Source organism: Diorhabda carinulata, chromosome 4, assembly GCF_026250575.1.
Source record: "Diorhabda carinulata isolate Delta chromosome 4, icDioCari1.1, whole genome shotgun sequence".
NCBI classification, from domain to species: domain Eukaryota; kingdom Metazoa; phylum Arthropoda; class Insecta; order Coleoptera; family Chrysomelidae; genus Diorhabda; species Diorhabda carinulata.
Window position 1 is genome coordinate 33,491,886 of NC_079463.1, and position 130,668 is coordinate 33,622,553.

Below are 130,668 nucleotides of genomic sequence, written 5' to 3' on the forward strand. Positions count from 1 at the left end.
TATTTCAAAAAAATTTAAAAAAAACGTATTTTGTGTTGAATCATTACAGATTTCTTCAATTTCGTTGAAATCGGTCAAGCAGAACCGGACTTACAGATTTATTTTCATAACAAAGTTCCCACTCTCCCCCACATCTTATTTCAAAAGATAGACAAAAATTTGTCGAATGAAAAATGCGCCAAATTTGTTGAAGACTTCGATTATCGTATTAGATAAATTTCAAAAAAAGTTGCTACCCTAATATTAGGGTGAACAAAATGCAATTTTACGTATATATAGGATGGTCAACGAAAACAGCACCAGTTTTCATTATATTTCAAAAAATTTTCAAAAAAACGTATTTTGTGTTGAATCATTACAGATTTCTTCAATTTCGTTGAAATCGGTCAAGCAGAACCGGACTTACAGATTTTTTTTCATGACAAAGTTCCCACTCTCCCCCACATCTTATTTCAAAAGATAGACAAAAATTTGTCCAATGAAAAATGCGCCAAATTTGTTGAAGAATTCGATTATCGTATTAGATAAATTTAAAAAAAATTTGCTACCTTAATATTTGCGTGAACAAAAAGCAATTTTACGTATATACAGGATGGTCAACGAAAACAGCTACAGTTTTCATTATATTTCGAAAAAATTTTCAAAAAAACGTATTTTGTGTTGAATCATTACAGATTTCTTCAATTTCGTTGAAATCGGTCAAGCAGAACCGGACTTACAGATTTATTTTCATAACAAAGTTCCTACTCTCCCCCACATCTTATTTCAAAAGATAGACAAAAATTTGTCGAATGAAAAATGCGCCAAATTTGTTGAAGAATTCCATTATCGTATTAGATAAATTTAAAAAAAATTTGCTACCTTAATATTTGCGTGAACAAAAAGCAATTTTACGTATATACAGGATGGTCAACGAAAACAGCTACAGTTTTCATTATATTTCGAAAAAATTTTCAAAAAAACGTATTTTGTGTTGAATCATTACAGATTTCTTCAATTTCGTTGAAATCGGTCAAGCAGAACCGGACTTACAGATTTATTTTCATAACAAAGTTCCCACTCTCCCCCACATCTTATTTCAAAAGATAGACAAAAATTTGTCGAATGAAAAATGCGCCAAATTTGTTGAAGAATTCGATTATCGTATTAGATAAATTTCAAAAAAAGTTGCTACCCTAATATTAGGGTGAACAAAATGCAATTTTACGTATATATAGGATGGTCAAGGAAAACAGCACCAGTTTTCATTAGATTTCGAAAAAATTTTCAAAAAAACGTATTTTGTGTTGAATCATTACAGATTTCTTCAATTTCGTTGAAATCGGTCAAGCAGAACCGGACTTACAGATTTTTTTTCATAACAAAGTTCCTACTCTCCCCCACATCTTATTTCAAAAGATAGACAAAAATTTGTCGAATGAAAAATGCGCCAAATTTGTTGAAGAATTCCATTATCGTATTAGATAAATTTAAAAAAAATTTGCTACCTTAATATTTACGTGAACAAAAAGCAATTTTACGTATATACAGGATGGTCAACGAAAACAGCACCAGTTTTCATTATATTTCAAAAAAATTTTCAAAAAAACGTATTTTGTGTTGAATCATTACAGATTTCTTCAATTTCGTTGAAATCGGTCAAGCAGAACCGGACTTACAGATTTTTTTCATAACAAAGTTCTCACTCTCCCCCACATCTTATTTCAAAAGATAGACAAAAATTTGTCGAATGAAAAATGCGCCAAATTTGTTGAAGACTTCGATTATCGTATTAGATAAATTTCAAAAAAAGTTGCTACCCTAATATTAGGGTGAACAAAATGCAATTTTACGTATATATAGGATGGTCAAGGAAAACAGCACCAGTTTTCATTAGATTTCGAAAAAATTTCCAAAAAAATGTATTTTGTGTTGAATCATTACAGATTTCTTCAATTTCGTTGAAATCGGTCAAGCAGAACCGGACTTACAGATTTTTTTTCATAACAAAGTTCCTACTCTCCCCCACATCTTATTTCAAAAGATAGACAAAAATTTGTCGAATGAAAAATGCGCCAAATTTGTTGAAGAATTCCATTATCGTATTAGATAAATTTAAAAAAAATTTGCTACCTTAATATTTACGTGAACAAAAAGCAATTTTACGTATATACAGGATGGTCAACGAAAACAGCACCAGTTTTCATTATATTTCAAAAAAATTTTCAAAAAAACGTATTTTGTGTTGAATCATTACAGATTTCTTCAATTTCGTTGAAATCGGTCAAGCAGAACCGGACTTACAGATTTTTTTCATAACAAAGTTCTCACTCTCCCCCACATCTTATTTCAAAAGATAGACAAAAATTTGTCGAATGAAAAATGCGCCAAATTTGTTGAAGACTTCGATTATCGTATTAGATAAATTTCAAAAAAAGTTGCTACCCTAATATTAGGGTGAACAAAATGCAATTTTACGTATATATAGGATGGTCAAGGAAAACAGCACCAGTTTTCATTAGATTTCGAAAAAATTTCCAAAAAAATGTATTTTGTGTTGAATCATTACAGATTTCTTCAATTTCGTTGAAATCGGTCAAGCAGAACCGGACTTACAGATTTTTTTTCATAACAAAGTTCCTACTCTCCCCCACATCTTATTTCAAAAGATAGACAAAAATTTGTCGAATGAAAAATGCGCCAAATTTGTTGAAGAATTCCATTATCGTATTAGATAAATTTCAAAAAAAGTTGCTACCCTAATATTAGGGTGAACAAAATGCAATTTTACGTATATATAGGATGGTCAAGGAAAACAGCACCAGTTTTCATTAGATTTCGAAAAAATTTCCAAAAAAATGTATTTTGTGTTGAATCATTACAGATTTCTTCAATTTCGTTGAAATCGGTCAAGCAGAACCGGACTTACAGATTTATTTTCATAACAAAGTTCCCACTCTCCCCCACATCTTATTTCAAAAGATAGACAAAAATTTGTCGAATGAAAAATGCGCCAAATTTGTTGAAGAATTCGATCATCGTATTAGATTAATTTTTAAAAAATTTGCTACCTCAATATTTTCATGAACAAAAATGCAATTTTACAAATTACAGATTTCTTCAATTTCAACACAACTTTCAATTTCGTTCGCACCCCGTGACCCACCGAATTGTAGCAAATAATCCGTTTTCACCTATGGAGATGTCGCCGCATCGGTGGGTGGCGCGGATCAGAAGGAGGCGACGTCTACCGCCGCATTGATTCCGCCACTCGAGACAGACGCGTCGGAGTGCAGTGTTCCTGCAATAATTCAGGTCATCGGCCGTTGTTTTAGGCCATTGCCACTAATTTTTTATACATCGACGTTTGTATGACGAAAAAAAACTCTAACATAAATAATGACGTCACAATATTTTTGTTTATGAACACGTGGTTGATTTAGACGACGGTTTATTGGAAAGAATACTAATTCAGGAACGCCCTGTACATATTATATATTTACCTTTGGTGGAACGTTTAGTACATTCGGTATTTTTAGATGGTCTGACTTTGAGTAAGTTGGCCTTGCATGGGTCAAGTTATTTTTGTCAGTTTTCAATACCTACCGTTGAGTTCGTAATTGATCGCCATTTTTCAATTTTTACAGACGACCTTGCCAAAACATTACGAGATGTTTAACATTATTTTTTTATTTTCTAAATTTTTTATATATAATATAATCTGATATCCCTATTTTTTACGTTTAACATGAATACTTTTCGTACTTCCTCTGTATATCTAAACTATTTATAATTATATCAATATTCATTTTACGATTAAAAGTCACCTTTTTGTTCAATTTAAATAAGGAAGAAATTCCAGTGCCATCGTAAGAAACGATTTTGTATGTTGCCACTTTTGTCGATGCCTCCTTAAATATCACGATTTCGATAAAATAATTCACGGTTAGCGACTGTAATTATTACATACGTTTGACTTCTATTGAATCAACACATCTTTTAACTCATAAATTTCATTTTGTACTCGTTTTTTAGCTTCTAAATTTGTAAATATATATAAAGAATTCGTATCAAATATATTTATAGGATAAAATAATAATAAGATATGACAACGCTGTCTTAGTATATGTCTACTGTCAGTTTTACTACTAAACATGTTTCGTTATTAAACTAAATATCTTTACAACTTCAATTTAATTTTATAACACATCTTCACACTTTATAACTAATTAAACAATTTGTTATATTAATTTTATATCATGAACACTTTTACTCGAAAGTTAATACTTTAATAATAACAATTAATTGTACTAGCTTAGATTCATACTAAAGTGAAAGTTTATAATCGTGAAAAATGTGAAAACTTTTTTTTTCATATTCATTTATTTGATAAAAGTAAAAATATAAACAAATAAATAATTAATATACATGCATAATAACGTCGACCCTTTAATTATGCAATCAGAATTACATGTACTTGTTTGGAGTGTTGCCTAGATTTGTATATATCTAATACAATTAAATATAAACATGATTTTTTTAAACTAAGAATTATCGTCACCGAAATAATATATTTATAATTCAATTATCAATTACAACGTTGTTTATCTTGGTTTCATCTTCTCAAAATGGAGCGTGTTTGACAAGTGGGCTTTCATTAAAATACAAGGTTGATTTTTTTCACGTGGAAACCCTAGTAATATATCTGATAACTAAATCCTTTTTATTCGCTGATAATTTGTATATCATCAAGGGCACTAGTAATTAGATTTTAGCAAAATAAACAGATTAATTTGATATATAAAATTTCTTTTTATATAATAACGATTTAATAATTGAAATTATTATTTATTTGTAATAAATGTTGCCTACTTTTAATACAGTTATATACAAATTCTAAAAAAACAATTTGGCAACATCGAGTTTATACGTTTTCTGATTGAAATTTTCACGTCAAACTATATGGTTTAATCTATATTTATATGTATATATGACAGAGAAAGAGAAATTATATTTAGGAGTGTTAATAAAAGATATAAATAGTTTTATTTTATATTGATGATATACAATTGTGGTTAAAAATTGAATATTATTATAATAAATGATAAAAAAAATCAATTAAAACAATGTCATGTGGTAAATAATTAAAATTAATAGCAAGGTTAGTAATTTCGCGTGTAGATAATCACTGATAAGATAAGGGAATACATATTAATAGATAAATAACATCTTTGACCAAGGTTACTTGAATTTTTTTTTTCAAAAACGATCGATATTAAATATACACGCTATTGACAGCTGTCAAACATCGTGATCTAAGCAACAACCTTCAATTCTAGATCGAGTTAGATACTTTTGGGACGGTCCTCGTACAACAATGTATACTATTTATTATTTAATTGTGAAAATAATGTAGTACAGTAAAATGTAGTATACAAATAAATATTTAAATAACAGATTAAGTTTAAATAACTTGATTTTATAAAGAAATAGAAAGTGAATCGTCTTCGAAATAGATCATCTCGAGTGCACGTGAAGTAAAAGTGAGAGCAAAATGTATTAACAGTAGTTTTGTTTCGAGAGAGACGTTGACGAAGAAGAAGAAGAAAGAAAAAAATGAGGATTCCATTAAACACACGCATAATAAGAGGCGTAGTTTCGTATGTGTGTGTGTGTGTGTGTGTGTGAGTGTGTGTGTGTGAGTGCCGCGACCCCAAAATCGATAAGCGGACTTCTCTGGGTTCAGAATCCTGTTTCAAGGACAAGGCCGAGCCCGCGGCCCGAACGCTCTCCTATATCCGACGTTAAACAGTTGACGATCGTCAGAGAGTTTGATTTGCTGTTGTTACGCTCAACTCAATTCGAGATAATTTCGAACGCCGCGGCGCGCGTGTTGCACGAAAATCTTCATCCCCTCGATATTATTGTACGTCGGTGCATGTGCCAGACGCGGGGCTGTACGGGCGCGGCGCTTGCGCAACCCCTTTTTTCTTTCATACTCACTTTTAATATCCGAACTGCATTTCGGTTTCACTTTCATTCGGAATTTCGAAATTGAAGCGCGCGTGTATCGCACTCGAAATCACCTATCGAAATGTCGACGTATTTTCAGTGATTTTTTTTTTTTTTTCGGTATAAATATATAAAAAAAAAAGTGTGCAATATGCAAACGGCGACGATTGTGTTCAAAACTGAAAAAAAAGAGTTCGGAGTTACATCTGGTGCTATAGTTTCTTCTTCGACTTCGACGTCGTCCACCGGGGCCGGTCATATGCGGCCGCCGCCGCCGCCACCGCCGCCCAAGGTTAAGGTGTTGGATATGAAACTCGAGGAACCCACTAGTTCGATGCCTGATCTCGGTAAGCTTCGAATTTTTTTTAAAAAAATCCCAATACCTTCAAATATTTTCGTATTAGTATAAATATACGGGGTGTTCACTTTTATTTTCGTACTCGAGTACGTACTGGCCCAAACTAACCAAAATTTATTAAATATATGCTTTTATCATTATTTTAACAGTTTTCATAGTGTACTTAAACTCATTTTTTGCAATTTCTCCTTAAAAACGATGCTATGCAGTATATATATATTTTTTTTTAATAACCTACCACATTATTTAAATCAAATTTTGTATCCCTAATACGGCTCTGTATATAATCAATTTAATAAACCGAATGTGAAATAATGTATAAATAATTTAATTAAAATATCACATTTGCCCTTAATCCGACTCTGTTCTGCAAATGCTTTTATGCTTGTTATTCTTGTGACATCTCGAACAATATAACGCACGTAGACCTTCCTGTGGATAATTTCGAGAATATAGCAAAATAATATTTGAAAATGACCCGGTTGTTGCCAAAACAAGATCTGTGGGATTGTTAAAATTAACAATTTAGTTTTATAAACTTGTTTACGTCTTTTTGACGTGTAGGCGCCATAATATAATATGACCATAACGACAAATAGGGGGATTTAATTGTCTATCCGATACTAATGTATTCAAAAAAACACAACAGTGTAATTTTAATATAAGATAATTACTATATTGGTAAACTTAAAATGTACGTTGTTGCCAATAATCATAATTCTTTCTATACTAATCTACAAGTTAGGCAACACACAACACTAATATTTTTAACATCAAAATGTACTTCACGAATATGATATTTCTTCTAAAAATATATTGTAACAAAAAAATATTGTTTTAAATTAAACGTTAAAAATCCTAAAACCTAAAAAAAGAAAGTTTTTAATTATAACGAAATAAATCGGTTTAAATATAATCGTGACATTACAATTCTTCTTTTTTATATGAATGAATTGTCTTGTAATGAAACATAGATAAACGAAAACTATAGAGTAATTTTATACAGATTCTCTATATATTTGTTTAAGAAATTTACTATACAGGATGTTCAAGTAACCATAATTTGTTATTATGACGATTCCCGTTACCAAAACTGTTGTTTTAGACTTTAGTTTTCAAAAAAATGGATTCAAATAAATGCAAAACATAGAAAATACTTATACATTGTATTATAACTTGATGTTTTTGTAAAATTAAAATAATAAAAAGGAAACTGGTTGATCTTAACATCTGCATCACATTCATTTATAAGAAAAAATTATTTCCTTAGATATTAGAATCACCTGCTCAACACAAAATATATGCTGGTACTATGAAAAACGTTCTAATGCCAATTTATTATTGAAAATAAAAAATTACTAATAAATACTGGGTGTCAAATAACTAACAAGGTTTATAGAAACTCGAGTCGTATTTATCACTAGTTTTTGTGTTTCTTAACCTCAAAAATGTCAAAAAAAAGTGACAACCCGCTTTATGTATCTTAAGATTGTTCCTATACTTCAAAATGATTTGAAATAGAAAAGTCTTCATACTTCTAATAAAAAAATAAATCTGACAACTATGTATGTAGTGTCATAAAAGCGACCTTATTAGCAAATGAAATGTTACGAAAAATTTCGTTGTTATTCCAGAGAAATAATCTGGCAACAATGTAATTAGTATCACGAGGTGAACCGTATTAGAAAAAATTTTGCAAATCGTTTTAGAAATAATTGAATCGTTTACATGGTTTCTTCTTTTATATATAGATGTCGCTTGAACTAATTTGAACGATTTTTAATCACGTAACTATCATTTGATTTTACTTATAGAAAATTTTATGTTAAATATTTATTTATATTCAACGTGGCAACACAGCTAATACAGTAAATGGTATAAGATTGGTACAACATACACTTGGATGTATACACATACAACTAAAGGCGAAGTATAAAAGCGAAAAAGAAGGCAACAACCGGAACAACTAGGTCGTTTCCCTTTAGTACGACACCAAGATACGTTCGTTTAATAAGATCATACAAAATAAACAAAAAATTCATTTTATATAAATAAATTGTTCATAGTACTGAGTAACAGTTATACATTAATAAAATAACCAACATGTTTCATAATTTAGATACGTTAATTTACATTAAAAACAATTTCATCATTTGAAATGCCAAATTTAGATATGTCAATTTACTTAAAAACATTGAGGTTAGAATGAACCATTTAGGGCAAAAACATTCCAATTAACAAATTATCAGATCAACAATTATATTAATGTATGAAAATGCATTTGAATTTGTTACTGCGCAATTGATACACTTTATCTGGAATGCTTAAAAAACGAGTTGATAATATTTATCGTTGTAGACAGCACCGGCAGACCTGACCCTGACAATTTATTTTCGTACAGCAAGGACAAGGTTGTTGTTATCTGTATATCGGTCGTGAAGGTGATTTTCACTTACGGGTTTAATTGATTCTATTACCGAATCAGTTTGAAATTAAAACTGTCGCACATATACCAGTAGTGGAGGAAATAAACCGTGGGAATGTCTAAAGGGGAAATACATTTTGAAATATCTCGAATTAGACATAAAAAATTTCGTAATTCGGCAAATTTTGTTGAAAATGAAATCAATTTCACTAGTAAATACTTTTCGATGTCGCTGAACAACAATATTATTATAGACAACGCTAACGAGATACCTGGTGCCCATGGTGGACGACATCTTCGTCGCGTAATGCAGTTCCGTAGAAATTCGGCCATATATATACTTCGTAGTGGTGTTCGAGGTTGTCGAACATGAAAATAACGACGAAGATGATACGCTAGAGACGCTGTGCACCTGGGTGGCTGGTTTATAGATCGTCTTCTGAAGCATCGTGAAAATTCGAATTGAAATATACACATCCTGGGGTTTACGAGGTCACTAAACACGAATATCAACACAGTTAAAGGTCTACGATGTTTCTTGTACCCATTGGACGACATCTACATCACCTTCTGAAGCTTCGTGACAATAAATATATCCTGATGGTGGACCAGGTATCCAGGTATCTCGTAGACGATTTTAATCGAGATATTCGTGTTCAGCAACCTCTAAAACCCCCAGGATGTATATATTTGTCTTATTTCATGACGAATTTCTAAAAGGAACCAGTAGACGACGTAGATGTCGTCCACCGTTGACACTAGGTATCTCGTAGACGATTTTAATCGAGATATTCGTGTTCTGCGACCTCTAAAACCCCCAGGATGTATATATTTGTCCTATTTTATGACGAATTTCTAAAAGGAACCAGTAGACGACGTAGATGTCGTCCACCGTTGACACTAGGTATCTCGTAGAAGCTTTTAATCGAGATATTTGTGTTCAGCAACCTCTAAAACCCTCAGGATGTACATATTTGTCCTATTTTATGACGAATTTCTAAAAGAAACCAGTAGACGCCGTAGATGTCGTCCACCGTTGACACTAGGTATCTCGTAGACGATTTTAATCGAGATATTCGTGTTCAGCAACCTCTAAAACCCTCAGGATGTATATATTTGTCCTATTTTATGACGAATTTCTAAAAGGAACCAGTAGACGACGTAGATGTCGTCCACCGTTGACACTAGGTATCTCGTAGAAGCTTTTAGTCGAGATATTTGTGTTCAGCAACCTCTAATACCCCCAGGATGTATATATTTGTCCTATTTTATGGTGAATTTCTAAAAGAAACCAGTAGACGACGTAGATGTCGTCCACCGTTGACACTAGGTATCTCGTAGACGATTTTAATCGAGATATTCGTGTTCAGCAACCTCTAAAACCCTCAGGATGTATATATTTGTCCTATTTTATGACGAATTTCTAAAAGGAACCAGTAGACGACGTAGATGTCGTCCACCGTTGACACTAGGTATCTCGTAGAAGCTTTTAATCGAGATATTTGTGTTCAGCAACCTCTAAAACCCTCAGGATGTACATATTTGTCCTATTTTATGACGAATTTCTAAAAGAAACCAGTAGACGCCGTAGATGTCGTCCACCGTTGACACTAGGTATCTCGTAGACGATTTTAATCGAGATATTCGTGTTCAGCAACCTCTAAAACCCTCAGGATGTATATATTTGTCCTATTTTATGACGAATTTCTAAAAGGAACCAGTAGACGACGTAGATGTCGTCCACCGTTGACACCAGGTATCTCGTAGAAGCTTTTAATCGAGATATTTGTGTTCAGCAACCTCTAATACCCCCAGGATGTATATATTTGTCCTATTTTATGGTGAATTTCTAAAAGAAACCAGTAGACGACGTAGATGTCGTCCACCGTTGACACTAGGTATCTCGTAGACGATTTTAATCGAGATATTCGTGTTCAGCAACCTCTAAAACCCTCAGGATGTATATATTTGTCCTATTTTATGACGAATTTCTAAAAGGAACCAGTAGACGACGTAGATGTCGTCCACCGTTGACACTAGGTATCTCGTAGAAGCTTTTAGTCGAGATATTCGTGTTCAGCAACCTCTAATACCCCCAGGATGTATATATTTGTCCTATTTTATGGTGAATTTCTAAAAGAAACCAGTAGACGACGTAGATGTCGTCCACCGTTGACACCAGGTATCTCGTAGAAGCTTTTAGTCGAGATATTCGTATTCAGCAACCTCTAAGACCCTCAGGATGTATATATTTGTCCTATTTTATGACGAATTTCTAAAAGGAACCAGTAGACGACGTAGATGTCGTCCACCGTTGACACTAGGTATCTCGTAGACGCTTTTAATCGAGATATTCGTGTTCTGCGACCTCTAAAACCCCCAGGATGTATATATTTGTCCTATTTTATGACGAATTTCTAAAAGGAACCAGTAGACGACGTAGATGTCGTCCACCGTTGACACCAGGTATCTCGTAGAAGCTTTTAATCGAGATATTCGTGTTCTGCGACCTCTAAAACCCCCAGGATATATATATTTGTCCTATTTTATGACGAATTTCTAAAAGGAACCAGTAGACGACGTAGATGTCGTCCACCGTTGACACCAGGTATCTCGTAGAAGCTTTTAGTCGAGATATTTGTGTTCAGCAACCTCTAAAACCCTCAGGATGTACATATTTGTCCAATTTTATGACGAATTTCTAAAAGAAACCAGTAGACGACGTAGATGTCGTCCACCGTTGACACTAGGTATCTCGTAGAAGCTTTTAGTCGAGATATTCGTATTCAGCAACCTCTAAGACCCTCAGGATGTATATATTTGTCCTATTTTATGACGAATTTCTAAAAGGAACCAGTAGACGACGTAGATGTCGTCCACCGTTGACACTAGGTATCTCGTAGACGCTTTTAATCGAGATATTCGTGTTCTGCGACCTCTAAAACCCCCAGGATGTATATATTTGTCCTATTTTATGACGAATTTCTAAAAGGAACCAGTAGACGACGTAGATGTCGTCCACCGTTGACACTAGGTATCTCGTAGAAGCTTTTAGTCGAGATATTCGTGTTCAGCAACCTCTAATACCCCCAGGATGTATATATTTGTCCTATTTTATGGCGAATTTCTAAAAGAAACCAGTAGACGACGTAGATGTCGTCCACCGTTGACACCAGGTATCTCGTAGACGTTTTCAGTCGAGATACTCGTGTCCAGCAACCTCTAAAACCACCGAGATATGTATATTCGACCTAATACAAATTAATTTTCTTATTTTTGTACTTGTTTTCGAGTATTGATTTTCTTTTCAATTTCCAATACAAATATCTCTTTTTCTAGTTGCTCAAGGTGAGTATACTCATCAACATATAAATATTTATTCCAAATAAATAATAAAAGCGATTATAGAAATAAATATATTCGATAAATGACCTCACTCTTGGCCGTCAAAATGATGCATTCGTATCTCTCCGACCCAGTAACAGCAACTAAAAATTGACCGAATTTATTTTCGTTATTTTTTCTTACGATGTTATCCTATTTATACCACGTGGCTTTTGCTTAAGTTCATTGACATCGATATCTCATCTCGATACTTTCAACTGATGTGGTTTATTAACACAGATAGACAAACTCAAGCCAGAAACGCGTGGTAGTCAGAGAGTTATTTTTAATCGACAGAAAGTGAAATCAAGGTCATGATCTTTGAAACCGTTCAGCATTATATAGAGTGTTTTCTCGAACAAAAAAAACGAACTTGAAAACATTTAATGCTGCAAGTAAAAGATTGGGAAGAAGTGAGGTTAATTTTAGACCTTTTTCACACACTATTACAAAGAAATCACGAAGAAAATGAATCCTAACCTCACTTTATTTATAAAATTATAATTCGAAAAAACTGCTATTTAAACGCGTCTGTATTTTCCTTAAGGATAATAAATATAAAAAGTATATACAGGACGAATTGTTCGTTATATTTTTATCAATAAAAAATCGTTTTTTCCACAACATAAATATGATTTTTATTTTGATTATATTAGATATATATGCGTCGCGACTACCCCGTTCGTGTATTAATTTAAAATCGAGCCAGACACTACGGGTATGGGGTAAGTAATCCTCCCAACGACACCCACTCAGAACAACAACCCCCTCCTCTGGGTCACAGCTAGTGCGAGCTGTATTTTGATGCAAGTGGAATGCATGCCAAGTGGGGCGGGGCTAATCGAGGTCAGGAACCTACGAAACGACGTTGACAAATCGCTTGATTTTTATATAAAATTCCAAATAAATTATACTCGTGAATATTAAATCTTAAATACAATTTATTTACATACAAATTAAACGTATCCTATGTTACTTAATATTATATATAATTTGAAATATTTGTTTTTATCTCGTACGGATTTATAAATAAGTCGAGTTGGCAACGTGTCGATTCGTGTTAACCACGCCCCGTTCTGTCTGCTACGCCGGTTCCCCTTTCGCTCCGTTACCATCCAGTCGCCCTACAGACAGTACATGCCCTTATTAACCCTGATGATGGTGCCAGTGAACTCTAAAACCGTACCGAGTCACCTATTTACATCTCATGTTCGCTTCACTTTCAATTACTTCCTTCTCTTGTATTATTTTACGGAATTAAAAGGGCAGCCAGACGTCGACCTTTGTTTGCTTCGTCTTAAGTAGGAAGCTTTGTGTAATTCAAGCCTTTTTTTCAAATTTACAGGGAGAAAACAATAAAAAATAACGTACAAGTCTTCAAGTATTTCATTTGTAATTATATACGAGTCGTATTTACGAATAGTACTGTCATTAAATATACTACCTAACCCTAACCTAACTTTTAACCTAACATAAATATCAAGTCTGTCTGAAGTTGAATAATCGATACCAAGAATAGAATTTCGAAAATTTACTAAAAAACATCGGTTTTTATAACTGGACATTTCTATATTTCGTTTAAAATCTCAAAAATATTATCCACGCACAAAAAAATTTGGTTTATGGTTGTGAAGTAGCCGCCCCTGTATAATTTCGCCCCTGAAATGTCACGTAGAATCTTTTGTTTGTTTCGAAATCTCCCGAAAAACCCCAGACGTTGTTTTATAACCTAATTCTTTACTCTTTGACTTACATACTGGTATTACTAGACGTAGAAATATTTTTTAGAGGTCGACTAGTTTTTTTTTGAACTGATACTGGTTTAATAAGTCAGTACCTAAACCTTTTTTTGTTACTTTAAGCGTCGAAGATAAACATTTTAGTAGGTTTACCTGTTTTATAAGATTATTTATTCTTTGTTTAAAATATTTTTTGTTTTATTAGAAATATTTTTCTTTTTCTCGATAAACTTGAATTTAGCGCACTTATTTCGACGATTATTTCCACTATTGACAAAATAACGAAATGTGACTCATCGGTATAACCGAACAAGGTATATAATTTAGGGCCCACGCGCCAGGGCTGGATCTAGTACCTAACAAACAAATTATATGAAATATTTGTTTTTAAAATTTAATTTTACTTAATACTATCAAATTTTCACTAGAATTTAGTAAACAATATTCAATGTGTCATTATTGACAGAAAAATTCCATATTTACGAGGGGTAAAGAGCCTTATCAACCCCCAGTTTCTTTTTTATTATATATCTCCGAAAATATTTATTTTAGAGAAAAAAGTTTCTTATAAAAAATGAAGGTAATAAAAAGTTGTACAAAAAAGTTTATATACATTTTTTACGTAAATCTATTATTTTGGTTGTTATGGTCCAAAATAACTCGAATTGTCTAACATAACCTAATCTAACATAACCTAATATCCTTCAAGTTTATTAAGCATTAATTATATTCGATCTCACTTCGTATAATACGTATTTTTCCTGTTATTTAATGTAATTTAATTAGTTTTTACTAATTTATTATTTTATTATTGTGTTTAAAATGACCTAGTCCGACTCTGTTCGTTCATCGATCTGTCTACAACACTGCAGACTAGAAAATTTAATGAGAGCGTACAAAGTGCACGAAGGATGACGCACAAAGGCCGACGACTCCGTCTTGTCTATATATGTATGGAAAATTGAAAATAAACTGAAAAGTTGCTGTCATTCGTCATTGTCAATGTCATTTGCCTTCAAAACAAGTGAATAAAAACAAACGATATACAAATTATACACGCAATATTTTAAATACGAAAAAAATCGATAGATGGCTGATTGATGAAGAACGTCAATTTGACTTTTGAGAAAATTTAAGCTAAAATACCCAATTCTCGATCAAATTCGACAAATTAGGTATTGGTGGAGATGTTTTTTGCCAAAATGGACCAAAATTGTCCAATTTGAACTACAAATTGATGTATTTAAACGAAGAAGTGCCAAATTGGTCTTGGAAATCCAATTACCGATGAAATCGGTCTCGATACGCCAATTTTCGACTGATTTTAACTTCGAAACGGCCAATTTTCATTTGATTTTGATACAGAAAAGCCAATTTATGACCAATTTGATATTAAAAAAGCTAAAAATGGATGTATTTAAGCGAAGAAGAGCCAATTTTCGATAAAATTGGTCTTAAATAACCATTTTTGACCGAGTTTAGCTAGAAAATAGACAAATTTGACAAAATTTATTGCATAAAAGCTTATTTTGGACCAAATATAATCGGAAAAAATCTAAAAACCTATTAATTGTTAAATTTAAACAAACGATAGCCGATTTTTGATGGAAATCGTCTTTATCGATTATCCTATTTTCGATTAAATTAAACCTGAAAACAGCCAATTTTCTGGCCAATGTTTGAATAAGTTAGATTTAGATACGCGACTAATGAAAAGCCAATTTTCGACTAAATTGATCAATTTGAACTCAAAAGAAAAAAAAGTTGATGAACTGATATTGAAAATCGAACTTTCGACTGAATTGAACTTGAACACACTTGTATTGAAATAATTTTCCATCGAATTCAATACTTAAAAGCCGATTATCGACCAAATTGAAATTGAGAAGCCAATCTTTCATGTTATACAATTTTTGAAAAAAATTCATGTCGAAAATGCCAATTTCCAATGAAATCGAGCATGAAAAGCCAAATTTTGATGAAACTTAATTAGTTAAGGTCAATTTTTGATGAAACTTAACTAGTTAAGGCCAATTTTTGATGAAACTTAACTAGTTAAGCCCAAATTTTGATGGAACTTAACTAGTTAAGGCCAAATTTTGATGAAACTTAACTAGTTAAGGCCAATTTTTGATGAAACTTAACTAGTTAAGGCCAAATTTTGATGAAACTTAACTAGTTAAGGCCAAATTTTGATGAAACTTAACTAGTTAAGGCCAATTTTTGATGAAACTTAACTAGTTAAGGCCAAATTTTGATGAAACTTAACTAGTTAAGGCCAAATTTTGATGAAACTTAACTATTTAAGGCCAATTTTTGATGGAACTTAACTAGTTAAGGCCAAATTTTGATGAAACTTAACTAGTTAAGGCCAATTTTTGATGAAACTTAACTAGTTAAGCCCAAATTTTGATGAAACTTAACTAGTTAAGGCCAATTTTTGATGAAACTTAACTAGTTAAGGCCAAATTTTGATGAAACTTAACTAGTTAAGGCCAATTTTTGATGAAATTTAACTAGTTAAGGCCAAATTTTGATGAAACTTAACTAGTTAAGGCCAATTTTTGATGAAACTTAACTAGTTAAGCCCAAATTTTGATGAAAATTAACTATTTAAGGCCAATTTTTGATGAAACTTAACTAGTTAAGGCCAAATTTTGATGAAACTTAACTATTTAAGGCCAAATTTTGATGAAACTTAACTAGTTAAGGCCAAATTTTGATGAAACGTAACTATTTAAGGCCAATTTTTGATGAAACTTAACTAGTTAAGGCCAATTTTTGATGAAACTTAACTAGTTAAGGCCAATTTTTGATGAAATTTAACAATAAACTGTCAAGTTTTAATGAAATCGAGCATGAAAAGCCAAATTTTGATGAAACTCAACTTATTAAAGCAAATGTTTGATTAAATTAAACCAAACAAGGCAAATTCCCGATAAAATCAATCATAAAAAATCAATTTTCGTTAAAACTAAGTTTGGAAATGACAAATTTCGACCAGTCTAAACCGAAAAATACCAATTTTCTAATAAAAAATTGATACAGAGCAGAATTTAAAACAGAATTAGACAAAGAAAATCCAATTTTCGAACACATCCAAATTGGAAAAGCCAATTTCCAATCAATAACCGAAAGAACCCAATGGGCAATATAGAATTCTACGTATAAAAATATTAAAAAAAAAAAATCCATTATATAATGAAGGAAAGGAAAATCTCTCTGCAAAACTTTCCATGTCGCCCCAGACCCAATAAACTTTCCCTACTTTCTGGCGTATTCCTAACCTCTACTTGTAGCCCTTAGGTACGATTTTCCCTTTTGCTCTATTAGGGTGCTTCAGCCCTTCTCGTAGTATTCGTAAAGTTCGAGAAACCGACTTGGGGGGAGAGACAGAGCCCTTATTCTTCGTTTATCCCGCGTATTGATCAACAACTTCTTTTTGTAGGGTGAGATTTTATGAAATACACTACAATTTAAGTACTTAACCCAACCACCCTTATATAATTAAAAAGAGGAGCTTCGAAATTTGGAAAACCTCGAGGTATTGCAGAAACCGCCTCGCCGAGCAATTTTACCGACTTTTCCTTCAGGAAAAGTTAAAGGAAATTGGGAAATCAAAATAGATCAAAAAAGAAACAATTTTCTGTCCAGTTTGAATTTGAAAAACGATAGTTTTGGTTCAAATTGTATCCATTGTCCAAATCAAACTGGGAATGTCATTTTGGACAAATTTCGAGCATAAAAAAGGCTTTTTGAGTCCAATTTTAAAACTTCAGAACTGTTTCCATACGAAATTAATTTGGAAACGTAATTTTTTGTCCAAATTGAAATTCCGAAAGTCGTATTTCGATCAAATTCATTTGGACAAGTTCTGGACATTTTTCTAACTAAATCAAAACCATTTCGAAGGAAATTTCATTCGTAGAATCCTTATTTTGTCCAAATTCAAACTGGGAATGTCGTTTTGGACAAATTTCGAGCATAAAAAGGCTTTTTGAGTCCAATTTTGAAAACTTTCAGAACTGTTTTCATACGAAATTAATTTGGAAACGTAATTTTTTGTCCAAATTGAAATTCGGAAAGTCGAATTTCGATTAAATTCAATTGGACAACTTCTGGACATTTTTCTAACTAAATCAAAACCATTTCGAATGAAATTTCATTCGTAGAATCCTTATTTTGTCCAAATTCAAACTGGGAATGTCGTTTTGGACAAATTTCGAGCATAAAAAGGCTTTTTGAGTCCAATTTTGAAAACTTTCAGAACTGTTTTCATACGAAATTAATTTGGAAACGTAATTTTTTGTCCAAATTGAAATTCGGAAAGTCGAATTTCGATTAAATTCAATTGGACAACTTCTGGACATTTTTCTAACTAAATCAAAACCATTTCGAATGAAATTTAATTCGTAGAATCCTTATTTTGTCCAAATTCAAACTGGGAATGTCGTTTTGGACAAATTTCGAGCATAAAAAGGCTTTTTGAGTCCAATTTTAAAACTTCAGAACTGTTTCCATACGAAATTAATTTGGAAACGTAATTTTTTGTCCAAATTGAAATTCGGAAAGTCGAATTTCGATCAAATTCATTTGGACAACTTCTGGACATTTTTCTAACTAAATCAAAACCATTTCGAAGGAAATTTCATTCGTAGAATCCTTATTTTGTCCAAATTCAAACTGGGAATGTCGTTTTGGACAAATTTCGAGCATAAAAAGGCTTTTTGAGTCCAATTTTGAAAACTTCAGAACTGTTTCCATACGAAATTAATTTGGAAACGTAATTTTTTGTCCAAATTGAAATTCGGAAAGTCGAATTTCGATCAAATTCATTTGGACAACTTCTGGACATTTTTCTAACTAAATCAAAACCATTTCGAAGGAAATTTCATTCGTAGAATCCTTATTTTGTCCAAATTCAAACTGGGAATGTCGTTTTGGACAAATTTCGAGCATAAAAAGGCTTTTTGAGTCCAATTTTAAAACTTCAGAACTGTTTCCATACGAAATTAATTTGGAAACGTAATTTTTTGTCCAAATTGAAATTCGGAAAGTCGAATTTCGATCAAATTCATTTGGACAACTTCTGGACATTTTTCTAACTAAATCAAAACCATTTCGAAGGAAATTTCATTCGTAGAATCCTTATTTTGTCCAAATTCAAACTGGGAATGTCGTTTTGGACAAATTTCGAGCATAAAAAGGCTTTTTGAGTCCAATTTTAAAACTTCAGAACTGTTTCCATACGAAATTAATTTGGAAACGTAATTTTTTGTCCAAATTGAAATTCGGAAAGTCGAATTTCGATCAAATTCATTTGGACAACTTCTGGACATTTTTCTAACTAAATCAAAACCATTTCGAAGGAAATTTCATTCGTAGAATCCTTATTTTGTCCAAATTCAAACTGGGAATGTCGTTTTGGACAAATTTCGAGCATAAAAAGGCTTTTTGAGTCCAATTTTAAAACTTCAGAACTGTTTCCATACGAAATTAATTTGGAAACGTAATTTTTTGTCCAAATTGAAATTCGGAAAGTCGAATTTCGATCAAATTCATTTGGACAACTTCTGGACATTTTTCTAACTAAATCAAAACCATTTCGAATGAAATTTCATTCGTAGAATCCTTATTTTGTCCAAATTCAAACTGGGAATGTCGTTTTGGACAAATTTCGAACATAAAAAGGCTTTTTGAGTCCAATTTTAAAACTTCAGAACTGTTTCCATACGAAATTAATTTGGAAACGTAATTTTTTGTTCAAATTGAAATTCGGAAAGTCGTATTTCGATCAAATTCAATTGGACAACTTCTGGACATTTTTCTAACTAAATCAAAACCATTTCGAATGAAATTTCATTCGTAGAATCCTTATTTTGTCCAAATTCAAACTGGGAATGTCATTTTGGACAAATTTCGAGCATAAAAAAGGCTTTTTGAGTCCAATTTTAAAACTTCAGAACTGTTTTCATACGAAATTTCAATTCGAATAGATAATTTCCTCGTACATTTTTTTTGAAAATTCCTTGCATATACGCACAGGAAGGTCGCGTTCGCTGTAACCATGACAACACCCTAGTGCCGCGGCATCCAGACGGTTATGCACCGGCCGTCGACTCCGGTGGGCGGCAGCCCGACCACCCCGACTGAAAAACAGGGGTTGAGAAACTGGAAGAGAACCGGCCGGGATTACCAAAAGCCGTCCTCACAAAAAGGGCCAAGACGATAAAATTTTTGCATCTCCCAAATGATAATTAACTTCATAGTTTACTGGTAGAATTAGTTACAGCGTTGTCAAGTTTCGAATTTTATTCAAAACGTCTTATCCTTCTGGGAATCATATAAACGCACGTCACTGATTGAAGGCCATCGACCCAGACAGGTGAGGGTGGATAATTCGACGCAATTGCGATGTTGAAATGCAAATTTTCATTAACATCTCGTTTTTTTTTTGAAATTTTGGTGGATTATCTACGGTGTTAAAATTTTGGTGAACGCACTTAACTGGTATTGCATAGTTTAAATTTTGGTGGACGCGCGGTGTAAATATTATTTATAGTCTATTTAAATCGTAATTGCTTCACCTTACAAAGCGACGGAATACAAGAAAAATGTATAAAAAAACTACAAATAACATACTAATAAATTGATAATTTCGATTATTTCATTACAATAATCGAGAAATCGTTTGATTTATACGATATAAAAAGTGACATTTGATTGAAAACAAAATGGCTGACAGTTAAAATATAGAAAATAAATATATACATTATTATTAATTGATTGAATAATCGATATATTAAAAAACGAATGTTTATTATCCATAATTCTTCTCTATTTAGCTGGTTAAATCGACCTTGAACTAAGTTCATCTACCGAATATATTCTATACGCCATCTAGTATACAATCTACGAACCGTATATATCGAACGATATCGTGACACATTACGGGCCCATTCCAAAAAAATTTATATTTATCTTCAAGATTTTAAATTTAATTCGTACTAATAGTTATATATCAAATGAGTTTGTTATAGTATTTTTATAGATAAAAAAAATAATTTCTATTTTTTTCAATTTTTATTCTGCTAACAATTTGATTTTATTTGAATAAATTTGAATATCTCGATAAAATCTTATAATATGATTAAATTTACGTCTAATTATTCAAATTATTCCGTTTATAACAATTCTTAAATTATATTCTTGTGGCCCGTAACTTTTCCCGATAGCTTCTTTATGCGCATGTCATAAGGTGTCGACGCAAAATCGATGAAGCCTGCACTTGGCCTTCAAATTTCGCGGGATAGAGACACGTGGTGCTGAGGATTTTCACCCCGAATTTCCCGGGCGAATGACTAATGATAATTTCTAACGCGTTTCCGTGTTTTCCTAATTGTAATAATAGTTCCAGTGACAAGTTCACGGTTGAATTGGAGTGAATCATGAAAAAGTTTTATAAGAATATCCCACAATAGGTCGTTAATATGCTATCAACAAATCGAACAGGTATTCAGATTTTCTGTTTAGAACATATAAAATTTGTTATGATATAATGTATTAATTATAATAAAATGTAAATAGTAAAGCTGTAAGGTATGCAACCAACATTACTATTTATGTCATAAACATATAGTAACTTCCTCTTTATGTGTTCTGTGATTTAAATAATTGACAACAAAAATATTTTAGTAGGCTGCTGTCATTATATAATATACAAGGTTATATATAAATAAGATGAACATTTTATATAAAAAATATAGACAAAAACTGTTATTAGATTTTAATTTTATTTAAATACAAATAAAAATTACAGTAACGTGACACAAATATGTAATAATTATTTTTATATTGGAAAATAGTAAAGTAAGGTGTTATGCACATGCGCACTCTATTAAATGGCTGTAAATTATTGAATAATAATTTATCTATAATAAAATTCTTTTTAATTATGTATTTGGAGGTAAAAAGTGTGGCTAAGTAACAATAAAAGTAGTAACACAGTGTTGAAATACCATTTATTATCTACCCGCCACCGAAACGATGTCGTTAACCTCGTTGACTACATCGTAATTTACACTAAGAAAAATGATATTTTAATTTATTTATATTGGGGTTTATAGCTTCTCTTATTACTCACCTAACGACCGTAAGTTCGTTAATCGATGTTGACAAGTCTAGTTAATGCTTTTTTACGCTAACTATTATGAAAACTTTCACTAAAGCGGCTATATCTAGACCTTCACGAACTATTTATATCAAATAAACTAAATTATCTTTCAATTTTATTGAATATTCACTGCATTTTTAATAATATTAACTGTATAAACATTATTATTAATAAAAGAAGAATTATTACAAGACAATCAAGTTTCTCAGTGTAAAAAATATAAAAACATTTTACACGGTACTATAATACTCCTTAAAAAATTTCGTTAATTTCACTGTCGCTTTTATGAATATTCTATCTTTTACTTACACTTCGTATCGATAATATCGCTATCTTTTTCTCATAACCAAGTTACTAGGTCGTTATCTGTAGTCCAGTTAATGGCGATATATTAATAGAAATTAATTTCGTCAAAGGTTATTTTTGATGAAAATTTTTTCGTAGAATTCAGTCTGATATTTAATTAAACAAACATTTCGATATATTTGAGGTTATGTATTAAAAAATTATATATAATTATATACCAAAAATTATTATTTTTGACAATGGCAACGTTGACGTCATCAATACCTTCTTAACGTTTAGTTAATTAGTTGTTACTATTTGATATATTTCTTCAACTAAAACATGTTTTTGTACATCGTAACGTGTAAAAACACATTAAATACAATATTATGCAAATATCGAGTCATATTTTAATTAACATTGTATGACAAATATGGTGCATAATCTAATGGTTACTTTGATTGTACTTAAAAGAAGAATAACTACGTCAATGACATATAGGGTGGTTCTTTATTCATGAAGAGTTCTAAAAAATTGTTAACGATATTAATTTTGAATAATCTTTTGTCAAATTAACTTACTTCAATAATTTTGAACGATTTAAAAAATCTTTCATCTTTTTTTGTTAATCCGTCCACTTTTTTTTTTTGAAAATTACCCAGTTCATACACAAAATAAACCTTTGAAATATTATTTGATATTCCAAATATTCCTAATTATGTACAAGTTGAAATATCTTCTATAACTGGCCTACAAATTGACCTAGATTTCCAACAGGGTTCAATAAACTCGAATTGGGGCTGAGGTAAGCGAAATTATGACGTGTTACTTTCTCACGGACACAAAACGAGACTATCGTCTTAACGAAATCGAAATTTGTTTACGTTTTTGTTATTAATTAATAAATATATTGAATAAATCCAATTTGTTAAAAAAATATATTTTTTTCATCTTTTAAACTACGATTCTGTTACTATTTACAATTTATGCCCTTATTTTAAGTTCGAAATATCCATAAACTAGCTATACTATGTTATACAGTGTGTTTTATTCATCTGGTACAAATATCAAATACAATTTGATGCTTTTTAAGTTTACACTGAAAAAAAAATTTTTCGACTACATTTAATATTCTACTTATTCATCCAATTATTTTTCATAAAAAAATGTATGTATATTACTTACATATATATACGGGGTGTTCCGATATGACTCATTAAATAAACATTCAATTTCCATATACAGAGTGGACTATAAATATTCATTAAACTCCAAATTAAATAAGATTTTCTGTATTCCACTCTGTATATGTATATATATATATATATATATATATATATATATATATATATATATATGTAACAGAGACCTTGATATGATAAAAATTATCACTAAAAATGATAACATTCATGCATTAATGATTATATCAGATCGGGTGAACGACCCAATGAGTATTATAACCTCAAAATTGAGGTCGCCACACCATTTTTTTAATAAAAGGTTGCTGAATAAGAACCAGTAGCGCCACTACGTCAAATTTTTTTGATACAATCAATTTTTAACTTATCTGTGTAAATCACGTGTTCTTTCTAACAGACTTGATAAAAATTATGCAAAAACTACTTACATAAACTACAACTCAAAGTTTATATTCAAATATTTGAATTTAAAAAAAAATATTATGTTGATTCAATTTACAGAAATATATATCGATCAGAATCACCTCCTCGTATATATTTTTCTCAGTGTACTTTATTATGAAGCTTCATCAATTGGTTGTAGTTTTTGTTTTTTCATATTCGTGGTGAATTTATTTAGTTGGATAAAAATATTCTCGATAGATCTACTTTCCAAACAACCCTCGTATTGCTAAAATTAAAATATTCAATTTCGAATTATTAAAAAATTATATAATAGTTTTATTAAAATTTTCTACCGCACGCCACTGTAAAACACAGAACGAACAATCAACTGACATAAATGTAGATCACTGAACCGATATCAAGAACGCCATTTTTATTATATCTCAATTCGTTTTCACTTTATTAACCAGTGGTTTGAATTTAATATCGTATGAAATAGTATTGTTCACGTCACAAAAACTATATTTATATCTAATTAGTTCACTTTTTTTGCGTCATTCTTCTCTCGATATAAATTTCACGAATCTGGAACGCTATGGATCAGTTTCTAGATCAGGTGAACGACCTAAACGATGATTCTGTGCATATATTTCGAATTTGTACGCTTTCAAATTTCTCGTGACGTATATCCGGCATTGTTCGTCCTAGGGTATATTGCGGCGTTGCCGGCTTTAAATAACCTTTGAAAATAATCATTTTCACATTACAAACAATACGAAAAGTGGAAATACGATAATGGCAATATGAAAATATCAAATTTGACGTATAAATTCAAAGTATGAAAATTAATTAACACCTTAATAGTTTTATATACACCCGGTATGAACTTATCATTAATTGTTTTACGAAATAATTATTTATTTAATTATAATTACATAGTTTCCGAGAAATAGAATTTTATTTTAAATGTGTTTTCTTCAATTATGTAAAAAATTTCTTTATGCCAAATGTCAGCTCGATTTAAATCGAATTGTGGTAGGTCATCGACATAAACAAGCAGCTGTTACAACATTTATCTATACATTCACATTAGAAATCAGTGAAAGTTTTCAAATGATTACAGAATCTTCGCCCCTTTCTCTTTATGGCGAAAAAAAATTCAAAGCCCTTGGGTCGGTAGTCAAGAATAAATATCTACAATCACCATTAAGAGGACACTGACCGAAGTATATGAGTTAGTAGGTCAACATTGAAATGATAAAGCGGTGTTGCCAATAATAAAACCGTAAAGTCTCAATAAAATGATATCTATAAATTTATTAAACATTTAGAATAATATTTTGTTCTGATACAAAAATTTTCGTCATTTTTCAACGTTAATTAATTACGAAATAAAATTTTCTTATTTCAATTCCTATTTTATTGTATATAAAATAAAAATATAAATTAATAAAAAAATTATTAAGATCGATATACAAAAAGTATCGACTTTTGATATAAAATTATATAAATAATTTATTTTATATCAAAAGTCGATACTTTTTGTATATCGATCTTAATAATTTTTTTATTAATTTATATTTTTATTTTATATACAATAAAATAGGAATTGAAATAAGAAAATTTTATTTCGTAATTAATTAACGTTGAAAAATGACGAAAATTTTTGTATCAGAACAAAATATTATTCTAAATGTTTAATAAATTTATAGATATCATTTTATTGAGACTTTACGGTTTTATTATTGGCAACACCGCTTTATCATTTCAATGTTGACCTACTAACTCATATACTTCGGTCAGTGTCCTCTTAATGGTGATTGTAGATATTTATTCTTGACTACCGACCCAAGGGCTTTGAATTTTTTTTCGCCATAAAAGAGGACGTAATCAATTTTTCTTCGCAACAAAATCAGGAAACAGAAAATGAACATTTATTAGGACAAATTTTAGCGGGTAAGTATTTTTATTACTAAAAGATTCAGTACAAATAATAGTACCTTAACCTAACTTTTTTTAAGCCGCGTTAATCGCCATGAAAATTGTGTTTTATTAGGAAGTATTTCATTTCACTTTTTTCTACAATTAAATCAATTTCTCAATCGGATCGTTCTTTTAGAATCTGTTTTCACTTTTTAGTTAGTACCAGACCGTATCTGAGGCAAGAGAGGCTAGTTCATTCACCTCGGCCTTCAATATAATCATCTATCTCTATATTCTCTCTCTTTCATGCACTCACTTTTGTTCATTTACAAATATAGAGATGGGCGAAGCTGTTATTTCACAAATTGTATTCTAAATAATTTCAAAACTCGTATAATTTTAAAATTATCAATTTCCCTATTGGTTAAATAATGGTATAATAATTAATTAATAATAAATAAAAATTTTAGTTGAAAACGTATGTTACAAATATTTAAAATGAAAAAAACTAATTTTTCAAGTTTTTTTCATATAACGTAAAAAGTACTCGAGCAATCTCAAGGGTGTACATAGGTAAATCATAGGTAATTAAAATACGAACAAAATGAGGGGTCTATAGAGTTGATACGTTGATTAGTATCCGAGAAAATTTGGTAAAACCGGAAAATTAATCGTTTTTTTATAAAAAATAATATTTTCGTCAATATCTACTTAGTAGAACTGATATTTTATACAAAGGAAATTCATCGTATGCCCTTTATATACGCGGAGAACAAACGCCAGGTAACTGTTACTTTTATCGCGGTTGTAATTGTTATGTTTTGATGCAATAATTTGCAACGTATCTATGATGTGTTATATTTTTTCCGATTTTAAATTTTAAAGCGGTTTTGAAAAGTGTAAATGTAGATAAACAAAACGTATATTTTCGTTTATTAATAAAATAAACGCAAATCGGTCAAAAATGCCAAAGAATATCGTGGAAAATGAAAAATATTGCCATATAAAAATTATATTACGTAATATCTTTTATATTATGATAATAATAAAAATCATGTCAAAAATATTTACATATTGTTCGGTATTTTATTGACCTTAACCAAATTTCTGATAACAGTATATAAATCATTGTTATATAAATAACTATAGATAAAATTAGGTCCCAACTCTATTCAGTAGATCCGTGTCACTGTGCATAGCCTCCCACCGAGGTACTTCCAATACGTATCTCTCTCTTATACTCTTACTATCTAAATAGCGAGGACGTCGTTACCTCGTCACGAGATTAGAGCGTTCACCTCAGTTCGGCGGCCGCAGAATCTGGGGCAAGATGAAATTAAAACTGGAGGTTGGATGTTGAATGCAAAAACAGCACATGTATGTTTCGTCCGACCAATAAGGAACGTCGTTTTCCCACTACTTAACCTCGAATTACGAGTTCAACAAACTTTACGTGTTAAATAGGTTACCTGAGAGTATCTTTAGGACGCGGATTCGTTTTATGTGCCTAGTATGTTATCGTAATGGGAGATATGAATATAATGCGAAATTATGAAGTGTCTATTGGTACGTCGAGACGATAACTTAATAAAAATTTAAAACAAAAATATGCTTATACGTTAAATACGACTAATTGTCATTTTTGTTGGAAATTGGGGAGGTGTTTGTGGAAATTTGTCTCAACTTGTGGAGAAATTGTGAAAAATTTTATAAAATCATGTACCGACACTGTTTTTAAACATCTTAAATGGTTTCTACTTTCTCTTTCATTATATCAGAAGAAGAAAGTTGTTGCTAACTTGAAAATGAAAGTGATTTTTTTACACAGTATGTTCATATATTAACGTAATATTTCGATTTGCCTTATTCTCCAGTTATTATTAGTTACTACTCAAGTTTCTAGATATGGCAACACCGGTTTGAATATGTCAAACTGTATTACGATTTCTGGATAGTTATTGGAAGCTTCCAGTGTACGATGGAAGTCAGTTGACTGTTATATAAACGGTTCTCGTCTCGACGTACCAATAGACACTGGAATATTTGGTTATATTCATAATTTATACATTAATACTCACAATTACACTGTCTGACGCGCGTTTCGATAACCAAGTTATAGTTTTTCAAGGAATGAAGGTAAACTGACAGTTGACAGATCAACTGACAGATAACTTGGTTATCGGAACGCGTTTCAGTGTAATTGTGAGTGTTTTGGTGTAGTTTAGTATTTCGTCTCATATCTATTAACGTTATTTCAATTTTTTAATTATGATATACCAGGAGACTATAAAGTTTATATGAGGATACATCGAAAATCGTAAAAATTTTCAAATATTTTCTTAAAAGCTCTTACATAATCCTTATTTTTTTAGGTTTATAGGTTTATATGACTGTAATTACTTAATTTGAAAGGCCACATTAAATAATAGTAAACAAATATTAAATAGTTGTCAATCTACGAGTTTTTAACAACCCACTTACCATGTACTATGTCTATATAAGCTATTTATATAAAAACAGAATGGCATTATGACATTGTTGTAACATTGAGAGCGATTACGATATCCGCGAGAGTGAGATCAACATACCTATACCGGGGCTATATGAAAAATAAAACTAGATATCGATGATTTGTTTTAAAACATTTTGTATCGACTAATTTAGTAAAAAACATTTTCGAATCGTTCATTATTTGATAATTAGTAACATTAAAGATTGTTTTTTCTCTGTATTGGTCGAAATGTACATCAAATTTTATAGTATATAATTTTTGATACGTAATTTTAAACTGTCGTATCTACCTCGTTTTTTTTAACACTAGGAGATCAGAAAATCGGTCGAATTCAATGGATTTTTGTTAAATCATTGCTTTTACACAAAAAAAAAACGAAAAATTTTGAAGAAAAAATCTATTTTTTCTGATTTATTTCGCTAATTTGTTAGGTGATTATAAACTATCGTACACCCTCGTTTTTTTGACACTAGTAAATCAAAAAATCATCCAATTTCAACAAATATTTGTTAAATCTTGGTTCTTACAAAAAAATACGAAAAATTTTGAAGATAAAATCAATTTTTTTAAGTATATTTTTACTAATTTCTTTGGTAATTTCAATTTTTTCAATTTCAATTTCGTTTTTTTGACATTAGGAAATCAAAAAATCGTCCAATTTCAATGAATTTTTGTTAAATCTTTGTTTTCACACAAAAAAACGAAAAATGTTGGAGAAAACATGATTTTATTAAAATATATTTTTGACTTTGACTATAAAGGTGTATTTTGAACAAACATTTAAAAAAATCAGGAAAAAAATACAGTTTTCCATGGATTTTCGCATACTTTCACTATAAAGTAATAGAGTAGTTTTTTTTTTAATTATTACACCGAAAAATCCTGAAATCTAAATCAAAAAAAATTTTACATTAACAAATATCCATTTCTCGCCTTTTACCTCGTTATATATATTTTTTATCTAAATATAAACTTATCGTTTTACCCCGGTACACATGGCCATGGATAAGTGAAATGAATAAGTTGGCGTATACACGACCTCAAAAAAGAAAGGCAATGCCCTAATCTCGCGCGAGGTATCACCCGACCTCGATAACTAAGCTTCGTTACACGATACCTCTGTACAAGGCTAAATTATCTATACGTCAGTGTACAGATAATTCAACGTTGTCAGATTGTCAGATGTAAGAAAATAAATAAAAAAATATTTTTAAAAAACCGAAATTTTATAAAAAATAGTACGCATTATCACAATTAATTATATATATAATTGAATAAAATATACATATAATTGAATAAAAATGAAAATTATATTGAAAAATAACCTCTCATCATACTATCAGCGTAAGTTGAATAAATTGTGTTGAAATATTTTAATTTCAATAAATTTTATTAATAAATAAAACACCTCATCACTACTTTGAAATAATTTAATTTCCTATAAAGATTCGTTAATTATTACAACTTGTCAACGTCGCATTTCAACTGAGCTCGCGAGAAGTCATTGAACTAGCCTCGCTCTGGGTCCCATTTGACCTGGATTTCTCCGTAGCTTTTGCGATTCGTACTTCGTGAAAGACAGTGATAGATATACTGAATAAAAATGTCGTCCCACATAATATATTTTTTGCAGTTTCAAGGTGAATGGCCGATACATACCTCGTAATGAGACTATTCTCCACCCTCTTACGTAGCGAATTTATATCCTACCACGCAATACGGGGGTTGATATTTGATCGTAAAATTAAATATAAACAAATTTTTTTAAAACAAAACTACTCGAGAATACTAAGTAGAGTGGATAATTCGATTTAAAAGCAAAAGTGAGTTTACTTTCTTGGATTTTCGTAATATTCGTGCTCGAACATTTTACTTTCTCTTACAATGAAAAAATTTTATGATGACTAGATTACACAAGTATACGGGGTATTCGGAAAGTATATATGAAGCTTACGGAAGTAAAAACTTATTTTTCAATTTAAGATTTGAAATATTTTGATTATTTCACAAAAAAAACTTTGATTTTGATTAGAAAATTGACTAAAGACTTTTGATTTATGAAGTTGCTGATTGGTTCGCCTGATTGGGATCAGTAAAATCGCTATCGCTTCGCGGAAAAGACAGTTTCTATGGGATTTGACATTTGACATAACAACCAACTGGTTTGTCAACGTATTTTTGCATAATGGGCCACGTCAACAGTCCTGGCGAAAACAAATGTTTTTCTCAGTGTATAATACCGTGTAAATATTGCAAAAAAAATGAAAGTATTCATTGGATTTGAGTTCGTTGCCTTTTGGAATTGAAAAGTAGGACATTCATTAGATTTGCAAGCCTCGGTTGGAAATATTTGTAATGTGAGGTTAGGAATTCAGTTCACTGTTTCAATTTGACTATAAATTATATAGTCCGTTCACCAAAAGTTAAATAAAAGTGTTTTTTATCGATTAGAAGTGAAAACTACCCCTTCTGGTATGGTGTATTATTTATTTAAATGTAAATCACCCCCTTATTTTATATAAATAGTTAAAATCAAAAAAAAAATTATTTAGGAGCGCGAATTAAATAAATAAACATGTTCTTAATTGTATTGTTATGGTTTTTTTTTAATTTATTAAGTTTCTCCCTTCAAAAACCACCCCTATTTTGTAAAAATTATACCAAAAACTTTTATTTAAAGTATTAAAAGCCAATTACCAGATTTATGATTCTGAATTTGTTTATATCTTCAATTTTTGTTATTTTTGACTTGAAAGGGTTGGGGATGGGTGGTTAAAACAAAATATTTTCTATAGGAAAAGAAATTTTTTGCATAAATTTGCTAGTTTTCCGATTATTAATAAAGAATTGTTTATGAAAATTCTAAAAAAATTATATTTTTAAGATAATAACTTATTTTCAGTGTAACTTTATCAATTTTTATACAAAAAACTTTTATAATAGCTCGTTTAAAAGGTTTTCGTAAGCTCTTTAAGAAAATTCCAGTGAATTTTCTTCGAAAAATTTACTGTTTTCTCGATATTTAACCTTGAATTATGACAAATTTTCAAATTCGAATTTTTCTTCAACCCGGTATAACTCCGTATATATTGCACGTATAAGAATAAAATTAAAATCAAATTCTTCGTTAACTTGTCTACTTCAACTTTGTTTTTAATGATTTTTTTCATAAAACGCATAGTTTTTCAGATATCAATAAAAATTTGAGATTTAAGTATTTACTCAAAAAAATCGTGTGCCTATAAACTGTTTCTCAGTGTACTTAAAACAAAATGTAGTACAAAAAGTTTATTATTTCAAACGAAACAATAACTGTAATTATGAAAAATGTTTTAATATTTGAAATAAAAATGGATTAAGAATATTGACCCAAATTTGGGTCACGACCTACCATATCTGGGTGAATAGTTACATCACATGGTAAAATTGCACGGTCGACGACGAATACGCAACATTACGTATATATATATACGGGGTAAATCAAAAAGAACACTCCCGAAATTTGTATCTACACAATCTACTATTAAAACATCTCAAATATTTATTTTTTTTTAACCTCCTTGTTCTCATAATAAACTACGAGGGTTATGCGATTAAATATCGTAAAATTTGTGTTAATAACATTTACGAGGACGGTTCTAAAAGTACTTGAACCAACAAAGAAAACACGTTACTTCTGGAACCACCCTCGTATATTCAGATTTTAGAAACCCGGTAGATCGTCGTTTATATACGACAAACATCACGGTATTTATAAAATAGATTAAGAAAACACCAATAATTATAAAAATTCAAAAATAATCAAATATAAACACATTTTTTTTTAAATTTTTTACAATTTCCCGCGTAAATATTATTTGTATTAAAAAAAGTCAAATAAAAAAGTTGTTAATAATTAAAAAATCCACAACTTTCGTTTGAAACGTTTTTTCATACGACGTCAAAATTTCGAAAAAAGAAACATATAAATAATTTTTTAGGTATATCGATTATTTTATTAGATAACATTGACTGGACTATTAGTGTTAAACAAATGAAAACGCATACGTCGTAATTATTAATTTATTACCATAACTCGATCTTAATATCAATTTCTTTGAGGTTATAAATGTTCCTGAAGCCGGTACTGTTCTAAGTGAAAAGAAATTAAGTGCGTCATCAAACGTATATTAATATTTACGCGTTTATTTTGGTAGATAATGCTTATAATCACGTTTAAAAGCACATGGTCTTCCAGAAAGTTTTAGGTTTTGATTTGCAACGTGTTCGATATGCATGTGCTTAAATTATTGCTGGAAATACGTCACGATGAATGAAAACTTTTGTTAAATTCAACATTACCTACTATTAATTACTAATAGTTGTTTTTTTTACGCCTTAAACAATTTTATATATGAATAATACATTATTATTTCACTATTTCTTATTACAAATCTTCTTCTTTTATATATATATTCTTCTACCATAGTTGTAAATGTTTAACAATATGGCCGATAACATGATACAACTTACATTGTTGTCAGATATATTTTATTTTCTGGTAATATACTCAACGTTAATTCGAATGAGTAATATTTTTTCTTTGTTTATAGAATCTTGAAGAAATACTGAATATTTTTCGTAAAGTTAGTTAAAATAATTATGAGTACAACATTAAGGAATTTAATAAACTAGTAATAGTGGTGTCAAATGAAAGTTTGATCTGAAAATGAACTAATATGATAAAAAAATTTTTTTTCTTCTTTTATTTTTAAAAATAATAAAAATAACCGAATAGTCATATTTCATTCTAACGAATTCATTCCACAAACTCTAACCTCAATTCATTAGTTTCTTCAAGAATTTCGTTTGGTAAGATTTGGCAACAGTGTCGCCTGGTATATCGACTATACCATTAATAATTTTAAGAATATTCTAAATAAATGAATATTTACAGTAGTTATCGAGTGCCTTTGACATTATTATAGTTTATTAACCTTATTTTAGATAACGACCAATAAGATTCTTATCTATTTTCATAATTGGTAATATGTCATTGAATAAATGATCATTATTGACGACGGTCTTCCTCAATATTATTTTTTGTACTAAGTGATGTGTTTAAATTTTTAAATAATGGAAAATATCGTACCAGGTACGTTCTTTCCTTTTATTTTATTTTTTTAAATATATATGTTGTAAGTTTGTGTCATGAAATGGAAGAATTTCTCGTGTCTTTCCACGTTTCAATGAAAAAATTTTCTTGTAAACGATCTGGCAAATAAATTGTCATTTTCAAGTACACGGTTAAGGGCTCACGTGTCCAATAAAAAAAAAGATCGTCGGTTTCTTGATCCTACAGGTGATCTGTGCGCGCGCACCGACGCCTACGTGCCATCGCGACGCTAACAACCCCGGTGCGTCCACCCTTAAAGCGCCAGTTACGAATAAGTTACCAAGACGAAACTTACGATTCCGTTAGGGAGGTTTTCGAATTTTTCGTGTAGATTTTACGTTGCTTCACAAGATGCCGATACAAAATTTCAATAACAACTATTCTTCACCAGGTGAGAAATCGTTTTTTTCTTCTAAATATTTTTTTTATCATCCATGCATACCCTACTGAAACTTATCTATCTTTGAAATATAAAAACGATACAAAAATAATGTAATATTACTTCGTATTAATTCATATTTCAAATATTTTCATTTAACTTCTCTATATAATCAGCTATTTTATTACGTACGGCAACGCCGCTATTAACACGTGTTTTATATATCTCAACTTGGCCATGAAAATTCTATCTTTGTAGTACGCCCCGCCATCTGTCGTTTTAAATACGTACTTCGCGTAGTGAGAGTCGGTAAAGTTTCGTCGTTCCTTCACTAGATAGCGCGGTATGAAACGTTTCTTTAAATAATTTCTATAATTTCAAGGTCTGAGTGAATGAACGAATAAAGTAAATAATTATTTGAAAATATGCCACGAATTTCGTATTATTGCATCAAATATTTGTGTTGATAGAAAATATTACCTAACAAAGTATTTATTAATATTAAAAACAATAACAGATAAAAAAATTTTATGTAAATATTCCATTCAATTATGATATTTACCGATAAAAAATTATACAGTAGATATAATCGGATATGCTGAAAAACAACAGTTTGAAATAATTTGTTTATTTGAAAATCGAATAAAATCGGTCACGTTCTATTTGATACAGTTATAAACATCTTCGTCTTAGTATATAATCCGAAAAGAAGAAATCTAGTTACGACCATGAATACGAGGTGTTTGAGCTTCGCAATCGAGGTTACTCACACTAGATTGTGACCTTATTTGCGGTTACAAACCTTCGTTGACCCCTTTCATAGACTCCATCACAATAAACAACGCGATTCGACGATCACTTCTTCTCTTTCGCTCTATCTCGTTGGACTCATTCATTTACTTATTCAGTTCGAACGACTTCCTACACGCCGACCGAGTTCAATAACTTATTCTTCTTCTTCTTCTTCTTCCGCGGGTGGAAAGTATATGGAAATGTGTCGATTTTAAACAAAATGGACGATTTATTATTACGAAAGAAATTATATTTTTTTCCTGATCATTTTATACAGAGCGTGTTGATAATTAATGAAAGTATATCTATATAGTAATACAAAAATGCACGATTTTAATTAATTTAATAATGTTTTTTTCTCTTTTTATTGCAAGTAATTTATTTATTATTACTTCACAATGCAACTTGTGAGTACGTTAACGTGATGATGTAAAAATTACTCCAATTATTTATAAATATTTTATTAGTAATAATATGATTTAGACATTAAAAAATTCACACAAATTGTATGTATGTTCCCATAGAATAATTCATAAGATAAATATAAACACACATTTCGCAGTTACTAACAAATTACGTTATTTTGGAACTGTTATTTACCCAATTATTAAATTTCATCTTTTAAAAATCGTTTATTAGATATCAAGAGATTTTTATAGATACCAGGGGATCAGAAGGGACACAAAAAATTACGTAGGTTATACCAGGAAACTAATTTATATAGTTTAGTTGATTTTTATCGAATTTTCTTATGATTTAAGAAAAATATTCCCACTTTCTAAGATACCGGGCGTTTCGTTTTAATGCGGATTTATCATTTTTCAAACAACTATTCCTGTTTTCACTAATTCTACTTCAAAATGGCCACCTCTATGTGTTTAAATATGAAAATTTTAGAGAACGCTAGTTACAGAAGATTTGGGATGGTTTTCGAAAGAATTCTTTTCGGATTTTTACCATTTTGAAAGTTATTTTTACGACTTTAGAGTTGGAAAGCAGTTACTAATAAATTACGTTATTTTGGAACTGTTATTTACCCAATTATGAAATTTCATCTTTTAAAAATCGTTTATTAGATATCAAGAAATTTTTATAGGTACCAGGGGATCAGAAGAGACAAAAAATTACGTAGGTTATACCAGGAAACTAATTTATATAGTTTAGTTGAATTTTATCGAATTTTCTTATGATTTAAGAAAAAGATTCCCACTTTCTAAGATACCGGGCGTTTCGTTTTAATAAGGATTTATCATTTTTCAAACAACTATTCCTGTTTTCACTAATTCTACTTCAAAATGGCCACCTCTATGTGTTTAAATATGAAAATTTTAGAGAACGCTAGTTACAGAAGATTTGGGATGGTTTTCGAAAGAATTCTTTTCGGATTTTTACCATTTTGAAAGTTATTTTTACGACTTTAGAGTTGGAAAGCAGTTACTAATAAATTACGTTATTTTGGAACTGTTATTTACCCAATTATGAAATTTCTTCTTTTAAAAATCGTTTATTAGATATCAAGAAATTTTTATAGGTACCAGGGGATCAGAAGAGACAAAAAATTACGTAGGTTATACCAGGAAACTAATTTATATAGTTTAGTTGAATTTTATCGAATTTTCTTATGATTTAAGAAAAAGATTCCCACTTTCTAAGATACCGGGCGTTTCGTTTTAATGCGGATTTATCATTTTTCAAACAACTATTCATATATTCACTAATTCTACTTCAAAATGGCCACCTCTATGTGTTTAAATATGAAAATTTTAGAGAACGCTAGTTACAGAAGATTTGGGATGGTTTTCGAAAGAATTCTTTTCGGATTTTTACCATTTTGAAAGTTATTTTTACGACTTTAGAGTTGGAAAGCAGTTACTAATAAATTACGTTATTTTGGAACTGTTATTTACCCAATTATGAAATTTCTTCTTTTAAAAATCGTTTATTAGATATCAAGAGATTTTTATAGGTACCAGGGGATCAGAAGGGACTCAAAAAATTACGTAGGTTATACCAGGAAACTAATTTATATAGTTTAGTTGATTTTTATCGAATTTTCTTATGATTTAAGAAAAATATTCCCACTTTCTAAGATACCGGGCGTTTCGTTTTAATAAGGATTTAACATTTTTCAAACAACTATTCCTGTTTTCACTAATTCTACTTCAAAATGGCCACCTCTATGTGTTTAAATATGAAAATTTTAGAGAACGCTAGTTACAGAAGATTTGGGATGGTTTTCGAAAGAATTCTTTTCGGATTTTTACCATTTTGAAAGTTATTTTTACGACTTTAGAGTTGGAAAGCAGTTACTAATAAATTACGTTATTTTGGAACTGTTATTTACCCATATATGAAATTTCATCTTTTAAAAATCGTTTATTAGATATCAAGAGATTTTTATAGATACCAGGGGATCAGAAGGGACACAAAAAATTACGTAGGTTATACCAGGAAACTAATTTATATAGTTTAGTTGATTTTTATCGAATTTTCTTATGATTTAAGAAAAATATTCCCACTTTCTAAGATACCGGGCGTTTCGTTTTAATGCGGATTTATCATTTTTCAAACAACTATTCCTGTTTTCACTAATTCTACTTCAAAATGGCCACCTCTATGTGTTTAAATATGAAAATTTTAGAGAACGCTAGTTACAGAAGATTTGGGATGGTTTTCGAAAGAATTCTTTTCGGATTTTTACCATTTTGAAAGTTATTTTTACGACTTTAGAGGTGGAAAGCAGTTACTAATAAATTACGTTATTTTGGAACTGTTATTTACCCAATTATGAAATTTCATCTTTTAAAAATCGTTTATTAGATATCAAGAGATTTTTATATGTGCCAGGAGATCAGAAGGGACTCAAAAAATTACGTAGGTTATACCAGGAAACTAATTTATATGTTACAGAAGATTTGGGATGGTTTTCGAAAGAATTACGAGTAAAATAATAAAAAATATATTTAAAAAAAACGTTAAATTTTATTAAAAAAGCAATAACATACAAATTGTTCAATTTAAAACGTATAAATATTCTAAATAAATCGTTTTGAATCGCCACTCCCATCTCTATTATAAATAACTATAACAAAAGAAAGAGATATCAATATATATATATATATATATATATATATATATATAGAGAGAGAGAGAGAGAGAGAGAGTGATGACCTTGTCCATATCATTTATTAATTAAATTAATTACAAAATCTCACATTGATTTAAAAGATATTTTGAAACGTATCGCGTTTATATAAAATATGGTGCGGAGAATTGAATAATTAGTAAAATATGTTCAGCATTTAAATATTTGTTGTGAGCAGTGCCAGTGCCCTCTTTCCAGGTCAATCACCTGTTTAGTTTCAGTAGTAGGAATAGCGTACGCCGTCATCGTCACTGCATATATGTCGCTTAATATTTTACGAGTTCACTCTTCTACTTTTTTATGCTGAAGTCGTTCCTTTCGCTAATTGCGTCGATAGCACGCGACACCGTATTTGAATTCGAATTATGTAAAACGTTATATATGTCGTTTAACGATCAAATTATTACGGTTAAAAAACAATACGAAATAACGTTATGTTTATAACAATAGTTTGTTTTTTTTTTTTTCAAAATATAACCATATAAATTGTCATCGTCTAAATTTACATACTCCATTTTGTTTTACGTCTTCATTCTATTATTATTAATTTATAATCTATCTAATAATACAACTAATTATTCAAAATATATCTAATGGAATCAGTAAACGGTAATATAAAAAAAATCTTTCAAAATATTTATGTCTTTAGTAGAGTTAAACTTGACAACGTAGCATTTGATTATTGATATATTTAATTGAACCAAACGTTTTGTAATTCCCGCCAATATTATCTTGACTTTTAACAAACTTCGTTGTTATTAATTGAAAAAATAACTTGTTGTTCAATTTGGATTGTTAATTAATTAATTGCTAATGACGTAAATACTTTTACGTGTGCATATTCTACGTCATATGATCTAAACTGATAGACGAAATACAACGTGGCGTCGCATGTCGTAGCGGATGAAGAACATCTGTCGATACCGAAAAATAAAGAGGTAAATGCACTTGACATTGTTGCCATATTTAATACTTATTCAATATTTGTGATATATACAATTTATAAATAATATAAACATAATTCTTTTATTACATTGATTAAAGCGAAAATAGATTGTTGTTTTTTCAATTAACATTTTTTTTCTACTACATTTACATGTTTTTCAACATAATTTTTATATAATATTATACGTTATTATACAGTTTTCGTTAAATGTGGCAACGGTGTAATGAAAACGCATGTCGTATACACCTTCGCGTGCGTCGAACTCTGGCAAAGACGTTCAAAGACCGTTAGTTTCACCTTCAACCAATAATCGTTAAGGTATAATATGATAAATGCAACTGCATTCACCAAATTATAATAGGAGGCGCCTAATCGAACCTCCTAACCTACAACTAACCCTAATTTATTTACGTATTGACAATTATATAACAAAGTTTTACACAGGACAAAGTCCTATTCAATAAAAAAAAGAAGAAGAAAGATATGACAGACAATAAATGTTATTGATAACTTCTTTTTATGTAATAAGCGTGTAATAATTTGTTAATATTAAATTCGTATTAGTTGTTTTGAAAAATTACGGTACCGTAAGTACTAACTATTGATTTAATAATACTATTAAAGTTAATATTGTATGGTAAAAATGGTGCTATAATCGGATTTATGCATTAAAAGATTGTATGTATACAACAACGTTATGTATAATTGATACAAAGTAGAATTATAACCTTACTTTTTTCTCCATAAATATGTTAGTTTGTTCAAAATTTAAATGTTTATTCATATATAGAGTATTTATTTTACATAAATCTCGATATTTCGATATAAAAATAGTCATATCTTTTTAAATATATTTTATAATTCGATGAAACTTGTTATAACTAGATATAAAGAATAATATACGAGGTGGATATAAATAACAATATATAAAAATGTGTATATTCATATTCTGCAGACAGTAAAAAAATTTAGATTTTTCAAAGTACAAAAAGCAACAGTCTTTAGTCGGTTAGCGAACCTTTGCTGTCCGCTTGTCTTCTGCATTTTCAACATCGATATAAGGGTTCATCGTTCTCGAGGTCGTTGCATCGCAATAATGGAGATCGCCATCGCGTCATAACTATACATCATTGCGGTGTTGCCGCACGTCTCAATTATACGCGTAGTTTAAGAAATATTTATTTACTAATAAATCGTCTGGTAAATAGTAAATATTATAACAAAAAAACGCCAATTCAGTAATGTCTGGTATTATTTACAATAAATAAATTGCTTATTTTATAATAGTAATTGAATTCCTGTTTATTTTTTTTTTGGTGTGTATGCAAAAACAATTTACGTCTATAAAATTCTACAAGTGGCTGACACGTGCAGATTTTTTTTTTGTATTTTTTCTATAGACCCATTAATTTTAATCCTGACAAATTACTTCCTGTCTGACGGTGTTTTTCGTACCCTTTCGCTTATACAAAAGGATTAGATATCGCCTCGCGTAACGGTAAAATAAAATTAGGGAAGTAAAAGGTCGGCTACAAAAAAATTTTCAAAAAAAAAACGTGTCGTAGTTGATTTAGCAACGTTTCCAAATGTTACAATCGATAAAAAAAATGATATAACTTTGATAATTCAATTTATATTAAAGAGGGAGAAATTTCGTTGGGAAATATACGAGGACCGTACCATAAGTACCTGGTCCAATAAAGAAAACACAAAAATTTCGGGTTTGTTTTAAATCTACGGTCTAGGTGATGGGTAAGGACTCGGAAATTTACGAATTTTTCGAAGTTTTCGGACCGAGACTAATTTTATTACGACCACAAATGGATTTCACGGTATTTATCTATATAAGACCGTTGAGAAAAAGTACCATGACTTTTTTTTTCACTTTAAACGAACCCATTTCTGATCTGGTCAATGAACAACAACAAATAAATCACTCAAATCGCGTTACGTTCACTTTGTAACCTACTGGAAATACTCGAATCACTTTTACCGAGCAAATAAATATCCTACGAAAAGACAGGACCGGCTTCAACGTTTACAAGTTGTTTATTTTTTTGTTTATAAGTTTTTTACGCTCGAGGATTGTTTAAAACAGCCGATTTAGGTGATTTTAAGTTTGTTATTTCTTGTTTTACGTCTTTATTTATTTACAATTGAAAAAATAAAGGTTTTCGGTTAAAAAAATCGGGTGATTAACAACCGGATTGGTTTTTGTCGAAATTTGCCGTGGAGCCGACCGACCCTGTGCTATTTACCCGTAGAATGCGTTCTTAAGGGTGCGATAATTACGTCGTGACCTTCCCTTACAAATTACTTTATTACTTTTAGTAAATTATCGCCCTAAAAGTCTTTTTTTCTTGTTAAAACCAACCCACCGCGAAACCCTCGGTAATAAACGAATTTTTTTTCGAAAAACGACAGCGGGCGGTAGACTTGCGTATAATTTCGATGATTGACGCGTACCTAGGAGGTCCAATTCCACAAAAATCACTTTATGGTAACCGAGATTCAATGTACAAACTTCGGTATAACAATTTTATTCGAACCGACACCGAATTCGACTATTAGATAAAGTTCAATGTCGTTTTTTTCTTTCCGGGGTCTTCGTTTGACCGTGGCCTCGCTATTTTTCAAGGTCTTCCCAACAAAATAAATATACCCGAGCACATTAGATTCGATACACTGAGAAAAAGTGAATGAAAATTAACTCGACCTTCAGTTATACCGCTGGGGATGCTTTCCAACGTTCTACAGACTTAAAACACCCACCATATAAACCCGATCTGACCCCGTTCGATTTTTTTTTGTCGGCAAAGCCGAAAGGAAAGGTTCAGACTTTTTATTTTGATGTAAAAGCTCTAATGGGACAATATATTGAGGAATAATCGTGGTTTTTTTTCAATTTACCAACTATGGGTGTTGTAGTCCGGGTATTTGGGGTCTTACGAGTGCGAAATCGTCAGGAAACACGATGATTGTTATCGAAGAATCGATTTTAGCTCAGTTGACAATCAGTTTAGAATCGGATTGCCCGGGAAGACGCACGAACGGAGTTTCCGGGGTTTTTTCTCGACCGCACCTCGTATACTATTACGCGTGGGTTTGTACATGTACAGATTTGAAATTTTGTTATAAAAAAAGTATTTTTATATCTCGGAATGGTGGAAATGAATCGTAGTTACATCGACGACAATATAAATAACAATAAATCGTTTTTTAGTTTTTACGCACCTTGTATAATCAAATTTGACTTTGTTGATTGCATAAATGTAAACGAAAAAAAAAAAAAAGAAAATGAAAGAATAGAGTCATAATTTCCGGTATAAGGTCGTTGACTGGTTATTTGTCCATTCTATGGTACGTACGTGGTTTTAGTCCGGGGGCTTAATCTAAATCCGAAATTTCGAAGTTTTAACCGATGATCCGAGGTGGGAAACAATTAGAATTACGCGGGTGTTCGAAATACTGGACTAAATTATGAAATAGACACTTGGATTTTCAAAACGAAACGCGTCAACGACCTCGGAGGTTTCATAAATCGAATACTCGATTTTGCGTACGAATATTTCGAAATTTAGTTAGATAATAAAAGTCGAATCGGTGCTGGGCGTGTTTTTATTTTTTGTTTCCGAGAAAAATGTTTACCACTAGTGTATAAATCGGTTTATATTTGACCGTGAACCAACCGTTCGAACGAGCTTGCCAAAAATTAAATTGAAGGTCGAAAAGCTTTTATATAATCTGTGTAATAACGTTTACGTCATTACGGCAAGGACAAGGACAACTCGGCTGTTAATAGAAAATATTTATCGCCACCACGCATATTTGTACAAAAAAACAGTGCCGGAGATATTTTTTTTGTTCATTAAAAAATTAATAAACTAAATAATTATTAAACAGAAACGTTTTTACGAAAAATTGGTAATTCGTAAGGAACCGCGAGTTTTTTTTTAAAGAAACTAACGTAGAAACGAAAATTATATACGAGGGAGGTTCCGGAAGTATTGAATCCGACATATTCGACCGAAAAAACAGTGCCGGGGATTTTTTTTCGTTATTAAACATTCTATAAACTAAATAATTATTAAACAGAAACGTTTTTACGAAAAATTGGTAATTCGTAAGGAACTGCGAGTTTTTTTTTTAAAGAAACTAACGTGGAAACGAAAATTATATACGAGGGAGGTTCCGGAAGTATTGAATCCGACATATTCGACCGAAAAAACAGTGCCGGGGATTTTTTTTCGTTATTAAACATTCTATAAACTAAATAATTATTAAACAGAAACGTTTTTACGAAAAATTGGTAATTCGTAAGGAACCGCGAGTTTTTTTTTAAAGAAACTAACGTAGAAACGAAAATTATATACGAGCGAGGTTCCGGAAGTATTGAATCCGACATATTCGACCGAAAAAACAGTGCCGGGGATTTTTTTTCGTTATTAAACATTCTATAAACTAAATAATTATTAAACAGAAACGTTTTTACGAAAAATTGGTAATTCGTAAGGAACCGCGAGTTTTTTTTTAAAAGAAACTAACGTAGAAACGAAAATTATATACGAGGGAGGTTCCGGAAGTATTGAATCCGACATATTCGACCGAAAAAACAGTGCCGGGGATTTTTTTTCGTTATTAAACATTCTATAAACTAAATAATCGTTAAACAGAAACGTTTTTACGAAAAATTGGTAATTCGTAAGAAACCGCGAGTTTTTTTTTAAAAGAAACTAACGTAGAAACGAAAATTATATACGAGGGAGGTTCCAGAAATACCTGGTCTGATCTAGAGATGACGCTAGTTACTTGAAGACGTCACGTTATTCAGTATTTATTCGACACTTTATCAATAATGGACGTTTTCATTGAATTTGATCATCTTTATGTTTTTAAATTCAATTTGGACAATTTGGAAGGCTTTAGCTCGATCAAATGGGAACAAAAACATCGTCGTGACGATGTTTCATCACTTCAAAGTCGAAAAGAACAAAAAAAAATGGACTGAAAAGGATTAATAGGCTCCAAAGAAGGCAAAGATCGTTCCATTTGTTGGTGTCGGTTTTTTTTTGGAAAATTTTCATTATTCATCTCGAAAAACTAAAAAACTATCAACGGAAAGTGTTTTAGCGAAGAAATCGAGCAAAAACTGACGCATTTGGTTAAGAAAAAATTGTTATTTCATCAAGACAATCCACCAGTTCAAACATCCACAATTGCAATGATCAAAATCGATTAATTAAAGTTTGGATTACTACCTATTCGCCAAATTTATTCCCCTCGTATCATTTTATGTCCCTAGACTTGGAACTTATCGAACATCGCTGGTAAAGCAGTTTGGAATCAAAATTTTCGTATTTTCTTCACTGTCCCGAGTATTTCCGGTACATTCCTCGTATATAAGATCAAAAATAATCAACGATGTATGTAATTTCGATTTTTCGGAAACCAAAATCGAAATAAATACGCGAATCGCTATACAAGTTTTGAGATACGGCAACCGTGTAAGGTATACGTCAAATCTGTCATTGTTTGACATTTCTATCGACGAACGTCATACGAGTGGTATTCGAGAAGTTCGCGCTCGTAAAAAAATTGAGATTTCGTTGCCGATATGACGGTTGGGGAAACGCGGCATCGTCGCCGTGGAATTTTTGAAAGGTTTCTTTGGGACAGTGACCCAATGCACAGAGAGACGTTTAGCGAGCGAGAATCTTCGCCGGCGTCGATTTGCGGTGTTTCCGAGGTCATGATAAGTCACTTACCCCGCATTTATGAAACGCGCGAAGGATAAACTTAGACCGGGCAAACGACATCGACTATATCAATTTTAACGATAATATTAAATAATATTTAATCGCTTTTTTCCATTATTAATAAAAACAATTAACAAATTGGTCATTTTCTTTATTTTTTTTTCCATTTCGTGATTCCGTCCCTGGATATTTTTTAATTATTGAAAATTATTGGACGCGACCGCGTATTCACTAGAACTTGACGCTTGCTTAGAAAATTTTTACGATTTTTCGATATTTTTTGGATTGACGGAGTTCTAGGGGCGGTCGCAGCTTCGTATGATTGAACTGATGAACGTTATACAGTGGTGGATTGAGCAGATTTCGATTTCGTTCAAAAATTTCGATATACGCGATTGAAAATTATTGTTGAAACGGTGGGGACGGGGAGAAGCGGCGAATCTGTGAATCCGTCACTGATATCGAGTTTGTAGAGTTCCCGAACATGTTCTGTCATCAGATTCGTCTGCAGTTTGAAATTATGTGTTTGTAGGGCAGTGGTAACTAGTTCCGAACTTATTTTGAATCTAATTTCATTGGATTTGATTAGAATTCATCAACAACTTGTAGAGATTCTTTTAGAATTCACAAAAATTATGATAAATTGATTGTTAGTCGTCGAAAAATTGACAAAGACAAGAAATTGACCGGAATTCATTCTAAATTGACTAGAATTTATCAAAAATATCTAAAAATTCGACGTGATTTGCTGAAATTTCGATTGAATTGACAGTATTTTCTAAAAGTATAGATATAAACGTGAAATTGACCAGAATTTTAATGAAATTGACTAGAATTCATATAAATTTGACTCGAATTCATCAACAACTTGAAGAGATTCTTTCAGAATTGACAAAAATTATGATAAATTGATTGTCAGTTGTCGAAAAATAGACAAAGACAAGAAATTGACCGGAATTCAAGGTGAATTGACTAGAATTTATCAAAAATATATAAAAATTCGACGTGAATTGCTGAAATTTCGATTGAATTGATAATTTTCTCCAATAAAAGAGACATAAACGTGAAATTGACCAGAATTTGAGTGAAATTGACTAGAATTCAAATAAATTTGATTCGAATTCATCAACAACTTGTAGAGATTCTTTTAGAATTCACAAAAATTATGATAAATTGATTGTTAGTCGTCGAAAAATTGACAAAGACAAGAAATTGACCGGAATTCATTCTAAATTGACTAGAATTTATCAAAAATATATAAAAATTCGACGTGAATTGCTAAAATTCCGATTAAATTGATAATTTTCTCCAATAAAAGAGACATAAACGTGAAATTGACCAGAATTTTAGTGAAATTGACTAGAATTCATATAAATTTGACTCGAATTCATCAACAACTTAAAGAGATTCGTTCAGAATTGACAAAAATTATGATAAATTGATAGTTAGTCTTCGAAAAAATTGACAAAGACAAGAAATTGACCGGAATTCAAGTTGAATTGACTAGAATTTATCAAAAATATATAAAAATTCGACGTGAATTGCTAAAATTCCGATTAAATTGATAATTTTCTCCAATAAAAGAGACATAAACGTGAAATTGACCAGAATTTTAGTGAAATTGACTAGAATTCATATAAATTTGACTCGAATTCATCAACAACTTAAAGAGATTCGTTCAGAATTGACAAAAATTATGATAAATTGATAGTTAGTCTTCGAAAAAATTGACAAAGACAAGAAATTGACCGGAATTCAAGTTGAATTGACTAGAATTTATCAAAAATATATAAAAATTCGACGTGAATTGCTAAAATTCCGATTAAATTGATAGTTTTCTCCAATAAAATAGACATAAACGTGAAATTGACCAAAATTTTAGTGAAATTGACTAGAATTCATATAAATTTGACTCGAATTCATCAACAACTTGAAGAGATTCCTTCAGAATTGACAAAAATTATGATAAATTGATAGTTAGTCTTCGAAAAAATTGACAAAGACAAGAAATTGACCGGAATTCAAGTTGAATTGACTAGAATTTATCAAAAATATATAAAAATTCGACGTGAATTGCTAAAATTCCGATTAAATTGATAATTTTCTCCAATAAAAGAGACATAAACGTGAAATTGACCAAAATTTTAGTGAAATTGACTAGAATTCATATAAATTTGACTCGAATTCATCAACAACTTGAAGAGATTCCTTCAGAATTGACAAAAATTATGATAAATTGATAGTTAGTCTTCGAAAAAATTGACAAAGACAAGAAATTGACCGGAATTCAAGTTGAATTGACTAGAATTTATCAAAAATATATAAAAATTCGACGTGAATTGCTAAAATTCCGATTAAATTGATAATTTTCTCCAATAAAAGAGACATAAACGTGAAATTGACCAGAATTTTAGTGAAATTGACTAGAATTCATATAAATTTAACTCGAATTCATCAACAACTTGAAGAGATTCGTTCAGAATTGACAAAAATTATGATAAATTGATAGTTAGTCTTCGAAAAAATTGACAAAGACAAGAAATTGACCGGAATTCAAGTTGAATTGACTAGAATTTATCAAAAATATATAAAAATTCGACGTGAATTGCTAAAATTCCGATTAAATTGATAATTTTCTCCAATAAAAGAGACATAAACGTGAAATTGACCAGAATTTTAGTGAAATTGACTAGAATTCATATAGTTTTTGTCTCGAATTCATCTTGTAGAAATTCATTCAAAATTGGACGAACATTCCGATAAATTGACATTTAGTCGATTGACAAACACGTGAAATTGGCCGGAATTGAAATTAATTTGCCTAGAATTTATTAAAAACACAAACAATTTCGGTCTACTTCAGTAAAATAGATAGAAACGCGAATTTGACTAGAATTCGTATGGAACTGACTAGAATTCATACAAATTTGTCTTAAATTTATCAAAATCTTGCAGAGACAACCAATCGACCGGATTGAAGTTAAACGAGTTAATTAGAAACGGCAAATCTGTGAATCCGTCACTGATATCAACTTCGTAGACTTCCCGAACTTGTTCTGTCATCAGATTCATCTGCAATTTGAAATTACGTTCGAAACTAGTTCCGAACGTATTCCGAATTCGACGTATCCTCGGATTTTCAATCCGGCGCGTGCGTACCACGACCCAACCCCCAAAACAGAGCCGTACTTTGTCTCAAGTACTTGTCTAGTTGATATCAACATTTTTTTTAAGCATCCCGTATACAATTATAATTTTTAGAACGATTTTTCATTATTTTTATTGAATAATAATGTAACAAAACGTGCGATTCGATTTCCGAACGCGAATTATATAAAAATATTATTTAAAAAAAATCGAAATTCGAACATCTTAATCATTTCCTTCGTTTTTTATTATGTAAATTTTCGAGTATTAACATATAACGAACGATACATCAAAAAGGTTATTGTCCAGTGTCAACCTTGAATAATTGATTAAAAATTTGGTCGTTTTTATATCCGAGGCTATGGAAACTACCGAATCAGTGACGTACAAAATGTAATTACTGAACTAATTAAAAAAAAAAATTACTTAATTCGGACCGAAATTACATATTTGACGCTATTTAAACAAAATCCTGTTGTCCGGAAACTTTTAAACGACCCTCGTATGTTATAAATAATTTTCGTTGTAGATATACGGGGGTGAATCGATGTGAAAAAATCGTAACGTCATTATATTAATTTTTAACGATTACGTCATTGTTGCTTAGGCCAGGGGCGGCTCTAGTCCATTGGTTAATTCGTAATTTTTAAAACTTTCAAAATAATTCGATGGTTTTTATATTTATGTTTTTTTTACGATAATATCACGGGTTTTCGAAACCTTACGAATATTTCGAATATGAAAAGGCATAATATGAAACTTTGCAATCTGCGTTACGTGGATTTTAGTAATCGAGACACGTGTCTTTCGAAATAACTGTTACATTGTTCGAAACGTGTGCCGGATTTTTTTTTTTTTTTTATTATTTTTTTACCTCTTATACTTAATACGAGGGTATTCAATAAGGTCTTACGTCTGACATGTGTCGAGGCGTGCCATCGCCGAAACCGAAGGTTATAATTATTATTATGCAACAAAAAAATCGACATATTGGATTTACACGGAAGAGAAAACGGCTTTGGGGTATTGTGTAAAGACAGACATTTTTTTTTTTTTTTTTTTCGAAACGATTCGGGCATCAGTTGGACTACCGGAAGAGGGGATTTATTTTTGAATAATTGGACTTCTTTTGTTGGCGAAAAAATAATTATAGTCGAAATTGCTGCTCAATCTTCGTCGTTTTTATAATTAAAAACGAAGGGTTCATACCTGGTAATACGGGGACGGTTTAAAAAGTACCCGGTTTCATCTAGTCGCTTGAAAATGACAATTTTTTTCGAAAAAACGATTTAGTGGATGAATTAAAGTTCGAATTTAATACTTTAAGCGCCTTATTCGCCAGATTTAGCCCCCTCGGATGATTTTTATAATTAAAAACGAAAAGTTCATTCCTAGTAATACGGGGACGGTTTAAAAAGTACCCGATTTCATCTAGTCGCTTGAAAATGACAATTTTTTTCGAAAAATCGATTAATTGGATGAATTAAAGTTCGAATTTAATACTTTAAGCGCCTTATTCGCCAGATTTAGCCCCCTCGGATGATTTTTATAATTAAAAACGAAAAGTTCATTCCTAGTAATACGGGGACGGTTTAAAAAGTACCCGGTTTAATCTAATTGCTTAAAAATGACAATTTTTTTTCGAAAAATCGATTAATTGGATGAATTAAAGTTCGAATTTAATACTTTGAGCGCCTTATTCGCCAGATTTAGCCCTCTCGGATGATTTTTATAATTAAAAACGAAAAGTTTATACCTGGTAATACGGGGACGGTTTAAAAAGTACCCGGTTTCATCTAGTTGCTTAAAAATGACAATTTTTTTTCGAAAAATCGATTAATTGGATGATTTAAAGTTCGAATTTAATACTTTGAGCGCCTTATTCGCCAGATTTAGCCCTCTCGGATGATTTTTATAATTAAAAACGAAAAGTTCATTCCTAGTAATACGGGGACGGTTTAAAAAGTACCCGGTTTAATCTAATTGCTTAAAAATGACAATTTTTTTTCGAAAAATCGATTAATTGGATGAATTAAAGTTCGAATTTAATACTTTGAGCGCCTTATTCGCCAGATTTAGCCCTCTCGGATGATTTTTATAATTAAAAACGAAAAGTTTATACCTGGTAATACGGGGACGGTTTAAAAAGTACCCGGTTTCATCTAGTTGCTTAAAAATGACAATTTTTTTTCGAAAAATCGATTAATTGGATGATTTAAAGTTCGAATTTAATACTTTGAGCGCCTTATTCGCCAGATTTAGCCCTCTCGGATGATTTTTATAATTAAAAACGAAAAGTTCATTCCTAGTAATACGGGGACGGTTTAAAAAGTACCCGGTTTAATCTAATTGCTTAAAAATGACAATTTTTTTTCGAAAAATCGATTAATTGGATGAATTAAAGTTCGAATTTAATACTTTGAGCGCCTTATTCGCCAGATTTAGCCCTCTCGGATGATTTTTATAATTAAAAACGAAAAGTTTATACCTGGTAATACGGGGACGGTTTAAAAAGTACCCGGTTTCATCTAGTTGTTTAAAAATGACAATTTTTTTCGAAAAAACGATTAATTGGATGAATTAAAGTTCGAATTGATACTTTAAGCGCCTTATTCGCCAGATTTAGCCCTCTCGGATGATTTTTATAATTAAAAACGAAAAGTTCATTCCTAGTAATACGGGGACGGTTTAAAAAGTACCCGGTTTCATCTAGTTGTTTAAAAATGACAATTTTTTTCGAAAAATCGATTAATTGGATGAATTAAAGTTCGAATTTAATACTTTGAGCGCCTTATTCGCCATTTTTAGCCCCCTCGGATGATTTTTATAATTAAAAACGAAAAGTTCATTCCTAGTAATACGGGGACGGTTTAAAAAGTACCCGGTTTCATCTAGTCGCTTGAAAATGACAATTTTTTTCGAAAAAACGATTTAGTGGATGAATTAAAGTTTAAATTTAATACTTTAAGCGTCTTATTCGCCAGATTTAGCCCCCTCGGATGATTTTTATAATTAAAAACGAAAAGTTCATTCCTAGTAATACGGGGACGGTTTAAAAAGTACCCGGTTTCATCTAGTCGCTTGAAAATGACAATTTTTTTCGAAAAAACGATTTAGTGGATGAATTAAAGTTCGAATTTAATACTTTAAGCGCCTTATTCGCCAGATTTAGCCCCCTCGGATGATTTTTATAATTAAAAACGAAAAGTTCATTCCTAGTAATACGGGGACGGTTTAAAAAGTACCCGGTTTCATCTAGTCGCTTGAAAATGACAATTTTTTTCGAAAAATCGATTAATTGGATGAATTAAAGTTCGAATTTAATACTTTAAGCGCCTTATTCGCCAGATTTAGCCCCCTCGGATGATTTTTATAATTAAAAACGAAAAGTTCATTCCTAGTAATACGGGGACGGTTTAAAAAGTACCCGATTTCATCTAGTCGCTTGAAAATGACAATTTTTTTCGAAAAATCGATTAATTGGATGAATTAAAGTTCGAATTTAATACTTTAAGCGCCTTATTCGCCAGATTTAGCCCCCTCGGATGATTTTTATAATTAAAAACGAAAAGTTCATTCCTAGTAATACGGGGACGGTTTAAAAAGTACCCGGTTTCATCTAGTCGCTTGAAAATGACAATTTTTTTCGAAAAAACGATTTAGTGGATGAATTAAAGTTTAAATTTAATACTTTAAGCGCCTTATTCGCCAGATTTAGCCCCCTCGGATGATTTTTATAATTAAAAACGAAAAGTTCATTCCTAGTAATATGGGGACGGTTTAAAAAGTACCCGATTTCATCTAGTCGCTTGAAAATGACAATTTTTTTCGAAAAATCGATTAATTGGATGAATTAAAGTTCGAATTTAATACTTTAAGCGCCTTATTCGCCAGATTTAGCCCCCTCGGATGATTTTTATAATTAAAAACGAAAAGTTCATTCCTAGTAATACGGGGACGGTTTAAAAAGTACCCGATTTCATCTAGTCGCTTGAAAATGACAATTTTTTTCGAAAAATCGATTAATTGGATGAATTAAAGTTCGAATTTAATACTTTAAGCGCCTTATTCGCCAGATTTAGCCCCCTCGGATGATTTTTATAATTAAAAACGAAAAGTTCATTCCTAGTAATATGGGGACGGTTTAAAAAGTACCCGATTTCATCTAGTCGCTTGAAAATGACAATTTTTTTCGAAAAATCGATTAATTGGATGAATTAAAGTTCGAATTTAATACTTTGAGCGCCTTATTCGCCAGATTTAGCCCCCTCGGATGATTTTTATAATTAAAAACGAAAAGTTCATTCCTAGTAATACGGGGACGGTTTAAAAAGTACCCGGTTTCATCTAGTTGCTTAAAAATGACAATTTTTTTCGAAAAATCGATTAATTGGATGAATTAAAGTTCGAATTTAATACTTTAAGCGCCTTATTCGCCAGATTTAGCCCCCTCGGATGATTTTTATAATTAAAAACGAAAAGTTCATTCCTAGTAATACGGGGACGGTTTAAAAAGTACCCGGTTTCATCTAGTTGTTTAAAAATGACAATTTTTTTCGAAAAAACGTTTAATTGGATGAATTAAAGTTTAAATTTAATACTTTAAGCGTCTTATTCGCCATTTTTAGCCCCCTCGGATGATTTTTATAATTAAAAACGAAAAATTTATACCTAGTAATACGGGGACGGTTTAAAAAGTACCCGGTTTCATCTAGTTGTTTAAAAATGACAATTTTTTTCGAAAAAACGTTTAATTGGATGAATTAAAGTTTAAATTTAATACTTTAAGCGTCTTATTCGCCATTTTTAGCCCCCTCGGATGATTTTTATAATTAAAAACGAAAAATTTATACCTAGTAATACGGGGACGGTTTAAAAAGTACCCGGTTTCATCTAGTTGTTTAAAAATGACAATTTTTTTCGAAAAAACGTTTAATTGGATGAATTAAAGTTTAAATTTAATACTTTAAGCGTCTTATTCGCCATTTTTAGCCCCCTCGGATGATTTTTATAATTAAAAACGAAAAATTTATACCTAGTAATACGGGGACGGTTTAAAAAGTACCCGGTTTCATCTAGTTGTTTAAAAATGACAATTTTTTTCGAAAAAACGTTTAATTGGATGAATTAAAGTTTAAATTTAATACTTTAAGCGTCTTATTCGCCATTTTTAGCCCCCTCGGATGATTTTTATAATTAAAAACGAAAAATTTATACCTAGTAATACGGGGACGGTTTAAAAAGTACCCGGTTTCATCTAGTTGTTTAAAAATGACAATTTTTTTCGAAAAAACGTTTAATTGGATGAATTAAAGTTTAAATTTAATACTTTAAGCGTCTTATTCGCCATTTTTAGCCCCCTCGGATGATTTTTATAATTAAAAACGAAAAATTTATACCTAGTAATACGGGGACGGTTTAAAAAGTACCCGGTTTCATCTAGTTGTTTAAAAATGACAATTTTTTTCGAAAAAACGTTTAATTGGATGAATTAAAGTTTAAATTTAATACTTTAAGCGTCTTATTCGCCATTTTTAGCCCCCTCGGATGATTTTTATAATTAAAAACGAAAAATTTATACCTAGTAATACGGGGACGGTTTAAAAAGTACCCGGTTTCATCTAGTTGTTTAAAAATGACAATTTTTTTCGAAAAAACGTTTAATTGGATGAATTAAAGTTTAAATTTAATACTTTAAGCGTCTTATTCGCCATTTTTAGCCCCCTCGGATGATTTTTATAATTAAAAACGAAAAATTTATACCTAGTAATACGGGGACGGTTTAAAAAGTACCCGGTTTCATCTAGTTGTTTAAAAATGACAATTTTTTTCGAAAAAACGTTTAATTGGATGAATTAAAGTTTAAATTTAATACTTTAAGCGTCTTATTCGCCATTTTTAGCCCCCTCGGATGATTTTTATAATTAAAAACGAAAAATTTATACCTAGTAATACGGGGACGGTTTAAAAAGTACCCGGTTTCATCTAGTTGTTTAAAAATGACAATTTTTTTCGAAAAAACGTTTAATTGGATGAATTAAAGTTTAAATTTAATACTTTAAGCGTCTTATTCGCCATTTTTAGCCCCCTCGGATGATTTTTATAATTAAAAACGAAAAATTTATACCTAGTAATACGGGGACGGTTTAAAAAGTACCCGGTTTCATCTAGTTGTTTAAAAATGACAATTTTTTTCGAAAAAACGTTTAATTGGATGAATTAAAGTTTAAATTTAATACTTTAAGCGTCTTATTCGCCATTTTTAGCCCCCTCGGATGATTTTTATAATTAAAAACGAAAAATTTATACCTAGTAATACGGGGACGGTTTAAAAAGTACCCGGTTTCATCTAGTTGTTTAAAAATGACAATTTTTTTCGAAAAAACGTTTAATTGGATGAATTAAAGTTTAAATTTAATACTTTAAGCGTCTTATTCGCCATTTTTAGCCCCCTCGGATGATTTTTATAATTAAAAACGAAAAGTTCATTTATTTAATTTCGAGAAAATATTTAGAGATTTTGAAAGTGGTTGTTTTCAAAAATGATTCCGATGTCGAGGAATAGGAAAAATAACCGTAAAAAAAGTTGGTACCGACTATATTTTACCACGGTACCATCAAAGGAACCCGAAACTGCAATAAAATAATATTTCAGTTACATTTTGTAAGCGCGCTTTGGAATTTCGAGAAATAATAAAAACTCGATTGTAAACAAATTACGTTTTGGAAAAGTGCCCCAATAATTTTGTGTATGTACATTTTGGGGGTTTACGACGCCGACACGTTCTTCGAATTTTGTTTGAATAGCGGCAATAATAATGGAAGACGTGGACCGAAGCGTGCTCGGGAATTTGGGCTCGAAGATGTTGTAAAAAATATCGTAAAGTGAAAGGGGTTAGGTAAATGACAAGCTCATATTTTCGCAAAAATTATATTTGTAGCCTTGAAAAGGAATTCGAAATGGTCGGAAACTAAATTTGCACGAGAAATGACGAAAATTTGATTAAATTAATAATCGGTCTTCGTGAATTCAATAGAGACGTGAAATTGACCGGAATTTAAGTGAAATTGATGAAAAATACATAAAAAATAGTCAGAACTGCTGAAATTTAGGTCGAATTGACATTTTACTTCAATAAAATAGATGGGAACGTGAATTTGACCGGAATTTGAGTGAAATTGACTAAAATTTATTAAAAATATATAAAAATTCGAGGTGAATTGCTTAAATTCCGATTGAATCGATAGTTTTCTCTAATAAAATAGATGAATTTGACCAGAATTTTAGTGAAATTGACTAGAATTCATATAAATTTGACTCGAATTCATCAACAACTTGAAGAGATTCGTTCAGAATTGACAAAAATTACGATAAAATGATAGTTAGTTTTCGAAAAATTGACAAAAACAATAAATTGACCGGAATTCAAGTTGAATTGACTAGAATTTAACAAAAATATATAAAAATTCGACGTGAATTGCAGAAATTTTGATTGAATTAACAATATTCTCCAATAAAATAGACATAAACGTGAAATTGACCAGAATTTGAGTGAAATTGACTAGAATTCAAATAAATTTGATTCGAATTCATCAACAACTTGTAGAGATTCTTTAGAATTGACAAAAATTTTAATAAATTGATAGTTAGTCTTCGAAAAATTGACAAAGACAAGAAATTGACCGGAATTCAAGTTGATTTGACTAGAATTTATCAAAAATATATAAAAATTCGACGTGAATTGCTGAAATTTCGATTGAATTGACAATTTTCTCTAATAAAATAGACATAAACGTGAAATTGACCAGAATTTGAGTGAAATTGACTAGAATTCAAATAAATTTGACTCGAATTCATCAACAACTTGTAGAGATTCTTTTAGAATTCACAAAAATTATGATAAATTGATTGTTAGTCGTCGAAAAATTGACAAAGACAAGAAATTGACCGGAATTCAAGTCGAATTGACTAGAATTTATTAAAAATATATAAAAATTCGACGTGAATTACTAAAATTTCGATTGAATTGATAATATTCTCTAATAAAATAGACATAAACGTGAAATTGACCAGAATTTGAGTGAAATTGACTAGAATTCAAATAAATTTGACTCGAATTCATCAAAAACTTCTTTTAGAAAACACGAAAAATTGGCAAAGACGTTAAATTGGTCGAAATTGAAGTTAAATTCTACAGAATTTATCAAAAACTCATAGAATTCAGTCTGAACAACTGATATTTGGGTAGAATTAATAGTATATTTCTTTAAAATGAATAGAGACATGAAATTGGAGTAGGATTGTCTAGAATTTTAGTGAAATTGTCTAGAGCTCGTGAAAAACACATAAAAATTCAGAAATTTGCGTCGAAATTCAATACATAATATCTCGAATAATTGATATCCTAACCTCCAAAAAATATTAAAATTTTGTTCCTAACGTTATAACGATGTTTTTTGATAAATCAATAATCGAAAAACATTTTTTTTAAATATATAGTTTTAGTCCGTCGATATAAAACACATTTAAAGTGCATTGACCCAGAAATATTTATCGAATTATACATCAACTCGAAATTACGTTACAACTTTTTCCTATTTAGGGAAATTGTGATTGAAAAATCAATAAAACTCAAGTTCAACAAACTCTCTATACAGAGTGTCCAGCAAACAAACAACAAATAGCGAAAGAAGTGACATAACCTTAAAATTTGACAGTTATATTTCATGAAAATGACAGTTTTACGGAAAATTACAATTCTTTTGAGGTTAGATCACCATCAATTAGAACCTTTAGAATTGTTCAATCGCCTTGTACTTAACAGTCCCACACGATATACCAAATTTGGTTTTTTTAAGTTTTTAGGTTAATTTTTATCGAAATTTTGAACCTAAACCTAAATTGTCCCTAATATTTTTAGTTGTTACGCGCCACACCCTGTATAATCCATAGTTAATAATACGCAATTAACAATTGTAAATAATTAGAATTGACTAATAAATTTTTCTCAGCGTATTTACTATTACGTAAACGACACCAACCGCCGAAAATATTTGAATCTGCATTAGTACTACCGTGGTTGGATTACAGAGCTTCTTGACATCGAAAAAAAAAAAAAAAAATTTAGTGAAAGGATTCCGTCCGATTTTAGATTTCGATTAGTTACTGCACGAGAGAGTGAGCTCGCGCAATCGTCGCGACCTTGGCCGAAGTTGCGTTGCTCATTTGTCTGGGTAATTCAGTCAAGGTTCGAGTCGTTGAACTCTCTCACTCCCTACTTCGATAGGGCGGAGCTTCGGCCGTTCTCCGACCAACCCAAGACGTCGTGCCGGGCGGCGATTGGCCGCTACGAGCATTGTTGTCAGTGACCTCGAAGTTGAAAATGCGATGAACCCAAGTTCGCGGTTATGCTGCTAAAAACTCTCGCCCGCTCACCCCGCTCGTCTATACTTAGATCGGTTTGTTGCCCTTCAGGTAATATTTACTATACAACCGGGCAGCGGAGGCCCAGTATCAACTGGGACTTTCACTATCGTCAGTTCTTCGCTTGCTCTTGTTCAGTGTCAACGCACATGTGTTAGTTCTCTTTACTAAAATACATACAGTGAAAAAAAATGATCGTTTGAGTGACAGTGCTATTAGTGCTTTTAAAATATTATTTTCAAAATGATTATTACACCAGATAGTAGTGTACATAATTTTCCGCAATTACCCGAATCTACTACGACAGGTTTATCGGATTTTGCTCATAGAGAACCAGCTCTTAATCTCGGTACGATTTTCATGTTATTATTTAACGGTTACATTATACGATGAAACTTTCATATTTTGTTACGTAAACGTTTAAAACGATAGAGAAAGTATTTAAACAGCTTTCTTTTTACATTCGATTCGTGTTTAAATGTACTTTATACGCGATAATTATTTTTTTTTTATTTTAAATTCGTAATTAACCTCAAAAAATTTTTTTGCAGAATTTGATGGTACGACTGTACTATGTCGAGTTTGCGGAGATAAAGCGTCGGGATTTCACTACGGCGTACATTCCTGCGAAGGATGCAAAGTAAGTTTATTAAAAAAAATACTTTTTTTTTAATTTTTTCACAAATAACATTATTACAAGACACTAAGGATTCGTGAATTTTTACAAATGATATAATTTTTAGATTTAAACGTATATTATTACGATTTAATTTGATTGATTGATTGATAAATTGAACGCGTGTACGACCCCCCGCCGCTGCCCTCTTCTTTTATCTGTACCTGGTATGTTGTGCAAATCGAATGAAGGTTGAAGGTCGGTTATTGTTAATGTCAATGTCCGATGTAAGTACGAGCTTTCCGAACGTTGTCGGATGGTGGGGGGAATTAATATCAACGCCAACTAGATCGCTGGAGCTAAATGACAGTAACAGGGATATCGGTAGGACGACAGGCGCGCGCGCGCGCATAAATATTATAATTATAATATAAAACTTTTTAACATTTAATTTTTTTCACTTTAAGTTTGGGATTGTATTATAAAAGGAATCGTTTAAAATTCAAGGTTATGTTAAATGAAATTTCGAAGTTCAAGTTCGACAATTGGAGGTCGTAGAAAGATGACGTAATTTTATGTTCATTAGACGTAACCACTGTTGCCACGTTTACTTTTATTGTCTCAAATCACGATATTTCAATTTTCAAAAATATTCTTGATAACTTTGATGTTTTAATGCTTGAAGCAGCCGTGTCAAATGATTTCAGTTGTGCCGAAGCATCTTCTACATAATTTTGGTGCACTAGGTCGTTCATGGTCGTATTTTAACGATTTTAATCGTTTTCAGTTCTGCTATAACATCTACGTAATTATCGTCAATTTTGGTCCACCAGGTTGTTTCTGCTTGTATTCGAACGTATTTCATCGTCATCTTCAGCTATATCAATCATTTTTAGCTATATTGCAACGTCTTCTACGAAATTGTTGTCAATTTTGGTCCACCAGGTTGTTTCTACTCATATTCTAATGCATTTCATCGGCATCTTCAGCTATATCAATCATTTTAAGTAATATTGCAACGTCTTCTACGGAATTGTCGTGAATTTTGGTCCACCAGGTTGTTTCTACTCATATTCTAATGCATTTCATCGGCATCTTCAGCTATATCAATCATTTTAAGTAATATTGCAACGTCTTCTACGGAATTGTCGTGAATTTTGGTCCACCAGGTTGTTTCTACTCATATTCTAATGCATTTCATCGGCATCTTCAGCTATATCAATCATTTTAAGTAATATTGCAACGTCTTCTACGGAATTGTCGTGAATTTTGGTCCACCAGGTTGTTTCTGCTTGTATTCGAACGTAATTCATCGTCATCTTCGACTATATCAATCATTTTAAGTAATATTGCAACGTCTTCTACGGAATTGTCGTGAATTTTGGTCCACCAGGTTGTTTCTGCTTGTATTTTAACGTATTTCATCGGCATCTTCAGCTTTATCAAACATTTTAAGTAATATTGCAACGTCTTCTACGGAATTGTCGTGAATTTTGGTCCACCAAGTTGTTTCTGCTTGTATTCGAACGTATTTCATCGTCATCTTCAGCTATATCAATCATTTTTAGCTATATTGCAACGTCTTCTACGAAATTGTTGTCAATTTTGGTCCACCAGGTTGTTTCTACTCATATTCTAATGCATTTCATCGGCATCTTCAGCTATATCAATCATTTTAAGTAATATTGCAACGTCTTCTACGGAATTGTCGTGAATTTTGGTCCACCAGGTTGTTTCTACTCATATTCTAATGCATTTCATCGGCATCTTCAGCTATATCAATCATTTTAAGTAATATTGCAACGTCTTCTACGGAATTGTCGTGAATTTTGGTCCACCAGGTTGTTTCTACTCATATTCTAATGCATTTCATCGGCATCTTCAGCTATATCAATCATTTTAAGTAATATTGCAACGTCTTCTACGGAATTGTCGTGAATTTTGGTCCACCAGGTTGTTTCTGCTTGTATTCGAACGTAATTCATCGTCATCTTCGACTATATCAATCATTTTAAGTAATATTGCAACGTCTTCTACGGAATTGTCGTGAATTTTGGTCCACCAGGTTGTTTCTGCTTGTATTTTAACGTATTTCATCGGCAGCTTCAGCTTTATCAAACATTTTAAGTAATATTGCAACGTCTTCTACGGAATTGTCGTGAATTTTGGTCCACCAGGTTGTTTCTGCTTGTATTCGAACGTATTTCATCGTCATCTTCAGCTATATCAATCATTTTAAGTAATATTGCAACGTCTTCTACGGAATTGTCGTGAATTTTGGTCCACCAGGTTGTTTCTACTCATATTCTAATGCATTTCATCGGCATCTTCAGCTATATCAATCATTTTAAGTAATATTGCAACGTCTTCTACGGAATTGTCGTGAATTTTGGTCCACTAGGTTGTTTCTACTCATATTCTAATGCATTTCATCGGCATCTTCAGCTATATCAATCATTTTAAGTAATATTGCAACGTCTTCTACGGAATTGTCGTGAATTTTGGTCCACCAGGTTGTTTCTACTCATATTCTAATGCATTTCATCGGCATCTTCAGCTATATCAATCATTTTAAGTAATATTGCAACGTCTTCTACGGAATTGTCGTGAATTTTGGTCCACCAGGTTGTTTCTACTCATATTCTAATGCATTTCATCGGCATCTTCAGCTATATCAATCATTTTAAGTAATATTGCAACGTCTTCTACGGAATTGTCGTGAATTTTGGTCCACCAGGTTGTTTCTACTCATATTCTAATGCATTTCATCGGCATCTTCAGCTATATCAATCATTTTAAGTAATATTGCAACGTCTTCTACGGAATTGTCGTGAATTTTGGTCCACCAGGTTGTTTCTACTCATATTCTAATGCATTTCATCGGCATCTTCAGCTATATCAATCATTTTTAGTAATATTGCAACGTCTTCTACGGAATTGTCGTGAATTTTGGTCCACCAGGTTGTTTCTGCTTGTATTCGAACGTAATTCATCGTCATCTTCGACTATATCAATCATTTTAAGTAATATTGCAACGTCTTCTACGGAATTGTCGTGAATTTTGGTCCACCAGGTTGTTTCTGCTTGTATTTTAACGTATTTCATCGGCATCTTCAGCTTTATCAAACATTTTAAGTAATATTGCAACGTCTTCTACGGAATTGTCGTGAATTTTGGTCCACCAGGTTGTTTCTGCTTGTATTCGAACGTATTTCATCGTCATCTTCAGCTATATCAATCATTTTTAGCTATATTGCAACGTCTTCTACGAAATTGTTGTCAATTTTGGTCCACCAGGTTGTTTCTACTCATATTCTAATGCATTTCATCGGCATCTTCAGCTTTATCAAACATTTTAAGTAATATTGCAACGTCTTCTACGGAATTGTCGTGAATTTTGGTCCACCAGGTTGTTTCTGCTTGTATTTTAACGTATTTCATCGGCATCTTCAGCTTTATCAAACATTTTAAGTAATATTGCAACGTCTTCTACGGAATTGTCGTGAATTTTGGTCCACCAGGTTGTTTCTACTCATATTCTAATGCATTTCATCGGCATCTTCAGCTATATCAATCATTTTAAGTAATATTGCTACGTCTTCTACGGAATTGTCGTGAATTTTGGTCCACCAGGTTGTGTCTGCTTGTATTTTAACGTATTTCATCGGCATCTTCAGCTTTATCAAACATTTTAAGTAATATTGCAACGTCTTCTACGGAATTGTCGTGAATTTTGGTCCACCAGGTTGTTTCTACTCATATTCTAATGCATTTCATCGGCATCTTCAGCTATATCAATCATTTTAAGTAATATTGCTACGTCTTCTACGGAATTGTCGTGAATTTAGGTTCACCAGGTTGTTTCTGCTTGTATTTTAACGTATTTCATCGGCATCTTCAGCTTTATCAAACATTTTAAGTAATATTGCAACGTCTTCTACGGAATTGTCGTGAATTTAGGTTCACCAGGTTGTTTCTGCTAATATTCCAACCACTATTTACTTTTTCTTTTTCAGTATTTACCTGCAGCTTTTCTTTGCGTCATTTTGATGAAATTAGATCGAATATCAAGCATACTATAATGAACCTCATTTAAAATCTATAAAAATATCGTAAAACCCCCGTATAAAGTGTTGCATAACCTTAAATTTACGTGAAACAACCTATCATCAATAACAACCGTATTTTGTTTTTTAAAACTATAATTAAATCTTATAAACACTAATGTTTATAATCCCGACCATCAATTTTTGTTTATAAAGTCATACCCATGAGTGTAAAAAGCGAAAGTGGTCCAACTAAAACCTCAAAAAATAAAATAAGAAACATCTGCAGCTGGCCTCTACCTATTAAATTACACGTTGCCACTTGTTTCCGAATAACTTGTATATAAAGAAACTTATTAATTACTTCGATATAAATAAACATAAAGCGTTACGAAAATATAAATATTTATTATAAACAATTCAATATTATACTAGTTGACATAAATCCGTTTGGAATTTTACTTTTATAAATAAAAAATAAAGTCGAGATATTTGACGCGGAAGTTGTGGCAACGCCGCGTTTACACATCTCGACAAGCTGCGCGGATTGATGAACTCGATGTGGCATTTCAAGGTCTCAATTGACTTACCTGATTTTTCGTACCCGCCCGCTTCGACACCTGCATTTTACTTTCCTTTTTCTATATATCGCCCTTTTGATAAAGGTATAAATAAATAGCGAACGGTTGGGATGATGAATTATTTAGACCAGGTCAGGACTAAGGTATAAAATCGTATTATTAAAAATATTACAATATGTGTAAGTATCGTAGTAATATTTCGAAAATTGTATTCAATGTGGTTTACTGAATACCGCCCTGGTTACGATACACCCTTCGGGTTAAGAAGGGTTGATTGGGGGCAGATGGCGGACGCAATTTTTGGCGAAAATACCTGGGTATTAATTTCGATTTTTACCTGTTTCATTCCTTTGGATGTGTCCGCCGAAATTCGAAAAGGGTTGCGAGGTAAAAGGGCAACATCCGCCCGATTTTTTTCACAAATAATAAGGGCGGTTCTATTTTTTTTTTTTTTTTTTTTCGGAAAGATAAATTTATTTAGGGCTAACAAAAAAAAATGTAGTATGAAAAATTTTTTTTCTGTTCTTTTATTTCGTACGTGAACAAAAGCGGAAAGTTTAAACGCATTTTAATAATACGACGTCTAATCGAAAAGTTTTGATTTAATAGAATAAAGAATAAAAGGAAGGATAAAAATAAATAAAAAATAAAGGAGAAACCGCATAAAAGAAAGTTATCGACAAGAAAAAAATGGAGTTTTTTCATAAAAAATTCATCAAAGATCGACAAAAAACAATTTTTTTGACGCATGTCAAAATATACGTATAATAAACTGTTCATAATAACCCTGTATAATATAATAGTCGTGGATAAATTATAGTATTCAATTTGATGTAATAATTTTACGTTATAAATTTTGACATATGACATTAGAAATGTGACGTAGATAAATCGAACCGCACCATTTGTAATTCGTACTAAAAAATGTACCATAAACAAAAAAAAAATCCTTTCTTTGTCTGTTTATACCGGAAAACTAGAACAGAACCTCATTAGCCTCTAAGTTCATTCACTTTAAAATTTTTACAAACGTTCAATTATGAATTCCTCGTAAAGATTGTTTACCGGTTCACGGGCGGACTACTCTATGCAGAGGCGTACATCACAGAACATAAAATTACATTTTTTTTTTAATATTTATTCGATAATTTGTTGAAAAGCGGAAGTAGCCATCTTATTTTTGACAGTTATTCGTTAATTAGTTGAAAAACGGAAGTAGCCATCTTATTTTCGACAGTAATTCGTTAAATAGTTGAAAAACGGAAGTAGCCATCTTATTTTTGACAGATGCTCGTTAATTAGTTGAAAAACGGAAGTAGCCATCTTATTTTCGACAGTAATTTGTTAAATAGTTAAAAAACGGAAGTAGCCATCTTATTTTTGACAGATGTTCGTTAATTAGTTGAAAAACGGAAGTAGCCATCTTATTTTTGACAGTAATTATTTCAGAAACGGAAGTAGCCATCTTATTTTTGACAGATGTTCGTTAATTAGTTGAAAAACGGAAGTAGCCATCTTATTTTTGACAGTAATTTGTTAAATAGTTAAAAAACGGAAGTAGCCATCTTATTTTTGACAGATGTTCGTTAATTAATTGAAAAACGGAAGTAGCCATCTTATTTTCGACAGTAATTTGTTAAATAGTTAAAAAACGGAAGTAGCCATCTTATTTTTGACAGATGTTCGTTAATTAGTTGAAAAACGGAAGTAGCCATCTTATTTTTGACAGATGTTCGTTAATTAGTTGAAAAACGGAAGTAGCCATCTTATTTTTGACAGATGCTCGTTAATTAGTTGAAAAACGGAAGTAGCCATCTTATTTTTGACAGTAATTATTTCAGAAACGGAAGTAGCCATCTTATTTTCGACAGTAATTCGTTAATTAGTTGAAAAACGGAAGTAGCCATCTTATTTTTGACAGATGCTCGTTAATTAGTTGAAAAACGGAAGTAGCCATCTTATTTTTGACAGTAATTATTTCAGAAACGGAAGTAGCCATCTTATTTTCGACAGTAATTCGTTAATTAGTTGAAAAACGGAAGTAGCCATCTTATTTTTGACAGATGCTCGTTAATTAGTTGAAAAACGGAAGTAGCCATCTTATTTTCGACAGTAATTTGTTAAATAGTTAAAAAACAGAAGTAGCCATCTTATTTTTGACAGTAATTATTTCAGAAACGGAAGTAGCCATCTTATTTTCGACAGTAATTCGTTAATTAGTTGAAAAATGGAAGTAGCCATCTTATTTTCGACAGTAATTAGTTTAGAAACGGAAGTAGCCATCTTATTTTTGACGGTTAAACTCAATTTTTCATCATTTTACTCAACGTAGCCTTACCTGTCGAAAAATTATTGAAAATGGATGCAATTTCGATATTTACACATATCTTAAGATATCTCGAGATAGTAAAAAGATATCAACATGCGGTTTTCGCTATTTCAATTTTATTTCAGTTCACTTTTAATAAATACACTCAATTTTTTTGCTTCTATCTAAATTATTCAAGAAAAATCACAATATCTAAAATATATGAAATAACGCCCTCTAGCATTCAAGATACTAATTAAAATATTTAGAATTAATATATTTTTTATTAGTGCACAAAAGATCTTTCAAACAACGTCTAGTTTATATAAATTGGACTTACAGGCATTTTTTGAAAATAAGTTTCCCACTCTCCCCCACATCTTATTTAAAAAAATTTGTCGTATGAAAAATGCGCATAATTCGATATAGTGGTGGATTTATAATTCAAAAAATAATTTCCTCGTGTTTCTCGGAGACAAATTTCATTTTTTTTTATTGTATATATCATAAAACTTAACCTTTCACCATTTTCTCCCACTTCAATTCCACGGCTTCGTTTTTAATGAGACATTTCTTTACCAAAAACATCGATCGTAGTTTGTACTTAAATATTAGTCGACATAATTCCAAATATTTATTTTATTATCTCAACACATAGTTTTTCAATATTATCTTTTAGTTCGTTTCCATTTTGTATTATCAGTTTCTAACCTAACCTCATTGTCGAATGATTCATATCGTCGTTATAAAATATGTACCGCTACTGACCGATCCGATCGCCAGGTGGCGCCCCGCGACGCGGCTCCTCCTAGGTGAACGACCGTAATTTTTTCAAGACGTTCGAATTCTCCAAACGCCCGCCCGCCCGCCGGCCGGGGCCGGTGTGTATGTCTTTAGCACGATTTTCGTAACGGTATTAGGGTAAGATCGTTGCACCTATAGAATGAAAATGTTGTTTTACTAGATATTTTTATCAATGAAATTTTCGGACATCACCGTTCACGAATATTAAACATCCAAAAATTTTAACTTTCTTATTTCACTATCGTTTTATTGATGATGTAATATAAGTTGCATAACTTCTCGGGGTAGTAAGAAGAATTGCATACGCTTCCGGGGGCGAATGGTGATATGCATACATTCCATTTATATTATTTATTTTACGTTTGTCGTTTTATTAGTAATATAACATAAGCGTGGGTAGTTATTCTATTGATGATACAGTTAAAACAATAAGGAAGGTTAAGACAAAAAGTTATATACGTCGAAATGTACCGTTGAACGTGTCTATCTTTAATAGTAAAACATATTTTATTTCGTATCGTAAATCTCGAGGCTAGTAATTGAGTGTTAAAAGTCAAGGAATCGTTTAGAAAATCAATCAATCAATCGAAAAGGTTTCGATATTGATCAAGCAAAAATAACAATCGGTTATGTGATTGAGTTATATCACTAGTTGAATATTATCCATTGTCAACTGTCTAATTTTGGTGACAGGAGATCAGGAGATTATATCCAGGTCGAAATATGCATAATAACATAATAATTGAAGGTTTTTTTTGGTTTTTAAGTGTATATTCACCGTAAATATAAAAAAAAATAATAAATTTGCTTGACATTTTAGACGTTTCAGCTGTCAATTAACTTCTAAAGATTACTAAAAATAATTGACGATAGAAGTGACAATTTATTAAAGACAAATGACGTAAATGTCATAAAATGCACAACAGATTTTATCGTGATTAATATTTTTTCGTAACGAAATTGTTGAATCGATAAAATATGTTTCGTTATTCCCGGTTAGCCCTAATGACCTAAAAATCAATTACGTTATCGTTTGTTAAACAAACAAAACTGCTGGAGTGGCGTAATCGAAAGAGGGGCGATGCAAATTGGGTCGAGCAGTAAAAAAAACGACAGCTTTTGTTTTTTTTTTTTTTGTTACAAGAATCTAGCTAGTAGCGATTGTTCGGGTCAACGTTCGGCGATGTAGGTTGACGTACTCCGGCTAAGAGACCATTCGCATTGCATCATTGCGATAACGGTGCGGATGGCGCATGCGTTCATTTCGTCGAGTTCATCGGCCCCGACGAGCAATCCCGCATATTATAATATACACAAAGTTCGTTATTTGGGCCAACTCGACCTGGTTACTTTTTATTTTATCTATTTATTCTAGAAATCGGCAATAGATTTTTGATAACGTTCGAGTTGTTATTATTATAGTCCGGGAATAAAATTATAGTTTTCAATTATTCGTAAAAAATAAATTGTAATCGTTTTTCGTGTGCATTACTAGAATCGACAAAATGGCGGTACGTAAACGGTAAAACTAATTAAAAAAAATCGCCGACTATTTCCGGTTTTTCGAATTAGCATTTGTACGTACGTGAAAACATTCCACGGTCCGATCACATTCACAAACCCGAGCCTATCCCAACGTTTTTATGTACGTTCTATTTGGCATTAAAAATATCAACAGAATCAACGAAATAAATTACTTTTAAATTTAAATATCTACTTGGACGAAATAACAAAATGGAGGGACAAAACAACGACCTAGTTTATTACTTGTATTAAGATTTACGAGGGAAATTTAATAACTTATTAAAAAATTTATGTTTATTTATAAATCCGCGGTCTATACGGCGGCCATATTGCGTTACACCTTGGATCGTTCGTATTTGTTCTTTTTGAACGCCTACACTCTTCTTCTTTTTCATCTAACTTGACTTATCAGCTGTTATCCAACAAATCGATTACCAATTACAAAATAACTTTCCCACAAAGTTTTTTATCACGTGATTCAACTAAGAAATATATTTTTTATAATATTCCACATTTTCTATACCTTTTTGCATTAAAATTAGAATTTTCAATAATAAAATTAACATCTTAATGATGTTTTATGATATCCTGTTACTTCTACGCGTCTTCTGATTTCCTGGTTATTATGATTTATATTATATATCTTTTTGTTCGAAAAGAAATATTAATATTACGATTTATTACCTTATAGATTCTTATTTGGTAACTCGAAATGTTTTTCATTGTATTACTACCCCTACGAAATTCTAAATATGCTTAAAAAACTTATAACCTCAAAATATCTTACAAGTATACAATATCAAATAAATTTGACGTAGATACTTCAATATTTTATCAACAGGGATGCCCGATTAAACCACAGAAAATTCATTGAACCGATGTGAATGACCTGACGTTACCAGGAAGTAACACCCGATATATAAAATAAATTTCATTTGAATCATCCAGGTAGTATTAGTAATTCAAGCAACGTTTTGTTGTTTAAATCCATAACAGTTCTTTTTCCTGCTTAATACAACAAACTCTATATAATAACAATGATAGTCGTAGTCATCAAATAATAACGAACGTCGAGAATAAATATTCCGATCGGTTGTGTTGCAGTCGGTGACGTAATACGTTCAGATAATGTACCGTGACGTCAAAGAATATTCGAGAAAACATAATAAATGCCGTTAAGTCACTATATTATATATATATATATATATATATATATATATATATATATATATATATATATATAGGAGTTTGACCGTTTAAATATTAGGCCGGTTCATAACGGTTTAAATTATTATTTATTCTGGCTAAATGTACAGTTAACGTCATAATTTTATCCATAGAAAAATAATAAAAAGTAGAGTAAATTATTGTCTATTTTTATGAAATTTTTTGTTAAAAAAATATGATTTAATACCACGGTAAAATACGAGGGTTGTTTAAAGACTTTTTAACTTAAGGAAGAAACAATACATTTTTTTTTCTATAATAATTTTTTGCAACTATAGCTTTTCCTAAACCTTTTTAAACATTTCGAATAATAGTCGCAGTATTTTTCCTAAAAATAGACGTATATTTACGTCTGATGAAAAAATCTCTTTTCTTAAGTAAAATTGAATGTTATGAAACGGGAAAAATTTGTGAATTTCAGTTATAACTAACATCAAAATGTGTTATCATGATGAAAAAGACATTTTCTTTATTGTTATTTTTTATAAATATAATTGGTATTCAAATATACAAAAATCCACGGTCGTAAATAATGGCGCATTGTATATGAGTGCTAATAGTGTTAAAGTCGTAAACTTTTTAGGTAACCCTCGTACAATACCGTAAAATCCCGAAATTAGCCACTCCTTCGAATATAACCACTCCCTCGAATATAACCACTCCCCCTTTTCTCGCCGAAATCGAAATCATTCTAGTATCTCGAATACACCCCCCGTAGAATTTTTTTTTTAATTTTGATTTGTAAATTGTTAAAAAACAACTGATTTTTACGTTTATTTATAATTTATATTTCGATATTAAGAATAAAAAGTTGGAATTAATTATGAATCATCCCTGTATATATATTGTCGATAGTCGAAATTCTCCGAAACGACGAGATAACCTAATTTGGTGTCAGTCACTTTACTACTTCAAGGTTTGTTAATTATATTGGCCTCAATATGTTATTTCAACTACTTATTACCAAAATATTAACCCAGATACTACGATTTTGTTTGCTGTTTAATCATTTTTTTATTTTACTTTTTAAATAAACTACCTTACATTTTATTACGATGCAATTTTTATATAATTGGTCTAGTTTCGCGCTCGCAGGTCGATGACCCTAACAAAATTTCCAACCTCGTATTAGTTCATTTATTTATTTATTATACAAATATTCGTTTAAAGGTTTTCAGAAGAATTTTATTACAAGGTAGTAACGAATTTTTTTTGCGAAAAATATTCGCTAAATGTCGAAACTCTATTCGTCTCTGTTTAGCTTACATAAATCGCTGCGGGTGGAAACGAGACTACCACTCTCACTTTCACGCTCCGAACTGGCCTCGCGAGTTTTAGCTTTTACGGGTTAACAACCTGGAACTAGGTCAGATGGTAACACTGGCAAACTCGCTCGTTCGCGATTGAAGGCTCAGTGTTCTCTTGTATTTCTCGGCGTTTGGTCGACCATTTTGTTCTAGAATAATCGTTATGTTCAATTAAATTCGAATCAATTATGATGGCGGTTTTAAATTCTACAGAATCTTTAGTGTCGCAACGTAATAGTGTTGTAGATGATAGTAGTAGTTCGGGTTGCGATAGTGACGATTCTCTACAAAATGTGCGTTATTCGCAGGGTTTCTTCAGACGCAGCATCCAACAGAAAATACAATACAGACCTTGTACCAAAAATCAACAGTGCTCCATATTGAGGATCAACAGGAATCGTTGTCAATATTGCAGGCTTAAAAAATGCATCGCAGTCGGAATGAGCAGAGACGGTAAGTTATTTATTATAATTAAAATAATATTGAGGTAGGACGTGCAAATGTTAGGTTATGTAAATATATATATTTATATATACGTATATGTATATATAATTAAAAGTATTTTTTATGCAAGCTTTTCCCCTGTAAACTGTGTAAATATAGGTCATCCAGGTCCAGGGGTGAATGACCTCTCTGCAAGATTTTAACATCGGTGCGCATACGAGAAAGTTCAACGTGGTCTTAAGGTGAATGACCTCGTTGACAATACTGGGTCACTAAACTAAACTACCCCGCTAATCTATTATTGATTTCGTATTTTTTTTTTTTAATAATAATAATGGTAAGAAAAGTAACAAAAAGTTCGTTGAACCGAAATTCGTTTTAAATATACGAGGTACGATCGATATTTTTAGGTTAGGTTTTTTCGATTTATGTATGATTTTAATAAAAGAATTACGCGATATGGCATTTTTTTAGATTAAACGATTCGGTAGTGTAGTAATTATTTTATAGCTGGCGCTAAATCGTGTTGAGGCCATCAACTTCGCGTGAACTCTACAACGAGATCGTTGTGCTACATAGGAAAGTCGTACTTTTACTTAATTCAACCATTATTGTTTACGTAATCAAGATTCGATTATAATAATTACGATTTACCACTAAAAAATTGAAACATTTATTTAAAAAAAAAATAAAATTAACGTTTCGATAGGTATCACCACCCAGTATACCTTTTTTTAATCATATTTGGGATATAAACGAAAAATACGTCTGCTTCTTCGGGAAAATTATAATATTAACATTTTATAAACAATTTTTTCATTAATTTTGTTAAAATAAAGTTTTATAACGTTTAATATTGTTACTTATAATTTTAATAAAAGTTTATCTAAACGTGAATTTCACATTTTGCGATATTAGTTTCTAATCTAGGCTGATAACCCTTCACTTTTACTTAGATTCATAGTGAAAGTGATAATTAAGTGCAACGAAAGCTGTTTCTAAGTTCCGAACGAGTGAAAGTGTTTCGTAATCATTTTTAAATCATTTTATTGTATTTTTTCCACTCTCTCACAACCAATCTTCACCAAACATTGAACTCTGTCATACTTTCTACATTAAAAATACTATTTCATGCCGATTTATTACAAAATTAAACTATTAATAAGTAATAAATTATATTTTTAATCAACCTCGTATATCATTTATTTATCCAGTTACGGTTCTGTATTGAGAATTTTTACGTCTAAATAATTACGTACAAGTTAGAAAACAAAAATGAGTCACGTATAATTCCGAGATGCAAAGTTCACTGGGATATTTCACAGTTTGCTCTAGTTACATTCGAGAGATGCTGCGACCTGGCGGCGAAAACCTGTATTAAAACGTTAAGCTTGCGCTCAATCACCGATAACGATCCTCCCACGTTGCCGGATCGCTAATAATCTAACTAATAATGAAGAATTTGATATTATGACTCATAATACATCGAAATTATTATATTATTTACGTATAATTGAATAAATATTTGATATATTTTCTGATAAATTTCTAATATAAGAGATAATTACATAATATAATATTTTTAATAGTAGAATCGGCAACGTAGGAAATAGTAAAATGGTGGTATTAATCCGCCTACACAATGACCACGAAATTCCTCCCATCTCATTGATTTAAGTAGGCCTTGCAATTGATACGCTTCATTTTGTTAAATAAAAGAAAGTCGCTTTCTTTTCTTCTTCTTTTTTTTAATATAAACAAATGGCTCTTAACAAGAATAACGAAAAAAATATTGTTTTGATAATATTCGCGTTGACATTGAGAATTTTTGACATTTGTTTTGAGTTCAAGGTAGTCGTATTTTTCGATTTATTCAAATAAATGATAATTTTTGACTTCATAACATGTTCGTATTTACATTTATAAAAGGTCACAATCTAAGTATTCGTCAACAATGACTACAATGATTTTTTTTTTTTCAAACACATTATGCAAATCGGGGAGTTGTTTACACGAGTTGCTAAAAATATTTTCGAAAAAAAACCCAAGTGATGTTTACTGTTTTGGGGTTATGCCAATTATTGTACAGGAACGGACTTGCTCGAATACACAAGGCAAATAATTTTATAAAAAATTCAATATCGAAGTTGAATTAGTAGCCAGTAAATAATAGAAAATTTCGATATAGGTATTTATCTTATTTTAATATGTTTTCACTAGAAAAATTATTAGTAAGTGATTTTTTTCAAAATAAAATTGAAAATTTTATTTTTTTGTTTTATCATTTAAATCCTTGATGAAAATTTGGATAAATTGGAAAAAAATTAATCAGAAAATATTTGGAAATTTCGAAAATTCCGTAAAATAATTGGAAAATTGGAAAAATCGTTTGAAATTTAAAAATATGGAATATTGTAAAGAAAATTTGAAAATAAATGAGAAATTTGTAAATTATTTCTTTGAAAAGTAGGAAAAATTTTGAAAATGAAAAACTTCCAACATTTGAAAAGTGGAAAAACATGGAAGTTTGATGAAAATTCGCATAAATTGGACAAAAATTTAATCATACAATACTTGGAATGGGGGAAATTTCGAAAATCTCGTAAAATAATTGGAAAAATCGTTTGAAATTTTGAAAAATGGATAAAAATTTGAAATATGAAAATAAATCGAAATTATTTCGTCGAAAAATGGAAAAATTTTTGAAAATGAACTCCGATATTTGGAATATGACAAAAAATTCGCAAAACTTGCAAAATTCATGGAAATTTGAGAAAAATTCTGATAAATTGGGAAAATTTGAATAATAAAATACTTGGAACATTAAGGGAAATTTCGAAAATTCGGCAATAATCATTACAAATTGAATATAACAAAAAAAACTCCAAATATAAGAATAAATTAGTAGATTTTTACGTCGAAAATTAAAAATTCCAACAAAAGTATCAAAAAAAACTACTTGGACAATTAATTGGAACTCGGAAAATCATTAAATATAAGAAAGAATTAAAAATGAGTAAATTTTTCGTCGGAAAAGTTTCAAAAATTGATTTATTTGTTTTGTAAATACGCCAAGTCCGTACCTGTGCAAGTCCCGGGATGCCCTCTAGGTGGGTGACGGGGGCACCGAGCGTCCTTGTCATTTTCCTCTTCACCCACCACCGTTCGCCTCCCCTCTTTTTACGAATGTTAACGCGCGACGCAGCAGCTCAAGTTCAAGGGTGATGGAGGGGAATCGATCGCGATCGTAAGAGGGGATCCGACATGTTAGAGGGGAATCGTGACCGTGGGCGATACACGCCTGTCGTCGACTGATTCGCGCCATTATTTGCTAAGAACTCATCGCGTTCGGGAATGCCAGGCCGCGCTGTTAGTCGCGTTTGCAGCCCGATTTTTGTTCGACGACCTTTTCGCGCACATGTTGTCGTTTGTGAAAGTGATTTAAAAAAGTGTAAAATGGGCGGTGAAGAATTACCTATACTTAAAGGAATATTAAACGGCGTAGTTAATTATCACAATGCACGTAGGTGTTTATTATATTTATTATTTAAATTCTCTAATCGAATCGAACGAAAAATACTTTCTCGTCGACCCAGAATGTTTTCATCACTTTCTCCTCCTCTTAATTCGTTCAAATTATACGAGGGCGCATCGAAAAATTATCCCTTCAATATTTTTTTTTTTTTTCAATTGCAGCTGTCAGATTCGGTAGGGTGCCCAAAAGAGAAAAAGCCAGAATTTTGGCGGCCATGCAACAGAGTTCGAATTCTCGTTCGATCGAAAAAGCGATCAGCGCCGAACTCGAAGATGAACATAGATTACTCGAAACTGTCGTTAGGGCTCACATCGATACTTGCGATTTTACTAGAGAAAAAGTCGAACCTATGCTACAAAGGGCCAGGGACAATCCTTCTTATACAGCCTGTCCGCCGACTCTGGTAAGTGGATCGTTATTATAATAAAAGCGACAATCTGTATAATTAATTGACGGTTGAACGGAAACGGGGTGGCGTACACCCTATACGAAACGCGAACAATAAAAAAAAAATGTCGAAATACCCAGACCAGTCGACCTTGTGTATGTAGGGGGACAAGCGGAAACGTTCAAGGTTCTTTTTTTTTTTATAAGGGGGCTACTATAAGTCGAAATACTATTCAAATTTTTCATTTAATTTAATATTTAATGCGTTAAAAAACAAAAAAATCGAAAACCCCTCGTAAATTGAATGAAAAAATATTAAAAAAAAAAATCCGCGCGGCGATTTTTGTCGAAATTAATCGTTCCGACTCACTAAAATCGGTAATTCGATGTTATTAGATACGTGGGACAAACATCGCGATAATCGGAAAATAGATTAAACGATCATCGATACCAAAAACTTTGTTTTTAAATAAATTCGGAACGGAACGCGCATTATATTATTAAAAATTCAATCGGGAAGCGATATAATCGATTCGAATATTAATTTTCCCATATGAATTTCGTTCCAAATTGTTTCTAACAATTCTACCGCGCGGAAACTAATTAGGAAGTGGAAATAAACGTAAAAATGACCACCGATAATCGACATTTATGCCCGATCAGAGTTGTTTCACGTCAATACAGAAACACTCAAGTTCGGGGACGATCCAGAAAAAACATTGGGTAAAATATTGTGTATTTACGTATTTTGGAAGCGAGGCAATGATTTGTATAAAATATTTTCTCAAAAACCGTAAAAAAATCCATAAAGTTTGATAAAAGTGACAGTAAAAATTATATCCCGACCGATGTTCGTTGGCTGAACACGTTTTTTACGAATGTTATTCTATGGATAACGCTGATTTTTTAAAAATTGAAAATAATTACGAAAAAAAAACGCCTGTTTTTAGAGAAAAAAAAAGGAAAAGGCAACTGATTTTTCACTTTGTTTAATAATTATCACGAATTATAATAACCGATAATTATTTAGAGAGTTAAATGACAAATATTGAATACAAAATGGCGGGTAACGGTTGATTTAGCCGCGAAAATTTGATTTTTGATTTGAAATAACCACTTTTCTCACAAAAAATAATTGTTTCCAAAAGAATCGTTTTAGTTACAATAAATTTATTTAAACTATTTCGGCGCAGTAGATCGATTCTGTGGTATTTTTTGAAAAATTTTTTCTTTTTTTCAAGATATTTTTTTCGTTTTTTTCGAAATCGCCCTGTATATAGAGGTAATAATTTTGGCTTAAATAATTATTGAATTTTTTTAAAATTTTTGTTCCATTTTTATAATTTTTTGGTATTTTTTTTGTACAAATATTTTTGAAATAATTCAAACATATTTTTCGTAATTTTTTCAAATTTTTCAAGAATTGAAATTGGGCGAAAATGAAAATGTTGAAATAAATTATTAACATTAAAAATAAGAAAAAAATTAATTTTTCGTAATTTTTTCAAATTTTTCAAGAATTGAAATTGGGCGAAAATGAAAATGTTGAAATAAATTATTAACATTAAAAATAAGAAAAAAATTAATTTTTCGTAATGTTTTCAAATTTTTCAAGAATTGAAATTGGGCGAAAATGAAAATGTTGAAATAAATTATTAAAATTAAAAATAAGAAAAAAATTATTTATTTTTCGTAATTTTTTCAAATTTTTCAAAAATTGAAATTGGGCGAAAATGAAAATGTTGAAATAAATTATTAACATTAAAAATAAGAAAAAAATTATTAATTTTTCGTAATTTTTTCAAATTTTTCAAGAATTGAAATTGGGCGAAAATGAAAATGTTGAAATAAATTATTAAAATTAAAAATAAGAAAAAAATTATTTATTTTTCGTAATTTATTCAAATTTTTCAAGAATTGAAATTGGGCGAAATTGAAAATGTTGAAATAAATTATTAACATTAAAAATAAGAAAAAAATTATTTTTCGTAATTTTTTTTTAAAATAATTTTTTCAAATAATTTGAACATAAAATACATTTTTCAAAATTTATTTCTAAATTTCGCCTCAACAAAACAATAATTTTTTTTTTCGGTAGAGGTAATGACTTTTTGTCTAGATAATTATTGAATTTTTCTCCATATTTTCATTATTTTCTGGTATTTTTTTATATTAATATTTTCCCAAAAACCATAAAAAAATCCATAAAGTTTGATAAAAGTGACAGCAAATTATATCTCGACGGATGTTCGTTGGCTGAACACGTTTTTTACGAATGTTATTCTATGGATTATGTCGATTTTTTAAAAACTGAAAATAATTACGAAAAAAACGCCTGTTTTTAGAGAAAAAAAAAAGGAAAAGGCAACTGATTTTTCACTTTTTTCGTAAGTTTTTTTACTTTGTTTAATAATTATCACGAATTAAAATAACCGTTAATTATTGAGAGAGTTAAATGACAGCAAACAAACATCGAATACAAAATGGCGGGTAACGGTGGATTTAGCCGCGAAAATTTGATTTTCGATTTGAAATAACCACTTTCCTCACAAAAAATAATTGTTTTCAAAAGAATCGTTCGAGTTACAATAAATTTATTTAAACTATTTCGACGCATTCGTCAAATTTCGGAGTCTTCCGTGATAACGAGACGGAAAACCGGCTTGACGGTCTATGTCGTGGACGAGACGAAATCTCGTATTTACCGACTTTTTCGTAGTTAAACAAGAACGTATTTATAGTAGTAAGAAATTTCTCGAATGTTTCTAAAAAGTAAAGAACCAAAAAAAGGTTTCCGAATATAAGTAGTAGTCAAATTCGGAAGTTTTCGATGTTAAAGAGACGGAAAACCGGCTTGACGGTCTATGTCGTGGACGAGGTGAAATTTCGTATTTACCGATTTTTTCGTTATTAAACAAGAACGTATTTATAGTAGCAAGAAATTTCTCGAATGTTTCTAAAAAGTAAAGAACCAAAAAAAGGTTTCCGAATATAAGTAGTAGTCAAATTCGGAAGTTTTCGATGTTAAAGAGACGGAAAACCGGCTTGACGGTCTATGTCGTGGACGAGGTGAAATTTCGTATTTACCGATTTTTTCGTTGTTAAACAAGAACGTATTTATAGTAGCAAGAAATTTCTCGATTTATTCTAGAAGGTAAATATATAAAAAAAAGGTTTCCGAGTAGTATTAGTAGTCAAATTGGAAAGTTTTCGATGATAAAGAGACGGAAAACCGGCTTGACGGTCTATGTCGTGGACGAGTTGTTAACAATAATTATTAATTTTTGTTCGCAGGCGTGTCCGTTGAACCCGAATCCGCAACCGTTAACGGGACAACAGGAGATGCTGCAGGATTTCTCGAAAAGATTTTCACCGGCGATAAGAGGCGTCGTGGAATTCGCGAAACGTATACCGGGTTTTACTCTATTAGCTCAAGACGATCAAGTTACTTTATTGAAAGCGGGAGTATTCGAAGTGCTTTTAGTGCGACTCGCGTGTATGTTCGATTCCCAAACGGCCAGTATGATATGTTTGAACGGACAAGTGTTGAAACGCGATTCGATTCACAATAGTTCGAACGCTCGATTCCTCATGGACAGTATGTTCGATTTCGCCGATAGAATGAACTCCCTTCGATTATCCGACGCGGAAATCGGACTGTTTTGTTCGGTGGTCGTTATAGCGGCCGATCGACCCGGTCTCAGAAACACCGAACTCATCGAAAAAATGCACAACAAACTGAAATCCTCGTTGCAAATGGTGGTGGCGCAAAACCACCATTCCCAACAACACGTCATGGAGGAATTGATGAAAAAAATACCGGATCTGCGCACGTTGAATACTTTGCATTCGGAAAAATTGCTCGCCTTCAAAATGACCGAACAACAACAGATGATGCAACAACAACAACAACAACAACAACAACAACAACAACAACAAAACGCTTGGAACGTTGGACAAATAGAAGAAGAGAATAACAGTAGTAAAAGTCCGGCGGCGTCTTCGTGGTCTTCTTCATCGGATATAACGATGGACGAAGCTAAATCTCCTCTAGGTTCGGTCAGTAGTACCGAATCGATGTGTTCGTCGGAAATCCACGATTACCATCATCTCCAACATCATCATCACCATCAACATCATCATCATCAACATCAGAATATAACCAACACTCCTCTATTAGCGGCTACGTTATCGGGAGGCGTCGTTTGCCCGCACAGACATCGCGCCAATTCCGGTTCGACGTCATCGGGCGAAGACGAATTGGCCGCCACCTCCCATTTGATACACAACGGCATAACGATAACTCCGGTATCCCGACCGTCTTCGCACAATCCTCGATTCCGGAAATTGGATTCGCCCAGCGATTCGGGCATCGAATCCGGCACGGAAAAAATGGAAAAACCGACGTCGGTCTGTTCGAGTCCGAGATCTTCGATGGACGATCATCACATTGTTGAAGATATGCCGGTGTTGAAACGAGTGCTGCAAGCGCCTCCATTGTACGATACGAATTCCCTGATGGACGAAGCCTACAAACCCCATAAGAAATTCCGAGCTTTGAGGAATAAGGATTCCGCCGAAGCGGAACCGGTCGTCGTCGTCGTCCCAACGACGTCCCCCCAAAAGCAATCGACCGCCGTTTCCAACCCGCAATCCAGTTTGTCCAGTTCGCATTCGATGTTGGCCAAATCTTTGATGGAGGGTCCGAGGATGACGGCCGAACAGATAAAAAGAACCGAAGTTATACACAGTTTTATAATGAGAGGCGGCGAGGGGAATTCGCCGATGGTGACGGCGGCGCCGACGGCTTGTCCTTACAAAACCTCCAACGGTTCCTTGTTGTGGGCGGCCTCCACCAGCGTCATAACGACGACGGCGCGGCAGAATCAGATGCAAACGCCGCCTCCGCCTCCGCCGCCGGCTACTAATACGCAGGATTATAACCGGTTGTATTTGCAATCGCCGCATTCGACTTCGCCGGCGCCGTCGAGGTCTCCGAAGATGGTGGAGCTGCAGGTGGATATAGCGGATCCTCAACAACCGTTGAATCTGTCGAAGAAATCGCCGTCGCCGCGGGAGGTGGTCACTTTGGAGGTGTAAATTGATATGTCGAAGCTGCGCGAGATTTAGTACAAAGTGGAGTGCAAAAAATATAAAAAGGGATTGTTGTTGCGTCGGACTTTTTAGATGCCACTTTTGATCTTATTTGGATATAAAAAAAAAAAATACAAACCAAATGATTTGTCTGTATATTCATCCCCCTACTATGTAAAAAAATGTCTGTCGACGTACGGTTGAAAAGAAAAACAGTTTTCGGGAAAATTTTCTTTCTTTTTTTTTTTTTTTTTTTTAATTTTTTCGATTTATACACGGGGAATTGGGGGACCAGTAGATCGATTCTATTTTTCTATATATATAGGAGACGGTTTCTTCAAGATATTCTGTTCGTTTTATTCGAAATCACCCTGTATATAGAGGTAATAATTTTGGTTTAAGTAATTATTGAATTTTTTAAAATTTTTGTTCCGTTTTTATTATTTTTTGGTATTTTTTTTGTACAAATATTTTTGAAATAATTCAAACATATTTTTCGTAATTTTTTCAAATTTTTCAATAATTAAAATTGGGCGAAAATGAAAATGTTGAAATAAATTATTAAAATTAGAAATAAGAAAAAAATTATTTATTTTTCGTAATTTTTTTTAAAAAATAATTTTTCAAATAATTTGAGCATACCATACATTTTTCAAAATTTTTTTCTAAATTTCGCCTCAACAAAATAAAATAATTTTTTTTCGAAAAAATGTTTTTTTACGATTGATTTATATTTCCGTATATACATCCTTAAGATCACCCTGTATATAGAGGTAATAATTTTGGTTTAAATAATTATTGAATTTTTTAAAATTTTTGTTCCATTTTTATTATTTTTTGGTATTTTTTTTGTACAAATATTTTTAAAATAATTCAAACATATTTTTCGTAATTTTTTCAAATTTTTCAATAATTAAAATTGGGCGAAAATGAAAATGTTGAAATAAATTATTAAAATTAGAAATAAGAAAAAAATTATTTATTTTTCGTAATTTTTTTTTAAAAATAATTTTTCAAATAATTTGAGCATACCATACATTTTTCAAAATTTTTTTGTAAATTTCGCCTCAACAAAATAAAATAATTTTTTTTCGAAAAAATGTTTTTTTACGATTGATTTATATTTCCGTATATACATCCTTAAGATCACCCTGTATATAGAGGTAATAATTTTGGTTTAAATAATTATTGAATTTTTTAAAATTTTTGTTCCGTTTTTATTATTTTTTGGTATTTTTTTTGTACAAATATTTTTGAAATAATTCAAACATATTTTTCGTAATTTTTTCAAATTTTTCAATAATTAAAATTGGGCGAAAATGAAAATGTTGAAATAAATTATTAAAATTAGAAATAAGAAAAAAATTATTTATTTTTCGTAATTTTTTTTAAAAAATAATTTTTCAAATAATTTGAGCATACCATACATTTTTCAAAATTTTTTTGTAAATTTCGCCTCAACAAAATAAAATAATTTTTTTTCGAAAAAATGTTTTTTTACGATTGATTTATATTTCCGTATATACATCCTTAAGATCACCCTGTATATAGAGGTAATAATTTTGGTTTAAATAATTATTGAATTTTTTAAAATTTTTGTTCCATTTTTATTATTTTTTGGTATTTTTTTTGTACAAATATTTTTGAAATAATTCAAACATATTTTTCGTAATTTTTTCAAATTTTTCAATAATTAAAATTGGGCGAAAATGAAAATGTTGAAATAAATTATTAAAATTAGAAATAAGAAAAAAATTATTTATTTTTAGTAATTTTTTTTAAAAAATAATTTTTCAAATAATTTGAGCATACCATACATTTTTCAAAATTTTTTTCTAAATTTTGCTCAACAAAACAATTTTTTTTTTTCGAAAAAATGTTATTTTACCGTTATTGATTTATATTTCCGTATATACGTTCTTAAGATCACCCTGTATATAGAGGTAATGACTTTTTGTCTAGATAATTATTGAATTTTTCTCCATATTTTCATTATTTTCTGGTATTTTTTTATATTAATATTTTTGAAATATTATTAAAAATTAAAAACTAAATTAAATTAGATTTTTTTTAAAAAAAATTTTATTTTAAAAATAATTTTCATTTTTTAACATTTTTTTATATTAAAATATTTAAAATAAGTAATTGAAACTATAAATATATTTGTCTTGTTGAAATCTCATAACAACAAAAAATATTTTTTCCAAATAAAAAATTTTTAAAATGGAGACAAACATTTTCTATTTATATATTAACTTGATTAAGTTATTTTTTATATAATATTTGTCTAAACACAAAATATTCAATATTTTTTCTATTTTTTTTTAAATTAAATATTTTCCAAATAATTTGAACAAATTTTCATCAATTTTTTTTTCAATTTCGCAACAATTGAAAATAAATCACTTTCCAAAAAAATATGAAAAAATTTCGAAAAAATACATAAAACAAAAAAAACATCAAAATTTAATCAAAAATGAGAAAAAATCCATTTACAGTATTTTTTATAATTTTTCAAAGTTAAAAGTTTTTAAATTGAAACATAAAGTTTCAAAATTCATAATAAGAAAATAATCAATTTAAAAAAAAATTATTCCACGAAATATAAAATAATGAATAATAGTCCGGGAGATATGTGTGCGAAATAGTAAAATAATATATAAAAAATTAAAATTTGTATTTCGAAAAATCATAGTTTAAAATATAATTAAATTAAAAAAAAATAAAAAAATCTAACTATTGACACGTAAAAAAAATTTAAAATGACCCCTCAAAGTATATATTGATTCAAATTGAATCACACTGTATTAAAAAAAAATTGGGGGACATGGAATATACAGGGTGTTTCTACAATATAAAACAATAAAAATATTTCGAAATTTTTCAAAAATAATAAGTGGAAATACATCAAACCAATTATTACCTCGTATTTTATAAATAAATACAAAAAAAATTCAAATTTAAATTCCTAATACCAAAAAAAAAAAATTAAAACGACGATCTACTTTTCTAATTCTAATTCACCCCGTACAATATTTTATTTTCCGGTTGCTGTTCATATATGTATAATGTATGTTGATGTGTGCCCCTCATGTTGTAGTGTTTTAGTAGGGATATCCCCCCGTTTCGGCGACTCCCGCCGTCATCATCAGTATAGAACGAATATTTTTCTTTGTGTACATAGCGGACCAAAAAATTAAAAAAAAATTTATAAAATACGCTCTATACTGATTTCCCTGTAGTTAAGGTCACTAATTTGATTAGTTCCGTGTAAATGAAAAAAAAAAATAATAAAAATAAAGATTAAATTGGCATCAAGCACCCTAAATAAATCCTATTATTAAATAAGTTATTTGTTTAAATTGTTTATGTGATAAATCCGGGGGCGGGCGATCAATCCGGATTGTATTCCGGTTTTTTCGTATACCCCCCCCCTATATTTATGGATATAAGTTTGTGTTTTTGCGTATCTCAGTTTGTATAGAAAAAAAAAAAGAGAGACTCTCATAATCGTTAATCATCTCAACCTCTGTTTGTATCACCATCGTTTCATACCATTTTTAAAATTAATTGATGGCGTTTCGGGGGGAATCGTGAGACTGAGGGGGGTATGCGATGCGTCCCATCGTACTATGGCCGATCATTTATTTTTATTGAGGGGCCAACTCACCTGTATTGCACCTCCCATGTTTGTCCCCCCGATCGCCGATAGGATGTGCAATTCTGTCCCCGCCTGATTTTAACCTGAACCTTTTATTGGATTCATATTTGGGAAAAAATTTTTTTTTTCCGATCCCTTTATTTATTTTTTAATTTTTTTATATATGTATGTTTAAAAAAAAATATTTGTTATTTAAAATGTTTAAAAAAATTTAAATTATTTATTTAGAAATTCGGAGAGGATTTTGGGGGGTTGAAAATATTTTTTTTTTTACAAATACGATTCCGATAATTGTTATTTTATTGTAATTTTACTGTATCAAAAATTTGTATTTTTTTGTTGTAAATCGGGAGCTTGTTGTGGCCGACAGAATAAACATGTCTTGGTGATATTAATATTTGTTTTTGTTCTACACCCTGTATGATCCTTTCCTCGAAAATTCCCAAACAAAAGTTATCACTAAAAAACTAGAAATAATGAAAAAAATAAAAAAAATCGAAATAATATGAATGGTAGCATAAAAAAATTAAAAATTTATATATAATATAAATAAAAAAATATTAATAAATAGTCAGGGAGTTAATTATGAAAATAAATATTTAGTGGGTACCTTTAAGAATTTAAATATACACTTTAACATCTCGTTTTATCAAAAATTTTTAAATTAGAAGAAATAATTTGAATCTATACAATTTTTTTATATAGTATTTTACAAACAAAAAAATAGTTCGGGTGATTTATGCAAAATAATAAAATGTCATATAAAACGTACAAGTTTCATTTAAAAAATCACACAGTGGAAAATATCACATATATATAGCTCAAATTTTGGATAGGCACTTTTAAAGGATGTATCTATGTGGAAAAAAATCGACAATGACGCATGATGACTAGTAAAATAAAATATTGGAGGGGTAAAAAGGGATATGGAAAAAAGGATTCTAAAAAATACGTACCAGTATTACACCCTGTATTTTCTAAGAAATCAGATATACAAAAACGAATGTTTTAGGGGGTTATAGTTTCATCATTCACTTTTCTATAGATAATCTATTTACAAAAAAATAATGAATAGTACGGGTGATATATGCAAAAAAACAAAATGCCAAATATAAACGTACAAGATTCATTTAAAAAATCACACAGTATAAAATATCACATATATAAAGCTCAAATTTTGCAAAGGCATTTTTAGAGGATGTATCTATGTGGAAAAAAATCGGCAATGACTCATGATGACTAGTAAAGAAAATATTGGAGGGGTAAAAAGGAATAAGGAAAAAAGGATTCTAAAAAATACGTACGAGTATTACACCCTGTATTTTCTAAGAAATCAGATATACAAAAACGAATGTTTTAGGGGGTTATAGTTTCATCATTCACTTTTCTATAGATAATCTATTTACAAAAAAATAATGAATAGTACGGGTGATATATGCAAAATAACAAAATGCCAAATATAAACGTACAAGTTTCATTTAAAAAATCACACAGTGTAAAATATCACATATATAAAGCTCAAATTTTGCAAAGGCATTTTTAAAGGATGTATCTATGTGGAAAAAAATCGGCAATGACGCATGATGACTAGTAAAGAAAATATTGGAGGGGTAAAAAGGAATAAGGAAAAAAGGATTCTAAAAAATACGTACCAGTATTACACCCTGTATTTTCTAAGAAATCAGATATACAAAAACGAATGTTTTAGGGGGTTATAGTTTCATCATTCACTTTTCTATAGATAATCTATTTACAAAAAAATAATGAATAGTACGGGTGATATATGCAAAAAAACAAAATGCCAAATATAAACGTACAAGATTCATTTAAAAAATCACACAGTATAAAATATCACATATATAAAGCTCAAATTTTGCAAAGGCATTTTTAGAGGATGTATCTATATGGAAAAAAATCGGCAATGACTCATGATGACTAATAAGGAAAATATTGGAGGGGTAAAAAGGGATATGGAAAAAAGGATTCTAAAAAATACGTACCAGTATTACACCCTGTATTTTCTAAGAAATCAGATATACAAAAACGAATGTTTTAGGGGGTTATAGTTTCATCATTCACTTTTCTATAGATAATCTATTTACAAAAAAATAATGAATAGTACGGGTGATATATGCAAAAAAACAAAATGCCAAATATAAACGTACAAGATTCATTTAAAAAATCACACAGTATAAAATATCACATATATAAAGCTCAAATTTTGCAAAGGCATTTTTAGAGGATGTATCTATATGGAAAAAAATCGGCAATGACTCATGATGACTAATAAGGAAAATATTGGAGGGGTAAAAAGGGATATGGAAAAAAGGATTCTAAAAAATACGTACCAGTATTACACCCTGTATTTTCTAAGAAATCAGATATACAAAAACGAATGTTTTAGGGGGTTATAGTTTCATCATTCACTTTTCTATAGATAATCTATTTACAAAAAAATAATGAATAGTACGGGTGATATATGCAAAATAACAAAATGCCAAATATAAACGTACAAGTTTCATTTAAAAAATCACACAGTGTAAAATATCACATATACAAAGCTCAAATTTTGGATAGGCACTTTTAAAGGATGTATCTATATGGAAAAAAATCGGCAATGACTCATGATGACTAGTAAGGAAAATATTGGAGGGGTAAAAAGGGATATGGAAAAAAGGATTCTAAAAAATACGTACCAGTATTACACCCTGTATTTTCTAAGAAATAAGATATACAAAAACGAATGTTTTAGGGGGTTATAGTTTCATCATTCACTTTTCTATAGATAATCTATTTACAAAAAAATAATGAATAGTACGGGTGATATATGCAAAATAACAAAATGCCAAATATAAACGTACAAGTTTTTTATTTAAAAAATCACACAGTGTAAATTATGACATATATAGAGCTCAAATTTTGCAAAGGCATTTTTAAAAGGTGTATCTGTATGGAAAAAAATCCAAAATGGTGCATGTTATCTATTAAGGGAAATATTGAAGGGGAAATAGGATGTAACGAAAATAGAAAAACAAAGACGTACAATTTTCACACCCTGTATTATTCAAAATACAATTGAGGGGAACTACAAATTAATTATTCGACCATAAAAAAACGAGGCGTTCGAAAAACTATGAGAAATAGTTCGGGTGATACGTGCGAAATAACTTATAATATATTTTGGCTCGCATTATCATTATAGAAAATGATTCGTCGGTTTCCCTGATTTTTTTCGAATACATCTGGTAAACAAATCCTGGTGTATCATTCAGAAACTGTTCGAGATTCAATTCCATTTTTTAACCAAAATGAATGTTTCAAATATCTCAAATACCCCTCGTATGACAACACGTTCTGAGTACGTCCGCCATTAAAAATGTCAAACTATATGATGACATTTGACATATTCACATCAGCGCTGGACCTTTTTCATTAAAATGACTTTAATTGCACTAATTGTTTCAATGAAAAACAAATATCTAACAAGGAAGTGATTCATGTGTGTCAAGTAGTCGATGGCGAGACTTGTTTTCATTAAATGTAAAGATTATGAGGTTAGTTTATCGTGATTAATATTTATTTACGTCCCTTCGCAACTATAGATAAAAATAAAAATTCGTTTCCATGAAACAATTAATTCATTACTTTTTCGACCTTCGTGTTAATGGTGTTATGATTGTTGAAATGGGGCCCGTAACATAATAATTTCGGACGTGTTTAATGAATTATATGCTTATCGTATAAACATTTTTTTTTTATTAGTTTTACATATTTTTAGTTCACGTCCTTGTGATAGAAAACAATGTTCCAAGATTAACGTAATTAGTACCAAAACGAGGACAAATATAACTGAAAATTTTTGAAAATAGATCATCATCTACAGACGACATTTTATTATCGATAGTTCGGGTGATAAATGTGAAAAACTGATATTCCAGCAAGAGATTATATTAGAGGGGAACTTCAAAATTCATACAGACTAAAATATGGTAAATAGGAAGCTCAAATTTTATACGAGGTACATCTTAAATGATGTATCTACCTGAAAAAAAATCAACAATGTGCTACGGAACGTATTGAGGGAAATATACGAGGTGGAATATAATTAGGTCGAAAAAAAATTTGACACTCTGTATTTTCTAAAATAATACTTATAAGGAAGTGAAATTTTCAAAAACTATTGTTTTATTGTTTGTTTATCTACGGATAACATTTTCAAAAAGTTTTAATTATTAGTTCGGGTGATATGATCGAAAAAGTGACATTTTAACGAACGATGTTATTTGTTTTTAAGTACCAGACATCAAAATTCATACAGACTAAAATATGGTAAATAGGAAGCTCAAATTTTATACGGGGTATCTTGAATGATGTATCTACCCGAAAAAAAATCAACAACGTGCTACAGAACGTATTAAGGGAAATATTTGATCTGGAATATCTTTAAGTCAAAAAAAAATTTGACACTCTGTATTTTCTAAAATAATACTTATAAGAAAATGAATTTTTCAGAAACTATAGTTTTATTGTTTGTTTATCTTCGAATAACATTTTGAAAAAGTTTTAACTATTAGTTCGGGTGATATGATCGAAAGAGTGACATTTTAACCAACGATGTTATTTGCTTTTAAGAACTAGACTTCAAAATTCATACAGACTAAAATATGGTAAATAGGAAGCTCAAATTTTATACGAGGTCTCTTAAATGATGTATCTATCTGAAAAAAAATCAACAATGTGCTACGGAACGTATTAAGGGAAATATACGAGGTGGAATATAATTAGGTCGAAAAAAGATTTGACACTCTGTATTTTCTAAAATAATACTTATAAGAAAATGAAATTTTCAGAAACTATTGTTTTATTGTTTGTTTATCTACGGATAACATTTTCAAAAGGTTTTAATTATTAGTTCGGGTGATATAATCGAAAAAACGACATCTTCTAACGATCGATGTTATTTGCTATTAAGTACCAGATTTCAAAATTCATACAGACTAAAATATGATAAATAGGAAGCTCAAATTTTATGCGAGGTCTCTTAAATGATGTATCTACCTGAAAAAAAATCAACAATGTGCTACGGAACGTATTGAGGGAAATATACGAGGTGGAATATAATTAGGTCGAAAAAAAATTTGACACTCTGTATTTTCTAAAATAATACTTATAAGGAAGTGAAATTTTCAAAAACTATTGTTTTATTGTTTGTTTATCTACGGATAACATTTTCAAAAAGTTTTAATTATTAGTTCGGGTGATATGATCGAAAAAGTGACATTTTAACGAACGATGTTATTTGTTTTTAAGTGCCAGACTTCAAAATTCATACAGACTAAAATATGGTAAATAGGAAGCTCAAATTTTATACGGGGTATCTTGAATGATGTATCTACCCGAAAAAAAATCAACAACGTGCTACAGAACGTATTAAGGGAAATATTTGATCTGGAATATCTTTAAGTCAAAAAAAAATTTGACACTCTGTATTTTCTAAAATAATACATATAAGAAAATGAATTTTTCAGAAACTATAGTTTTATTGTTTGTTTATCTTCGAATAACATTTTGAAAAAGTTTTAACTATTAGTTCGGGTGATATGATCGAAAGAGTGACATTTTAACCAACGATGTTATTTGCTTTTAAGAACTAGACTTCAAAATTCATACAGACTAAAATATGGTAAATAGGAAGCTCAAATTTTATACGAGGTCTCTTAAATGATGTATCTATCTGAAAAAAAATCAACAATGTGCTACGGAACGTATTGAGGGAAATATACGAGGTGGAATATAATTAGGTCGAAAAAAAATTTGACACTCTGTATTTTCTAAAATAATACTTATAAGAAAATGAAATTTTCAGAAAATATTGTTTTATTGTTTGTTTATCTACGGATAACATTTTCAAAAAGTTTTAATTATTAGTTCGGGTGATATAATCGAAAAAACGACATATTCTAACGATCGATGTTATTTGCTATTAAGTACCAGATTTCAAAATTCATACAGACTAAAATATGATAAATATGAAGCTCAAATTTTATACGAGGTTTCTTAAATGATGTATCTACATGAAAAAAAAATCAACAATGTGCTACGGAACGTATTAAGGGAAATATACGAGGTGGAATATAATTAGGTCGAAAAAAAATTTGACACTCTGTATTTTCTAAAATAATACTTATAAGGAAGTGAAATTTTCAGAAACTATTGTTTTATTGTTTGTTTATCTACGGATAACATTTTGAAAAAGTTTTAACTATTAGTTTGGGTGATATAATCGAAAAAACGACATCTTCTAACGATCGATGTTATTTGCTTTTAAGTACTAGACTTCAAAATTCATACAGACTAAAATATGATAAATAGGAAGCTCAAATTTTATACGAGGTCTCTTAAATGATGTATCTACATGAAAAAAAATCAACAATGTGCTACGGAACGTATTAAGGGAAATATACGAGGTGGAATATAAATTACCGCCATCTCTAAATCAAGTCTAGTACTTTTGGAACAATCCTCGTACACTCATAGAATCTATAAGGTTTTTAGGTTATTTTCTCTTAGGTTTTCAGATCAAGGTCCTCTCTCTTCCAAATCGCTTCATTAATTTTTAGTTATTGTACCGATTGTATGCAAATCAAGGATATTCAGATATATACACACACACATATATTCATATCGTTACAATAAAAAAGTGAAATCTCATTTAAGGAAATTAATTGTAATTTTATTCAATTTGCAAGTCGTGCCACGCGCCTTCGAGATACAACTTTCACTGGCGCTGTTGTAAATTTAACTCGAATCTTCACTATAACAAATTCCATCAAAGATTTTTTTATTTAGAATAAACTGAAGTTTGAATACGAGGTTAAATGAAAAGATACGTTCCATTAGGAACTAAATACAGGAATAAATGCGTTTGGAAGTCAAAGTCAAGGCCGACTCCAAGACGACAGCCAAAATATTTGGATTCGTCGCCAAAAAATGCCGGCGATTTGTTTTGTTATTTTCGAATCGATATAATTAATAAATTTTCGAATAATAAAAAAAATAGTCGTATAATAATCAAATATATTTTTATTTCCTTCTGCAATACCAATTAATTCTTTATGAATCATTTTGATGTGCGAATTGTTATTAGCACGTGTTATTTGTTAACACAATTTGCGAATGAGTCACAACTTTAAAAAAACGTCGTAAACTAAAGCTAGTTACACACCGTCAGGTCGATATTCGAATTAAATTAATTAAAATTATGAAAAATGTTGAATTTTCTCGCTTTATCATTTAAAGTTCCTCTATAATTCGAAGTTGTAATGAAAAAAATTTATTGATTAATCTTCGGTGACGTCTTCAACCCTTTTTGCATGATTCTCATTGACAGAAATATATTTTCTAAAATAATACTTATAAGAAAATGAATTTTACAGAAACTTTAGTTTTATTGTTTGTTTATCTACGGATAACATTTTGAAAAAGTTTTAACTATTAGTTCGGGTGATATGATGGAAAAAACGACATATTCTAACGAAAGATGTTATTTGCTTTTAAGTACCAGACTTCAAAATTCATACAGACTAAAATATTATAAATAGGAAGCTCAAATTTTATACGAGGTGTCTTAAATGATGTATCTACCTGAAAAAAAAATCAACAATGTGCTATGGAACGTATTGAGGGAAATATTTGATCTGGAATATCTTCGGATCGAAAAAAAATTTGACACTCTGTATTTTCTAAAATAATACTTATAAGGAAGTGAAATTTTCAGAAACTATTGTTTTATTGTTTGTTTATCTACGGATAACATTTTGAAAAAGTTTTAACTATTAGTTCGGGTGATGTGATGGAAAAAACGACATTTTAACGAACGATGTTATTTGCTTTTAAGAACTAGACTTCAAAATTCATACAGACTAAAATATGGTAAATAGGAAGCTCAAATTTTATACGAGGTGTCTTAAATGATGTATCTACCTGAAAAAAAATCAACAATGTGCTACGGAACGTATTGAGGGAAATATACGAGGTGGAATATAATTAGGTCGAAAAAAAATTTGACACTCTGTATTTTCTAAAATAATACTTCTAAGGAAATGAATTTCTCAGAAACTATAGTTTTATTGTTTATTTATATACGGATAACATTTTGAAAGAGTTTTAATTATTAGTTCGGGTGATATGATGGAAAAAACGACATATTCTAACGAAAGATGTTATTTGCTTTTAAGAACTAGACTTCAAAATTCATACAGACTAAAATATGGTAAATAGGAAGCTCAAATTTTATACGAGGTCTCTTAAATGATGTATCTACCTGAAAAAAAATCAACAATGTGCTACGGAACGTATTGAGGGAAATATACGAGGTGGAATATAATTAGGTCGAAAAAAAATTTGACACTCTGTATTTTCTAAAATAATACTTATAAGGAAGTGAAATTTTCAGAAACTATTGTTTTATTGTTTGTTTATCTACGGATAACATTTTGAAAAAGTTTTAACTATTAGTTCGGGTGATGTGATGGAAAAAACGACATTTTAACGAACGATGTTATTTGCTTTTAAGAACTAGACTTCAAAATTCATACAGACTAAAATATGGTAAATAGGAAGCTCAAATTTTATACGAGGTGTCTTAAATGATGTATCTACCTGAAAAAAAATCAACAATGTGCTACGGAACGTATTGAGGGAAATATACGAGGTGGAATATAATTAGGTCGAAAAAAAATTTGACACTCTGTATTTTCTAAAATAATACTTATAAGGAAGTGAAATTTTCAGAAACTATTGTTTTATTGTTTGTTTATCTACGGATAACATTATGAAAAAGTTTTAACTATTAGTTCGGGTGATATGATGGAAAAAACGACATTTTAACGAACGATGTTATTTGCTTTTAAGAACTAGACTTCAAAATTCATACAGACTAAAATATGGTAAATAGGAAGCTCAAATTTTATACGAGGTCTCTTAAATGATGTATCTACCTGAAAAAAAATCAACAATGTGCTACGGAACGTATTGAGGGAAATATACGAGGTGGAATATAATTAGGTCGAAAAAAAATTTGACACTCTGTATTTTCTAAAATAATACTTCTAAGGAAATGAATTTCTCAGAAACTATAGTTTTATTGTTTATTTATATACGGATAACATTTTGAAAGAGTTTTAATTATTAGTTCGGGTGATATGATGGAAAAAACGACATATTCTAACGAAAGATGTTATTTGCTTTTAAGTACCAGACTTCAAAATTCATACAGACTAAAATATGATAAATAGGAAGCTCAAATTTTATACGAGGTGTCTTAAATGATGTATCTACCTGAAAAAAAATCAACAATGTGCTACGGAACGTATTGAGGGAAATATACGAGGTGGAATATAATTAGGTCGAAAAAAAATTTGACACTCTGTATTTTCTAAAATAATACTTCTAAGAAAATGAATTTTTCAGAAACTATAGTTTTATTGTTTGTTTATTATACGGATAACATTTTGAAAAAGTTTTAACTATTAGTTCGGGTGATATAATCGAAAAAACGACATCTTCTAACGATCGATGTTATTTGCTTCTAAGTACCAGACTTTAAAATTCTACCGTTCAAAGCTGCTCTATAATTCAAAGTTATAAAGGAAAAAACTCATTTATTAATTTCAAATGATGTTTTCACCCCTTTTTGAACGCCTTCCATCAACGCAATAACGTTTTATGAATCATTACATACACCCTGTATCTATTCATCTTAGTTTTTTTTTATCGACACCTTGTATCATCTTAAAAACCAAATTTTATCGTTCTTATTCTTATTTTTTTGTTTGTAAAAATTTCTCCACGTGATTCCGCATACGTGTGCGACCGCTATCTGGATGTGTGGTTATTCAATATTTAAAATGTCTATTAAAAGTTTCGTACGAGTTTAACCTTGGAGTGGAATAGATTCAATGTCGTTCGTGGCATAATGTTCGGCTTAAATCGAAATGTAAAATGAATAATCGTTTTTTTTTTTTATTTTTCGATTACTTACTGGCTAATGTCGAGTCGTTGGTACAGGAAATTTGAATAGTTTTTACTGGATTTAGGTTAGAAGTGCCGGACGGTTTTTCGTTTCTAAATTTTAAATGAAAATTAAAGGAAAGTTTCGAAATGAATGAATTAATATTAAATCTAAGTGGAATGGAATTATGATTATAGTTACGAAAGGTAAAAGTGGAAAGAAAACAGAGTGAAAATGAAAAAAAAAATAGTAAAAAGTAGGGAGGTGGAATAGGTGAAAATAAAAAGGACGAAAGGGAAAAGTGATTATAAAAATAATGAATATAAATGGTAATAAAGAAAAATGGGATAAAATTGAAACAAAAGGATGAAAAAAAACGAGAACGGAGAGTTTAAAGGGGAATTATGAGTAAAATGAAAATATTAGAAAAAAAAAATGTTATAAACATAAAATTAGAATTAAGAGAAAATCAGAAAGAAGGAATGAGAGAGAGAAAAAAATGAAAAACATTAAAAGGAACAGTAATAAATGAAAAGTGATAAATTAAATGACAGAAAATTAGAAGGGAAATATTAACACTGTAACTTTGTTATTTTCAATGGAACACCCTATATATTAATACATTTTTGAAATCTACGTGAATTTTTGGTATTATTTTGTCTAAAAACTTTTTTCGAAAAATGCATACTTTTCGAGATATTAATTTTTTTGTAAAAAATTTTACTATTACACACCGTTATAAATTATTTTTTTACGAAAATACCCTTAAAGATATGAAAATAATTTTAATTCGGTTGTGTTAAACAAGGTCAGACGTATTTGAATCTATGTTGAAAAATTTCTCATTTTATATAGGGTGTGTGTAAAAAGTAATCAAAGTTTAACTTCATAAATATCAAATTTTATCATTTTTTTAAATAGAACCACCCGGTTTTTTCTATTTTATCGCATAAACGTTAAGAAAAATAAGAAAAAATTGACAAAAAAAAATACAAGTGAAAAGGAAAACGATACAAAATGGAAATGTAAAAAGTTAAAATGTACCAAAAAATGTTACGACTATAACTTTGTTATTTTAAATGGAACACCCTGTATATTTTTACATTTTTGAAATGTATGTGAATTTTTAGTATTATTTTGTCTAAAAACTTTTTTCGAAAAATGTATACTTTTCGAATTATTAATTTTTTTGTAAAAAGTTTGACTGTTACAGACCCTTATAAAATATTTTTTTACAAAAATACCCGTAAACATATGATAATTTTTTTAATTCGGTTGTGTTAAACAAAGTCAGACGTATTTGAATCTATGTTGAAAAATTTCTCATTTTATATAGGGTGTGTATAAAAAGTGTTTAAAGTTTAACTTCATAAATATCAAATTTTATCATTTTTTTAAATAGAACCACCCTGTATTTTCTATTTTATCGCATTCAGAGGTAAAAAATGAGGCAAATTCATGTATACTATACCTACAATTTACCGTTATCCAGGTATTAAAAGTTTTCTGTACAATTTTAGAGACCGCACCTGTATCTTTAAAAATTTAGAGAAAAAAATTAATAACTGGAAAACGGTACAGTTTAGGTATAGGAAAGTATACATGAATTTGCCTTATTTTTTACCTCTGAATGCGATAAAATAGAAAAAACAGGGTGGTTCTAATTAAAAAAATGATAAAATTTGATATTTATGAAGTTAAACTTTGACCACTTTTTATACACACCCCGTATAAAATGAAAAACATTTCAACATAGATTCAAATACGTCTGACCTTGCTTAAAGCAACCGAATTAAAATCATTTTTATATCTTTAAGGGTATTCTCGTAAAAAATTAATTTATAACGGTCAAATTTTTTACAAAAAATTTAATATCTCGAAAAATATGAATTTTTCGAAAAAAATTTTTAGACAAAAGTATACTAAAATATCACGTAGATTTCAAAAATGTATTAATATATAGGGTGTTCCATTTAAAATAACCAAGTTACAGTCGTAACATTTTTTCGTACATTTTAACTTTTTACATTTCCATTTTGTATCATTTTCCTTTTCACTTTCTTGTATTTTCTTTTTTTGTCAATTTTTTCTTATTTTTCTTAACGTTTATGCGATAAAATAGTAAAAACAGGGTGGTTCTATTTAAAAAAATAAACAAATTTGATATTTATGAAGTTAATCTTTGAACACTTTTTATACACACCCCGTATAAAATAAAAAACTTTTCAACATAGATTCAAATACGTCTGACCTTGCTTAAAGCAACCGAATTAAAATCATTTTTATATCTTTAAGGGTATTCTCGTAAAAAATTAATTTATAACGGTCAAATTTTTTACAAAAAAATTAATAACTCGAAAAGTACGCATTTTTCGAAAAAAGTTTTCAAACAAAAGTATACTAAAATTTCACGTAGATTTCAAAAATGTATTAATATACAGGGTGTTCTATTTAAAATAACAAAGTTACTGTCGACAGATAGTTTTAACTCGTTGTGGGACATCCTGTATATATATATATAGACACGTATATGTATATCTCATTGTAAATACGTAATTTTATTATCAGTTTTGTCAAGGACATCATAAATGTCACACCGATATAATATTTTTTCAATTCTATTTCGTGCAAAAATATTTATTAACGAATTTGAAGGTCGAACCGAATAAATTTCCATCGAATAAAATACGTCTAGTATAGGAAACGTTATTTTTATTTCAATGTTAACATGCATTATCCGAAAAATTTACTCGCCACTTGCCAAAATGTAATTCGACGATCTTGACCTTCATAAATATGCGACTCGACTTTACATTTCCATACCCTAATCGGTATTTACGTATCAAATATTAAATATTTAATACGAATTTCGTATTTGGTTTTTTAAACGTCGAATTATCGTTAAAATAATTATAATTTCATTAGTAGGAGACTCCTTGTTTGCTTTTAATAAGTTTCCACTAAACGAATTTATATCATAGTCCAGTCAAATTAGACTATACCCAAAAAATAATTAACACGTGGATGAAGCGTGTTTTTTCTTGATTAATACGCCGTAACTTGTCTAAAGGGTCAAAATATAAAATTTTTAACCACCATAAAACCTCCCTAAATTATAACTTCAATCAAAAATTGATTTAATCAACGGTCAGTAGTATTTCGAAGAAACTGGATTTGAAGTGCGATTTCTACAGGAGTAAGAACCGATTCTGTGTTCATTCCTGTAGCCACTATACAGTCCTGACCTAAATCCTATAGAACATTTGTGATTTGAGTTAAAAATAAGGGTTCCTACCCCTAAACTGGATCCAGTACTTTTATTAGAAAGGTTTCAGCTCGATTAACGTACAGTAAATTACTTTAATAATGTACAAATGAAGATTTGATTGTCGAAACGAATATTGATTGCCAATGTCATACGAGAACGAGCGGACAAGGTCGGGGTATTGCGTCGGGACGCCGTTTGCGTCACTGGAGGGACGCGAATCGATATATTCTTTAATAAATGTTTCATTTTTTTGTTCTCAAGGGTATCGTGGAAGATATCGACTTCGGTTATTTTTAAATTGACCTTGTAAGAAAACGGTATTAACGCGATTATTCAGATTATTTCGAGCAATGTTGCATAAGGGTCGCGAGGTTATCAATAGTTTAGTACAAAATGCCAAATATAAATAACTAAAATTTAAAAAAAAAGTGTTTCCGATAAAACATTCTTCGTACGTTTCGCGAGAAAAAGTTTTTTATTTCGAAATGCGCATGCGATTCGTCTCTGAACTGATTCGGAATTCGACTCGCTTACATCGTTCAATAAATCGTGTTACTGACACGCAGATGGCGCTTCCACTGTCAAATCCATGTGACGTTTACGAAGTACCAACTTTCAACAAACTATGTGTCAAATTTTAGAACATTTCGATTAGTAATAAAAAAGTTACAGTCATTTAAGTAAGGTTAGTTTTGAATAATTTCGTGTTTTAATTTATTATGAATTCTAAATTAAAAGCGTTAAAATTTCGTACAGATATTTGTGGAGTACAATTCTTTGATGACGTTTACGAAGTACCAACTTTCAACAAACTATGTTTCAAATTTTAGAACATTTCGATTATTCAATAAAAAGTTACAGTCATTTAAGTGGGGTTAGTTTTTAACAATTTAGTGTGTAATTTATTATGGATTCTTGACGAAAAGCTTTGAAATTTCGTACAGATATTTGTGGAGTTCAATTCTTTGATGACGTTTACGAAGTACCAACTTTCAAAAAACTATGTTTGAAATTTTAGAACATTTCGATTATTCAATAAAAAGTTACAGTCATTTAAGTGGGGTTAGTTTTTAACAATTTAGTGTGTAATTTATTATGGATTCTTGATTAAAAGCGTTGAAACTTCATACAGATATTTGCGGAGTTCAATTCTTTGATAACGTTTACGAAGTACCAACTTTCAAAAAACTATGTTTGAAATTTTAGAACATTTCGATTATTCAATAAAAAGTTACAGTCATTTAAGTGGGGTTAGTTTTTAACAATTTAGTGTGTAATTTATTATGAATTCTCGATAAAAAGCGTTAAAATTTCGTACAGATATTTGTGAAGTTTAATTCTTTGATGACGTTTACGAAGTACCAACTATATGTCAAATTTTAGAACATTTCGATTAGTCAGAAAAAACTGACAGCGATTTAAGTCAATACAATGTCTTTTTGGTTATATTCCGAGCTGTCATTTAATAAACGAGAGTTATTCGTAATTATTCATAGATAAAAACTTAGTTTAATATATAAATATACCAATAATGTCAAAAACATCATGTTTTTTCGAAAATATAACAATTTTCGTTTTTCTTTTGAAAAATATTTCGCGATTGACTGACATAGCGACGGAGGACAATCTAATTTCGTCACCGTAATATCAGAATGAATATTCACGTTATACAAGGACTGAAAGGATATTACTTGATAGTCCTTTGATAAAACTCGATTAAAGTTAAAAAACCAAAAAAATAAGATCCTAATCTCATAAAGAAAAATATTTTGAAACGTCTAAAGTGTATCGCAAATTGTGTATCCAAATCGAAAAATATTCGTATACGAGGGTCATTTCAGAATTACTTTTCGATATTTTTTGATATAACTAGGCTACGACCCTTAATAATAAGGGTTTGGTGGTACATCTCATCGAGGGGGTGTACAAACGACACCAGAAGGTGTAAATTACCCGTAAAGGCGTTTATTAATGGACGGAGGGACGCCACTGATGTACCATTTCGATATTTCGAACGTTCTGTTATAAAATATCATCGGAGGTCATTTGACGAAGTTGTTTTCGAGTATAAAATGGAAAATATATTAATAAATCAACAGCGCTTGCCATCTTTATTCTCAAGGTCGAAAAAAATATTATTAAATGTCAACGAACAAGGTCAGAACTATATAATTATCATATAAAAATCTATTGTTGTTTTATCGACTTTGTATTATATTGATTCAGACAAAAACCGTAAAGAAACGATTTAAATTTGAAAATAGTTGATTGGATTGCAAACTAAGTTCGTCGAAAACCCCAAGTCAACTGTCAAAATTACGCGACAGGGAAATTACACCGTAACGCAGATAACGGGTTGGTAGTACTGATTGACGTTTGACAGTTGACTTTGATTGATTCAAAAATAAACAAATCCACACCTAAATTAGATTATATTCTAAATGAAGCCGCTCAATCAGTATCAACAGTAAAATATCGAGTGATAGAGTTTAATCTACGAAGAAACGGCTTCGTAGAGGTCGATTAAATGAGGTTAAGCGTCGAAAAATGTTGAAAAACGATTATCGATTGATAATAATCAAACCGGCGCCATATTTGCTTACAAACAGCATCGAGATCGATGGTTTTGGCGACGTTTCGTTTCATGGATCCCTCACTTCGTATTCGAATCAAAATAACAATAAAAAAAATGGGGTTGATGGAAGAAAAACGGTTCCAAAGTAGTCAGGTACTTCAGGAAACAGCTTCGAAACTCATTATAATTTATCGTGATGAAATAACCTCAAACATAACCTTTTGACGCATCGTCCCGTCAGCTGTCAAAACAAAACTGTTATTCAGTGGTACCAACTCACTTTAGAAAGTTTTAACACTGAAACAAAGCGACTAAATACGTAAAAACGATCGAAAAACGGGAAAATTTTGAAAATAATTAGAAGGAACAACCTCGAAATACGATTTTTTAGTAGTAAAATCAAATATTTCATCAAAAATAACAAAATTTTAGGCCTAGCGTTTTCTGGCGTGCATTTTTGCCAAAAATCGCCTTTAAGAATGACGCAAACAGTCGATTAATAAAATTTTTAATCATTTTCAACGTACAATTGACATATAGGTCATCCATTATCTTATCTTTATCTATTTTATATATTTAACATTGAACTTGTACCATACACGTGTCGTTATCTAAATAAAAATCGTATTTGATGAAAAATACGAAAAAAATTGTGTCAACGTCAAATTTTTGGGTACCAGTAAATTACATCTCGAATCTTGTACATCTCGACGTCCATATTTGTCCGAAAGCTATTTACTCGGCATCTAACCACCGTACAACAAATTAAACCGAACCGAATGAATATTTAGAGGCGGGGCGATTGTCAAAAGTAAGAACAAGTTAAAACAGGCTCCGGACGTACTTTATACAACAAAAAAAACCCGAAAATTTATTAATTTTCCCTTTTTTTAGCTCCGTACACTTTTACCGGGGATGTTCAATAAGTTCTGTATCATTTTTATGGAAATCTTTGAACACCGAGTCTTTTTTTTCAAGTTTGGGAACAGATAATAATCCGAGGGGGATAAATCTGGCGAATAGGGTGGATGAGTTGGAAATTCTAACGTTGATTAATCAATTTTGACTGATTTCACATCGCTTGAGTTTTTGCTCGATTTTCCGCGGAAATTGTCCCGAAAAACCGACGCCGCATTCGGATGCTTCGATACGACGCGTCGCAGATAAAATGAGGTTAATTAAAGGAAATACGATATCCGCGCTATTCACAATTTAAATTCGTTTTTGATTATTTCATTGTCATCGAATGTCGAGGCGATCTCGAGTTCGCGGTCTAAATATTCGCCGATCTAGGGCAAAATTAACCGATTCAAAGTCCGACGAAACCGTTGAACCAACAACAAACCACCACCGAGCGATGCGTGGAGGTCACAAGCCGGAATATTTATGTCTGAAGGGCAGTGGCGCGGTCGATTTCGAAAAATTGACGATGGAATTCTTAAATAATATATATTTAGTCTCCCCAAACGGGAAAATATAAATGCCCGAATTTACAATAACTACCTTTTAGATGTTTAACGACGTAATTTTACATACACACTTTTCAATGCGTAAAATTTTCGCTAATAGTATAAATTTATAATAAATGTATTTTTTCAAAAATAAATCGTCATTAAGGACAGATTTTTTCGAAAACAAGCCGTCATTTGGCCGTATGAACTTTCTATTTTGAAAATATGGCGTCATTTGGCTCTATAAACTTTCTACTTTGAAAATATGCCGTCATTTGGCCCTATCAACTTTCTATTTTGAAAATATGCCTTCATTTGGTTTTAGAAACTGTCTTTTTCCAAAAAAGGCCGTCATTTGGCTTTAGGAAGTCTATTTTGTGAAAATATGGCGTTATTTGGCTCTATAAACTTTCTACTTTGAAAATATGCCGTCATTTGGCTCTATCAACTTTCTATTTTGAAAATATGCCTTCATTTGGTTTTAGAAACTGTCTTTTTCCAAAAAAGGCCGTCATTTGGCTTTAGGAAGTCTATTTTGTGAAAATATGGCGTTATTTGGCTCTATAAACTTTCTACTTTGAAAATAAGCCGTCATTTGGCTCAAGGAAGTCTATTTCGTGTAAATATGGCGTCATTTGGTTTTAGAAACTGTCTTTTTCCAAAAAAGGCCGTCATTTGGCTTTAGGAAGTCTATTTCGTGATAATATGGCGTTATTTGGCTCTATAAACTTTCTACTTTGAAAATATGCCGTCATTTGGCTCTATCAACTTTCTATTTTGAAAATATGCCTTCATTTGGTTTTAGAAACTGTCTTTTTCCAAAAAAGTCCGTCATTTGGCTTTAGGAAGTCTATTTCGTGATAATATGGCGTTATTTGGCTCTATAAACTTTCTACTTTGAAAATAAGCCGTCATTTGGCTCGAGGAAGTCTATTTCGTGTAAATATGGCGTCATTTGGTTTTAGAAACTGTCTTTTTCCAAAAAAGGCCGTCATTTGGCTCTAGGAAGTCTATTTCGTGAAAATATGGCGTCATTTGGTTTTAGAAACTGTCTTTTTCCAAAAAAGGCCGTCATTTGGCTTTAGGAAGTCTATTTCGTGATAATATGGCGTTATTTGGCTCTATAAACTTTCTACTTTGAAAATATGCCGTCATTTGGCTCTATCAACTTTCTATTTTGAAAATATGCCTTCATTTGGTTTTAGAAACTGTCTTTTTCCAAAAAAGTCCGTCATTTGGCTTTAGGAAGTCTATTTCGTGATAATATGGCGTTATTTGGCTCTATAAACTTTCTACTTTGAAAATAAGCCGTCATTTGGCTCGAGGAAGTCTATTTCGTGTAAATATGGCGTCATTTGGTTTTAGAAACTGTCTTTTTCCAAAAAAGGCCGTCATTTGGCTCTAGGAAGTCTATTTCGTGAAAATATGGCGTCATTTGGTTTTAGAAACTGTCTTTTTCCAAAAAAGGCCGTCATTTGGCTTTAGGAAGTCTATTTCGTGATAATATGGCGTTATTTGGCTCTATAAACTTTCTACTTTGAAAATAAGCCGTCATTTGGCTCGAGGAAGTCTATTTCGTGTAAATATGGCGTCATTTGGTTTTAGAAACTGTCTTTTTCCAAAAAAGGCCGTCATTTGGCTCTAGGAAGTCTATTTCGTGAAAATATGGCGTCATTTGGTTTTAGAAACTGTCTTTTTCCAAAAAAGGCCGTCATTTGGCTTTAGGAAGTCTATTTCGTGATAATATGGCGTTATTTGGCTCTATAAACTTTCTACTTTGAAAATATGCCGTCATTTGGCTCTATCAACTTTCTATTTTGAAAATATGCCTTCATTTGGTTTTAGAAACTGTCTTTTTCCAAAAAAGTCCGTCATTTGGCTTTAGGAAGTCTATTTCGTGATAATATGGCGTTATTTGGCTCTATAAACTTTCTACTTTGAAAATAAGCCGTCATTTGGCTCGAGGAAGTCTATTTCGTGTAAATATGGCGTCATTTGGTTTTAGAAACTGTCTTTTTCCAAAAAAGGCCGTCATTTGGCTCTAGGAAGTCTATTTCGTGAAAATATGGCGTCATTTGGTTTTAGAAACTGTCTTTTTCCAAAAAAGGCCGTCATTTGGCTTTAGGAAGTCTATTTTGTGAAAATATGGCGTTATTTGGCTCTATAAACTTTCTACTTTGAAAATATGCCGTCATTTGGCTCTATCAACTTTCTATTTTGAAAATATGCCTTCATTTGGTTTTAGAAACTGTCTTTTTCCAAAAAAGGCCGTCATTTGGCTTTAGGAAATCTATTTCGTGATAATATGGCGTTATTTGGCTCTATAAACTTTCTACTTTGAAAATATGCCGTCATTTGGCTCTATCAACTTTCTATTTTGAAAATATGCCTTCATTTGGTTTTAGAAACTGTCTTTTTCCAAAAAAGGCCGTCATTTGGCTTTAGGAAGTCTATTTTGTGAAAATATGGCGTTATTTGGCTCTATAAACTTTCTACTTTGAAAATATGCCGTCATTTGGCTCTATCAACTTTCTATTTTGAAAATATGCCTTCATTTGGTTTTAGAAACTGTCTTTTTCCAAAAAAGGCCGTCATTTGGCTTTAGGAAGTCTATTTTGTGAAAATATGGCGTTATTTGGCTCTATAAACTTTCTACTTTGAAAATATGCCGTCATTTGGCTCTATCAACTTTCTATTTTGAAAATATGCCTTCATTTGGTTTTAGAAACTGTCTTTTTCCAAAAAAGGCCGTCATTTGGCTTTAGGAAATCTATTTCGTGATAATATGGCGTTATTTGGCTCTATAAACTTTCTACTTTGAAAATATGCCGTCATTTGGCTCTATCAACTTTCTATTTTGAAAATATGCCTTCATTTGGTTTTAGAAACTGTCTTTTTCCAAAAAAGGCCGTCATTTGGCTTTAGGAAGTCTATTTTGTGAAAATATGGCGTTATTTGGCTCTATAAACTTTCTACTTTGAAAATATGCCGTCATTTGGCTCTATCAACTTTCTATTTTGAAAATATGCCTTCATTTGGTTTTAGAAACTGTCTTTTTCCAAAAAAGGCCGTCATTTGGCTTTAGGAAGTCTATTTTGTGAAAATATGGCGTTATTTGGCTCTATAAACTTTCTACTTTGAAAATATGCCGTCATTTGGCTCTATCAACTTTCTATTTTGAAAATATGCCTTCATTTGGTTTTAGAAACTGTCTTTTTCCAAAAAAGGCCGTCATTTGGCTTTAGGAAGTCTATTTTGTGAAAATATGGCGTTATTTGGCTCTATAAACTTTCTACTTTGAAAATATGCCGTCATTTGGCTCTATCAACTTTCTATTTTGAAAATATGCCTTCATTTGGTTTTAGAAACTGTCTTTTTCCAAAAAAGGCCGTCATTTGGCTTTAGGAAGTCTATTTTGTGAAAATATGGCGTTATTTGGCTCTATAAACTTTCTACTTTGAAAATAAGCCGTCATTTGGCTCAAGGAAGTCTATTTCGTGTAAATATGGCGTCATTTGGTTTTAGAAACTGTCTTTTTCCAAAAAAGGCCGTCATTTGGCTTTAGGAAGTCTATTTCGTGATAATATGGCGTCATTTGGCTCTATGAACTTTCTATTTTGAAACATTATGTCTCCCCAATCGAGAAAACTTTCTTTCAAGGTCTCTTATATAAATTTCCGAATTTACAATAACTACCTTTTAGATGTTTAACAATTCAATTTCACATACACACTTTCCAATGCGTAAAATTTTCGCCAGTAGAATAAATTTCGTATGTAACTCGTGCGTAAATACCTTTTTATTCGACGCTACTACACATAATTCTTACATAAATAAATATTTTATCAACCTCGTCCTTCGCGTAGGTTCAACTTAGTTCATATTCGCTTTTTATAACCTCAATAGTCGAGTATCACCAAAATGTCAACTAAAGTGATTAATGACGTTTTCAAACCCTGAATATCAAAAAGAAAGTTACTAGATATCGAGGAAACTATTTAAAATTTATTGGAGCCAGGAATATCTGTAGATTTAACTAGAAACTACACCAATTGCTATCGTGTAAATAAGAAATGAATTAACTAGGATTTGTTATGAGTACGTCAATGGCGTAAGGGAGTTTTCAACGTTCATGTGTGTGGATGTCGTCTACAACAAAGAAAGGTCCATCCGAGAAGGCAGCAACGTCAGGCGGAATGCCCTTGAGGTGTTCGCCCAAGGCCGAGTCTCTGGTTGATTATTGTACAAGCAAAAACATCGACGCAGACACTACTAGATTCGAATTTATTTAAAAAAAAATCGTAATAGGATGTAAATTAAACAAAAACAAAACTTTATTAACGATTGAAAACAGGAAGCTACTCAAAGTTAATTTAGTACGAGCGATTCAGACCTAGTTTGATACTCCCCCAAATCGTTAACTTCATAGATTCCGAATTCCACTTAAAACCACTCCGATAATGCGTAAATACTTTATCCCTTTGGAATATCCATTTCCGACCATCGTTGTGGGCGTTGACAGTACACGCCTTTATGTAGAATAGACCCCGAAGGTTTCTTCGGCTTGTTTCGGTACCTCCCCCGTAGCAAATTGTGACGACAGTCGTTATTACATCAATTATTTTCAAAAAAATATGAACCGATCGTATTTTAAATTAATTTTATCGGTTGACATAACTTTTTGAATTCAGAATGGATTATTTTATAATGTATGCTATTTTGAATTCATTTGTACTAATATTTTGTGAAATATAGGGCTTTAAAGTTGATTGTTTTTATTTTGGTGTTAAATTTTTCTATTTTAACTTTAATCTATTATATCTCGAAATTGTGAACAGTTAGCAATCTCCCGATTTTTTTACTCATAGATTGACTATTTGAGAATAGTCATGTGGAATATGAGTTCAATATTCACAATTTTGTCGATTGTACGATTTTTTAAATAAAACTGTTTTTCGAAAATTCTAACCTTATTTTTGAAGATGAATTTCTCATTTTTTTTAATAGAAACATTTAAAAAATATAAATACCATCACGGATCAATCTCAAAAAAGATAATCTGAAACTAAAATTTATTTTGAAACTTCAAATTTTGAGTTTTAACCTCATTTTGTGACATAATTAATGACATAACCCTATACTTTAGGTTATATCTTCCAAAATATTGATTTTAGAGCCTCAATAATACGATTTATCAATTTAGATTGAATCATTTTATAATCTGTGTTATATTTAGCCCATCGGTTCTAATATTTTTTGAATTATAGGGCTTCAAAGTTGATAGTTATTAATTTAATTTCAAATTTTTCTATTTTAACTTTAACCTATTATATCTCGAAATTGTGAACCATTAGCATTCTCCCGATTTTTTTACTCATAGATTGACTATTTGAGAATAGTCATGTGGAATATGAATTCAATATTCACATTTTTGTCGATTGTACGATTTTTTAAATAAAACTGTTTTTCGAAAATTCTAACCTTATTTTTGAAGATGAATTTCTCATTTTTTTTCAATAGAAACATTTAAAAAATATAAATACCATCACGGATCAATCTCAAAAAAGATAATCTGAAACTAAAATTTAATTAGAAACTTCAAATTTTGAATTCTAACCTCAATTTGTGACATATTTAATGACATAACCCTATACTTTAGGTTATATCTTCCAAAATATTGATTTTAGAGCCTCAATAATACGATTTATCAATTTAGATTGAATCATTTTATAATCTGTGTTATATTTAGCCCAGCGGTTTTAATATTTTTTGAAGTATAGGCCTTCAAAGTTGATAGTTATTAATTTAATTTCAAATTTTTCTATTTTAATTTTAACCTATTATATCTCGAAATTGTGAACCATTAGCATTCTCCCGATTTTTTTACTCATAGATAGACTATTTGAGAATGGTCATGTGGAATATGAATTCAATATTCACATTTTTGTCGATTGTACGATTTTTTAAATAAAACTGTTTTTCGAAAATTCTAACCTTATTTTTGAAGATGAATTTCTCATTTTTTTTTCAATAGAAACATTAAAAAATTATAAATACCATCACGGATTAATCTCAAAAAAGATAATCTGAAACTAAAATTTAATTAGAAACTTCAAATTTTGAATTCTAACCTCAATTTGTGACATATTTAATGACATAACCCTATACTTTAGGTTATATCTTCCAAAATATTGATTTTAGAGCCTCAATAATACGATTTTTCAATTCAGATTGAATCATTTTATAATCTGTGTTATATTTAGTCCAGCGGTTTTAATATTTTTTGAATTATAGGGCTTCAAAGTTGATAGTTATTAAATTAATTTCAAATTTTTCTATTTTAACTTTAATCTATTATATCTCGAAATTGTGCACCATTAGCAATCTCCCGATTTTTTTACTCATAGATTGACTATTTGAGAATAGTCATGTGGAATATGAATTCAATATTCACATTTTTGTCGATTGTACGATTTTTTAAATAAAACTGTTTTTCGAAAATTCTAACCTTATTTTTGAAGATGAATTTCTCATTTTTTTTCAATAGAAACATTAAAATATTATAAATACCATCACGGATTAATCTCAAAAAAGATAATCTGAAAATAAAATTTATTTTGAAACTTCAAATTTTGAGTTTTAACCTCATTTTGTGACATAATTAATGACATAACCCTATACTTTAGGTTATATCTTCCAAAATTTTGATTTTAGAGACTCAATAATACGATTTATCAATTTAGATTGAATCATTTTATAATCTGTGTTATATTTAGCCCAGCGGTTTTAATATTTTTTGAAGTATAGGCCTTCAAAGTTGATAGTTATTAATTTAATTTCAAATTTTTCTATTTTAACTTTAACCTATTATATCTCGAAATTGTGAACCATTAGCATTCTCCCGATTTTTTTACTCATAGATAGACTATTTGAGAATGGTCATGTGGAATATGAATTCAATATTCACATTTTTGTCGATTGTACGATTTTTTAAATAAAACTGTTTTTCGAAAATTCTAACCTTATTTTTGAAGATGAATTTCTCATTTTTTTTTCAATAGAAACATTAAAAAATTATAAATACCATCACGGATCAATCTCAAAAAAGATAATCTGAAACTAAAATTTATTTTGAAACTTCAAATTTTGAGTTTTAACCTCATTTTGTGACATAATTAATGACATAACCCTATACTTTAGGTTATATCTTCCAAAATATTGATTTTAGAGACTCAATAATACGATTTATCAATAAAGGATAAACTATTTTATCAATTGTGAAATTCTTAGTGTACTAGTATTAATATTTTTTGAGATATAATGATACAAAGTTGATCATCTTTAATCAGTACAGAGTGGACCAAACAATGTAAGTTGTTTCTCGTACAGAAAATTTGTAAAAATCAAACTTGTATCTATAAAATTATGAAACTAGGTTTCAATTTTCAAATCTGTTTCGATAGATGTCGCTACCTATGCCGTTCGAGTCTAAAATACCTAGAAAAGTTACGTGTGACAGAAAAGGGGACTCAGATACAAATCGGCCACCGTATAAACCTCATTTAACACCCGTCTGATTGATTTTTGTGAATTTTCGACTATTTAGCCACTTTTTTCGAATAGTTTGACTTTAATTCCTACAAAAGCTGCATCTGGAAGGTTTTAAAATTGAAATCCTCTTCGTATGGCCACCGAAATCCCCAGATCTATTCGGAAATGGAATAAAACACGAATATTCGGTAGTTACGTAGGACGTACGTCTCAATATTCGAAAAGTAGATTAAGAAATCATCGATATTTTCACCGATTTGATTTCTGGTGGGTTCGACGTGGATTTTTTTTTTCGAAAAAAATTTTATGTAACCGCCGAACTTGCGTCCGATTTTTTGAACAATGCACCTGCACTTAACGAAAGCACGCGTCGATGTGCAACGGACAGATGCATTTGTATATTATGTATGTGGAGTTACCCTAATTTTAGCACCTGTAAGCAGGTGTATTTTTGATACGATTTCTACTTTCTTGCGGCAGCTTCAAAATACGTATCGAGATGTCGATTTATTTATTTTTTTTTTGGTATTATTAACCTAAATAAACGAAAAACTACTTTTTAATGGTTATTTTTTAATCTCGACACCTGAAAATGTAAAAACAAAAATGTAGATATACGGGGTTCGTTCTGAGAGTAGTAGGATTCGATTTTTTTTGGTGTTGATGGTCGGAAGGGAGCCCAGATTATCCGTATATTCTCGGAACGGCTTGTGTATCTATCGAAAACGCCAGATTTGAGAAGATGGATACAAAATTTATACGCGACGAGGCTTTTTTTTGAACTACTGATACATTTTCCGAAGTATTTTTATCAAAAAATTGCTTTTTATACGAAAATTAAACAAAATCGAAAACAATTTTTCCAATATTTCAAAGCAATTATGAAATTTTGATTCATAATTTGCGATTTCATGTTATACGAGGGTCGTACTTAAGTTTTGAAATATGAATATGCCATCATATAGTTTGACATTGTTAATTTTCCCAAAATTCGAGAAACGACCCTCGTATAACTAGATTCGTATCCTGTTATATATTTTTTATAACGATATCAACGTTTTTTACTAGAAATTACAATTAAATTATATAAAGTTATTCAAAAAAAAGTTACTTCAACTTACACCCTGTATATTTCTTACGAATATTGAACTGAAGGTATTTAATATAAACAGTCAGTTAGATACGAGTTTTCTCAATCGATTCGTATGAAAAATAAATCGATATCTCGAATGGTTTCGGAAATATCGAATTTTTTATACAAGCCTGTCAAATAGTTTTAAAATTTCCGAATTTTTTTAAAAATCGTTTCCTACTTTAAAATAATTTAATATTAATGTGTCATATTTAACAAAAATTGTTATTTGTGCGTTTTTTTTTCAATATTTGAAAGAAATTATGAAATTTTGATTCATAATTTGCGATTTCATGTTATACGAGGGTCGTACTTAAGTTTTGAAATATGAATATGCCATCATATAGTTTGACATTGTTAATTTTCCCAAAATTCGAGAAACGACCCTCGTATAACTAGATTCGTATCCTGTTATATATTTTTTATAACGATATCAACGTTTTTTACTAGAAATTACAATTAATTTATATAACGTTATTCAAAAAAAGTTACTTCAACTTACACCCTGTATATTTCTTACGAATATTGAACTGAAGGTGTCTAATATAAACAGTCAGTTAGATACGAGTTTTCTCAATCGATTCGTATGAAAAATAAATCGATATCTCGAATGGTTTCGGAAATATCGAATTTTTTATACAAGCCTGTCAAATAGTTTTAAAATTTCCGAATTTTTTTAAAAATCTTTTCCTACTTTAAAACAATTTAATATTAATGTGTCATATTTAACAAAAATTGTTCTTTGTGCGTTTTTTTTTCAATATTTGAAAGAAATTATGAAATTTTGATTCATAATTTGCGATTTCATGTTATACGAGGGTCGTACTTAAGTTTTGAAATATGAATATGCCATCATATAGTTTGACATTGTTAATTTTCCCAAAATTCGAGAAACGACCCTCGTATAACTAGATTCGTATCCTGTTATATATTTTTTATAACGATATCAACGTTTTTTACTAGAAATTACAATTAATTTATATAAAGTTATTCAAAAAAAAGTTACTTCAACTTACACCCTGTATATTTCTTACGAATATTGAACTGAAGGTGTCTAATATAAACAGTCAGTTAGATACGAGTTTTCTCAATCGATTCGTATGAAAAATAAATCGATATCTCGAATGGTTTCGGAAATATCGAATTTTTTATACAAGCATGTCAAATAGTTTTGGAATTTCCGAATTTTTTTAAAAATCTTTTCCTACTTTAAAATAATTTAATATTAATGTGTCATATTTGACAAAAATTGTTATTTGTGCGTTTTTTTTTTCAATATTTGAAAGAAATTATGAAATTTTGATTCATAATTTGCGATTTCATGTTATACGAGGGTCGTACTTAAGTTTTGAAATATGAATATGCCATCATATGGTTTGATATTGTTAGTTTTCCCAAAATTCGAGAAACGACCCTCGTATAACTAGATTCGTATCCTGTTATATATTTTTTATAACGATATCAACGTTTTTTACTAGAAATTACAATTAATTTATATAAAGTTATTCAAAAAAAAGTTACTTCAACTTACACCCTGTATATTTCTTACGAATATTGAACTGAAGGTATTTAATATAAACAGTCAGTTAGATAAGAGTTTTCTCAATCGATTCGTATGAAAAATAAATCGATATCTCGAATGGTTTCGGAAATATCGAATTTTTTATACAAGCCTGTCAAATAGTTTTGGAATTTCCGAATTTTTTTTAAAATCGTTTCCTACTTTAAAACAATTTAATATTAATGTGTCATATTTGACAAAAAATTGTTCATTATTCGTTTTCAAATATAGATTTTGTTTATCAAAACATTACCAGGTCGTAGAAAAAAAATTCTATCAGCGTATTCGGATTACTTACCACAAATTTTCCGAACGGGACGACGTTAATGACATTTGACGGTTTTTAATTCCATTTTTAACGTCAACAACAAACATTGTTGTTATTGGCCAAGGTGCTAACGACCAATTCAAATGATTTAATCCATTCTATTTGCGGAAAACGACGTTTTTTTCCAAACGAAAATCTTTTGTTTCCAAAATCATTGACGTGTGTCATTTTTATTTGCCAGGCGATTTTTCCAAATATAAAACGATGATTTTAACCTCGGACTTCGTCGGTGGGCGTCCACTACGTCGACCAGTTCACCGAGTAACAATGTGGAGTGCCCCAAGGTTCAGTACCAGTCCAGTATTTCTTTCGGAGCAATCCCCCTCGATATCTAGTGACCTAATCGTCCTTAAATCGTCCTACGGTTCTAATAATTCAGATTTAGTCAATGGCTCGATACTATACAATCCAAAAAAAATGCACAATCACTTGCTAATTGAAATCAAATTCGCTACAACTCGGGCGTGTTTTTTAACTGAAATTTTTGTAGTTTTCCGTTTTTGAAACGCCCATGTCGATTTTTTAAAGCGACATCGTATATAATATAGACGTGGCGAGTGGGCGGAAAGATTAAATTTATCTTTTACAAAGAATTTAATAAATCCGAGAATAGAATTTCTTTTTCGGAGCAGAACCAACCGCCGGCGGGGTCAACGATCGAATTCATCGGTCGATTATATTTTTTTTTGGTCGCGTTGAACTTGATTCGCATTTCCCAATTACAAATTTCGCGTTCAAGTACTCCAAGTTCACAATTTCTACGAGGACGAAACAATTTTACACAACGGCGTATTAGAATTCATCCCTATTCGATACAAACGAACAACTGTACGCCGAATGACCCTCGATTCGATGTTTCGATGGTTTTTTTACATTTCCGGCAACCGATCAACTTCTAAATGGAGAGTGTGGATGCCGGTAACGAGGATTTCTAGGAGGCGCTTCGCAAACAAGAGTTTAAATGTATCTGGTGACCTAATTTCGGTTAAAACTTATGATATAATCAAAGTTTTTTTTAAAAATAGATTCGCGGTGCGGAAAATAAAACCAAAATGCGTCACGAGGTTTTTTTTTCATCCAACAAATAGCGATAACATCTAATACGTTATGGAAACCAATATTATATCGTTGAATTTAACCTTGATGTTAATTTTGAGTAAATATGGTGAAAATACGTTCGGGGAATAAATTAAAACGGAATCGATTCCAAATTACACCTATTTTGGTTTTATTTCTAATAATTTTCGTTAAATTTTGAAGCGTTTATGTACGTTTATATATAGAAATAATGAATTGGAACGTTGTCTTTGCCACAATCCCACAACCAAAACGAAAAATCAATTTTTATACAGTGTAAACGATTTTTTTGTATTTCTTTAAGTTCCCAAATTAATATTTACTTCTTAGAAAGATTACGTCTTCGTTTTTATTACGAGGGTTGGTTCTTACCCCTAAAAAGCATACAATATGCGATGGAGAGGGTAAAACAAGCTTCAATACCGAAAAATTGAACTAGAAAATACTCTGGATGAGGATGTTTCTTCGTTACCAACAGTAAAAGAACCAAAGACCGTTCCACCTGCAGGGGAGGTTTTTTTGGGGACGCGCGTTGGATAATTTTGGATAAAATAGAAAAAACTATTAACTGTGTACATTATGCGAACTTATTGTGACGTTTGAACGAAGAAATCAAACGAAAACTGTCGCATTCGGTTAAGAAAATCCACCAGTTTACAGATCCGGTCAAAATTAACGTCCTATTCGCCAGATTTAGCCCTCTAGGATTATTTTCTGTTCCCAAACTTGGAAAAAATGGATATTTGGTAATGGAATCCCTCGAATATTCGATTGAAATCCCTCTTTTCGATGTTTCTCATTCACGGAATCGTCCTTGGGAACGTTCATTGTAAACCAGGGGGCGATGGAAGGAGTAGAGCAGGTCAAGGTTGTAGCGGCGGCACGAGGGTAACTTAGGGTAGATGAAGGTCGGTCGTTTATCATGTTGGAAGCGTTGCCAAGTTTACAACGAAAGTCTAATTGATCCGTATTTGTGTACTTCGACTTGCGAGGTTTTCACTTCGAATTTCCGATACCTAACGACGTTTTCCGGTTTCCTCGAGATAAATCTACCTTAAAATAACTAGTCGGAAAAATTGGAGTGGAAATACGCCGAGGAATATCGGAAAATGTGGCAACAACGAAGGTGACAAGTGAAAATTTTAGAGGTGCGCGGGAAAAGCGTTGGAAAATCGATTGTAGTAGCAATTTATGAATTACTAAAACGTTATACTGAATGTTGACTCGTAAAAGACAACTGTGATGATATATTTGAGGAAAATTCTAAATAATTATATAATAATAATGCGATTTATTCGAACGGAGACGAAATTTGAGATGAGCACACGTTTTATCGAATATCTCGCGAACCGCGTATCGTACGACAAAAATAGTAAGAATCATTTTTATAGATAATCGTTTTTGTCATCTTTTTTATTTGAAACATTTTTTCGTACAACGCACAGATTTTTAATTATAACGCTCTAAACCTTATAATTCTCTAAAACTATACACTATGACTTCAAAATTTATTTAACAGCCCTCGTATCATTATATTCTTAAAAACAAATTTTCCGGAAACAATTTTCATTTCCTGACTTGTTCTAGACAGTTAATGCGACGAAAAAAAGTAGATAAAACTTCGATGACAAGCGTTATTAAAATTAGAAATTTCACTTTCAAATTGATGGAGCTAAAACCGAACCCTGAGATTCACCACTGCCATCTATCGTATCAGTTGTTTAGTTTAGATCGAAATCGTTATAAAAGAACGCGCCTGGTACGTTAAACAAAGTTATTTGTAAGAACGTTCGTGGTTGCCACAAATCGTCGTATATGGGACACTCTGTATATTACAAGTTTCGAATTTTTTTTCCTCAGAGACGTGGGATGACGAACGTTAATAAAAATTAATGTTTTATGATGGGGATCGTTTTCCCGAGCGACCTTGTCGTTGATTCTCTTTACGACCACGTCGGCCTTGACCGGCCACGAGCCTGGATTTTCCTGGGAAGGAGCGCACCGGGAAATTGATGCGGAGGAGGAAGTGAAACGCGTGCGCTCTTTCGATGATTATCCCAATTAATTTCGCGTTTCACTTTTTTTTTTGGGAACGTGGGACGATGCAGACAAAAGATTGAACTTTACGGGAAATTTTAAATTTAATTTTTCACTTCGGTTGCAGTTAGAGCGTGGAGCTCTATATTCAGGCTCGATTCGAAAATGATTTTTCTATGAATCTTCAAATTTTAACGTTTCAAGTATAATTAGTTTCCAAGATACAAGGCTTCAAAGTTGACTAACAATGTGTTAAAATCATCGTTCTCTAAAAATGCTCATATCTCTAAAAATATAGAGCGGAGAGCTCTATTTTCGAGCTTAGTTGTTTCAGATATAATCGTTCTTTAATATATGTAACTATTATAAACTCTTAAATTCGAATTTTAAATATACGGGGTTCAAAAGTTATATTTAAGGTTTACGAAAAATAATTTTTATCTTTTTTATTATTTATATTTCTGGAATCACAAAAGATATAATTTTGTAAATAAGCTTTGTCGATTCAAAAATGATTTTTCTATAAATCAGCAAATTTTAACATTTCAAGTATAATTAGTTTCCAACATACAAGGCTTCAAAGTTGACTAACAATGTAGTGCGATAAAGTCATCGAACTCTAAAAATGCTCATATCTCTAAAAATATAGAGCGGAGAACTCTGTTTTTGAGCTTAATTGATTCAGAAATAATCGTTCTTTAATACATGTAATTATTATAAACTCTTAAATTCGAATTTTAAATATACGGGGTTCAAAAGTTATATTTAAGGTTTACGAAAAATAATTTTTATCTTTTTTATTATTTATATTTCTGGAATCACAAAAGATATAATTTTGTAAATAAGCTTTGTCGATTCAAAAATGATTTTTCTATAAATCAGCAAATTTTAACATTTCAAGTATAATTAGTTTCCAACATACAAGGCTTCAAAGTTGACTAACAATGTAGTGCGATAAAGTCATCGAACTCTAAAAATGCTCATATCTCTAAAAATATAGAGCGTAGAGCTCTGTTTTTGAGCTTAATTGATTCAGAAATAATCGTTCTTTAATACATGTAATTATTATAAACTCATAAATTCGAATTTTAAATATACGGGGTTCAAAAGTTATATTTAAGGTTTACGAAAAATAATTTTTATCTCTTTTATTATTTATATTTCTGGAATCACAAAAGATATAATTTTGTAAATAAGCTGTGTCGATTCAAAAATGATTTTTCTATAAATCAGCAAATTTTAACATTTCAAGTATAATTAGTATCCAAGATACAAGGCTTCAAAGTTGACTAACAATGTAGTGCGATAAAGTCATCGAACTCTAAAAATGCTCATATCTCTAAAAATATAGAGCGGAGAGCTCTGTTTTTGAGCTTAATTGATTCAGAAATAATCGTTCTTTAATACATGTAATTATTATAAACTCATAAATTCGAATTTTAAATATACGGGGTTCCAAAATTATATTTAAGGTTTACGAAAAATAATTTTTATCTTTTTTATTATTTATATTTCTGGAATCACAAAAGATATAATTTTGTAAATAAGCTGTGTCGATTCAAAAATGATTTTTCTATGAATCGGAAAATTTTAACATTTCAAGTATAATTAGTTTCCAACATACAAGGCTTCAAAGTTGACTAACAATGTAGTGCGATAAAGTCATCGTTATCTAAAATTGCTCTTATCTCTAAAAATATAGAGCGTAGAGCTCTATTTTCGAGCTTAGTTGTTTCAGAAATAATCGTTCTTTAATATATGTGATTATCATAAACTCATAAATTCGAATTTTAAATATACGGGGTTCAAAAGTTATATTTAAGGTTTACGAAAAATAATTTTTATCTTTTTTATTATTTATATTTCTGGAATCACAAAAGATATAATTTTGTAAATAAGCTGTGTCGATTCAAAAATTATTTTTCTATGAATCGGCAAATTTTAACTTTTCAAGTATAATTAGTTTCCAAGATACAAGGCTTCAAAGTTGACTAACAATGTAGTGCGATAAAGTCATCGAACTCTAAAAATGCTCTTATCTCTAAAAATATAGAGCGTAGAGCTCTATTTTCGAGCTTAGTTGTTCCAGAAATAATCGTTCTTTGATATATGTAATTATCATAAACTCATAAATTCGAATTTTAAATATACGGGGTTCCAAAGTTATATTTAAGGTTTACGAAAAATAATTTATATCATTTATATTAATCATATTTCTCGAATTATACAAGATTTAGTTTTGTAAATAAGTTGTTTCGATTCAAAAATGATTTCTTTATGATTTGTCAAATTTGCACGATTTAAGTACTAAGAATTTTCGAAATACAAGGCTTCAAAGTTGATTCACAGTTTTCATTTCATACTTAAAATTTTCTAACTTTGCTCAAATAAACCAAAATATTAGATATAGAAATTTATAATTTAGCTCAATTTCTACAGAAATAATAGTTCTACGATCCACGTTTTTTTTTAAATTTCCATATTTCAAAATTTCCTTTATACAGGGCTTCAAAATGTTTATTATCGTGATGATTATTGACACCATTTATTAATTTACCTCGTATATCCCGAAGTTACGAAGGTAGAATTTTGTAAAGAAATTCTTTTAATTAAGAAATAACTATTTTATGAACCCTGAAATTTTCATATTTTGGTTATTAGCAGTTTTCGAGATATAGGGCTTCAAAGTTGATTATTGGAAACGAAGTTCAAATCACTATATTAGTAGCAACCCTCGTATAGATATAACGACGACATTAATTTTATTAGAAGCATTAATAAATAAATAATTATTCAAGCGGAAACGAGATGCGATTATAATAAAAAAAAATGAGGTATTTAGAATAATCTAGGTGAATACTTAGACATCAAAACATGAGTACCTATTAGAATTTTTATCATCGTATCTAATCTGTTTGACGTCTCCCAACCTTGGATTTTGCAATATTTTCTGGCTAAATCATTTGCGTCACAAACAAATACGAGGTTTATATCGACACAGGACCGTAACCGGAAAAATTAACTTTTCAATCATCCATCAATTCATCGAATTGAATTAGTTCGAATTACACGAGATAATTGCTCTTATCTCTCAAAGTATTGAGCTTAGAGCTCCAAATTTATGCTCTAATGTTTTTTACATAATTGTTTTAAGAACTCTGCGATATACACGTTTCTATATATGATATTTTTGAAAATACAAAATTTCAAAGTTAATTTTACGATTTGTTATCGTAATGCTCTAAATCAGCTCTAATCTCACGAACTAGTAAGTGCAAAACTCTAAATTTGGGCTCATTCGAATCTATAATAAATAATTAGTGAGCTCAATATTTTTCATATTTTAAATATTATGGGTTTCCAAGATACAAGACTCTAAAGTTAATTTTCATGAAAATATTATCATTCTCTAATTTCGCTCATATTCTCTAAAACTAAAAACTTGGATTCTCATCATTGAGCTCTATCAATTTGGAAATATCTGCTTAATAAATCTTGACATTTTTAAATTTTAAGTATTGTTAGTTTCCAAGATACAGGGCTTCAAAGTTGACCTTCAATATTTTTTTCAAATATTCGCGAAAATATTATCATTCTCTAATTTCGCTCATATTCTCTAAAACTAAAAACTTGGATTCTCATCATTGAGCTCTATCAATTTGGAAATATCTGCTTAATAAATCTTGACATTTTTAAATTTTAAGTATTGTTAGTTTCCAAGATACAGGGCTTCAAAGTTGACCTTCAATATTTTTTTCAAATATTCGTGAAAATATTATCATTCTCTAATTTCGCTCATATTCTCTAAAACTGAGAACTTGGATTCTCAACATTGAGCTCTATTAATTTGAAACTATGTGCTTAATAAATCGTGACATTTTTAAATTTTAAGTATTGTTAGTTTCCAAGATACAGGGCTTCAAAGTTGACCTTCAATATTTTTTTCAAATATTCGCGAAAATATTATCATTCTCTAATTTCGCTCATATTCTCTAAAACTGAGAACTTGGATTCTCAACATTGAGCTCTATTAATTTGAAACTATGTGCTTAATAAATCGTGACATTTTTAAATTTTAAGTATTGTTAGTTTCCAAGATACAGGGCTTCAAAGTTGACCTTCAATATTTTTTTCAAATATTCGTGAAAATATTATCATTCTCTAATTTCGCTCATATTCTCTAAAACTGAGAACTTGGATTCTCAACATTGAGCTCTATTAATTTGAAACTATGTGCTTAATAAATCGTGACATTTTTAAATTTTAAGTATTGTTAGTTTCCAAGATACAGGGCTTCAAAGTTGACCTTCAATATTTTTTTCAAATATTCGTGAAAATATTATCATTCTCTAATTTCGCTCATATTCTCTAAAACTGAGAACTTGGATTCTCAACATTGAGCTCTATTAATTTGAAACTATGTGCTTAATAAATCGTGACATTTTTAAATTTTAAGTATTGTTAGTTTCCAAGATACAGGGCTTCAAAGTTGACCTTCAATATTTTTTTCAAATATTCGTGAAAATATTATCATTCTCTAATTTCTCTCATATTCTCTAAAACTGAGAACTTGGATTCTCATCATTAAGCTCTATCAATTTGGAAATATCTGCTTAATAAATCGTGACATTTTTAAATTTTAAGTATTGTTAGTTTCCAAGATACAGGGCTTCAAATTTGACCTTCAATATTTTTTTCAAATATTCGTGAAAATATTATCATTCTCTAATTTCGCTCATATTCTCTAAAACTGAGAACTTGGATTATCAACATTGAGCTCTATCAATTTGGAAATATCTGCTTAATAAATCTTGACATTTTTAAATTTTAAGTATTGTTAGTTTCCAAGATACAGGGCTTCAAAGTTGACCTTCAAAATTTTTTTCAAATATTCGCGAAAATATTATCATTCTCTAATTTCGCTCATATTCTCTAAAACTGAGAACTTGGATTCTCAACATTGAGCTCTATTAATTTGAAACTATGTGCTTAATAAATCGTGACATTTTTAAATTTTAAGTATTGTTAGTTTCCAAGATACAGGGCTTCAAAGTTGACCTTCAATATTTTTTTCAAATATTCGTGAAAATATTATCATTCTCTAATTTCGCTCATATTCTCTAAAACTGAGAACTTGGATTCTCAACATTGAGCTCTATTAATTTGAAACTATGTGCTTAATAAATCGTGACATTTTTAAATTTTAAGTATTGTTAGTTTCCAAGATACAGGGCTTCAAAGTTGACCTTCAATATTTTTTTCAAATATTCGTGAAAATATTATCATTCTCTAATTTCGCTCATATTCTCTAAAACTGAGAACTTGGATTCTCAACATTGAGCTCTATTAATTTGAAACTATGTGCTTAATAAATCGTGACATTTTTAAATTTTAAGTATTGTTAGTTTCCAAGATACAGGGCTTCAAAGTTGACCTTCAATATTTTTTTCAAATATTCGTGAAAATATTATCATTCTCTAATTTCGCTCATATTCTCTAAAACTGAGAACTTGGATTCTCAACATTGAGCTCTATTAATTTGAAACTATGTGCTTAATAAATCGTGACATTTTTAAATTTTAAGTATTGTTAGTTTCCAAGATACAGGGCTTCAAAGTTGACCTTCAATATTTTTTTCAAATATTCGTGAAAATATTATCATTCTCTAATTTCTCTCATATTCTCTAAAACTGAGAACTTGGATTCTCATCATTAAGCTCTATCAATTTGGAAATATCTGCTTAATAAATCGTGACATTTTTAAATTTTAAGTATTGTTAGTTTCCAAGATACAGGGCTTCAAATTTGACCTTCAATATTTTTTTCAAATATTCGTGAAAATATTATCATTCTCTAATTTCGCTCATATTCTCTAAAACTGAGAACTTGGATTATCAACATTGAGCTCTATCAATTTGGAAATATCTGCTTAATAAATCTTGACATTTTTAAATTTTAAGTATTGTTAGTTTCCAAGATACAGGGCTTCAAAGTTGACCTTCAATATTTTTTTCAAATATTCGTGAAAATATTATCATTCTCTAATTTCGCTCATATTCTCTAAAACTGAGAACTTGGATTATCAACATTGAGCTCTATTAATTTGGAACTATGTGCTTAATAAATCTTGACATTTTTAAATTTTAAGTATTGTTAGTTTCCAAGATACCGGGCTTCAAAGTTGACCTTCAATATTTTTTTCAAATATTCGTGAAAATATTATCATTCTCTAATTTCGCTCATATTCTCTAAAACTGAGAACTTGGATTCTCATCATTGAGCTCTATCAATTTGGAAATATCTGCTTAATAAATCTTGACATTTTTAAATTTTAAGTATTGTTAGTTTCCAAGATACAGGGCTTCAAAGTTGACCTTCAATATTTTTTTCAAATATTCGTGAAAATATTATCATTCTCTAATTTCGCTCATATTCTCTAAAACTGAGAACTGGGATTCTCAACATTGAGCTCTATTAATTTGAAACTATGTGCTTAATAAATCTTGACATTTTTAAATTTTAAGTATTGTTAGTTTCCAAGATACAGGGCTTCAAAGTTGACCTTCAATATTTTTTTCAAATATTCGTGAAAATATTATCATTCTCTAATTTCGCTCATATTCTCTAAAACTGAGAACTTGGATTCTCATCATTGAGCTCTATCAATTTGGAAATATCTGCTTAATAAATCTTGACATTTTTAAATTTTAAGTATTGTTAGTTTCCAAGATACAGGGCTTCAAAGTTGACCTTCAATATTTTTTTCAAATATTCGTGAAAATATTATCATTCTCTAATTTCGCTCATATTCTCTAAAACTGAGAACTTGGATTCTCATCATTGAGCTCTATCAATTTGGAAATATCTGCTTAATAAATCTTGACATTTTTAAATTTTAAGTATTTTTAGTTTCCAAGATACAGGGCCTCAAAGTTGACCTTCAATATTTTTTTCAAATTTTCGTGAAAATATTATCATTCTCTAATTTCTCTCATATTCTCTAAAACTAAAAACTTGGATTCTCATCATTGAGCTCTATCAATTTGGAAATATTTGCTTAATAAATCTTGACATTTTTAAATTTTAAGTATTGTTAGTTTCCAAGATACAGGGCTTCAAAGTTGACCTTCAATATTTTTTTCAAATATTCGCGAAAATATTATCATTCTCTAATTTCGCTCATATTCTCTAAAACTAAAAACTTGGATTCTCATCATTGAGCTCTATCAATTTGGAAATATTTGCTTAATAAATCTTGACATTTTTAAATTTTAAGTATTGTTAGTTTCCAAGATACAGGGCTTTAAAGTTGACCTTCAATATTTTTTTCAAATATTCGTGAAAATATTATCATTCTCTAATTTCTCTCATATTCTCTAAAACTGAGAACTTGGATTCTCATCATTGAGCTCTATCAATTTGGAAATATTTGCTTAATAAATCGTGACATTTTTAAATTTTAAGTATTTTTAGTTTCCAAGATACAGGGCCTCAAAGTTGACCTTCAATATTTTTTTCAAATTTTCGTGAAAATATCATCAATCTCTAATTTCGCTCATATTCTCTAAAACTAAAAACTTGGATTCTCATCATTGAGCTCTATCAATTTGGAAATATCTGCTTAATAAATCTTGACATTTTTAAATTTTAAGTATTGTTAGTTTCCAAGATACAGGGCTTCAAAGTTGACCTTCAATATTTTTTTCAAATATTCGTGAAAATATTATCATTCTCTAATTTCGCTCATATTCTCTAAAACTGAGAACTTGGATTCTCATCATTGAGCTCTATCAATTTGGAAATATTTGCTTAATAAATCGTGACATTTTTAAATTTTAAGTATTTTTAGTTTCCAAGATACAGGGCCTCAAAGTTGACCTTCAATATTTTTTTCAAATTTTCGTGAAAATATCATCAATCTCTAATTTCGCTCATATTTTCTAAAACTGAGAACTTGGATTCTCATCATTGAGCTCTATCAATTTGGAAATATTTGCTTAATAAATCTTGACATTTTTAAATTTTAAGTATTCTTAGTTTCCAAGATACAGGGCCTCAAAGTTGACCTTCAATATTTTTTTCAAATTTTCGTGAAAATATCATCATTCTCTAATTTCGCTCATATTTTCTAAAACTGAGAACTTGGATTCTCATCATTGAGCTCTATCAATTTGGAAATATTTGCTTAATAAATCTTGACATTTTTAAATTTTAAGTATTGTTAGTTTCCAAGATACAGGGCTTCAAAGTTGACCTTCAATATTTTTTTCAAATTTTCGTGAAAATATCATCATTCTCTAATTTCGCTCATATTCTCTAAAACTGAGAACTTGGATTCTCATCATTGAGCTCTATTAATTTGAAACTATGTGCTTAATAAATCTTGACATTTTTAAATTTTAAGTATTGTTAGTTTCCAAGATACAGGGCTTCAAAGTTGAGGAATTTCAGCAACCGACTAAATCCGTTCTGGTCGTTGAGTAAAAAATTTTTTTTCCTTATCATAGAATCGAATGAAACAATTTTTTTATTTCGGTTGGGAGTTGACCCTCGCCCCAAACTTTTCGCGGTGGTTATAACGCGGAAATTCCTCTTTTGACCCCGATAAAACCTACATCATTTTACGAGGCCGGATCATTTCAATGTTAAGTGTTAAAAATCTTCCGAATAGTATAATATTGAACGTCGCCGGTAGTAACTCCACAAAAACGATCATGACCCGAATTTTTCGACGATAAAACCAACACTAAACGCACCTGTGCATTTTTAACCAAAAACTGACTCTAAATAGATGGTTTTCATCGACACAATCGCCACGAAATCATGAAAAACGTACCAGAAATTCCAAAAAACGGGCTCTGTTACCGACGCGCCTCGTTCTGGACGTCCGGTATCCGAATAAAAACCAATAAACTTCAATCGCCCACCCTGTACATGAATTTTGCTACAAAAGTTATCGAAAAAAGTGTATATCAGTCGTTTCGTTATCAATAAAAAATTTTTGGGTTATCATTTCGCTAATATTGCGGTATTTATTCAATGTCGAAATATTTTAATTCAATAATTGTTAGCGAAGGTTAAATTACGAGTAGATTCAAGGAGAATCTACGAGGAAATCAAAACCGATACCAGAAAACGTCGAACGACGCCTCGAAAATATACGAGGACGTTTCCGAAAGTACTTTTCCATCGATCGAAGCAGTGCCGGAAGTCTTCTTCGGTGAGGGTCTTCAGGAGCTGTTTTAACGCTCAAATCGGATCCGTTTCGAAGCAGAACCTTTCAAGGAAATCAAAACAGACCCAATTGATGCGAGAACTTTTGGTTAGAAGTCAGATTTTTTTGGCAGCAACGCGTTTCTTGGTTAGGTTCTTCCGGATGCTGATTCGACGATTTGCTTGCAGGATTTGGTTGATTTTCGTCACTGTTTCTGGTCGATTTGACCGCTGGTCATCTTCAGGGACTCACTAAAGCGTTTAAACCACTCATCAGATAGAGAATTGTCACCGTAGGCCTTTTACAACAATTTGTAACACTCAGAGTTTTCGCTCGTTTATGGCGCCCTCTAGACGCGCTGTTTCGTTATTTAATGACCAGACCTCGTACTATAATTGTTCTGTAAATCAATTGAGGACAAATTTATATAAATTAAGCGTAAATTATGTGTAAAAATCCTTGTTATTAGCAAGAAAAAAAATTTTTCAAATATTTACTTTAACAAATAACCTTGATCTGTCGTCATTCTAATCAACTGGAGTAGATTTTTAGGTTTCGTGGGTGTGACATTACGTCATCCGATCATCTACATCGAGGTCCTCTTCGATAATTACAGGGTGTCACCGTTTAAACACAAATTTATTATCTGATGTAATACGATATGGAAAAATCCAATTTTTACACGTTTTTTTTATTATTGGGGGGTGGAAAATTTCAAAAAAACAATTGCACTATTAAAAATGTCAAACTTATGATGACGATATCGAAAACAGTGTTGCCATATCTCGAAACTTTAGTAGCAACCCTCGTATATAAAATTTATCGTGTTATCTCTAATTTTATGTATAAATTTTTTTAATTTCTTATTTCTTAGACGTTTTTATTGGTTTATGTTTCTAAATCTTCTTGATTTTAGGTCTCTTTTGTTTTAAAATTAATTTTTTTTGGATAATTTTTGAAAATTTTGCGTTTCGACTTTTCTTTATAACTCATAACTTTCAGTAACTGTTTGATTTGCGTATTTTTTGAAATTTTTATAATATACGACGTCATTTTTTATAAAAAATTTCGTTTTATTTTTCGAAAATCACTATTAAATGTTTGTAATTTTGAAAATAAAAATTATATGTCTCCGAATTTACAAAAATCACATTTTTCGATGTTTTCGCCTAATATTTTTTTCGTTTTTATTATTCTCTTCAATTTTATTTTCATTTTTCTTTAATTTTTAATTTGAAAATTTCATTTTTCTTATTTTGTTGACGTTTTGGTCAAAAAATGACTTTCGACGATTCAATCGTTCGGAAGTATTTTTGTCCAACAATACAAAAACTTTATATTATAATTTGGTACCTATATGTGTACGAGGTATATTCGCAAAGTAAGTTTAAAGAAAACTTACTTTGCGAATATACCTCGTATATATACACGGTGTCCCTCGATTAGTTAAAGCTATCTGTATAAGGCAAAATACTTATGGTAGAATTATGAAAATTTCTACGTTTAGGTTTTCGGATACGATCTTTTTAATTGAAATATTTTCAAAGATGGCCGACTTCCGGTTCTACCGGAAATCGACTGTAACTTTGTTATTTTAAATGGAACACCCTATATATTAATATATTTTTGAAATCTACGCGAAATTTTAGTATACTTTTGTTTAAAAACTTTTTTCTAACAATTCATACTTTTCGAGTTATTAATTTTTTTGTAAAAAATTTGACTGTTACAGACCGTTATAAATTATTTTTTTACAAAAATACCCTTAAAGATATGAAAATGGTTTTTGATTGGTTGCTTTCAGCAAGGTCAGACGTATTTGAATCTATGTTGAAATGTTTTTCATTTTATACGGGGTGTGTATAAAAAGTGGTCAAAGTTTAACTTCATAAATATGAAATTTTATCATTTTTTTAATTAGAACCACCCTGTTTTTTCTATTTTATCGCATTCAGAGGTAAAAAATAAAGCAAATTCATGTATACTTTCCTATACCTAAACTGTACCGTTTTCCAGTTATTAATTTTTTTCTCTAAATTCTTAAAGATCTGGGCGGGGTCTCTAAAATTGTACAGAAAACTTTTAATACCTGGATAACGGTAAATTTTAGGTATAGTATAGACGAATTTGCCTTATTTTTTATCTCTGAATGCGATAAAATAGAAAAAACAGGGTTGTTCTATTTAAAAAAATAAGCAAATTTGATATTTATGAAGTTAAACTTTAAACACTTTTTATACACACCCCGTATAAAATGAGAAATTTTTCAACATAGATTCAAATACGTCTGACCTTGCTTAAAGCAACCGAATTAAAATCATTTTTATATCTTTAAGGGTATTCTCGTAAAAAATTAATTTATAACGGTCAAATTTTTTACAAAAAATTTAATATCTCGAAAAATATGAATTTTTCGAAAAAAATTTTTAGACAAAAGTATACTAAAATTTCACGTAGATTTCAAAAATGTATTAATATACAGGGTGTTCCATTTAAAATAACAAAGTTACAGTCGTAACATTTTTTTTGTACATTTTAACTTTTTACATTTCCATTTTGTACCATTTTCCTTCTCACTTTCTTGTATTTTCTTTTTTTGTCAATATTTTCTTATTTTTCTTAACGTTTATGCGATAAAATAGAAAAAACCGGGTGGTTCTATTTAAAAAACTAAACAAATTTGATATTTATGAAGTTAAACTTTAAACACTTTTTATACACACCCCGTATAAAATGAAAAACTTTTCAACATAGATTCAAATACGTGTAATCTTACTTAATACATCCGAATTAAAATCATTTTCATATCTTTAAGGGTATTTTTGCAAAAAAATAATTTATAACGGTCTGTAATAGTAAAATTTTTTACAAAAAAATTAATAACTCGAAAAGTATGAATTTTTCGAAAAAAGTTTTTAAACAAAAGTATACTAAAATTTCACGTAGATTTCAAAAATGTATTAATATACAGGGTGTTCCATTTAAAATAACAAAGTTACAGTCGTAACATTTTTTTTGTACATTTTAACTTTTTACATTTCCATTTTGTACCATTTTCCTTTTCACTTTCTTGTATTTTCTTTTTTTGTCAATTTTTTCTTATTTTTCTTAACGTTTATGCGATAAAATAGAAAAAACCGGGTGGTTCTATTTAAAAAACTAAACAAATTTGATATTTATGAAGTTAAACTTTAAACACTTTTTATACACACCCCGTATAAAATGAAAAACTTTTCAACATAGATTCAAATACGTGTAATCTTACTTAATACATCCGAATTAAAATCATTTTCATATCTTTAAGGGTATTCTCGTAAAAAATTAATTTATAACGGTCTGTAATAGTAAAATTTTTTACAAAAAAATTAATATCTCGAAAAATATGAATTTTTCGAAAAAAGTTTTTAAACAAAAGTATACTAAAATTTCACGTAGATTTCAAAAATGTATTAATATACAGGGTGTTCCATTTAAAATAACAAAGTTACAGTCGTAACATTTTTTTTGTACATTTTAACTTTTTACATTTCCATTTTGTACCATTTTCCTTTTCACTTTCTTGTATTTTCTTTTTTTGTCAATTTTTTCTTATTTTTCTTAACGTTTATGCGATAAAATAGAAAAAACCGGGTGGTTCTATTTAAAAAACTAAACAAATTTGATATTTATGAAGTTAAACTTTAAACACTTTTTATACACACCCCGTATAAAATGAAAAACTTTTCAACATAGATTCAAATACGTGTAATCTTACTTAATACATCCGAATTAAAATCATTTTTATATCTTTAAGGGTATTCTCGTAAAAAATTAATTTATAACGGTCAAATTTTTTACAAAAAATTTAATATCTCGAAAAATATGAATTTTTCGAAAAAAATTTTTAGACAAAAGTATACTAAAATTTCACGTAGATTTCAAAAATGTATTAATATACAGGGTGTTCCATTTAAAATAACAAAGTTACAGTCGTAACATTTTTTTTGTACATTTTAACTTTTTACATTTCCATTTTGTACCATTTTCCTTCTCACTTTCTTGTATTTTCTTTTTTTGTCAATATTTTCTTATTTTTCTTAACGTTTATGCGATAAAATAGAAAAAACCGGGTGGTTCTATTTAAAAAACTAAACAAATTTGATATTTATGAAGTTAAACTTTAAACACTTTTTATACACACCCCGTATAAAATGAAAAACTTTTCAACATAGATTCAAATACGTGTAATCTTACTTAATACATCCGAATTAAAATCATTTTCATATCTTTAAGGGTATTTTTGCAAAAAAATAATTTATAACGGTCTGTAATAGTAAAATTTTTTACAAAAAAATTAATAACTCGAAAAGTATGAATTTTTCGAAAAAAGTTTTTAAACAAAAGTATACTAAAATTTCACGTAGATTTCAAAAATGTATTAATATACAGGGTGTTCCATTTAAAATAACAAAGTTACAGTCGTAACATTTTTTTTGTACATTTTAACTTTTTACATTTCCATTTTGTACCATTTTCCTTTTCACTTTCTTGTATTTTCTTTTTTTGTCAATTTTTTCTTATTTTTCTTAACGTTTATGCGATAAAATAGAAAAAACCGGGTGGTTCTATTTAAAAAACTAAACAAATTTGATATTTATGAAGTTAAACTTTAAACACTTTTTATACACACCCCGTATAAAATGAAAAACTTTTCAACATAGATTCAAATACGTGTAATCTTACTTAATACATCCGAATTAAAATCATTTTCATATCTTTAAGGGTATTTTTGTAAAAAAATAATTTATAAGGGTCTGTAATAGTAAAATTTTTTACAAAAAAATTAATATCTCGAAAAATATGAATTTTTCGAAAAAAGTTTTTAAACAAAAGTATACTAAAAATTCACGTATATTTCAAAAATGTATTAATATATAGGGTGTTCCATTTAAATTAATAGTATTTTGTCATATATACAGATAGTCTTAACTCGTTTTGAGACACCCTGTATAAAAATAAGCTATATTTAATTTAGTATACTACCCTCGTAGACGGAGCCCTTCAGACGACATAATTCGATTTTTCTCGAACTTCGACGAACTTTATTAACTAATAGTGTTGTTTTATAACCACCCTGTAAATATTATCGATTCGTTTCTTTTCGTCATAATTAGCGGAGTTTGTTTAGAGTAAAAAGTGGTGTTTTCGAAGATAAAATTAGAGAAGGTCGCAACGCTGAATAGCTTCTCGAGTGGATTAACAAATATTTGTATAAAGTGACCCAGACACAATTTTTTTCATGGTTGAAGAAATTGCGTGCTCGTTGTATTTTTTTTTTTTTTATATAATTTAGATAAAACGGAATCCTCGCATTATTTTTTTGTTATATATATAGGAATTTCAAAGATTTCTTCTACAATGATTCGATTTGTTATTTTTTTACAGGGTGTCCCACGATGAGTTAAAACTATCTGTATATATGACAAAATATTATTAATTTAAATGGAACACCCTATATATTAATACATTTTTGAAATCTACGTAAAATTTGAGTATACTTTTGTTTAAAAACTTTTTTCGAAAAATGCATACTTTTCGAGTTATTAATTTTTTTGTAAAAAATTTTACTATTACACACCGTTATAAATTATTTTTTTACGAAAATACCCTTAAATATATGATAATGGTTTTTCATCGATTGTATTAAGCAAGATTACAAGTATTTGAATCTATGTTGAAAAGTTTTTCATTTTATACGGGGTGTGTATAAAAAGTGTTTAAAGTTTAACTTCATAAATATCAAATTTGCTTATTTTTTTAAATAGAACCACCCAGTTTTTTCTATTTTATCGCATTCAGAGATAAAAAATAAGGCAAATTCGTCTATACTATACCTAAAATTTACCGTTATCCAGGTATTAAAAGTTTTCTGTACAATTTTAGAGACCCCGCCCAGATCTTTAAGAATTTAGAGAAAAAAATTAATAACTGGAAAACGGTACAGTTTAGGTATAGGAAAGTATACATGAATTTGCTTTATTTTTTACTTCTGAATGCGATAAAATAGAAAAAACAGGGTGGTTCTATTTAAAAAAATGATAAAATTTGATATTTATGAAGGTAAACTTTGAACACTTTTTATACACACCCCGTATAAAATGAAAAACATTTCAACATAGATTCAAATACGTCTGACCTTGCTAAAAGCAACCAATCAAAAACCATTTTCATATCTTTAAGGGTATTCTCGTAAAAAAATAATTTATAACGGTGTGTAATAGTAAAATTTTTTACAAAAAAATTAATAACTCGAAAAGTATGCATTTTTCGAAAAAAGTTTTTATACAAAAGTATACTAAAATATCACGTAGATTTCAAAAATGTATTAATATATAGGGTGTTCCATTTAAAATAACAAAGTTACAGACGATTTCCGATAGAACCGGAAGTCGGCCATCTTTGAAAATATTTCAGTTAAAAAGATCGTATCCGAAAACCTAAATGTAGAAATTTTCATAATTCTACTATAAGTATTTTGCCATATACAGATAGCTTTAACTCATCGAGGGACCCCGTGTATATATACGAGGTATATCCATAAAGTAAGTTTTCTTTAAACTTACTTTGCGAATATACCTCGTATACATACAGGTACAAAATTTTCATATATTTTTTGTACTGTTGAACAAAAATACTTTCGAACGATTTTTATCCTGTAGAGAAGAGTTTAAAATATCTGTAAACATCTCAAATAGCACTCGTATGACAACACGTTCACCATTAAAAATTTCAGATTTGACATATACAAATCAGTGTTGCCATATCTCAAAACTTGAGCAGAAATAATAAATAAGAACAATTGAAATAACATGAAATCGAGTAATATCGTTATTTAAACATCGTAATATTGGGAAAATAGTTCGAAATGGCATCAAAATGAATAACACAGTTATTTACGTGGGACAAACATCGCAATATTTGGAAAATAGATCAAAATAGCATTAAATTTTGAGTAATATAGTTATTTACGTTGGACAAACATCGTAATATTGTGAAAATAGTTCGAAATAGCATTAAATTGAATAACACAGTCATTTACTTGGGACAAACATCGCAATATTGTGAAAATAGTTCGAAATAGCATTAAATTGAATAACACAGTCATTTACTTGGGACAAACATCGTAATATTGTGAAAATAGTTCGAAATAGCATTAAATTGAATAACACAGTTATTTACGTGGGACAAACATCGCAATATTTGGAAAATAGATCAAAATAGCATTAAATTTTGAGTAATATAGTTATTTACGTTGGACAAACATCGTAATATTGTGAAAATAGTTCGAAATAGCATTAAATTGAATAACACAGTCATTTACTTGGGACAAACATCGCAATATTGTGAAAATAGTTCGAAATAGCATTAAATTTCGAGTAATATCGATTTTTAAAATAGTTTTCGGTATTTAACATTAAATTTTTTTCAATTTTATCTATTGAAATTGTATCTAAGGAATATCTTCGATTTCTCCAGAGCCCTATAACCTCGCGTATATAACAATTAAGTTTATTTTCGATTGAAAGTGAGATCTATCGGTAGCTTACACACACTTTCGTTCTTAAAAACGTTTCGAAATCATGTCACAAGCGTACCTACTTTTCGAATTGAATTTATCATAGTAGGTCATTAAGTGAAAAGAGAAAGAAGGGCGGATTTCGGTAAACTGAAGAAGGATCTCTCCCCCCACGCACATGCGCGCTTTTACATACATACAAGAAATTTCTATAATATATTTCATCGGGAAAGGAAGAATAATAATAAATCGACGT

At 30.2% G+C, this 130,668-nt stretch overlaps 1 protein-coding gene across 5 annotated transcripts; it reads left to right on the forward strand.

Annotated features, from left to right (window-relative positions):
• Positions 1-5,789: 5,789 nt before the first annotated feature.
• On the forward strand, positions 5,790-79,055 carry LOC130892617 (ecdysone-inducible protein E75). 5 transcript variants are annotated; one of them, XM_057798112.1, is made up of 5 exons: positions 5,790-6,338; positions 57,669-57,757; positions 69,839-69,983; positions 73,671-73,912; positions 77,191-79,055. In XM_057798112.1, exons 1-5 carry the CDS (start codon positions 6,143-6,145, stop codon positions 78,994-78,996), a joined length of 2,478 nt encoding a protein of 825 aa, XP_057654095.1. In that variant the 5' UTR covers positions 5,790-6,142; the 3' UTR covers positions 78,997-79,055. The 5 variants fall into 5 exon arrangements, with proteins under 5 accessions (XP_057654095.1, XP_057654098.1, XP_057654097.1 ...); XM_057798115.1 differs by lacking the exon at positions 5,790-6,338 and adding an exon at positions 21,296-21,409; XM_057798114.1 differs by lacking the exon at positions 5,790-6,338 and adding an exon at positions 33,865-33,919.
• The last annotated feature ends 51,613 nt before the right edge of the window (positions 79,056-130,668 follow it).

Coding starts and splice junctions, on each gene's coding strand:
- LOC130892617 (XM_057798112.1), top strand. CDS start 6,143: ATGCAAACGGCGACGATTGTGTTCAAAACTGAAAAAAAAGAGTTCGGA. Junction 69,984..73,670: donor AGTCGGAATGAGCAGAGACG/GTAAGTTATTTA, acceptor TTTCAATTGCAG/CTGTCAGATTCGGTAGGGTG. Junction 73,913..77,190: donor CAGCCTGTCCGCCGACTCTG/GTAAGTGGATCG, acceptor TTTTGTTCGCAG/GCGTGTCCGTTGAACCCGAA.